Here is a 144,179-nt window from a genome sequence, read left to right on the forward strand (position 1 = left end):
GACTAAGCTATTGGACCCCACACACACACACACACACACACACACACACACACACAGAGAGAGAGAGAGAGAGAGAGAGAGAGAGAGAGAGAGAGAGAGAACACGCATTAAGGTCCAACTGGTGAGCAGTAATCTCAGCTGTTGTGGGTGGTTGGCACACAAAAAACGTGAGGGGCAGGGACGTGGAGGAAAAGCATGATAAGGATGGGAGAAGATACTGTTGAAGTGTGCAAGAGGAACAGGATGGTGGGCTGCAAGGTACAGTATTGGGAAGGTGTGCTACGCAAAAGAAGGGGGGAATTGGGAGAAACAAGCAGAGAGAGCAAAGGACTACACATGTGTGCTGGGTGGGACAGCAGGCATGTGAGAGGCAGAGGTGCGAAGGGGAGTAGAGAAGGGGGCAGATGTAGATGTGAAAATGTACTCCTGAAGGTTGAGGTCAGGGGCTACAGCAATGAAGGATATGTTGCAGGGAGAGTTTCCACCACAACAGTTCAAAGAAGCTGGGGTCAGAAAAATTCCAGATGCCACATATATGAAGCAGCTGTCCACATCAAACACACTATGTCGGACAAGATGCTTGGCAACTTGTTTTGCTGGTTCTCTACCAGTTTGATGGTGCTCATTGTAATGGTACTTGAATTACGTAACCATTGCAGCACCTCACCTGCTCCTCTCGATACCAGTGATATTCTACTGTGTTTCTGTCAACTACTTATCATATTTCTGAGACAACATTCAGATTTGATTTCATTTTTGATACATCGATATGTTTATATTGCAATGATATTATTCTTATGTGTATTCTTTCTTTTGTCACTATGATCTTTGACATACTAGTAACTTGATTTTTGGGCGCGTAAGTAGTTAGTTGTTAACTTGTTAGAGAGTCGGACCTTGAGAAAGTCAAGTCTTGGACGTCATGTTGGAAAGATGCATATTGTAGTTGGCTTATAAAATGTGAGGAAGATGTTTTCAAGTATGTTTTGTATTGTGAAGTGATGTTTTGTGTGTTACATGATATTGCAAAAAAAGCAATTAAAAGGAAGTGTAACTTAAATTCGGAGTGCTGATTATTTTTTTTTACATCACTATTGTGCTAACTTTGAAAGGTTTAATCTCCAAGAATGGTTTGTGAAGCGCATCTACAAAACTTTTGAATATAGCAGAATAAAACCTAGGCCTCTTTGCATCCGAGCTTGGAATCATAACCACCTAGATTTTCAACGATTGAGCCATGATTTTACGACGAGACCAGCGTGGGAAACACAAAAAGATGAGTGCCTAGTTTTTTGATTATTACATGAAATGACTTTATTAACTGTGCTCTAATGACCACCTGCCACATAATATGACTGTTGTTCCCCGAAAATGCAGTATTTAGCAGCGTGAGCAACACCACAATCGTTATTAAATTCTGACCTTTGTTCTGGTAGGGTTGTTAGATCATACATGTAAAGAGGAATGTGGCAAGTGGCCCCACGGTACCTGTTGTATACTAGTGGAGATATTTGCTGTTTACAACTTTTTCTTTCGGCTTATGTATCTGTATTTTATTAAGTGTTATGTCATATTTTTGCTTTTGACAGAATAAATAAAAGATTTAGTTCCACACAGTGTGAGATACAAGATTTTTCCAGATTTTTGCAGCCAAAGTTTGCAGATAAATAATTTTGTTGACAAAGTGAAATCTCTCACTAATTTTGAACTTTATTAGCAGAATTATGAGAGTGAAGGACATACTTGGAAGCCTTGATGCACAAAGTAGTCAAAGATGGCAATATCTTCTGCGCCAGCCATGCTGTCAATGAACACCAATGATCACAAGTTTATGTCAATAATTTATATATGTATGTATGTATTGAAAAAGGACTTGTTATTCATTATCCAGAAGGTCTCCAGTACAGACCGAAGTTGCAGTCCTGGTTTTTAGTAAAAATTAAGTTATTCTACAGATAAGAATATTTAACAAGTCAGGGGTTTGCAGACTATTCCAAGATGATCACAACGAGGTAACGTAAAATATAAACGAACCCTTGCAACAAATAATGTCCCCTGGACGGCACCATTGCACAGTTCCAGTATTTGTGCGAATATAGGCAGTGCTATTAAATTTACATCCTATTGTGAAGTATTACTACTATGTACAAGATGCAGACACTAAATTATGTTGCCAACCTCACATTATGTTGCTATACATTGTGCAAAGCCACACAGGTTGTGGGAAGTTGGACACAGGTTTCATATAGATGAAAAAAACATTTATCAGTGGTGTCCAAGTGGAGGGAAACTTAGACAGTTCGAAAAGACAGTGTTCATTTTGAGAGCAAAAGTGCAAATATCCAGGTGTGAAAACAGGAAATATGGATATGCCACTACATTTGAAATGATTCAAATTCAGAGCTGCAAAATAGCACAAAAGTAACTTTTTGCCAATTAAATTTAAAGTTTCATATGGGCGGGTTCTGTTCATCACAGAACTACAATTGTGCAATACCTGCCCTGAGCTTAATGAAAACAGTTTGATATCTTTCCTGTGTTACATGACCTAGGTTCAGTGCAAAATTTTTATTTACATTTCCTAATAGGGAATGCTGACAAAGCCCATTCTATTTTGATATGGCAAACACCACAATAGTAAATAATATAGGGAAATGTGTGTAAATATGTACATATGATGCTTAAAATTCAGAGATTTCCTTTTTCATGAACAGCTACAGTATTGGCAAACATGGTTTAAGTTTTACTGCTATTTTCTTCTCAAGTCTGATGATTTACAAAAGTAACTAGTAATGGTATTAATTTCAACTCGCAAAATATGTGCGCGTGTCATTTTGAAATCTACCATTTATGATTAGAGGGGTAAACATAATATGCTACACCACGATTTTTCATGTCAAAATGTTGGGAAAAAAGTGTGGCCTATATTCGTGCACATACGGTATGTTTCAAAGTGAAAAGCATTTTCAGAGCTACACAAAGCTGTTCGATTATGTTTATTCCCGCGATAAATTCATGACACCATTTCTGAGTTCTCTGTTGACAGTTCAGTAAATAGACACCTAAATGTCAGTTTGGGCATCATTAAGGTGTGTTTCTTTCCAAAAGCACGGTCATGAAATTTATCTCGCTAACTTGTCTCCAAAAAAATATCACTTCACAGAACCATACAGTTAAACCCATCACTGACAGAGTGGGTAAAAAGCAAAACAAATAAGTTCATATTTAATATATCCAGTTTATTAGAGATCATAGTAGTATGTACATACACACATCCATGCTTGTATGCTCAACTGTTGAACTAAAATATCTTGTACAATTCACTTTCTTTGTGTCATGGCTTTCATTTAAAGATATATCAGTAGACTTCAAAATATAAAACTGAGTGCCCCATCTCACTGCAACACTTCTACTCAAGCAACACACACACACACACACACACACACACACACACACACGAGTGGGATCATAAAATATATGTACGTATATTTATATATATATTTTTAAAGCTCTACTTTCCATGTACACATGTATGTAACATAACTATCACGTGCCCCTGGAAATAAAGACTGGAGAATCAATCCACATACATATTGACCTTAAAACACACAACATCTGAAAACATTTTGCAATACAAGTAAAAAGTGAGAATAAAATCTTTTTTAAATTTTTCAAGGTCACTTCTAGACAAACGTTATAGTAGTCTTATAACTCTACCAATCAAATTTATCCCTTTTGGTCTCTTCAATGTGCATCATTCATATAGTCAAACCACTACTCATATCATGTACTTTATTAACATACAGTATGTTACCACTAATTAAAATAATGTATGTTGCTCTATATTTCAGGCCACTGAAGCAAACATCTGCCAGTGGCACTAACAAAAATATTTTTAAGTAATTCCTTTGTGCTGGTCTCTAAACTGTGGTACCTTTGTAACAAAAAATGGGATGTGCACTTCCCTTCCATCTATCACAGTAATCGAAATGTAAATTCATGACCGAACAACATTCCTCAATATCGACGAGCACCTGCCTGAATTGCGTAGAACAGCGAGAAATTTTACTCTACAGCTTACAAGCTAGGTCAAAAATTACAAAGGTGCCACAGCTTAACGAAGTGACCAGTCTGCAACAGGATGATAGTTGTGGCAAGTACAGTAAGTAGGCTACAATACTTTTTTTTAACATTTGTGGTGCACCTGTTCTGATATTTGTACAAAATAAAGAGTTCGTATTTTCTGCATGTACAGATAGAAGAAATCCTATCATAGAACACACGTTACTGTCAACATAAGAGTTGGAAGTTAGGTTATATTCTGAAGAAAAAAGAAAAATACTGTATTGTGATGGTAAATATAATGTCTAATATTCACATGTTTATACAGAATTTATTGTTAAACACTCACAGTAAACTAACCACACAGCAAACATGTTTTGGAGAAACTGCTGGCAATATAATACTACAGTTACAAAAAGTAGGTACTTATAGTAGTCCACACATTTTCTTATTTATATTACACACACACACACACACACACACACACACACACACACACACACACAGAGGCAGTGCCTAAAAGTCAGTAAACACTTTACCTTCCACAAAATGTCACCAACCTCCAACGAGAGGTCCAATTCAGGCAGCAACGAACCATTTTACACAAAAATAAACATTTCTCACACATCCCTGACTGCCTATGATGCTAAGGGATGCATTTTATCATAAAATAAACACTGCTGAAGCATAACTGTCAAAAAGTTAGAAAGACTTAAGAAGCTTTTTGCATACAGATGACTATTTTCTGTTTAACATCAAGCAAAAAACTGCACGAGCAGGTACTGCAAAGGTTGTATATTGAAACAGAACTCTCACACTCGTCTTGCTATAATCAAGCTACAACGATCAAACTGTCCGCAAGCAACTGTGTAAAAGCTGTTAACATTTAGCAGATGAGATTCTTTGCTGCAAATAAATATTGTAGTGTTGTCGATTGTATTACTGCCTAGTGCATTTTCGTGCACACAAAAGTCTAACAACTGGCTCAGTTCAGTACAACAACTATGACTTTCCTTAAAACATTTCTTCAAGCACTAATATACTACAGAAAAAATGCGTAGCCCAATGATTCCTTAACCAAATAAATAGTTTTGTAACATGGCAGAACTCTTATAAAACCTTACAGGCATATTCCCTTATCAAGATTCCTAACAAAATATTTCCTAACATAATGATTTCTTAAGGCATAAATTTATTTACAGAGATGTTTTCTTTGCTCACTCCAATCAAAAGCTATGCTTCAATGTAACTCATGTTTTGCAGAATAGTAAAATCACAGTGCAAGGAGTAGTAGAGCATCCACACACCAAAATGACCATTTCTCCTAAAATTTGTCAGACTAACATTTCTAAAAATATCTATATCTTCCTTCATTAAAGGATGCACGTACCACTTGCCCTTTGTTTTTTAATTTTATTATGCACAACGATGTGGAGCATTTGTTTAGCCAAAGTCCTGTTCTAGCAGGTGCAGCAATACAGTGTTTTCGAAGCTGTGCCTCACAGTCTTCTATCTTACCAAGAAGTTATTCTGAATTTTAAGCCACAGTTTTCATCTCTCACTTATACAAATAACAGCACACTGTGTTAACGTTGATCATTTTTAGACAATTTCAAGTTTTTATCTTGTGCATCTCATTAATGAGTGAGCTTTAATTTACAGTGCACCAGTTTGTAGAAGTGAGGGCTAAAAGTTGCTGCCTAAAATCATTGGTAGTAATTTCAGTTAAAACTTTTTTTAATATCTGTTCAACAACCAGATATATCGTGCAGATTAAAACAGGCCAATTGTGAAACCAATGTTAGCTTCCTTTCCAGTTTCCTAAAAAATGGTGCTAATTTCGTTTAGTACGCCGGCAGCAGGGAGCACGAGAGTTTTCGGTCAATGCGTGATAGTTCCAGTTTGGCCAGAAGCAGGTAGTATTGTGCACATGTGTAAACAGACTTTTACATTTATTTGGTTTCACAAGTTTTATCTGCCACTAGCACCGTTCTCTTTCGAAGTGAAGACTTGTCTGCTTATTAGTGAAACTACACAGATTTTGTCACATTCTGACAACAGCTATTAAGCTACAGACCGCAAGTGTAGTGACACAGTATTAATCAACTTGTCACAGGTATTGTGAAGGTTGCAGGTGGGACACTGGGGTTTCCTACAAAGATGGCAAAAATACTATTCCTACTGCTCCACTGAATTTCTCGGAGTTTCGACACGATAATGGGATGGAACGGTTATTTTGCTTAGTACAATGAGCAAACGATTTAAAAGCACATTTGCAGACAAACTGCACTTTCCTGCAGAGGCGCGATTTCAGACTCTAAAATCTCGTGCTCCCGACCCGGCAGAGAACGCCACAAAACCTCACGAGAGAGAGAACGACCCCACCCATTACTGCACCTTCAGGCGCTTCCCTCTGCACTTGGACAGGCGGCGGACCCGTTTCGGTGAGGCCGATCCGTCTGCATCGTCGGTGCTGGGGGATCCGGGCCGCACGGCCACAGGCGTCACGGCTGCCTCTTCCTCCTGGAGCTCGGACGCAGTGTCACCACCCGGTGCCCTCCTCTTTGTTGCGGAGGGACACGCCCGGCACGCGACGGGGGTCGCCAGCTGCACGTGGACCGCCTGGCAGGCCGGCGACGAAGCCCCCGCAACTGCGCCAGACGTGGCCACCTCCGCTTCCTGGGACGCCGAGCTCGCACCCGCCGACATCGGGGGCTGCCGCAGCTGCGTCTGTGGCTCCTGCAGCTGCAATTGCTGGACCTGCACCTGCGGCTGGGGCTGTTGCAGCGGCACTTGCTGGGGTGCAGCATCGGTCGAGTCCGAGGCGGGCGCGGGCGGATTGTTGACGGAGCCCGCGATGGGTACGAAGTCGACGGCGGCGAGGTCCAGTCCCTGGGGCAGTGCGCCCTGGTTGGCCAGCGCCTGCAGGTCCTCTGGCGGTGCGGGCGCCACTGCTACACCGCACGACACGCAGAGTGGCAGGTTCGCGGGAGACTTGGAGCGCCAGTACTGCAGCTCCGTCTTGCACTTGTTCAGCTCCTTAAAATGTACGAGTGTGACAACCTTTTTGTCCACATTCGTAGTAAAACATACAATAATCATCTAGGCAAATGTATAATGAAAACTACCCAGAAAGTACTGTCATTACACTGTACTATTTATTATTTAGTATACAGGGTGGTTCAGCTGTCCCTACTGGTGTTATTTTCTGCAGCCTGTAATGTTATATCCGGCCTTCAAAAACTACGTGTGAGATTTCCATTTTCTCTCGGTTGCTACGCAGAAACTATTATTCCAACAGAAACAATGAACGAGACCTTTTTGTAGGAAATTTAATGTTGTTAAATTTTGTACTGGGATATGTTTTTGCTGGAGGTCACAGTAGTAGAGTTATTCAAGAAAAACACACCAAAGTCATCTTCAAACTATCTACACCCCCACCTCCCCCCACACGTGTCTCTCACCAGTCATGATTTTTAGTATGTTATTTATGGCACTCTCTCTTATCACTGTACAAATTTTCTGACCATATGAACTATTTCCAGTGTACACTGAAGCACCAAAGAAACTGGCATAGGCATGTGTATTCAAATAGAGAGATATGCAAACAGGCAGAATACGGTGCTGTGGTCGGCAACGCCTATACAAGACAACAAACGTCTGGTGCAGTTAGATCGGTTACTGCTGCTACAATGACAGTCTATCAAGATTTAAGTGGGTTTGAACATGGTGTTATAGTCAGTGTACGATCGATGGGACATAGCATCTACAAGGTAGCGATGAAGTGGGGATTTTCCCATATGACCATTTAACGAGTGTACCGTGAATATCAGAAATCTGAAACATAAAATCTCTGACATCACTGTGGCTGGAAAAAAATCCTGCAAGAATGGGGCCAACAATGACTGACGCGCAACCCTTCTGCAAATTGCTGCAGATTTCAATGCTGGGCCATCAACAAGTGTCAGCATGCAAACCATTCAATGAATGGTCATCGATATGGGTTTTAGAAGTCTAAGGCCCACTCGTATACCCTTGATGACTGTACGACGCAAAGCTTTATGCCTCGTCTGGGCCCGTCAACACAGACATTGGATTGTTGACGAGTGAAAACTTGTTGCCTAGTTGGATGAGTCTCATTTTGAATTGTATTTAGTGGGTGGACTTGTACGGGTGTGAAGACAACTTCATGAATCCATGGACCCTGCATGTCAGTAAAGGACTGTTCAAGGTGGTGGAGGGTCTGTAATAGTGTGGGGCGTGTGCAGTTGGAGTGATATGGGTCTCCTGACACATGTAGACACGACTGACAGGGGACACGTACGTAACCATCCTGTCTTATCACCTGTATCCATTCATGTCCATTCTGTATTGCGACAGACTTGAGTAATTCCAGCAAGACAATGCGACACCCCACACATCAAGAATTGCTACACAGTGGCTCCAGGAACACTCTTCTGAGTTTAAACACTTCCGCTGGCCATCAAACTCCCCAGACATGAACATTATTGAGCATATATGGGATACCTTGCAACGTGCTATTGAGAGATCTCCACCGCCTCATACTCTTATGGATATATGGACAGCCCTGCAGTATTAATGTTGTCATTTCCCTCCAGCACTATTTCAAACATTAGTTGAATCCATGTCACGTTGTGTTGCGGCCATTCTGCGTGCTACACGATATTAGGCAGGTGTACCAGTTTTTTTGGCTCTTGAGTGTATGATAACCATGTAGGTGAAAGCAATGAATTAAAATTTGTACCAACATCGCTATATGAACCCAAGTCTCCTGCTTACTACGCAGATGCGCTATCTGTTATGCCGCACTGGCACTGCAGATATCGCAACTGCACGGACTACCCTATAGTGCGTCACCCTCACCCATAGAAATTCCAACTTAGGCCTCAACCCATTGTTATTCCCCTTCTAACTCACATCAGTATTGCCAAGGCTCTCTGATATTGGAATTGTACCAATGAGCAAAATAGAGTTAATCCCCCCTGTACCTCAGACATAGGTGACGGTATCAACCGTATAAAGGTGGTATTCCTGATACGTATTGAGTACCACCTTTATCTATGATAGTTATTTTCGCCAAAGCAATGAATTAAAAGTTGTACCAGCACCGGGATTTGAACCCGGCCACACAAGTTACTTCCTACATCTGACCTTTCTGGTCTCTACTGAGTGGGCTATTATGCCACCAGTGTAGTCTGTTGTTCTGTTAGTATCATTAAACCAAATTTGTCTGAATCTATCTACATTGAAAATTCAATTCAAACTTAATCATTATAACGACAGTTTCATGGGCACAAGGCCCGATGAGTACTATGATGTAATTATTTTGTGGTTAAAATTCACACAATGTTAGTTTGTGATAAACATCAGTTTTACAATTTGTAAGTGTCCGACTAAGTCAATGGCGTACTAAGGCATAAATGAAGCCAAAAAGTGGGAAATTGTTTTTGTGATATTTGTACAGTGATGGGAGGGAATGCCACGAACAATATACTAGAAATCCTGACTGGTGAGGTATGAGCGTGGGAGTGCAGATGTGTGAAGGTCAGTTTTCTACCTTTTTCTTGATTGACCTATGGCTGCCATCAAAAACATACCTTAGTACAAAATGTAACTACATTAAATTTCCTACAGAAAAGGTCCTGTTCACTTTTTCTGTGCATAACAAGCAAAAGGCTATGAAAATCTGTCGTGTGGTTTTTTAATGCCTGATACAAAATTGTAGGTTGCGTAAAATGGCATTGGTGGGAGCAGCTCAATCACCCTGTATGCAGAACACTATAATATTATGTTTGGGATGTAAGGTAGTGTACTAATGAAAAATACACGAAACAGAATGCCATTGTTTTACATATATGGTACAATAATTTGGTAATGAGAAGTTCTGGTAGAATATAAATAATTAATATCAATATACATTACAAAAATAAGTGTACAATATGCCTGCTTCTTAAACTAAGAAACGTGTCCTAGTGTGATCAAGTGAGTTACGGTGTGGTAACCCACTATCCCCCGTCCATGAAGAAGGCTCCTGTTTTTTACCTGAAGGGCATGCTTTTGAAGATATAAAGACTCGGTAGTATTGTCCTCCAGAACATTCAAGAACACACCAGAACATTCCACAATGTTCCGCGATGTTTCAAAATGATCCTAGATATTTGGGAATAGTCTGGATCATCAGGGAAGATTCTCGAATGTTCAAGACCGTCCCATATCATTGTGGAACTTTCCAGAACACACACTAATGTTGTGCAATGTTCTGGAACATTGTGGACAAGTCGAACGCTTTTTGCTATGTTATGGAGTTTGCCACTAGTGGAGCTGCCCATTGGTAGGAGTACACAAAGCAAGACCCATTGTGGGTTTGAATGTCAGTTCCTTATCAGTGACGAATGGAGGAACCGAAAAATTATTTCAATGAGTGAATAAAAACACATATTGAAGTGAGAGTAATCAAAGTGATACAGCAGTGACTGAATAGAAACCTAAAATAAAGTGTGAAGAATGTGTAAAGTGTACCTGGTGTATTTGTGAACAAAAAGTTGATCCGATTTATATTTTAGACAAAGCCCAAACGTAAAAAACCAAGAGATCTCACCCATTCTGGAGCAAAATGGCGGGAGGGGGGGGGGGGACATCAGAGAGAGAGAGAGAGAGAGAGAGAGAGAGAGAGAGAGAGAGAGAGAGAAAAGCAAAACTACAAAGAGCGTGAAGCACGTTTAAGTTCCCAATGAATGAGAATGGGCACCTTGAGAAGCAGAGAAAATGAACAACGAAATGAAGAGATTGAAGAATCAAGAATTGCGACAATCTTATAATAGAAGACCGAGAATTCAATCCAGCCAGGGGAATATCACCCTATGGCAAGCGCAGATGAGGGAAAGTAAACAGTACAACATGACAAATGAAGCATTCCACTACAGCCAATCAAAACACTCTTAACAAACACAAAAACGTCGTAATTGGAAAAAATGGATAACATATGCTAATTCTGCAACACAAAAAAAATTCAGTAGAGAGACACCAAGATTCTGTTGCACAAATGGAAAAATTCGGTTACCACCACTGAAAGCACCTCCATGTAATTTTTACATTATATGACCAGGGAAACTCCAGAATGAAAACAATTTCTTCAAAATATAAAACCGTACAATGCCTGCTTGCAAATGACTTCTTTTGCTGTCATTCCTTTCAATGTTAACAAAGATGTAATCGATTACGTTTTTTCCCTCCGTGGAAAAATCTATCACACCATGGGATCATTACTGCCACTACCAATGAAGACCATAAATTTATGCAGGTATATTTCATCCGAAATGAAGAAACAGGAACTGATCAAGAATGCAAAAATATCAGTGGATGGGGATGGTAAGCAGTCCGAGATGTGCAGAGAATCTTATAGGAATACGATTAACTGAGTTACATACCGTATTTAGTCGAATCTAAGCCACACTCGAATCTAAACCGCACCTGAAAAATGAGACTCGAAAAAAAAAAAAAAAAAAAAAAAAAAAAAAAAAAAAAAAAAAAAAAAAAAATCCCGAATCTAAGCCGCACGTGAAATTTGAGACTTGAAATTCAAGGGGAGAGAAAAGTTTTAGGCCGCACCTCCAAATCGAAACAAAGTTGGTCCATTGTAATATGAGACACGATTTAGGTCGAATGAATGACGATACAGCTACAGTAGTTTGGTTCGAGTTGTAAGCTTAGCAGTTAAGCTTTACCAGGTAGCCATTGCTATGCGTCAGGAGCTCCGTCCGTATTTATACGGGTACCCTTCCTTTTTCACGTGCTTCGTCTGGTTTGAATCGATTGCTTATTTTGCTTTGATCTGATAAGTGCCGTTCTCTTTGTTATAGGTCACTCTAAGCTGAAAATGCATTACTGTACTGTGTCATGCTTTGTTTGTCGCATTCTGATAGTGCGTGTTTACCGCCCGTCGCTGCTCACGGCACGGCTCGCTTTTGTGCGCGCTACCGCCGCTTACAATAAAAAAAGAGAGGAATCGTCTTATTAGCGAAGCAATGGCAAGAGATTGCTATTTGCTGTTACCTACACTGCTGCTTTCTTTGATAATGATCAACAAGAACCAAATAATAGACTGCGTATGATAGAACGTGTTCGGAACAAGAGTTAAGCTAAAATTTTTCTCCGTTTCAAAATCTTTGCGGCCGCTTCTTTAGTACATCAAATTCTGCACAGAAATTAGAGTCATCTTAGATTTAAAAATCTAGTCAGTTGCCGTGCTTCATTTCTGACTGTATCACTATTAGGCATAAGAATAATACGAATATAAACATGACACGATACGTACATTCTTCCGCGTTTGCTGTTGTCTCACTCTAGTTTCGTAGTTTATTAGGCAGACAGGATTTAAACGAGATAGCAGCAAACACGAAAGAATACATGGCAAAATGTTTATATTCATATTATTCTGATGGTGAAAAGAATAATGCATGTGATTCACATTTCATCAGGTTCCTATTAGCAACCATCTCTTCTCACAGGTAGGAAAAAATTCAGAACGTAGAGTTGACCATATTGACAAACATCTCAAGCAGTCTTGCCAGTCGGATTTTCGTAGTACACTGAAATTCTGCTACATTCGAAGATGAGCAATACGGAATTTGTATTTACTTCGTTGGATAATGTATGAAAATGCAGTGGTCGAAACTCGGGACGGAGAAAAAAAGCTCTTCTTCCACCTTTTTTTTTTTAATTTACTTACTGACGCAGAGGTTTCGGCGCCAGTATTTATCTTTGTGCCTACAAAGCATGTCTGTGTAGCGCTACATGTTGTGGCGGCACCTATCGACATTTTTCAGAACTTCCGCTTGCTTTGTACTCGATTCCAAGCCGCAGGCGGTTTTTTGGATTACAAAAACCGGAAAAAAAGTGCGGTTTAGATTCGAGTACATACGGTATTCAAACAGCACTAGACTAAATGATTTCTGATGACTATGAAGTTATAATTTGAGCCGACAAAAGACCACATGGAGAATACCAATGTTGATTTAACACAGCTCAAATAGACTAAGTCGCCATCATAATGGTGAACAATGGAAAAACAAGCTGTGAGAATTGTAAAATGACGGAGAGAAGGATTGCAACACATTGCAGAGACACACCGTTCGTATGATGCCCTCCAATATCCATTGATATTTCTGTACAGAGAGGACGGATAGCATTTTAATGTGAAAAAAATCCAACCCGAAACAAGCAAACAGGCAGAGAAACAAACAAAAACATGACTTCCAAGGAGTTCTATGTTTACCGCTTAATGATCAGAGACAATGAAACATACAATCATATTCTCAATACTCGCCATTTATTCCAACAGTTTCTGGTAGATATGTATGCAAAAAGGGAAGAGGAAGGGATGCTTTACATTAGACTGAATCAGAAAAAACTATGCATGAAAGAATACATCCACCTTTTACCCTCATCTCATATACGAAGTCCGAGACACATGCACAAATACACTCAAGGTGCCACGACCTATATAGGAAAACATGGATGACATGACCTCTTTACAACATTCACATGCAACTCATCGTGGCCAGAAAACGAGGAACAACTAAGAAACTGAGACGCCTCCCTGTATCGACACGACATAATAGCCTGAGTTGTCACAAAAACAAATTACATTTCTTGAAGTCATCACAAAATACCACATCTTTGGAACCGTTAGATGTTAGATGTGCACAACTGACAGGCAAAAACACGATCTCATATGGCCTCATGACAGAATTCATCCCGTGGCAATATTGTGCTGTTAACAAAGGCACTGATGTTTGTCTTGTTCTGCCATAGCCCATTAACGCCAAATTTCGCCACACTGTCCTAACATAAATGTTCATCGTACGTACCATATTTATTCCTGTGGTTATTTCATGCAGTAGTGTTCTTCTGTTAGTGCTGACATCTCCGCGAAAATGCCGTGATGAGAGCTAATGCCTGAAATTTTGTATTCTCAGCACACTCTTGACACTGCGGATCTCTGAATATTGAATCCTCTAACGACTTCTGAAATGGAATGTCCCCCGCATCTATCTCCAACTGTCATTTCACATTCAAAGGCTGTTAATTCTCATTGTGCGGTCTTAGTCATGTCATAAAAATTTTCAAATGAATCACCTGAGTACGACTGACAAGCTCTGCCGATGAATTGCTCTTTTATACCTTTGTACGTGATACTACCTCCATCTGTTTATGTGCATACCGCCATCCCATAACTTTTGTCGCCTCAGTGTAACTCTGAGCTGTAGAGATGATCAAAAATGCCCCATTGGCACAGACGCAGCAATTCTTGTGGGTGTGCCCAATGGTAGTGAAGAGGATCACATTGCTCGTTTTGAATAGCTCTTGTTAGTAGTCTCCAGAATTTACTGTCCTTACACATAATCAAGAAACGAGGCATCTTCAGCAGACCAAAACACATTTCCGGCCGTCAGCTAAGGGGGCTGTTTTGTTTACAGGGTGAGACATTATAACCCCAGACCACTGACTACTGTTTTGCGTGAGTGTTATATGGCTACAAAGCTGGAGATAATGACTGTCTAACTGGGAAACTAGAAGCACTGCAAGGCATGTATACAGCAAATTCTCAAGCATTACAAACCGATGAGAATGCACAACACTGACCTTACTTGGGAAACGGTGCATGTGTCAACTTGCCTACAGCCCATTCCCCAAGCATCTACATCAAGTAGGAAGTAGTGACACCAGTCCGCGACTGTGGAGAACAATGACCTGCCAATCATGATGTGATGTGTTCAGTTATCTCCATTTCCACGTGTTGCCCCATAAGTGGAAGTTTCACTACCTCTCTGTCATGAGGCTAAGCATGCTTGTTTTTCAGATTTCTGCCATGATCTTGTTTGCGAGGTATAACGGTCTTGTCAAGCAAGAAATGTTTCACGAAGTGGATGTTACCAATAAAATGGAAAATAGTTCAAGTGAAGCCTAGTCTGCCATGCTCAAAGAGTAGATGCTATTTCAATACATGAAGCGTCAATGACACTTCCCTTTTATTCTTTGTATGACATATGTACTAGCAGCTGTGTACGAGTAATTGCAAAATGTGACTTCAGTCATCAGTATATCAGCAACACAACTTCTGTCGCATTAATGTAACACATCACAGATGTATTGGTTAACAGGTATGTTGAACCAAATTTGTAGATATTTATTTCTATGATTTTAAATCTGAAATGATGGATACTGCCTCTGCTTTAGGTCTTTCTTTCACATGTTTCTCTGCGACAGTATTTTACAGATTATGTAAGATAGAAAGTGGTATCTGTTCGTCACTTTTACGGAACTTAGAATTTTATTTTGAAATATAATAAACTGTGAATAACAGTAAACATTAACTGCAATGTGTTTACTTCTTCCCTCTACAAACAGTATTTGCCCACTACAACTACTATATCTAAGAGGTAAGCTAAGAGGTGTATGATCTTTGCCCTTCTAAAAACTGCTGCATTTTTCTGAACTTGTCTTTCCTTCTCAAACAAAATAAGAAAGACTAAGGCCCTAGGATATTAAAATGGGAATTAGAGCTAACAATTCAGGACTTCTGGGAAAAGAAGATTGGGCTGTGACAGTTTGCCAGAGACTGAAATACTTTAGTGCAGTTTCAATAATCAGATTGACTGAGATAGTAAACAGAATTTATGGTAAAGGAATTTGACCCCAAGGTCTACTTTAGACTATTCTACCATTTTTACCTATAAAGTGCATCACAAAAGAATGCAAGGATTTTTGCTTTATCGATCACATCATGATGGCTGTTAAAAAAAGTCATACTAAACATCAGTTTAGGTTTAGAAAGGGCGAACAAGACATGCAGTATGTTGTCTGAGGATGGTTGGAGAAAACTGTAGAAATAAAGTGGTGTGTATTTGACTTTTTGAGTGGGAAAATTCATTCAATGGAGTCAATCGATGAGCAGTCAGAAAAAAAGGAGCAATGGAAGAGGGTAAGGTAAGGATAATCATTGTTACTGAAGTTGTTCAACATGTACATATATATACCTCCCAGGAATTTCTGACTTCCAGCCTTGCCTCTCAATCCTTCTTAAAAAACCTTAATCCTACTCCCAACATCACCACTACTGAAGCCCAGGCTATCCGTGATCTGAAGGCTGACCGATCCATCGTCATTCTTCCGGCGGACAAGGGTTCCACAACCGTGGTACTTGATCGTCTGGAGTATGTGGCTGAGGGACTGCGTCAGCTTTAAGACAACACCACATACAAAGTTTGCCAAGGTAATCCCATTCCTGATATCCAGGCGGAGCTTCAAGGAATCCTCAGAACCTTAGGCCCCCTACAAAACCTTTCACCTGACTCCATCAACCTCCTGACCCCACAGACACCCCGCACCCCTCCCTACCTTCTACCTTCTTCCGAAAATTCACAAACCCAATCATCCCGGCCGCCCCATTGTAGCTGGTTACGAAGCCCCCACAGAAAGTATCTCTGCCTACATAGATCAACACCTTCAACCCATTACATGCAGTCTCCAATCCTTCATCAAAGACACCAACCACTTTCTCGAACGCCTGGAATCCTTACCCAATCTGTTACCCCCGGAAACCATCCTTGTAACCATTGATGCCACTTCCTTATACACAAATATTCTGCACGTCCAGGGCCTCGCTGCGATGGAGCACTTCCTTTCACGCCGATCACCTGCCACCCTATCTAAAACCTCTTTCCTCATTACCTTAGCCAGCTTCATCCTGACCCACAACTTCTTCACTTTTGAAGGCCAGACATACCAACAATTAAAGGGAACAGCCATGAGTACCAGGATGGCCCCCTCGTACGCCAACCTATTCATGGGTCGCCTAGAGGAAGCCTTCTTGGTTACCCAGGCCTGCCAACCCAAAGTTTGGTACAGATTTATTGATGACATCTTCATGATCTGGACTCACAGTGAAGAAGAACTCCAGAATTTCCTCTCCAACCTCAACTCCTTTGGTTCCATCAGATTCACCTGGTCCTACTCCAAATCCCAAGCCACTTTCCTTGACGTTGACCTCCATCTGTCCAATGGCCAGCTTCACACGTCCGTCCACATCAAACCCACCAACAAGCAACAGTACCTGCATTATGACAGCTGCCACCCATTCCACATCAAACGGTCCCTTCCCTACAGCCTAGGTCTCTGTGGCAAACGACTCTGCTCCAGTCCTGAATCCCTGAACCATTACACCAACAACCTGAAAACAGCTTTCGCATCCCGCAACTACCCTCCCGACCTGGTACAGAAGCAAATAACCAGAGCCACTTCCTCATCCCCTCAAACCCAGAACCTCCCACAGAAGAACAACAAAGGTGCCCCACTTGTGACAGGATACTTTCCGGGACTGGATCAGACTCTGAATGTGGCTGTCCAGCAGGGATACGACTTCCTCAAATCCTGCCCTGAAATGAGATCCATCCTTCATGAAATCCTCCCCACTCCACCAAGAGTGTCTTTCCGCCGTCCACTTAACCTTCGTAACCTCTTAGTTCTTCCCTATGAAATCCCCAAACCACCTTCCCTACCCTCTGGCTCCTACCCTTGTAACTGCCCCCGGTGTAAAACCTGTCCCATGCACCCTCCCACCACCACCTACTCCAGTCCTGTAACCCAGAAGGTGTACACGATCAAAGGCAGAGCCACGTGTGAAAGCACCCACATGATTTACCAACTGACCTGCCTACACTGTGACGCATTCTATGTGGGAATGACCAGCAACAAACTGTCCATTCGCATGAATGGATACAGGCAGACAGTGTTTGTTGGTAATGAGGATCACCCTGTGGCTAAACACGCCTTGGTGCACGGCCAGCACATCTTGGCACAGTGTTACACCGTCCGGGTTATCTGGATACTTCCCACCAACACCATCCTATCCGAACTCCGGAGATGGGAACTTGCTCTTCAATATATCCTCTCTTTCCGTTACCCACCAGGCCTCAATCTCCGCTAATTTCAATTTGCCGCCACTCATACCTCACCTGTCATTCAACAACATCTTTGCCTCTGCACTTCCGCCTCGACTGACATCTCTGCCCAAACTCTTTGTCTTTAAATATGTCTGCTTGTGTCTGTATATGTGTGGATGGATATGTGTGTGTGCGCGCGCGCGCGCGCGCGAGTGTATACCCGTCCTTTTTCCCCCCTAAGATAAGTCTTTCTGCTCCCGGGATTGGAATGACTCCTTACCATCTCCCTTAAAACCCACATCCTTTCGTCTTTCCCTCTCCTTCCCTCTTTCCTGACGAAGGAACCGTTGGTTGCGAAAGCTAGAATTTTGTGTGTATGTTTGTGTGTGTATCGACCTGCCAGCGCTTTCAGTGTCAAGCATTCCATAAAGTGAAAGAAGTACAGAATGAAGATACTAGTGGAAATCAGTGTGGCAGGGTTCCAACAAAAGTAATAGTACAATGTCTGTAGCATACTGTCTCTGCTTATGAAAATAGTCAATACACATAAGAACAATCACCGTAATGTACTCACTAAGTGGCAGGGGCACATAATACACAGTTGTAATCAGCAAGCTTTCGGAGCCAGTGGCTGCTTCTTCAGGCAGAAAGGTTGAAGGGAAATTACCCATTACAACAGTTTATTACATGTGTGTTCTGCCACCAGTTGGTGAGTAGATTTTTTATCTATCCAGTTACATAATTTTGTCAATAATTGACTGTTTTCGTTGCACAATCACAATTTAATTATATAGTTTCTTTCATAACATGAGTAACAAAATAAGGTTTTCACCTTTCTGCGATGGAAATTGGTATAAAGGCACACAGTATTCTGTTGTGTTACTGCATTAATAGTATGTTGTCCAACCTCCGTTCTTCCTAATTACCTCAAAAATTCTCTTCAGCATTGATTTTGCTGTGGTTTTTAGTTCTTGTAGTGAAATTGTCGCCTATTCTTTCCTTATTGCACTTTTCAACTCACACATGCATTATCTTGTTGAAGAAGACTTTCATTCCCTACATCTCCTGGTACTGTTCTCAGATCATCCTAATAATAGTGAATTCCATCTGACCATCTAAATTTTAAACTTCTCACCACTGAAGACAATGTCATACCATTCACAAATCCACGCTATACTTTTCAGCAAACTTCCATCTATCATGTTTACGTATGGGTGTTAGGGTAGGTTTCTGCAGCTGTTTCTCGAACGCAAAATCTTTATCATTTTACAAAATTTGTTTTAGACATCTAGCAGTAACCGAAAACTATGAATCTACTTGTAGTGCCCTTTTGAAAAATAATGTGTATAGACATGTGTCTGATCCATATGTTGTTATGAAAGAATGTACATATTTTTCTGTATATGTGTAATGTAATCTAAATTTTCCTGACAATGTCCAAAAACTTTTTGTTATATGGACAGAAAATAAATAAATAAATAAAAATAAATAATTTTTTTCCTAATATGCTAACTGAGTGTCATAAGAAACAAATTGAATAGTTACAGCCAGTTTATTAATGAATAATTTCACTTAAGAATTTAAGCCTCAGTCTACTTTCAATTAACTGTTGTACAACAGAGGCTTCAGTATAGGACTAAAGTAAAGCAATTTCATTTTTCAAGTTTGAGAATCAATCACTGGAAAAAATTCAAATCTAAAGAAATGCACAAGTTAAGAGTGCAGAAGTTTTATTTATTTTACATATAGCTTGGAGAACATGGCTGTTTGGTTTGGCACGTATTCTAGTATTTGATTCTGTTCAAGTCAGTAAAAAAGGATCAGTTGTTCAGACATTATGAAATCCAATTTGCAAAATAAGTAATGGCAAAGTAAAAAGTGCTTGCTGTTTTTTTTTTTTTTAAATTTCTTTGATGATGATATGTTGAGGTCACTGAAAGTCATTGTTTACATAACATAGTTCAGCACTAACAGTTTAAGTGCATATTTTCAAATCATTACTCGATTGTTTTTTTTTTTTTTTCTTCAAAATTTAATGCCAAACATAACGTAAGAGTGACCTCAGTTTTCTTTATCATTACACACTCACTTAAAATTAGTGTAAAAATCTTGTACAGGATTTTGGATGTAAACTGCCCTAGTGGGCTGGCGACCGTTAATTACTTCCTTTTCATTCATTAGTGTAACTTTTGGTTTCATGATCAGTGGTATCCCTTTCTGTCCAGTGTTGTTTGTGAGTGAATGCACAAAATAACTTTCATTTTCCAAATTATAGCCCTGTTCGGTTTAATTACTTTTATTTTTAGTAGACTTTCCATCAGAAGGGTCGGTTGTACACTTTCCTCCTACTTATCGGTGTCACTTCTTTGGGAAAGACAGCCTTATACAATTAGAAAAAAATCCATTAGGCATACACGCGATCCATGGTCATATTTTATATCGCAAGCAGGATAGGCCGATTAGTAAGAGGGAGGTCACAAGCTGGTCACACAAGTGATTTGTAAGCAATCTCTTCTGTATACTGATTGCACTTCCCCAGTATTCTATCAATAAACTAAAGTCTACCACCTGCTTTACACAAGACTGAACCTATGTGATCATTCCATTTCATATCCTTACAATGTGTTACAACCAGGTATTTGTACAAGTTGCCCGATTCCAACAATGACTTACTGATACTATAGTCATAGAATATTACATTTTTTGTTTTGTGAAGCGCAAAATTTTACATTTCTGGACATTTAGAGCGATTTTTGAATCTCTGCACAATGTAAAAATCTTATCAAGATCTGATTGAATATTTATGCAGCTTCTCTCACACAGTACTTTATTGATAATGGTGTCTGTTTCCTATCTGCAGTAAAATTGAGCGCACGCGCACGTGCACACAGGTTGATGTCTTGTTATATATTGTACTATTGACAGCAAATGTGATACCATTTGACTGCATTTGTCTGCATGCTGGATCTCTCATTATTGCATATACACTGTGTACAACTATTCCAGCCAACAATGTTACTTTTCCTACAAACATCCATGCCTTTATACTGTTTTCCACTACTGTGTAGGAATGACAAAAATTATGACAGTAAACCTGAAGGTAGTAATAATTAACAAATCTTACAAAGAAAAAGGAATAGGTAAAATCCTTTCTGTATCTGAAGTTTAATGACATTAACCAAAGCTGTACAGCAGAAATAAGATACCTATGGGAAAGAGATAATTTGCAAAGGTGAAGTCATTACTAAAAATTAAGAATTTCAATGGAATTGAGGAAAAATTTTGCTACATAAGAGGTGTGGAGTGTAGCCTTATACAGCAGTGAATCATGAACCGTTAGAAGGAATGACAACGATTAGAAAGTTTTGAAATGTGGTTGTGGAGAAAAATGCTCGAAGTGAAGTGGACTTAAAGACTTAAGAATGAAGAAGTCATGAAAACAGGAGACAGGTTTCTGGAAGAGAATAAAATCCTGTCCAGGGCATATGCTGAACAGGAACTGTCTGCAACAAAGAATTATAGGGGGAAAAGTGGCATGAATGAAAGGAAGAGGCTAGGAAGAGGCTAGGAAGAGAATTGGACTGATGAAAGACTTCCAGAAATAGACGAAAACACAAACAGATGAAGCAACATGCAAGACATTGAGAGCTTCCAGTTTGAATCTGTCATAATGATGATGGATGATGATGATGATAATAATAATAATAATAATAATAATAATGGCCACTTCGGAGACTTGTGCATCGATGGGGATGAAATAATGATGATTAGGACAAGACAAGACAACACAACACCCAGTCCCTGAGCGGAGAAAAATCTCCGACCCAGCCGGGAATCAATAACGATATATACACTAAAATAGAACTCTCTATCTCCATGTATCCCACGGGACCTGAGAAGGTTTCTGTGTCATCTCCCCCCTCCCCTCAATTTTTTTCTCCTTCCAACACTTTACTCCCCTGAAGGAGCAACTTAGGTTTCCAAATGCATTGGTGCCTGCCTACCTGCATGTGTGTAAGAAATCATCTTTTATTCATTCAATCCATCGTACATCCTATGCCATGAATGAAAGAACTTTCATGGATGACAAAAGTCACTGCTCTTCCTTATACACTACTAAGATTGTTTTATCTGCTACTTCATATTAAGCACTTCTTGTAACATTGAGAGTAATATCATTTACTTTTATTGCTTCCATTAATTTTAGCTGGAGCTGTTGCTCCTGAAGGTTAAGTACTTACAAATATTCCTAGCAATACAAATGTAGAAGTACAACAATTAACATAAGCTAGATATAAAGTTTTAATTTAGTGAATCTACAACTTGGGTGAGACACTAAGTTTATCTTGGCAAATTTCTTTCTGTCATATAGGGGTAATTTGAAATAAAAACAGCTAGCTCATTAAAAATTTAACAATGCAGTGTGCGAACCTGCAGCAATGTACTGAATTTCCGTGAAGTTTCTTCGTTCTTCTTGTCATTCTCATCAAGTCTTGCCGCATAGTCTAAAATCTGCTTCTGCTGGTCAGCTATCTTATTCTTGCAGTTCCGCAAGTCACGACGCATCAGCGACAACTGGCTATTGTATCTGGACAGACATAACAAGCTCTATTGTAATATCACATGGCTTTGAATACATGTTCACAAACTTAAGAGGCAGGAATAATAAATGTAAAATAATAATAAGGTAAAAGACAATTCTTAGTATGAGTGACGACTACTGCTACACCAAGATCCCTGCTAGAGAATACAAAACACTATGTTGTTTACAACTGGTGAATATGCAATAAATTAAAACTGAATAAACAGAAAACAGGCAACATGAATTTTTAGCTTAGACAGGAGGCAATAAGATTATTACATAGGTTGCATAAATACAAAATGTATTGGTAACGAGGGTTTTGATGGCATGTCAATGCAACAGAATTTCGTCTGGGTTATTGCACATTAATAATGGGGCACGCCCGAAGTTTAGGAAGGCATATACTCTCCTCCCATCTTCCAATGAATTGATGTTTGAACATAATGTTTAATAATTTAAATGTTCAGTATGTACCAATTGCATAAAGCAACTCCTTGACACTTATAAGTGATGGGATGGTACAGAAATGGATGAGAGCTTTAAAGGTGGCTGTATGAATGAGCATGATAAGGAATGAAGCAGGCGACCTTCAGTTACTGATGACAATTAGGTGGAGAAAGTTGATGAAATGGTAAGAGAAGCTTCATGATTTTGACATTGTGTGGTGAGTTTCTGTTTCATCATCATGAAGTTTGCTTTATGTGATTGTGACAGAATGTTTAAACTATTGAAAGTTATGGTCAGGTGCTGATATCTACGAAGACGGTACTCAATGCTGGTTGTATGATGTAAGTGCCCCAATACTGGTGGGAATTATGTAGAAAGTTAAAGTAAATGCTTTCATGTGAAAATAAAATTGCTATGCTAAGTCTACTTGTTTAATTTTTTATTTCAAACTGTACGTAACTCATGGCCTAGTTAACCGAACCATTCATTGAAATATTTATGAAGAACAATTGAACAAAATGCACATACATGGAGATAAATTAACAACTTTCCTTCCTAAACAACTTAGTAAGCACTGAAAGTACCTTAGCAATATCTGAATACTTATGGAAAAGAGGTTTCAGCTGTGCCCCATGAGCAAAATTTAATCAGGATCCACTTGAACCTCATTTATATATTGTAAGGCTCCTGAACTGCAATGATCAACCATCAGTAATAGACTTCTACAGCTTGCACATGTTACAGTGTATTTATATTCCTGTAAAGATTTCAATATTTTATGGTGGAAATTGAAACTAAATGTAAATTTTTGTTAATATCACACATAATCCAAATGAGGATGTTAGCCAAACATTTACAGCAAACTGACAGTTTTAGAAATTGTTATCATAACAACTTCATAGAGTTTCAATTCAATCCAAGAAATATGCCAGAGAATCTTTCAAGTCAGCAAAGGGATACTTAATTTATCACCTGCCTCAAGCACAAGGTGTCATAAAATGCCTTGAACATTTGTACCCTTTAACTGACAATTTGTGTGACATGCCACTCTGCTTACATCTATTGAAGATTATGACTCCTCAACAAGAAAGATAGTGTACATGTACCCACTGAAAGGTGTATTCAATTTTGTATGCAGTTTGAAAATATCATCACGGTGAATGTACACATGGACAGTTTATGGGACAATATTTTTTTATGGATACCTTTACAGACTATGGATACATTAGTGTAATGCTGGATACAGCAAAAATCATATGATGAGCATACTTCCTAAGCTTTCATGGGCATAATACAAATTCTGGAGGAGTTAAAAGTCTTCAAAAAACTTTGAAGACTGCCCAGAAACAAAACTAGCTGACAACTGATGTCCATTCAGGCAAGTCAGTTAAATGCATGTACTTTTCAATTCATTACATAAATTTCATGTTCATGTTCATGTGCTGCATATGACAAAGTAACGTGTACTAAGGTCCAAAGCGAGGGGAAAGATCCACCGTGGTATAACAATCATGTACGAAAGGTACTACGGAAACAAAGAAAGCTTCACCATAGGTTTAAGAGTAGTCGAATCATAGCTGATAAGGAAAAGCTGAACGAAGCGAAAAAGAGCGTAAAGAGAGCAATGAGAGAAGCATTCAACGAATTCGAACATAAAACATTGGCAAACAATCTAAACAAGAACCCTAAAAAGTTTTGGTCATATGTAAAATCGGTAAGCGGATCTAAATCCCCTATTCAGTCACTCGTTGACCACGATGGCACCGAAACAAAGGACGACCGAAGAAAGGCGGAAATACTGAATTCAGTGTTCCGAAACTGTTTCACTGCGGAAAATCGTAACACGGTCCCTGACTTCAGCCGCCGCACGGACGCCAAAATGGAAAATATTGAAATAAACGATATCGGAATTGAAAAACAACTGCTATCACTTAGTAGCGGAAAAGCATCCGGACCAGACGAGATACCCTTAAGATTCTACAGTGATTATGCTAAAGAACTTGCCCCCTTTCTATCAGCAATTTATCGTAGATCTCTGGAAGAACGTAAAGTACCTAGCGACTGGAAGAAAGCACAGGTCGTTCCCATTTTCAAGAAGGGTCATAAATCAGATGCGAATAATTATAGGCCTATTTCACTTACGTCAATCTGTTGTAGAATAATGGAACATGTTTTGTGTTCTCGTATTATGACGTTCTTAGATAATACAAATCTCCTTCATCATAACCAACATGGATTCCGCAAACAGAGATCATGTGAAACCCAGCTCGCCCTATTTGCCCAAGAAATTCACAGTGCCGTAGACACTGGCGAGCAGATTGATGCCGTATTCCTGGACTTCAGGAAGGCATTTGATACGGTTCCGCACTTACGTTTAGTGAAAAAAATACGTGCTTACGGAATATCGGACCAGGTTTGTGATTGGATTCAGGATTTCCTAGAAGAAAGAACACAACATGTCATTCTTAACGGTTCAAAATCTGCAGATGTAGAGGTAATTTCGGGAGTACCGCAAGGAAGCGTGATAGGACCCTTATTGTTTACAATATACATAAATGACTTAGTTGACAACATCGGTAGCTCCGTGAGGCTATTTGCAGATGACACGGTTGTCTACAAGAAAGTAGCAACATCAGAAGACTCGTACGTACTCCAGGAAGACCTGCAGAGGATTAATGAATGGTGCGACAGCTGGCAGCTTTCCCTAAACGTAGATAAATGTAATATAATGCGCATACATAGGGGCAGAAATCCATTCCAGTACGATTATGCCATAGGTGGTAAATCATTGGAAGCGGTAACGACCGTAAAATACTTAGGAGTTACTATCCGGAGCGATCTGAAGTGGAATGATCACATAAAACAAATAGTGGGAAAAGCAGGCGCCAGGTTGAGATTCATAGGAAGAATTCTAAGAAAATGTGACTCATCGACGAAAGAAGTAGCTTACAAAACGCTTGTTCGTCCGATTCTTGAGTATTGCTCATCAGTATGGGACCCTTACCAGGTTGGATTAATAGAAGAGATAGACATGATCCAGCGAAAAGCAGCGCGATTCGTCATGGGGACATTTGGTCAGCGCGAGAGCGTTACGGAGATGCTGAACAAGCTCCAGTGGCGGACACTTCAAGAAAGGCGTTACGCAATACGGAGAGGTTTATTATCGAAATTACGAGAGAGCACATTCCGGGAAGAGATGGGCAACATATTACTACCGCCCACATATATCTCGCGTAATGATCACAACGAAAAGATCCGAGAAATTAGAGCAAATACGGAGACTTACAAGCAGTCGTTCTTCCCACGCACAATTCGTGAATGGAACAGGGAAGGGGGGATCAGATAGTGGTACAATAAGTACCCTCCGCCACACACCGTAAGGTGGCTCGCGGAGTATAGATGTAGATGTAGATGTAGATGTACTTCAGTGGGTCATGAGCAGAGAAACTGACATTTCGTGGCAGAATCGGTGAACTAGGGGAGCAACTCTCCTACTCACTATGATTAAATGTTAATTGTATTTGTACAAAAATCAACTAATGTGGTATCTACATGCAACTACCACTTAGTATTGGCTTGCTTGCTTAAACAAGGCTCATAAAATTTCAGAGTATCATTTATTAGTACATATACTGTTAAGTTACTTTGAGAACTGACTTGGGCTACAGTTTAAATAATGAAATTTCAGTTGCATTGTATAACAATAAATAAGCAAGATTATGTACCATACTGTGATACCAACAAAACTGTTCTAAGACAAATTCATGCTTCAAATTTTTGATCAGTGACACACAGGTGTAGCTAATCAGTTACGTGAAAAAGAATTTAGAGGAAACAATTTAATACAGAATTTTAGTGTCCTTTATACTCTCCATTTGGGATTTTTTTTTTTTAACTCTCAAGCCCTTACAATGCAGGATAGTAACCAACCCTCCTTTCTTTCTTTCTTTGATGCAGGTTTTTGGAAAATATGTATAGTCAAGCTGAGAAACCTCAAATTGACCTAGAAAAGCTAACTATGCTATAACGCACGATTTTTGGAATATTCTCTCACCCTCATGTCACCAACTTGTGTACTTAAAAAACTGTCAAACTGTCATTTTTGTAAGTTTTATCTCGCAATTTTGTGAATATTAACAACGTAAATTTAACAAATTCTGTTTCTCTGACCTATTTACTACAAGACTGCTGTGGTAAGATAAATCTAAACAGTTTTTTCTTAACATGTTCAAAACTATTTGCTCTTTCAATATCTTCACACGAAAGGTTCACTTGCTAATGATAACATAAGCTGGTGGCCTGAGAACACAAGACGATATTTAAAATCTTGCATTGCATGCATATGCTGTAGCTTACAGGCTTTTGTAGGCCAAGTTTACCGTATTTACTCGAATCTAAGCCGCACTCCAATCTAAGCCGCACCTGAAAAATGAGACTCGAAATAAAGGAAAAAAAAAAATTTCCTGAATTTAAGCCGCACGTGAAATTTGAGACTCGAAATTCAAGGGGAGAGAAAAGTTTTAGGCCGCACCTCCAAATCGAAACAAAGTTGGTCCATTGTAATACGAGACACAATTTAGGTCGAATGAATGACAATACAGCTACAGTAGTTTGGTTCGAGTCGTAAGCTTAGCAGTTGAGCTTTACCAGATAGCCATTGCTATGCGCCAGGTGCTCCGTCCGTATTCATACGGTTACCCTTCCTTTTTCACGTGCTTCGTCTGGTTTGAATCTATTGCTTATTTTGCTTTGGTCTGATAAGTGCTGTTTTCTTTGTTATAGGAGTTTACGTCACTCTAAGCTGAAAATGCATTACTGTACTGTGTCATGCTTTGTTTGTCGCATTCTGATAGTGCGTGTTTACCGCCCGTCGCTGCTCACGGCACGGCTCGCTTTTGTGCGCGCTACCGCCGCTTACAATAAAAAAAAGAGAGGAATCGTCTTATTAGCGAAGCAATGGCAAGAGATTGCTATTTGCTGTTACCTACACTGCTGCTTTCTTTGATAATGATCAAAAAGAACCAAATAATAGACTGCGTATGATAGAACATGTTCTGAATGAGAGTTAGGCGAAAATTTTTCTCCGTTTGAAAATCTTTGCGGCCGCTTCTTTGGTACATCAAATTCTGCACAGAAATTAAGTCTTAGATTTAAAAATCTAGTCAGTTGCCGTGCTTCATTTCTGACTATCACTAATAGGCATAAGAATAATATGAATATAAACATGACACGATACGTATATTCTTCCGTGTTTGCTATTGTCTCTCTATAGTTTCGTAGTTTATTAGGCAGACAGGATTTAAATGAGATAGCAGCAAACACGAAAGAATACATGGCAAAATGTTTATATTCGTATTCTTTCTTATGGTGCAGAGAATACTGCATGTGATTCACATTTCTTCAGGTTCCTATTAGCAACCATCTCTTCTCACAGGTAGGAAAAATTCAGAACATAGAGTTGGGCACATTGACAAACATCCCAAACAGTTTTGCCAGTCGGATTTTTGTAGTTCATTGAAATTCTGCTACATTCGAAGATGAACAATACGGAATTTGTATTTACTTCGTTGGATAATGTATGAAAATGCAGTGGTCAAAACTCTAGGCGGAGAAAAAAAAAGCTCATCTTCCATCTTTTTTTTTTAAATTTATTTACTGACGCAGAGGTTTTGGCGCCAATATTTATCTTTGTGCCTACAAAGCATGCCTGTGTAGCGCCACATATTTTCGACAGCAGAAGTTAGTTGTGGTGGCACCTACCAACATTTTTCAGAACTTCCGCTTGCTTTGCACTCGATTCTAAGCCGCAGGCTGTTTTTTGGATTACAAAAACCGGAAAAAAAGTGCGGCTTAGATTCGAGTAAATACGGTAAGCTGTTCCCAGGCTTGATAGACTGCAGTGTCTTAAATTTATCGTTTCTACTCCCTGTACACCAATGTGGTACATTGTAAGCAGTAATACTTTACATCCTGTATATGAGGTGTGATCAAAAAGTAGCAGGAATTTAATTTTGCAAGCTTTCTATATCCGATTTTCAAAAAATCATTTTTATGTTGTTGATACACGTGTTCCTCATGTATATTTGCATTTTCAGCTCTCCTGCACATTTAGTTTACTTTGACATTCAGAAACGTTGTACATGTTTTCAAGTGCTCAGTAAATTTTTACTTTCAAAAAAGATGGATCCAAGAATTTGAATTAAGTTTTGCTTGAAAAACGCAGTAAAGTGCAGCCCTGCATTCGAAATGCTGACTGTGGCTTTTGGCGAATTTACTATGAGTAAGACAAGTGTTTATGGTTGCTATAAGCATTTTGAAGAGGGTTGAGAAGATGTTGAAGACAACAACTGCCCTAGCACATTTATTACTGCAAAAGAAAATGGTTCTGGGTCAGGAGGGGGGGGGGGGGGGGCACAGAAGTGTGTGTGTGTGTGTGTGTGTGTGTGTGTGTGTGTGTGTGTGTGTGTGTGTGTGAGGGGGTGGGGGGACCACCATCATACAGATTGCTGATGACGTCAACAAGTTAAGTCCTTTGGCTCATGTCACGTGCATTTTTTGTATGTTTTGGGCATGAAATAAGTAGCAGCAAAATTAGTTCCAAAATTGTTGAACTTCAACCGAAAGTGTTTTGTAGACATCGTTCAAGAATTGCTGAATGAAGCCAACAATAATTCAGAACCTCGAAAGAATGTTAAAGCAGGAGACAAAACTTGGGTATTCTGGTACAATGTCAAAATCAAGGCCGAATCGTCCCAATGGAAACTGCCTGAAGAGCTACGAGCAAAAAAAAATTGACAAGTTCGATCACATGTGAAAGTTGGTCTCACTGTTTTCTTCGATCACAGTGGGATAGTGCATTATGAGTTCCTGCCTTGTGGTCGTATGGTCAATAAGAAATACTACCACGAAGTTATGCTCTATCTGCATGAAGCAATCTGAAGAATGTGACTAGAATTGTAGCAAAATCACTTTCAGAAACTGCGGCACGATAATGCTCCCACTCCTATCTCAATGCTTGGTTATGTTATTTATTGACAAAAAAGAAAACTGTTACATTGCCTCAGCTACCATATTTGCCAGACATGGCCCCCTGCAACTTCTTTCTATTCCCAAGGCTGAAGAGAAGCATGAAAGGATGTCATTTTGGCACCGCTGAAGGGAGAACAACACAATCACTGACGGAGCTAAACATTTAAGAAAAGCGACTTCCAGAAGTGCTCCCGAGACTGGAAAAAGCAATGGCAGGAAAGTTTTATATCTAAGGGGAATTTCTTTGAAGGAGACAAAGTTGACAACTAATAAATACAGTATCTTTAAGGGAAAAGTTCCCATTTCTTTCTGATCACAACTTGTATAGCTAGGTCGAAGGTAACTGATGCAGGGACAGTTTGGGTCAGACTACAGTTGTTAAAGAGTTTGAAAAATTGACAGACAAAAACCCTCCAGAACTCCGAGATCAAGAAGTCACAATCTTGACAGTGAGTTACTCAGCGTGGCTTATTTGACTGACACATATGCCTAGAGGGTAAACTCAATGTGAGTGCAGTTGACCGTTACCTCTTCATGCCCTGCTTGATCTTGCGGATGCGCTTGCGCAGCACCATGTTTGACTGTGGGGGCGGGTCACTCAGCTGGTCGTCCTGGAAGCACATGGCGGCAGCTGCTGCGGCGACTACAGATGCGGGGTCATCACCGTACATGTGGCCATCGTCACCGCCCGTGCGGCTGCTGCCGGATGTGGAGGCACTGTCCAACACCAGGTACGGCTGATCTGCGCAAAAACACACACACACGCAGCATGCATCAGTACAACGAACGTGGTAGCCGACAGTCTCGCACAGTAGGAAAATGAATATCACAGCTCAAAAACTTCTGGGACTAGAACCCAGAACCTTGTCTTTCTTGGTCATCAGACTGACTGCACAATCCATGCAAGTCTCGCTCTTACAGCTAAAAAAAGTGAAAATCATTTTGGCAGACATAAATACAGTAATATTCAGTCGATTTTACAAGTAGGAAAATAGGAACAGATGTGGATATTAAGTCGTATATCAAAACTAAAAGTTTAACTTGGTGCCAGATGTAAATTGCTGGTTCATGTGGTTGCCAGTTGGAGTCTCCTGCTGTTAACTAACTTACTCACTCATTACCCAGTGTGCATTGGGTCGAGATGGCAATAAAGCGACTAAAGGCATTCACCTTTTCAACACGTGAGATTTTGTTACAATAAGGTCATGTCTTTTTAATTTTTGTCACGAGTACAGCACTGCATGTTTTACTGCTCTGCCTGAGGCACTAGTTTTTTATGTAAGCAGAAATCTGCAGGTTGCTGTGTTATCAACATAACTATGCATGTCAGGTAACGAATAAGTAGGTGAGTGAGGTAACTGCACTGCAGAGACCTGTAATGATAACCATATGAACTAGCAACTTGCAAGTGGCACAGAGGTGAAGATTTAATTTTGAGGCAAATTTAAGGATTACCCCAGGTTTCTACCTTCATTCACAATATTCATTCATAGTTTTTTGAAACTGGTTGAATCTTGTTCCATAAAAACACGGGAGAACTGCCGGATATCCAGCAGTTCTCCCGTGGTTGAATCTTGTTTAAACACCCTATATTATAACAATGCATAGAAAGTTTTGATAGCACCTTAGACAGGAAAACGGTTGCCTTGTAACATTTGCTGGAGCATATGCAGGGCAAGCATATTTCACTGTGGGAAAGATAGGTACTGCCTACAGGGAAATTAAAGAGGCATTTGGAGAACAGTGAAGCAACTGTGTGGAAGTCAAGAGCTCAGGTGGGAAACCTGTCCTACACAAAGATGACAAAGCTCAAAGGTGGAAGAGAGGGTCTACACAAAGAACATGAACTTTAAAGCAATACTGAGGAGGCGAAGAGAGATACGATACTGCGAGAAGAATTTGACAGGGGAATGAGAGACCTAAGTCAGACAAGGCTCCTTGAGTAGACAACATTGCATCAGACCTATTGATAGCCTTGAGAGAACCAGCCATTTAGTGTGCATGATGTAGAGACAGGTGAAATACCCTCAGACTTCAAGGAGAATGTAATAATTCCGACTCTGAAGAAAGCAGATACTTACACGTGTGAATATTACCCAACTATCAGTTTAAAAATTTATGGTTGTAAATTGACAATATGAAATCGTTACAGAAGAACGGAAAAACTTGCAGAACCCAAATTCGCGGAAGATCAATTTGGATTCCGGAGATATGTAGGAACATGAGAAACAATACTGACTTTATGACTTATCTTAGAAAATAGGTTAAGGAAAGGAAAATCTATGTTTATAGCATTTGTAGATTCAATGGAAAATTTTGACAAAGTTGACAAACACTTTTAGAAACTTTGAAGGGAGCGGGGGTAAAATACAGGGAGCAAAAAACTATTTACAACTTGTTCAGAAACCAGACAGCAGTTATACATGTCCAGTGGGCATGAAAGGGACACAGTGGTTGAGAAGGGAGTGAGGCACAGTTGTAGCCTATTCCATGATGTTATTCAACTTTTACACCAAGCAAGCAGTAAAAGAAATCAAAGTAGAATTTGGAGTAGGAATTAAAGCCCAGAAGAAATAAAAACTTTGAGGGCTGCAGATGACACTAATTCTGTCAGAGACAGTAAAGGACTTTGAGGAGTAGTTGAATGGAATGGACAGCATCTTGATAGGATGATATAAGATGAACAACAAAAGCAAAACAAGGATAATGGAGTGTCGTCCATTAAATCAAGTGATGCTCAGGGAATTAGACAAGGAAATGAGACATTTAAAGTAGAAAATGAGGTTGTTTGTTTGGACAGAAAAACTGATGACGGCTGAAGTGGAGAGGATATGAAACAGACTGGAAATGGTAAGAACAGTGTTTCAGAAGAAGAGAAACTATTTTACCTGTACTTAAGTGTTAGGAAGTCTTTTCTGAAGGTATTTGTCTGGAATGTAGCCATGTTCAGAAGTGAAGCATGCATGATAAACAGTCTCGACAATAAAAGAATAAAAGCTTTTGAAATGAGGTGCTACAGAAGAATGCTGAAGATTAAATGGATAGATCACTTAACTAATGTGGAGGTACAGAATAGAACTGGGGAGACAAATTTGCAGAACATATTGATTAAAAGAAGGCATCAGTTTATAAGATAGATTGAGACATCAAGAGACCATCAGTTTACTACCGGAAGTACGTGTCGGGGTAACCATCATAGAGGAAGACAAAGAAATGAATACAGTAAGCAGATTCAGAAGAATGTAGATTGCAGTAGTTATTCGAAGATAGAAGAACATGGAGAGCTGCATCAAACCAGTCTTCAGACTACAACAGGGACAATCATTTGGCTATTGCTCAACATCTAAGAACAAGGTTAAAAGGTGTATCTTGTAGGAAGCGGAGAGCACTTAAATTATGTTTTCGTTATGCTGGTAGTCGTTAATGATTCATAACTATTGTCAACATTTTAGATGAATGGTTTTGTGTGTGTGTGGCTTTTTAAAGTGATTACTTTAACACTGGATGAACTGGAAATAACTTAGCACTGACGTCTCTCTTGGATTGCTAATCGCAAACTACAACTCGTCCAATGTTGATGAACGGTAAGGAAGGCTATGTTAAGTCTCCATCGATTAAAAAATGAGCAACCAAATTGTCAGGTCTGACCGCCTAGCATTAAAGTGTGTGATTGGAAAAGTGAGGTGGCAGGATCAAATCCTGGTTTTGCCATGGAAATTTTCAGTCTGCCTTTAATCTTTTCTTCCCCTCTACATGACATGAGGAGTCAACAGGAATGACTTGGGGTTCAGATTCCTCGTTAAACAGTATGTCCTGTTTCCCTGGTTGCATAAATGCTGTAGGTTAGGGACACTTAAGTTGCTGGACGGTTGTTCAATCTAAATACTTGCACTCCATTGACCCACACGAATTGTTACAGTAAGCGAACTGAAATGATGTACTTTTAAGATATTCCAAATGAAACTTGTCCTGAAATTGCTACGACAGGTTGAAAACTAGAAAGTGCAAAACATTAGCCTGTTCCTGAAAAATTATTACTGCAAGCTCTGTGGGATGCAAATACTACTTTTCAAAGTGTTTCCCATATTGTCTCACAGAGCATACATCAATAACTAGGAAAAAATCAGTTGTCTACCTTAAAAAAAGAAAAATGTGAGAAGAGTATAAAAAACAAACAGAATCGATCTTAAAGCAGGAAAACACACCTGCGCGCGCGTGTGTGTCTGCTCACGCGCGCGCGCTTTCAATGCTTCTGCTATTCAGTGAGCAGTCATGCGCCTCAATGCTTCTGGACTTTCACTTCCGAGACGAAGCCTAACATGTTTTGTTTGTTTGGTGTTTAGGCTGGATACCACTGGACTAAATGCATTGCAAGGAGAGTATATAAAAAAATTAGTACGGCTCCACTGCCAAGCAGAAAACTTTTAACCTTGATTTTTTAGTGTTCCACTTCATAAACTGAAGACATATGTATGTAACAAGATGTAGAAATGTGTCACTATTTTTGCTGAGAAGGCTGGCAACAATGCTGTGCGGCCTGGTGACATGAGCTCTTTGTTCAAAGTTTGAAAATAAGGCATCTCTGTGACTGAACATACAAAGAAAGTTCTTACTGACCATGAATTTCAGTGGTATTTCATTAGATTTATTATGTAATTAAATAGCTTATTGTTTCATGATAAAGGAACGATCTCATCCTGTTTGTGTGTTTGGGCCTTTTTGTGACAACTTTACTACTGAAGGAGTTATTAACATTATTTCTCAATTTACAAAGAATTGAGAACTGTATTTAAAACGTAAAGAATAACAATAACCAGCATGATCCATGCAAGTGAGACACAGAATTTGGAGGAATTACTGTACCACTACACATTTTAAATGCATCAGTTTTTATGTTTCTTAGATTTTAAATCTGATTTTATACTCTGTTAATCTGCCTCTTCTTGTATTTTTATTACGACTATCTTAACTACACTTCAAGAATATTTCCCTTGGTTCATTTTATGAACTACTGCATTTTTCTACTTTACTGCAAAGAAATCACAGCAGCACATAATGAAACAATTGTGATCTTTGTAAACAGAATAATTACACAGCTTGTGGGTAAAACAGTGTACAAGATTATCAAGAAGTTATGTTCTTTTACATTTCTTCCATTAACTACGGAACATGCTTTTACCAAACCTCCATATCTTCTTGGAAAGATGTTTTATGAGCTTTAGTGGGGGTTTGCAGTGTCTTATGCTGAGAGAAGGGACAGTGGTTATGTGAAAGAGATGGAAAAGTAGTAAATACTGGAAGCTAGTAGACAGCAATTGCATTACAGAAAGAGCGAAGGAGACAATGGCTGTTTGAGAGAAAGATAGGGATACAGTGGTAGTGGAATACAGCTGACAGGACAGAGCTACGAAAAGAATGAAGAAGACCACACCAACGGGGCAGTATAAAGAGAAGGAAAATGTGGAAGTGTGTGAGAGCCAGTCATAATGACAGAGACAGCCTATGACAATGACAACGAAGAAGAGAGGGAGAGGGAACGGAGAGAAGAGAGGGAGGAAGGACAAAGAGAGAGGAGAAAGAGAGAGACAGAGAGAGTTGGTGGGCTGCATGAGAGAGAGACCAGGCAAGTGGGAGTGGATGGGTATGAGCGACTGATTGACTACTGGGGTTGCGAGAGTTACAGTTCAGGGGAGTTTGTGAGAGAAGCAAAATCCATGTTAAAAAGATTGTGAATGTGTTCAACATGCCATTTTCGTAGGTGCTGAAGAATGCAGAATGAGGCAGTCGGTTTTTTATGCAGGAGCATACTCACTTTTTTGTACTCTGACAGGAGCATTTTTCTGCTGGTTTAATAAGATGACTAGGGGAATAGCTCACACATAAGTAGCAAAATTATCACTAAATTGCCATGTAGAGGTCTCTATATGTTAGTGATGAGGAAACAGTTGTTGCTGGAATGGAAATTCAAGGAAAATGTATTGGTACCACTGTCCATCCCAAACATCAGAATATTGTGAAGCATATGAGGGAGGAGACTACATTTGACTGAGCAGGTAAACTGGATGCAAGAGGACAGCCTAACTCATCTTTTTACAAAACAACAAATAAAATCAAAAGAGGAAAAACAAGACAACTGTGAAAGTGCAGCATTCAAGACGATGTGGCTACGCTACATATGACTATGAAAGGACACCTAATCCTAAGAGATCTTAGTCCAACCTGTCTTCTGAAAGATTTCCTCAAACTTCAGTATTCCCTGTTCAGAGCTTGAAGTGCTTCTGCCTGCACACTGTATCCTACTTATTTCTTCTCCCTCTCACTCTTGTTACAACGCTAAACTCTGAAATGAAAGTTAGTGAAGTAAAGAAAGATTGTTTCCACATTTGTCTCTCAGCTCAGCTAGAACTGTCCCAAAGCTTGACAGCCATCAGAAAAAAGTGGATCAAAAAATATTGACACTTTCAGAGTCAATATTTGAGGAAAATGGAATAGTAATTTTTATGTCAGAGAACAAAAAAATGTTTTTTCAACCAATGGCAAAAACAAATTGTGTCTTGAAAGAACAATGTGCAAGAATGGCTAAAATGAAATTTCCTTGAAGTAAGCCAACTCTGCAATGGATGAAAAAATAAGATACAACAATGGCAGAGTGTACTTAGAATTTTTGACCAACACATTGAACATCTGAACACATTGGGGGCAAATTTAAAGCCAGCCGGCTTCAACTGTTCGATTTAACTTTATTTACAAAATACTGCACCAATTCTGCCTTATGGCAATCGTGGGCTGTCTTCTCATCAAAATGTAAATGTTGCTGCACTCGCCCATTGTGTGTGTTGTAAAACAAGCACACCACCAGCCTAGTATTTCTGAATGCAAACATCACATCTATGAGTGCAGCATTCCATTGAGCACAACAGGTATAGTTAAGTGTCACTAGGTTAAAATCACAGAAATGCGAAGGCAGAGAAAGAAAGGAGGGAGTAATGGGGAGGGAGGGCGGGCGAGAGAGAGAGAGAGAGAGAGAGAGAGAGAGAGAGAGAGAGAGAAGTGTCAGTGTGTCTTCAATATGTCGCAAGTACCTTTTCCTTTAGGCATATATTTGGCTGAAATGCTTTATCAAACTATCAAGTGTCACATTATGATTTTTACATGTATATTTTTTGTCATGTTACAAGTAATTAAGGAAAAAATATTTTATTGATGTGCAATACATTATTTATTTTACATATTACATTTGAGTTATATCACATATACAAAAAAGATACAGTGCTTTTGCTCAGTTTACTGCATGTTTTAGGATAAGATAATCCATGAAAATGAAATGATAATACCAATTTTAAACACCAGAGTTACTGATAATATTTTAAACACTGAAATTCCCCCTTTGTATCTATGGTACCTCTGATTTGCAATGTGGAAAGTTTTTGAGAACTTACTGAAAATAGTTTTTTCATTCAAATACTAACATAATGAATGTAAAGTATTCCAAATATCACACAGGGTTGTGGGTTCACTACTTCTTTATACGTTAACTCCTTAAGACATTGACTGGTTAAACAAATTACGTTCCAAAAAGTAATATTTTTTATTAGGGAACAATGTTCTTTAACAAACGACTTTACATGTAGACATAAAGGTAGCTCTTGACGCTCAACATAAGGAGTTACAAATTTTTGAAGAGCACAACAAATAAAATCCCAAGTATGCTAATGCATTGGCTTTGATTAAAATATCAATAACAATGTCTTTTAAAATTTCTGTGTAGGTACGAAGTCTAACTATGAATTTCACAATGGCTTTAAATATTAATAGCTGTCCAGTAAGGGCATAAATAGTAAACAATGTACAGGACTACATTACAGTTTTCACAACAATATCTCTACTGCCTTCTCACCTTTCTCCTATCTGCTTTCCAAACATCGCTACGATTTGTCTCAAAGTCATTGTCAGATGGCGTTTCTTTGCAGTAGGTGGAATTATCGACAGAAAATGTTGGCCAATCAGTCATCTGGGGTTGGTGCTTGAAGACGTAGGACATGGTACTCGTGATGCAAACCCATCTTTCAGGTGTTTTGAAATAATTTTCTCAATAACAACAATATAGAATGCAAGGCAATTTTTACTAGCCCCTTTTTTGACTAGGACGTATCTTCCACAAAGTAAGTGCAATGAGACAGAAAAAGATTTTCTTTTAATACCTCTTTCCTTTTTTACAAGTTGCCAGATATTATTGTCCAAGTATTGATCTATCTTATTTACTCCACTCATCATATAATTATATGCCAAAACAGCTATTGTCTTCAAAACTTTTGTCTTTTCTTAACACAATTCATATCAACATCATGAATTGTCATCATAAAGGCATTTCTTTATTCCTCCATCAAACAGCTGCCACTTGTCCCTTCTGAAAAGCAATAATTCCTGTTTTTTAGTTCCTTATGATGAAATGATAGAGCCGTGGATGGCTGCAATGTTCCATATGTATCAGTTCTGCAAGCACGAGACTTATTATTTAAATCAATCAGTTCACTGTGGCACATCATAACGTATTTCATCAAATTTCCTCCTTTCTTCTGTGAATGTAATAAACGACCATGCACACTAACTTTGGTAGTCACATAGCATGAATGTCTTTTCCAAACCTTCCTCTCCTCTTAGATAGATACTGTAACTATCCAAGTTTCCCTCTATACAACACAAACTCTCACCAATAGTTCTATTTGCATCTGGTGACCAAAAACTTTTGAATCTGCTGTTGAGGTGTTGAAGTGCAGGACATATTTTATTTAGCTTCAGCTGTGGATGGTTCACTTAACTGTACACTGAATTTTCAGGAAAACACAGGCACTTTTTCAACGTATTAAATCAACACCAACTCAAATCTTTGAGGACCTGGCTGGAGCACAGTAGACATATTTATACCTCACCATCGGCGAGCTCCTGTCAAGTAGAAATCTGATGAACTGCCACCACTTTCAGTCTCCAATGAAGTGACATCACTTTGTTCACTTTCTGAACACTAATTGTCAAACTCAGTATCATTATAGAAATCCATTTTCATCCAAAGCTGCACAAATTAAAGCTGATATCTTGTGCCAACCACTTCAACCAAAACATGACATCCACACTACAAATACAGGACTGCATGCTCTCTAGGGACCAAACACTTAGCTATCAGCACTGAAATTTATTTTATTTTCTTTCAAAGTTTGTTCTTAAGGTGCCTGAGTGTACTCTGGATATAAAGTTTCAGAGGGGTGGGTGGGGGTGGGGAGGAGAAGGAAGGGGGGAGGAGGAGAGATTTCAGAATGTTATGTTGTTTACACTTGTGAGCATCTTCTATTTTATGGAAATGTTATATACTAAAGCAAAGTACATTACACCACAAAACTGGTAGGAAAGTGTGTTTTTAAATCTGATCTTTTAACTGTATAAAACATTCTCAGTTTAAATATCACTAGAAATCAGGGTAAAATCTTGAATTTTCAACAAAATCTACCATAATCTTTTTAAGGAACAACTGACCATTGTGGTAACCATTACCAGGCAACAGAAAGCTCGTCATTTATCCTGTTTGTCATATGGGTTTCTGTCTGCCTTTTTCAAAATAAGGTTACAGGCCAATGAGATGAAATTCCTCATGTACAAAGTGGAATACAAAAAATTAGATTATGAAAGAAACAAACATAACAAAGTAATAGAAAATATCTGATATAAACGAAAAGCTTGAAGAAAATAGGTTAATATGGATATCCCATTTGTTGTGAATGGAGGAGACAAGATTACCACTACAATTTTGGCAATATATTCCACAAGGTAACATGTGGAAGTCCAGCAAAACGATGGAAGCACCAACTGAAGCTACACAAGACTAAAGCAGGCCTAATGCATGAATGAAAAAAGCTTGTGATTGGTTGGCATGCATATTTTACTACATCATTCTGCCAGATGTTGTACTCATGTCTCCAATGGTGGCGCCAGTGCTCTCTTAAGAATATCAACAATTAAGCATGTTTCTCTCTGTCTTCTCAGTGACAATGGCTCCCTTCTACGCACAACTAAGACTACATCTGCCATTGTGCCAGTTTAACAACAGAATCCCAGCATGTAGAAGTGTGGGATAACTTTAGTTTCATAAAACATTATTGTGTGTTTGTGAGACTGTGCCTGGCAACTGCTGATAATTCGGATAGACTGACACTAAAATTTTTCCCATACATCTACATTCTGTGAGTCTTATTAGGCAGTGGAAATTGGAAAGAGTGAGAAATGTAACTGGAATGGGGGCTATAATTTAAAGTCAAACCACTGCTTAACGTGTCACTGGGGTTCTTTCAATGGGGGGGGGGGGGGGGTCTTACCCAAGTACATGGAAGGAGTGACAAAGAATCAATTCAAGCACATTGCGATGTAAGAGGTATTCAATTATGAACTCACCAATAATTTGCTCCAAATTTAAATACATCATGTCAAAAACTGAAATTTTCATGTGCTACTGCCGTGAGCATCTACAAAAAGAGGTAGAAGGGCAGTGAAACGAACACTAGATGCTAAATGGTTCGATCTCCACGACTCTTTACTGAATGTGGGGTTCAGAAGCTCGTCTGCTCAGTAAAGTAAGGCAGATGGTGATCTGTGGCATCTCTGCCAAAAGTGCACAATGCTGGTGCATGCAGAAGTGTTTCGTAGTGCACCATCCATCGTATGTTCCTGAACATGGACCTCCGCAGCAGATCACCCTTACATGTTCACACACTGACCCAACAACATTGACAACTACGACAGACATGGGCACGAGACCATCAGGACTTGGCCGTCGATCAATGGAAACCTGTCGGCTCTTTGAATGAATCACATTTTTGCTACACTAGGTCGATAGTCATCTCTGCAAACGCTGTCATCGAGGCGAATGGCGGCTCAAAACATGGAGCACGCCACTGACGCAGGTTTGTGGGAGCATTATCATCATCTCCTGTGCTTGCACGGGATCTGTGGTAGTAATCTGAGACACTGACAGCTTGCGAACCACCTGCATCCCTTCAGGCTCGGTGTCTAAACTATCGGATCCTCAACACGTAAAATCAGTGATGCATTTCATTCCGAAGTAACTGACAAGCTATTAAGCAGGTCGTCATAATGTTTTGGCTCATCAGTGTAAATCAGAAACTTGACAATATGATAGGAATTGAATAAGAACTGAATTTTAATTTGTAGAATGTTTCACATTTAGTTCTTAAAAGTAGTCTTTTACTTAAAGCAGGAATGATTAAAAACTGGGAAAGAATAGCACTGTTTTTATGGGAGTTTTGCACAGACCGAAAAATATTCGTTAAAAGTGGGATTTCCTTAAAAGCGGGTCCATTAAATCAGCATTCTCACTGCAAAAGTAGTGTGGGAACAACCTCTCAACAGTGAGAAACAGAACTGTGCCAAATTATTTACACTCTTATGAGAGTGCTGGCACCACCAGTGCACACATGGACACTGTCTCTGGCAATATGACTCAATATGCTGATTTATCGCAACCTGTTGGTCGCTCCTGAAGAATATGGAGGATTGGGCCGAATATTCATGATATTACCCAGATCTGATGCATAAAGTAACCCGAGACTGTTTTATACGAGGATGTCTTTGTGAGAAACTTCTGTCTTGTGATCTCTTATTTGTTGACAAAAGCATGAATACGTAGTTTAAAAACTTTGTATCTCATTAAACCATGTCAATGCATTGAACTAAAATGCATTTCACTAATTTCAGATGTATCCCTTGCAGCAATATAATCCACACTCCTCCACAGACCCCATTTCACTTGTAAGTTCTATTGGAGAATCTCTGGTAGTAGTGTTTGGAACTTGTATGAAGAAACATCAGTGACAACAATAATTTGAGTCGGGGCCCAGATGTGTATCCAGACAGCATAACAATTGAAGTGACTGCTTGCAGTAACGAGGAAATATGGGCTCAAGTCTGTGTCTGGCACGAATTAATGTTTGCCACTACATACTTACTACGTCTGTTCAAAATTGCTTTAGGATTGACGGTTCGGCAGGAGTACCAGGTGCAGAACACAGCTTCAAAGATCCTGCACAGACTTAATCGAACACCTGTACGATTTAGTTGCGAGAAACTTACTGCTACATTTGCAATGAACATTTTAGTAATTTTTCTGATCCTCCTACTTTCTCCAACACAATGAAAATAAGATTTGTGTGTGTGTGTGTGTGTGTGTGTGTGTGTGTGTGTGTGTGTGTGTGTCATGGTGGTAAAACATATCATATGATAGCTGCCACAAATTAAAGACCTTTTTCATAAAAAAAAGCACAAAAATTTTATTTGTACAAAATTTGTACACGGCATTGTATGTAATCTGCACAAGTTCAACACATATCTCGAGTTGGGGTAAGAGGTCCTTGATCCCTTTTCAAAAACCTCTTCACGCAGTCCTCAACAAACGTGACGTCACTTCCTGGACTACATCAGTTGAGAAGCATTTTCCAGACAGCTTTCTTTAGGTGAAGAAAGAAATGAGAATCACTGGGTGCCCGGTCAGGATTATAAGCCGGACAGCTGACATACCACTTCAAAGAATGCAGAAGCGCGGTGCTTAGAACTGCTGTATGGAGTCAGGCATTGTCACAACAAACTTGTTTTGTGGCACTCTTGGAAGTTTAAATATTTCACAATAACAATCAGTGATGATTGTGTTCCCTTTGGCAAAAATTTGGCAAGAAGAACTTTTCAATCACAAAACATGATGAACATGATTTTTTTTGTCAGAGGTTGCCTAACAGAATTTTTGTACACCTGTTTAACTGAGATGGCACCATGTCATTCATTGTCTTTTGCACTCTGGCATTTCGCCAGCTGTAATGATCAGGTTCAAAAATTCTGTCTACCTTTTAAAATGGCCCAAAAATTTCTGAGTACCCTCCACATGATTCTCCTCTGTCAATGTTTTCAGCATCCATCAAGTGCACACCTTCATGTACAACAATTTTCTCATAAAAATGGTTTGGAGCACTGATTTTCTGCCGAGTTCTACAATCAAAACTGCAAGATCCTGAACTGTCAGGCTGCAATCTTCATGAAGTTTAGACTCAAGTTTCTCCAACAATGCATCATCAAATTAAGACCACCTTCCCCTTCCGTCCTTAATTTGCACACTGGTTCTGCCACTGAAGAACTCAGCACACCACTTCCAATCATTACGCTAGTTGATCACTCCACTATAGATGGCCATCAGCCTATGACGGATTTCAATTGGGTGGATCTTCTCCACATTAATAAAGTGGATAACCACTCGCACCTCACACTTGGCCTGAGAGGGCAGTGGAGTGTCCATCTCCAACAGCAACCACTAATGAGCCGCACAACCACCTGTTGTGGAGGCTGAAGCCCGCACGAAATAGTGTTGCCAACAAGCAAAAGTTTTGCGCATACTGCCACAAATAACAAATGGTTTTTAATTCTTGGAAAAGCCTCAAACAGGTCAACCTCTATCATGAAAAAGAATAAATATGATACAAAAAAACAGGGGTCTGAATTCTGTGATACAGACTGAATTCCTGAGATGTATCTCATTTGGAAATAGTTCCTGATACGGCCTTCACATAACACAGCAGGCTGACAATCACAGTGCAAGCAGGAAGTGCTGCTGTGGTGAAGATTTCGCAATATCAGGGGTTCGTTGGAGCGCCAGGTCTCATGGGATTGGCAGAATGCAACCTGTGCCTCCCACACAGAAGACGTGGCATGCTAATGAGCCAATGGAGACCGTAGGTTCCTTGTAAGAAAATACCCAGAAAATATCTCTGAACCATCTCCAAAATTTTGTTGGCGTTCAAGTCCCTGATGCAGATGGTGTGCAAGTTGTTGACTGCGGAAAGATGGTGAAGGAAAGTAATGCAGCATTTGCCGTAAGTGGAAAATCACAAAAAACCTAAATTGAGACAATCAGTGAGAATTTTAACCACTATCATCTCAAAAGCAAGTCTAGTGTCTTACTATTGTGTTACTTTCTTTGGGAACCTGAATAAGAATTACATGTTACCACGAACATCATTTCTTGTTAATATAGCCCCATCCATTTTGATATACAGGGTGACACATGAAATGAGCAAACATTTGCTTCTGTAAAAAAAATGTCAGTCTATATACATAAATGTAAGATACAATGTATTAAGAATAAATACTTGGGCCACTGAAACATGTTATTTGACAGCTCGTGTGTAGTTGGCTATACTGAGATTGCAAGGTTGCAAAAACTGCCACCACATTTGCCTATAGCCGATAGCTCTCAAGTATGCTTCTTGAATGGAGGCTACAACCAATGTTTATACATAAGTACAACAAAGAACATTTTTCTAACAACAGAGAGAACTATGGACAAAAATCATTACATAGTATATGAAACTGGGAAATAAACAGCATCTGAAGTAAATGAAAATGTCTATGGGATGTTGCTCTGAATTGTTGCCATAATAGGTGCATACAAAATGCTGTCTAAGAATGTAAACCTATACATACCAAAGAACACGCTACCCACAATCTTAGAACAAAATAAAGAAATAGGTGCTTATCCTACTCAGTTGCAGTGAGAAAAAATTAATTCTGTATACATTTACACTCACCAATTTATGATGTCAGTGGTGCAGCTCAATTTGATTCTCCTACACTATAATTGGAATTGATATCAAAACCACCACCACCACCACATTAACTGCTCACACGAATTTATAATTCCGCCTACAGTCTGTGCTCCTCTAATAAGCTTGCCAACAGTCTACTTGTTTCTCCATGAGGTAGTTTCTACATTAACAAGACCTCCAAATAGCAGCCTTTTTGTTACTGTAAAGGACGTATTTCGAATGCAGGCTCTGACATCTCTCCAAACCAATTCAGCTGGGTTAAAATGGCAGTGATAAGGCAGTAACTTAATTTTTCATGCTAATGTCCACAGCAACGTGTCACCTGTAACAACTGCACTCTAATTTCTTTGTGGTCACTAGCTGTTGGAGCTTTGTCTAATATCAGAGAATGGTAACATGCATTATTTATTAAGAACACTAACATTAAACTCCAGCAACAAATTTTGAAATTACTGCAGAAATCACAGGTGATCCATATTCTCATTGCAGTTACAGGTTTTTCTTAATCGAAAAACTAGGTGTCCTTTCTGCACAAAACTGTTTGAACAATCTGCATGGCTACAATTAATCGGGATCCTCTTCCCACTGGCTGACGACTGCTGCTATTTTAAGTGCCACCTGTGTGGCATTTATCAACTGTTTCACCAGTGTTTGCCTAGGTTTCATTTAACCACATAGTTAAATGTATATCCTTTCCTACAATTATATATAAGAAAATACTATGAGCTGTAATAACACGAGATGCTTCAAGTAACAGTTTGTCTGTCTACCTTTTTAAAGCAGAAGCCTATACTTTTTAATCCCCTGAGAAAACTTCACATTCTTTTAAAGAAATTAGCAACTTCCCTTTTGTTGGACATACTTTCTTGCTATATCATCTGAGAATGTGCCGACTAACTGCACAGGTTTCATACGTCCTTTGTTCCACATGGTTTACTTTAATATCTTGCAAGTCTTGAAGTAGCACCTCTTCCCTGGTATGAGGATGTTTACCAAAAATCTTTCTTTCAAACCCCCACTTAAAAAAAAGGGGGGTGGGGGGGGGGGGTGGGGGAGAGTTTTGTCCACACACAAAATGATTAGGAAATCTGTATGAAATGGCATTTGCTTTAAATGTTTCATGCACGAAGTCTGTGGCAACTTTAGCTGTGTGTGGTTTGGCTCCATCCTGCATGAACCACTGATTTTGTAATGTAAACCCTTTTGAAAAAAGGCTGAGGAACAAAATTACTACACAGCATTATTTTTACTGTGTGTTCAAGGAAGAATGGCCACATTGCCCCATGACTTGAGATAGCGGTCCATATAATAAGGCTGAGTGTGATGCAGCTTCGCATGAAGCACGTCTGGATACCCGGAAGCCTGAAACGGCACAATTTCTTTATTGAGAACGCCATCAAAGTGAAGATGTCTCATCTGAAAACCAATTCATCGAGGTTTTTTTGTCTTTCACTAATTTAGGTAACATTTATTTTGTAAGGATACAAATGCAAATGAATTTTTAAAATTCGCTGTACACATTGTCAAGAAAATCCAAAGTGTGCTGCAGTTTTCCTAGTTGATTTACTTGGGCTTCTCGGTAACACTGTTCTCACAGCTTTGACATTCTGTGGAAAACCAACATTGGCAGGACATCCATGCTTCCTCTCAAAAACTGAACCATAAAAATTAAAGGTTTTGTAAAGTCGAAGTACGAGGGCAGATGAAATATAAACGTGATTTTATTTTTTATGTAAATTCATTCATTGAAAAACTCAAGGCTATTATTATTATTTATTTTTCTACATAGTCTCCTGCTTTGGGAATGCATTTGTCACAGTGTATGGGCAGCTTTCTGATGCCCTCACCACAAAAAGAACTGTGTCGTGTCACCAGCCAGTTGCCCATGAAGAATTCCACTCTCGTCATCTTCGAATTGTCGCCCTCCTAGAGCTTCTTTAAGCAGTTAAAAAAAAGGGGGGGGGGGGATTGCAGGGCAATAAGTCTGGGCTGTAAGGAGGAGGATCAAGTGTAGTCCAGTGCATTTCCTGTAGCTTTGAGACAGAGCTGCAGTACGGGGTCGCAACTTCGGCATGGAGGAGGATGACCTGTCAAATCGATTGGTCTCGTCTTTTGCGGTGATATGCAACTCTCGCCTTGTTCAACAGTTCACAGTAGTAAGCAGCATTGATTGTGCGTTGTTCATGCAAAAAATAAATCAGCAAAATGCCTCACTGATCGAAAAAAATGGTTGAAAGAATCTTGACAGCTGGCAGTAGAGTCTTTGCTTTCACTGGTACTGCCTCCCCTTTCCTCCGCCACTCCCTACTGGCTTGTTTGGATTCCAGAGTGTATTGGTGAACCCATGTTTCGTCGCAGGTGACGCTCCAACTCAAAAATGCATTATTTTCTTCCGCAAACCTTGCTGTAAGCCACAGACCTTCAAACGTCTTAACTTCACATTTTCAGTCAAAAGTTTAGGGACCCATCTGGAACACACTTTATGGAACTGTATGTCATTTATGATTGCTTGACAGCTCCCATAACTGATTCTGACTTTTTGCGTCATTTCTGATACTCTTGCCCGTTGATCGTCATCAATAATGTCTAACTACATGAATGTTTTTGTCTGTAATGCTGGTCTAAGGATGGCGATCGTGTTTTCCACACTTTCTTGTCCTTCCTTGGACTTTTTATGCCAGGCAAAAACACGCGTCCTTGATAATGTTTTGTAACAGAACTGTGCAGTCAATCTTTGGCAAATTTCTGCCGCTGTAGCTCCTTCACGAGCAAGAAAGTTGATAATTATGCGTTGAGCAATGGAGGGGTACACTTGCTGCTCAGACATCGTGAGCGTTACTGATAAAACGGCGGGAAATATCTAACAGCATGCTCTCCTCACTTCTAATGGTCCCACCTAAGCATAGCAGAGGCGCAGGGTCATTCCTACCAACTGTTGATGTTCAGGAACAAAAATCCCATTTATATATGATCCCCCCTCGTATTATAGTAAATGAGGGTGACCATCTGGTTTATAATGTGCATGTAACTGTCTCAGTGAAAGCACCCCACTTTCAGTTTCAAAACACCACACTTTCAGTTTCATGAAAAAATAACGATTTCAAAACACTGGTCAACTATCAGTCTTACTTTATCAGACAGCTTGGAATGAGAAACAATGCAGTCAGAAATTAAAAAGTAATCTTGAGCTACTCTCTCTTCTGCCAACAGCACACACAACACCAACCAATAACCTACAAAATTAGAGCAAAAACAAATGTTTGATCATTTTGTGTGCCACCCTGTATGAAGGGATTTTGGGTTTTGAAATTTAGTACATGTCACTCTTTATCTGTACATGTCCTACTCAATGCTCACAACTCTGAACACACACACACACACACACACACACACACACACACACAATTTGTGTCTGTCCAGAGTGCCAACAGCAAAAAACCTTGCTGCAGCTGTTTACACTCTAAGTAACCAGCCAACAGGGATTATTTACTCTTGTCCTGGCAGAATGCCTTGTAGCAGAAAGAGTACACACTCTTTGCACCCTCCCACTCACTGTTGTAGGCCGAGGCAAAGTCGAGGAAGTTCGCATTGAAGTAGTTGATTTCTGGCAGTTTCGGCTCTATGAACTCCTTGAAATACTCCATGGCCATAGTCGACAGGTCGAAGAGCTCGTCGGTCACCTTGTACGGCCGTGCCATGACGGGAGTCACACTTATGTAGTGCAGGATCCGATACACCTCGTCCAGAATCTGTAACAGCAATGTCCAACTCTACTACGCACAATTGCTGCAGCAAAAAGTACAAGATTCCAAAGTTATCTGCAACAAACAATAAATACTCTGGCATGAAAATTTATTGCTAAGACTACACATAATGCCTTGAGGTGTCAAAATTAAGACAAGAAACAACAGCTGCAACACTGTAAAAAGAAGCAACATAAGAAAATAAATGTGTGTATTAACACAAGAAAGACTGGAAGAGGAGGAGCCAGTTTGGTGACTAAGTAGTTGATCCTGAAGTACCCAATCGAACAGTATATATTTATGTATTATATATGGCACCACAGTGGGTATGTAACAACATGCACATTTGAATGCAATGTGAAAAAATTTCAAAGCAATCAGTGAAGAACTCTCTGAGATTTGATTTTATAGTAACATTTATATTTTTATTTATACAGAATTACTGGTTTAAATGATGCAATATTTCTATTTCTCTGTCACATTTTAATCATTGTGTTAACTTTTTGAACTGCTCTAATTTTTTCTTCCTACCAATCTTCATGCATGTGAACTTAATTTTATTTATTTATTTATTTATTACAATATTTTAACATTTGAAAATGCTGATCTATTGGTTAAGAAACAAAAGACAAAATAATCTATTTGTATTGCCCATGCAATAGTTTCAAAAATATATTTTTCATTAGAAGATTATATTTTTTGGATGGTAACTGCCGGACTAACATAAAACAAATTATTATTGCACTATGTACAAAACAACGAAGGTAAAAATATAAATGAAAGAAGGTGTGTAAGTAGAATGAAATTAAAGTAAAATGAAGAATAGAAATAAAAAATGCAATAACAGGAACAAGAAATTCAACTGAAGTTCATACATAACAATAATTTAATTCACATGAACAAAGACTCCAAGAGGAAAAAGAACGATAGGAAGAAAGATGAGAGCAAATGAAAAGTTAAGACGATAAAAATAACATGAGAAAGGAATAGAAATGAAAAAATACATTTAAACCAACAAACTGCATAAAAATAATTATCAGACATTTCGATAAAGATTAAAAAAAATTCAAAGCACCTGATAAGATCTGAACCAACGATCCTTGGCCTGTGAGGACTGTACCTCAACCATTACAATACATAACCAGCCTGTATAACATTCACTGTTAAAGCTGTAGAGCACCATATGAAATTCTGTAGTTTTTTCCGCCAGGACATCATACATGGGTCCTCCACCTACATCACTGAACAGATGGCTTCAGAAAGTCTTTTAGGAACCTCTCCTTATAAGTAAATTTTGGACCAAATTAATAACACCATTGAACAACTAGACGGAACGAGGCAGGATTTTAAAACATTGAAAGTTACAGAATAAAGTTACAAACTGAGAACACTTCTAGCATCTAATCAACTCTACAAAATTTCCAATCCAATGACTATGATCTCACTCCAAAGCAGCTTACAAATGGCCAAATTCTCAACATTTTAGAAGTTCTATATTGTGCATAAGTGAGAGAATTATAAGCTGTTGTATCCTGTTTTCCATAAAGCCTATACAGGATTTCTCTTCCCATACAGGATCTTTCCACTCTTTACTTTTTAAGCAATTCTCAATTGCGTTTGAATAAGTTTTGTTATGATTAGCAAAGTACAAGGGGCTATTCCACAACAGAGTGTGCAATCAATCTTTTCACATAGTAGCTGTACCATAAGACTAGTCTTAATACAATAACTTACGAGAGAAATTTTACACGATGTTACACACAATTCTGACGAACATTGTCCACAATCCTAGAATTTTTTTTTTTTTATGGTTATACAGTGAAACTATTTTTATCATATTTTTGAACAAGTCTTATTCTCTGATGAAATTCTATTCAGAATGAAATTCTCAAAGCAGCTCTATTCGCCCAAGACTTCAGTCTTTGCACAGCAATTTGGTCACATTGTTGTAACTTAATGAGTACTCCAACTGACAAACTGGCTAAGTGGGACCTGTACACAAAGGTGCATATTGCTTCAATTATGTATCCATACTTCTAGGGCAAGATGTTCTGGTTAAACATATGAAATTCCGCAGAGCCACAGTATAATCTGAGAATCTCTCTGATGGCATTTGCAGATAACTGCAATGAGAAATTTATTTGACATGATGGGTTAGTTTGTAGAGTCTCTTTAGTCTTGAGATGTGCCATCAGACTTCCAGAAACATATTATCCACATATTCATCAGATAGCAAAGGCAGATAAGAGCAAGAATTACTGCACATTTTAACAGATCATGCAGTTGCTGACAAGAATGATATAAAAAAGAATGGAAAAGAAGTTTGAAGACCTGTTAGATAATCGCTTTGGCTTCAGGAAAGGGAAGGCTACTAGAGAGGCAGTTCTGATCTATCTGCATCTATACTCTGTAAGCCACCGTACGGTGCATGGCAGAGGGTATGTCCCATTGTAACAGTTGTTAGGGTTTCTTCCTGTTCCATTCACATATGGAACATGGGAAGAATGAGTGTTTGAATGCCTATGTGACTGGTACATAGGGTGTGGTTGTACATTCCTAGAGTAATCATTTAAAGGCAGTTCTTGGACTTTATTAACAGACTTTCTCAGAATAGTTTATGTCTATCTTCAAGAGAGTGCCAGTTAAGTTCATTCAGTATCTTTGACCATTTGTGCTACCCTTCTCTATATTTGTTCAGTATCCCTGTTAGTCCTATCTGGTACGAGTCCCACACACTTGAGCAATATTCTAGAACTGGCCGCACGAGTGATTTGTAAGCAATTTCCTTTGCTGACCAATTGCACTTCCCAGTATTCTACAAATAAACCGAAGTGTAACACATGCTTTACCCATGTCTGAACCTATGAGATCATTTCATTTCATATCTCTACAAAGTGTTACACCCAGGTATTTGTACAAGTTGGCTGATTCCAACAATGGCTCATTGACATTACAGCCATAGGATATGTTCTTTTATTTTGTGAAGCGCAAAATTTTATGTTTCTGAACATTTAAAGTAAGTTGTCAACTGCTGCATCACTTTGAAATCTTATGAAGATCTGACTAAATATTTATGCAGCTTCTTTCAGGCAGTACTTCATTATAGGTAATTGCTTCATCTACAAAACTGCAAGGTCATTAATACACTATGTGAAGAGCAAGGGTCCCAACACACTTCCTCGGGCACATCTGAAGTTACTTCTACATCTAATGATGTGCTTGATAACAGCAGCAGCACTTGAGGAAAATCAAGACCCTCCAAAGGCATTATTGAACTAAAAATGTAAAATGGTGCAAGCAAAATAGAGTAAGCCATAGGTAAAGTGAGAGGAAACAAGAACAATTTAAGACTAAGAACGAAGTGCTCGGGCTGAAGGTGTAAGACAGAGATGCAGACTGTCTCCCCTTCCGTTCAACCTCTACAGCAAAGAAGCAATGATGGAAATAAAAAAGGCCCAATAGTAAGTTTAAAACCCAGAGTCAAATGATAGCAATGATAAGATTCATTGACAACTCTGCTATTCTCAGTAAAAGTGAACAATAATTACAGGACCTATTGAATGGAATAAACAGTTGACTAAGACAGAGTAAATTCAAGAAATATACATGTAATGAATAGCAGAAATGAGATTAGTGGTAAACTTATAAAAATTAGGGACCACAAAGAAACAGTAGTTAAGGTGTTCTGGCGTGGAAGTGAAGTAACATAACAGACAATAGAAGACATAAAAAGCAGAATAACAAAGGCAAAAAGGGCATTCCAGGTCATAAATCATTTAGTGTGAAACATAAGCCTTAATTTCAGGAAGCAATTTCTGAGAATGTACATTTGGAGCAGAGCCTTTTGTGATAGTGAATCACAGACTGGTCAAGGAAGAGAATGGAAGCATTTGAGATGTGATGTTATAAAAGAATGTTGAAAATCAGGTAAACTCTAAATGGAGGAGGATCCTTGCAAAGTCGGTATGGGAAACAATGAAAACAAAAAGGGACAAACAGATAAGAAATTTCTTAAGACATCAGGGAATAACTTCCCTGATGCTAGAGGGAGCTGAAGAGGGTGGAAACTGTTAAGAGGACAGAGTGGACAATATTCAACAAATTATTCAAGATGTAAGGTGCAAGTGCTGCTTTGAGATGGAGAGGTAGGAGGGGGGAAAAAAGCAGTGTTATTCTCTTACTTTTGTACTTCATTTATAACAGGTCTGTTTAGTATACATATGCAAATGTGTGGTGTAACAAGTTGTGGTCACATCAGTCTGGTACAGTGCTCACACACTGGTACAGTGATTTCACAGCAACATCAACAAAATACCTCACATAGCTGTGTTCTAAGAGAACTTGACCCTTTTTCCAATTCATCCCATTTAAGTGTTCAGAACATTTCTCTTCTACATGTACATAAACACTCCACAAGCCACCATGCTGAAAAGGCAGTGAGTATATTGTACCTATCCAGTTCGACTTGCAAATAGAGCGAGGGGAAAAATAACTGTAGGTATGTCTCCATATGAGCCCTAATTCTCATATCTTACCTTCATGGTCTTTATGTACAAAGTATGTTAGTGGCAGTAGAATGGTTCGGCAGTCAGCTATAAATGCTGGCCCTTAATTTTCTCAATAGTGTTTCTTGAAAAGAATGTCACCTTCCCTCCATGGATTCCCAATTGAGTTCCGGAAGCATGTCCGCAACACTTAAGTGTTGTTCGAACCTACCAGTAATAAATCTAGCTGTCCGCCTCTGACTTGCTTCGATGTCTTTCTTGAATCCAACATGGTACAGATCCCAAACACTCTAGAAGTCCTGAAAACGGGTCACACTAGTATTCTATATGCGGTCTCCTTTACAAGTTAACCACTCCTTCCTAAGATTCTCCTAATAAACCGAAATCAACCATTAGCCTTCCCTACAGCAGTTCTCACATGCTCGTTCCACTTCGTATCACTCTACAACGCTGTGCCCAGATATTTAAATGACTTGAGTGTACTTACAACTCTGAATTCCTGTAATGCCTTCCACCTACAGACTTTGTCTGGGTTCTCTAATGCTGGAGCAATATTTATCAATAGGTCACACTAGATGTTACAAGTGGTTTTCTTCCAACAAATTGAAGTCTTACAATACAGTTCCTCACTACTGGCTGAATATGTGTATACCACTATGTTAGGCACACACATTTATAACACGACACCCTCAAGATGTTTAATTCTGTAATTTGGCAACATATGTAGCATCTGTTTATTAATCCTAGCAATACCAATGTAATTTCCATTACTGAAGGAGTGATGTACTTTATGCCCACCCTAAAAAGATTTCATTAATTGTTACTGACACATTAACAAACTTTTTAAAGAAGCAATGATCTGCATGTAAGGTCCAGAACCTTAAAAATATATTTACTACACTCTTAGTAATATCAATGCATTTTTCATAATACGTAATTCAAGCTTCATGAACACCACGAAAGATTTTTAGAAAGGCAAATTCTGTTCATTTTGTTTATTTTTTCTTACAACATACTTTTAACGAGATTTTGATGTGTAATTAGGGTCCTGAACATCAAAATACTGAATAACATTCATTATGGAAAGTTACAGACAATTTAAATTACTGAGCTCAGTTTAATTAAAAACTTAAAACATTTATGAACTTTGTAAAAGAATTGATAAACAACTTTTTTCTAAATTAACTAACTAGACAGCAATATTTTCAGAAGGAGAGCACAAAGTACCACACCCTGCCTCGGTACTGCGAGGGTGAAAGCACATTTTACAGCATTTGAAGAATCGAGCAACAATATTTTCCAGCAAACAACAGCATCTGAACAGGAAAGACAAAGGGACTATTCTGAAAAGTGTTTCATATGCAGACCTTAAACTGGCCTTGGGTAGAGTAATCTATTTTTAATATCATTACAGGCAAAGCCATTCAGCTTTCAAGATACTGGCAATTTTTACCTATTTTCATAACCTGAGAGACTGACCTCGCCAGCAAAGAAGCAGCAGTGCTTGCGCTCGATGTGTTTGCCGAACGTCATCTGCAGCAGAGTCAGCCGCATGTGCAGTGTCTCCACAATGTCAGATTCGCACGCCAGTGGGTGGTTGCGGCGCGCCGACTCGCGGCGCGGCATCCTTGACTTTATGCTCTGGAAGCGCACTAGCATCTGGCCCTGCAGTCGCTGGAAGGTCGTGTTGAGGATGTGGCAGCAGATGCTGTTTATCTTGTGGCACACCTGTCGACAAAGCCGACGCAGTCTTCTACAATCTTAAAATCCTACAGAAACTGTACTCTGTACATGCGGATCAATTAACAATAACCTAAAGCTGAAAACATTTGACTGGTACAGCAAAGAGTCAGTCACTTACACGTAAGTGAAACTATAGGGTGAGTCAGAAAGAACTCTACAACTTTGGAATGATATAGAAACTTACTAAAATAACTGATAGAATCTGTAGATGTCTTATTTTTAAGAAAACAACCTGAAGTTTAACATCGAAGTATCAAGTGTCATTCTGGTTCGATGTGAGTACCATTTGTAATGTGACAAACGTCCCACCGGTAATCAATTAATTCCCACACTTGTTGCAGCAAAGCAAGCTTAACATCTGCAACAGCAACACCCAACTCCCTTTTTCAAGTCAGCAAAATTGTTTGACAGGGTCAGAACACACAGTCTTTAATGAAATAGCATTGAAACAAATCCAGTAGTGTCAAGTCTGGGAAGCGAGATGGCCATGCGACTGGACCTTCACAGCCAATCTGCTTACCTAGCAAACGATTATCGAGCAAACTTAGAACTTATGAGAGGAAATGATGTTGTGCACTGTCTTGCTGGGTAAACTATCCCAGCTGAGTCATTTTCATTGATGATGTAGCAGACTTTGTTTCATGACACCAAAACACACAGCAAGCACACTCTGCACAAGTGAAAGTATCTATTTTAACTGCAATACACTGGTGCTCCTAGTGGTAGAATGGGGTAATGATGCACTACATGAATCAAACTTGAAGTCATTTGCTACAAAATTACCTCTACCAATTCCATAAGTTATTTCAATAAATTTCTGTATCATTCCAAACCTGTAAAGTCCTTTCTGACTACCTGTAACTAGCTGAATCATTTGACAACAATGAAAGAAGGAGAATGTGGTTTTAAAAGTAACGGAACTGATGTTACAGAAAAGACATCGAAACTTCCCAGCAGAGAAACTGCGTGCCTGACTGGGACTTTAGACCAAAATCTTCGATTTTCTTGGGCAATGCTCAACAGTAATTTATATAGGTATGAATCAGGATCCATCCCCACAACTTTACTTTCCCCAGCACCTCTTCAACAAGCAGCTCTCTGGCACACAGTTTTAATCTGCTAGGACATCTCAAATTAGCACACCTTCTGTTACAGAGTGGTAATCATTTTGGAAATGAGAACACTGTGTCAACACTCTACAGAAATCCATCCCCCTTGTCTCTATTGAAACTCATGTTAACATTTACTATTACTGTCATTATCCCTTTTGTTTCTAATGGTATTAACCACAGCTTCGGATATGCTGAACTAATTAATATTATGTTATTCTTAATGTCTGCTATCATCAGTATTTTGTTGGGGACAATAATTATCCTAATACCACCTCAGATGTACATAATGGAACCACAAGCATGCACACAAAATTGTTTATGTTTGGTATTATTTTTGATCAAATGTTTGAGTGGAGTGAAAACAAGACACTCTAGAAATTCTACAATGGATTGTCGAAAATTTACTAGCCAGACAGAGGGACGAGGACAAAATGAGCTTCAAACTGATCTCCACGAGTGTCTACTTTTGCAAAAATGGTTTATTGCTCAGATGTAATCAGGGCACTTAAGCAAACTTAATTACTGATTTGATGGAAAATTGAAATATTTTATGAACAGCTGCTGCTATGAAACTGGAGTGTTAAAAAATTCATTTCTTACAGGGGCTAGATTTTTGCACACAAAAAGTTACATTGGTGCAATATCATCATCACATCATCATCATCATCATTTAAGACTGATTGTGCCTTTCAGCGTTCAGTCTGGAGCATAGCCCCCCTTATAAAATTCCTCCATGATCCCCTATTCAGTGCTAACATTGGTGCCTCTTCTGATGTTAAACCTATTACTTCAAAATCATTCTTAACCGAATCCAGGTACCTTCTCCTTGGTCTACCCCGACTCCTCCTAACCGCTACTGCTGAACCCACGAGTCTCTTGGGTAACCTTGCTTCTCCCATGCGTGTAACATGACCCCACCATGTAAGCCTGTTCGCCCTGACTGCTACATCTATAGAGTTCATTCCCAGTTTTTCTTTGATATCCTCATTGTGGACACCCTCCTGCCATTGTTCCCATCTACTAGTACCTGCAATCATCCTAGCTAGTTTCATATCCGTAACCTCAACCTTGTTGATAAGGTAAACTGAATCCACCCAGCTTTCGCTCCGATACAACAAAGTTGGTCGAAAGATTGAACGGTGCACAGATAACTTAGTCTTGGTACTGACTTCCTTCTTGCAGAAGAGAGTAGATCGTAGCTGAGCGCTCACTGCATTAGCTTTGCTACAGCTCGCTTCCAGTTCTTTCACTATGTTGCCATCCTGTGAGAATATGCATCCTAAGTACTTGAAACCGTCCACCTGTTCTAACTTTGTTTCTCCTATTTGGCACTCAATCCGTTTATATTTCTTTCCCACTGACATTACTTAATTTCATCCACCCCAGCCGCTTTATTGCACTGCAATCTATTGACCATTTTTTCCACTTCCTCAAATGTGATCCTATTTCCATCATCATTCCTATCCCATTCTACCTCGAAATCTGAAACATTACTGATCGCATTTTCCCCTACATTGAGCAACTCTTCAAAATATTCCCTCCATCTGCCCAAGGCATCCACAGGATTCATCAGCAGTTTTCCTGACATGTCCAAAATACTTGTCATTTCCTTCTTACCTCCCTTTCGAAGACTGCTAATTCCACTCCAGAATGGTTTTCCAGCAGCTTGACCCATAGTCTCCAACCTGTTTCCAAAGTCTTCCCACGATTTCTTCTTGGACGCTGCAATTATCTGTTTGGCTTTGTTTCTTTCTTCAACATAACTTTCTCTGTCTACCTGGGTTCTGGTATGTAGCCATTTTTGATACGCCTTCTTTTTCCTTTTACAGGCTGCCTTGGCTGTATCATTCCACCAAGCTGTTTGCTTCATCCTACTTTTATACACTACTGTTCCAAGACATTCTTTAGCCACTTCTAGTACTGTGTCCCTGTACATTGTCCATTCCTTTTCCAATGACTGTAATTGGCTACATTCAACTAACTGGTACCTTTCTGAGATCGCTGTTATGTACTTGTGCCTGATTTCCTTCTCCTGAAGTTTCTCCACTCTTATCCTCCTACATATGGACCTGACCTCCTGCACTTTCGGCCTCACAATACCACTTTCACTGCAGATTAAATAGTTATCAGTGTCATCAAAGAATCCCCTGAATACATGTGTGTCCCTCACAGCCTTCCTGAATTCCTGATCTGTTATTATATAGTCAATGACAGATCTGGTTCCCCTGCTTTCCCAAGTATACCAGTGAATGTTCTTATGTTTAAAAAAGGAGTTTGTGATTACTAAGTCCATACTGGCACAGAAATCCAAGAGTTGCTTCCCGTTCCTGTTGGCCTCCATATCCTCTCCAAATTTACCCATAACCTTTTCATACTCTTCTGTTCGATTTCCAATCCTGGCGTTAAAATCACCCATGAGCAGAACACTGTCCTTGTCCTTTACTCTAACAACTACATCACTGAGTGCCTCATAAAAACTATCCATCTTATCTTGATCTGTCCCTTCACAATGCGAATATGCTGACACAATCCTAATTTTCTTGCTAGACACTGTCAAATCTATCCACATCAGTCGTTCATTTAGATACCTTATTGCAACTACGCTGGGTTCCATTTCTTTCCTGATGTAAAGCCCTACACCCCATTGTGCTATTTCTGTTTTGACTCCCGACAGGTAGACCTTGTATTCTCCCACTTCCTCTTCTCTCTCACCCCTTACCCGAATGTCACTAACCGCTAAAACGTCCAGCCCCGTCTTACTTGCAGCCTCTGCCAGCTCTACCTTCTTCCCAGAGTAGCCCCCATTGATATTAATAGCTCCCCATCTCATTACCATTTGTTTGCCAAGTCGTATCTTAGGAGTCCCTGGTTTGTAAGTTAGAGGTGGGACTCCGTCACCTCCAAAGGTCCGAGGCATTTTGCTCTAATTGTTGCCAGCATCATATTTAAAGTACCAGGGAAGCAGGTTGCTAGCCTTACTTTCCCCGAGTCCCATTGGGTTTTACCCCTTACGGCTGAGGGACTAACCGGTGGATTTGGTAGTCTTTGCCGTATGAGCACAAAGGTGACCACAACTCAGAATATGTCCGAGATGCCCAGCCTTATTCCAAAGTAACTGGTATCCCGACTGTCGGGACCACTTACTTGGCCACTCATATGTTGCCCGTGGTTCATGAACTAGGAAATGACTACAGGAACCCACACCATGTAACACAAAATTCTGTTTTGAAAAACAAAAATTTGAACAATTTATATGTTTTGTGAAATTATTTGTCAATAGGTAAGAAGTAAAACAGATTTGAAAGAAATTTGAAATGCCTTTGAATGATTCTCTAAATCATGTTTAACTTACAATGCTAGAATTTTAACAGTACCAAAGGATACATTTGGCTCTTTGATTATATACATTGTGCAGCCATAATTACTGTACACGATTTTCAGCATCATTCAAAGATGCATCAAATGCTGATTTGATTTGCACAGGGAAATGAAACAACAGTTGTCTTAACTTGCTACTGCCAACAACAAAACTGTTTATTGTGCAGTTTTTCTGCCTGTGATTCTGGTGAAGCCTGCAGTACCCTTAGAAAGTACTATTATTATCAGAAAATTTCTTTAAGAATTAACAACGTGAATATTCTTTAGCTTTTAATCTTCCAATATGAAGCATTGGAAGCCAAATGTGGAGCGGTTTTATCACCATCGCCTCACATCTACAGTTAGAGGCTTCTTTCCCTATACACATTGTGTGCAGGTGTTTCTCAACTTTCCCATGGCCAGTCACTGTACTGTTCTGCCTAATGATCCAGCTACACAGTTTTGATTTTACAATCACTTTAATGATGCTTAGGAGAGATTCCAGTTCAACAAATGGAGTCATCAATCAAAATGGTTCAAATGGCTCTAAGCACTATGGGACTTAAGAGTTGAACCTGCCACCGTATCAGCAGTGCGGTTCCCGACTGAAGCGCCTAGAACCGCTCGGCCACAGCGGCTGGCGGAGACATCAATCCTGTCCCGGCATGCTTCCCAATTTGTTCATTGCCACTACTTTCTGCGTGACCATGGACCCATAGCAATGCTTCCCCTTGTATCCCAACAGCTCGATGACATTTTGCAACAATCTTTGCTATCACTGCAAGGTCTAAGAGATTTCAGAGTTGCTCAATTTGCAGCACCTATGCAAATTCTACACTGCATGCACCCTGGTAGCAGATTTCTCTACCTGGAATACTGTGGTCAGCTTTCCTAGAGAGAGGGACCGCTCTTTCTAGTCTGTATCCCGCCTATCCCAGTCCCAGTGCCTTTGTCTTTTTTGACCTGTCAGCAACACTATCTCCTGCACAGTAATGTGTTTCGTTCTTCCACTACTTCCCATTTCGAATTGTTACATTGGAAGGTTTATTGAAGCAGTTAGAAGTTATTGTATAGTTGGCCAGTACTTCCGAGATCACTCATATTTACCACATTCATTAAATTATTGTGGGATTCTTGATAGCTTAAAGATTTCCAGCTTTTAACCTATATGTCACTTCGTCCCTTTTAACCCAAAGGTGTAATGGGGGCATGTCAAGCATGGTCTTCATCCCAGCTGTGGGTATGCTGCTAATTCCTCCCGTTATTGCTAAACAGAGCAGTCACCGCAACTTGCTATGCTCCTTAGCAGCCACCCTTCTGTTCTTCATTCCTCTATACAGTAGTCCCATAATTTATCACGGGTCTTATTACAGTGGTGTGTATCAAGTAATAGATATTAACAACATGATAATGCTCCATTAACAACTTATGATGCCACACTATTGTCTTTAAACAAGTCTCAAGTCTAATCACTGGGTACTGCATCCATGTATCAAGTAGTTCATGATATCCAAGGGGGTGACAGCAGAGTTAGTGCCAACAAGCAGTATTACAACCAGAGATGAAAACCATTAAGAAGTTGCAAATAATTGGACACCTACAGCAGTGTACCTGCCACGCACAAGAAATTTAACTACCGTACATACTTTGCACTTTGTGGATCTTCTGAATAGTATGCAGTCTAGAGCACGAGTGAAATGTACCTGTAATCTGAAAGTTAAATTACGTGCCAAGTAATGAGCAAAATTCTCTATCTTTACGTGCCCGTGAGTTTTACTGAGTGACAGATATAGTAGACTAGTGTTGCAAAAATCTAACACACAAGAAGGATAATTAAGAAAGGGCACAAAATGTTTGTTAGATAGAAAATCATGGACCAGTACTTCGAAGTTCTTGTTATCTAGAGCTATGTCTTAGGCTATTATTCATTAAATTTTATAAAACAAAGCTTCACAGTAGCTGTGCTGAACAATGCTGAGAAACTTATCCAAAGTTATACAGTGATTCTCAGACTAGTTAAAAATGCTTGAATTGTGAACATGTTGCTTTCAATGCAGCCCACAAAACAAAAAACAATGAAAACTATTGCACTGACTACTTAATCTGTTTTAATTATAGAGAACAGCATATATAATTCAGAATAAATGCACTATACTGTGCATAACATACCTAAAACTATACATTTGTTTACTGTGACCAGTATTGCAATCTATATTTACTGTAGGTACATAAATCTTGTGTTAAAACAGGCCACTCCTTAGATTTTCATTTCTTTAACACTTAAAAAAAGAGAGAGAGAGAGAGAGAGAGAGAGAGAGAGAGAGAGCGAGCTCTGAGCACTATGGGACTCAACATCTGTGGTCATAAGTCCCCTAGAACTTAGAACTACTTAAACCTAACTAACCTAAGGACATCACACACATCCATGCCCGAGGCAGGATTCGAACCTGCGACTGTAGCAGTCGTGCGGTTCCTGACTGAGCGCCTAGAACTGAAATTCAAAAGAAGGGATCATATCAGTGGTAGAACTAGCCTGCAACAACAGGGATCCTGATGCCCATTACTCTTTATCTACAACTAGGATGTTGCAGTTTTATGGCAATGTGCACAACCTGTGCTTACAATATTAACTTTAAATAACATGATTGAGACTTTTTTTATAACCATATGAACAGATTTGATTTAAAATTTGAATGAGCCAGCCACCATGGTAATATATATATATATATATATAAACTTTTCCCTAAAATTTTAAGAAAGAAGTCAGACATGTCACAGCACCTTAAAAGTTTTACTGCAATGATTATCAGTTAAAATAGAGTGGAAGTCTATAGTTACATTAGCTGTTGCTCTTTTGTCTGAATATATGAGTAAAAAACAGCCGTACTTTGATCTATACGCAACAGCTGAGCTGTCTATTTCACTAGGTGCAGCTTATTGTCTGTCACTTTCAGATGCTTTTCTTCCTATCTATGCATTATTCTGCACTTCAACAGCAGATGTAATAGCATGTCGAAGGACAGCACATGAAAAATAAGGACGAAATGAAAACCTTGATGTGCTATAAAATGTTTAGTTGCAACAATGAACCCTTACATGCCATTTTTCAATATAGTCTCCCTGACACTGAATGCGTGTATATTCCATCGCTATGGAAGTGCATAGATATCATGATGAAAGAATTCTTTTGGTCGTGTGTGAAGCCAGTTGTGCACGCGGTTTTCACCTCTTCGTCATTTCTGAAATGCCTGCCTTCCATTGCTTCTTTGAGTGCACCGAACAGATGAACGTCACTAGGAGTGACGTCTGGTGAATAAGGAGGATGCACCAGACATTCAAATTTAAATTTCCTGAACAGTCTCAACTGTCCCACGGGCTATATGCTGTTGTTTTTTTTTTTTTTTTTTTTTTTTTGTGGTTTTAGGGCGCACAACTTCAACGGTCATTAGCGCCCAGACTACGTGAGGAATGCACCGCGAGTCACAAGTTTAAAACAGCAACGAAACGGAAAACACGATAAAAGACAGACTGACAGGCATAGGATTAAAAAAAGAAAACAGCAGAATCAAATGTCCTTGGAGAGGGTTGTCAAATTGATAAAATGAAGAACGCGAGCAGCTGCTCGTGGGTCATCCGCTAAAATGGCTTCTACAGTAGATGGCAGGCCAAGATCAAGACGCAGGGTGTTAAAATCCGGACAGACCGTTAAAATGTGGCGGACCGTCAGCAATTGCCCACATGGGCAGAATGGCGCCGGCGCAGCCGTCAGCAGATGGCGATGGCTGAACCGGCAGTGGCCAATTCGTAACCGGGCCAAAACGACCTCCTCCTGCCGAGAAGGACGTGAGGAGGACGTCCAAGCCACGGGAAGAGGTTTCAGGGCCCTAAGTTTGTTGTCGGCATGCCACTGCGATAAAATGCGCCGACAAATTACCCTGCTACAATCTGACGAAGGGACACAACAAGAAGCTGTCCGAGGCTGGAGGACCGCAGCCTTGGCTGCGGCATCTGCAGCTTCGTTCCCAGGGATACCGACATGGCCAGGAACCCACATAAAGCTAATCGGAGAACCGACGTCCACCAGCTGCTGAAGAGAGCGTTGGATCCGGTGCACGAAAGGGTGAACCGGGTACGGATCACTGAGGCTCTGGATAGCGCTCAGGAAATCGGAGCAGATGACATATGCAGAATGTCGGTGGCGGCAGATGTAAAGGACAGCCTGGTAGAGGGCAAAGAGCTCAGCTGTGAAGACCGAACAAAGGCCATGGAGCCAGTATTTGAAACTTTGTGCCCCGACAATAAAAGAACACCCGACCCCGTCAGTGGTCTTAGAGCCATCTGTATAAATGAAGGTCATATTAATGAACTTCGAACGAAGTTCGATAAAACGGGAGTGGTAGACTGAACCGGGGGTAACCTCCTTCGGGAGCGAGCAGAGGTCAAGGTGGACGCGAACCTGAGCCTGGAGCCAAGGTGGCGTGTGGCTCTCGCCCACTCGAAAGGTTGCAGGGAGTGAAAAATTAAGGTGTTGAAGGAGGCGACAAAAGCGAACTCCAGGGGGTAGCAGGGCAGAGACATACAACCCGTATTGACTGTCGAGAGAGTCATCAAAAAAGGAACGATAAGACGGGTGGTCGGGCATTGCCAGTAGCCGACAGGCATACCGACAGAGCAGTATATCGCGCTGGTAGGTGAGTGGCAACTCACCAGCGTCAGCATGAAGACTCTCGACGGGACTAGTATAAAACGCTCCGATCGCAAGTCGTAAACCCCGATGTTGTATGGAGTTGAGGCGGCGTAAGATGGATGGCCGTGCAGAGGAGTATACGAAGCTCCCATAATCCAGCTTGGAGCGGACGATCGACTGATATAGGCGAAGTAGGACGGTTCGATCCGCTCCCCACGACATACCACTGAGAACACGGAGGACATTTAGAGAACGGGTACAACGGGCAGCCAAATATGACACATGTGGAGACCAACTAAGTTTCCTGTCAAATGTAAGACCTAAAAATTTTGTTGTCTCCACGAATGGGAGAGCAACGGGACCGAGTCGTAAGGACGGTGGGAGAAACTCTTTGTAGCGCCAGAAGTTAATACAGACCGTCTTCTCGGCAGAAAAACGGGAGCCATTGGCGACACTCCACGAGTAAAGACGGTCAAGAGAACGCTGAAGACAGCGCTCCAGGAAACACGTACGCTGCGCGCTGCAATAGATGGTAAAATCGTCCACGAAAAGGGAGCCTGATACATCAGCTGGGAGGCAATCCATTATTGGATTGATCGCTATGGCGAAGAGAGCTACGCTCAAAACTGAGCCCTGTGGCACCCCATTCTCCTGGCGAAAGGTGTCTGACAGGACAGAACCCACACGTACCCTGAACTGTCGATCCATTAAAAAGGAACGAATAAAAAGAGGCAGGCGACCGCGAAGGCCCCATGTATGCATGGTGCGGAGAATGCCCGCCCTCCAACAGGTGTCGTAAGCCTTCTCCAAATCGAAGAACACAGCCGCGGTCGGGCGCTTCCGCAATAAGTTATTCATAATGAAGGTCGACAAGGTAACCAGATGGTCAACAGCAGAGCGGCGCCTACGAAATCCACATTGTAAATTGGTAAGTAGGCGTCGAGACTCTAGCAGCCAAACCAATCGAGAGTTAACCATTCGCTCCATCACTTTACAGACACAGCTGGTAAGCGAGATGGGTCGATAACTGGAGGGCAAGTGCTTGTCCTTCCCCGGCTTAGGAATCGGGACAACAATAGACTCGCGCCAGCATGCGGGAACATGTCCCTCAATCCAGATGCGATTGTAAGTACGAAGAAGAAAACCTTTCCCCGCAGGAGAAAGGTTCTTCAGCATCTGAATATGAATAGAATCAGGCCCTGGAGCGGAGGACCGTGATCGGCCAAGTGCGTTTTCGAGTTCCCGCATGGTGAATGGGGCATTATAACTTTCACGATTCGAGGAGCGGAAGTTAGGTGGCCTAGCCTCCTCTGCCTGTTTGCGGGGGAGGAAGGCAGGGTGGTAATGAGCGGAGCTCGAAACCTCTGCGAAAAAGTGGCCGAAGGCATTGGAGACAGCCTCAGGGGCCACAAGGAAGTCATTCGCGACCGTCAAGCCAGAAACTGGTGAGTGGACCGTAGTGCCAGATAGCCGGCGCAGGCTACCCCAGACAACAGAAGAAGGAGTAAAATTGTTGAAGGTGCTTGTGAAATCAGCCCAGCTGGCTTTCTTGCTTTCTTTAATAATACGACGACACTGTGCACGTAGTCGTTTATAATTGATACAATTCGCCACTGTAGGGTGGCAGTGAAAGGTGCGTAAAGCACGTCGACGAGCACGTAAAGCGTCTCCACATGCTGCGGTCCACCAGGGGACCGGTACGCGACGTGGAGAAGAAGTAGGGTGAGGGATGGAATATTCAGCAGCAGTGAGAATGACTTCCGTGAGGTGTGCGACCTGACTATCGCAGCTTGTGAATGTTTGAGCCTGAAAGGTCGCCCTGGAAGAGAAGAGCCCCCAGTCTGCTTTGGAGATGTTCCAACGAGATGAGCACGGAGAAGGGGTATGCTGCAGGAGATGGATAACACACGGGAAGTGGTCGCTCGAATATGTATCAGAAAGTGCATACCACTCGAACCGGCGTGCAAGTTGGGGAGTACATATAGAGAGATCTAAATGGGAATAGGTGTGAGATGTGTCCGAAAGAAAAGTAGGGGCGCCAGTATTGAGGCAGACAAGATTGAGCTGTTTGGTGTTGTCATGCTGTAGAAATACTCCTGAAGTCCTAAGTCCTCGTTTACTCCTGATAGCAGGGCAAGTTGATTTTTCAGCGTCTGTTACATCATCCACACGAGGCTTCAAAATTACTACATCTGTATTCCAAGAAAATTAGCACGATCCTTTCAGTAGGCAGTTCTGTGCAGAATTTTTCTCGTTTTGGTGACAAACTGTGGCACCATTCCTTTCTTGACCTCTTTCATTTGTGATTGGTGATAGTGGATCGAAGTGTCATTGCTGGTAACAATTTTTCCCAGAAGCGCATCACCTTCGACATGGAAATGATGCAAAAGTTCTTCACAGGCACCAATGCAATGGTCTTTCAATTTGGCAACTGGCTGACGTGGCACCCATCTCACAGACATCTTCCTGAAGTGCAGTACCTTGTTAATATTATGCACTGAATCAACACTAGTCTTTAAACTTGCAGGTATTTTGTTTGCAGTTACGCATCTGTCCTTTACGAGTACCTCCACTAACGCAATGTTCTCATCCGTCACTACACGGTGAGCCTGCCATGGTCTTTGTGGCATCCGCCACAGAAGTTACATCACTTTTAAACTACCTACACACTCGCACTTGTTGCAGTGACAAACAAGTATCACCATATTGCATTGTCATTCTGCAATGAATTTTGACTGGTTTGACACCTTCACTACACATAAAACACCACATATTGCTTCTCAATCACTGTGCATGCTGACAGTGGGGCAGCCATCTTGTTGTGGATGCTGCTGCCTTCTCCTGCATTGTGGAATCACTGCCTCCCGGCAGTCACTTTCTGAACCTCAAGGAACACTACTACTGCCACCTACCAACTCCATTACACACCTTTTCAAAATTTTATGGAAAGTCTAAGGTTTTCTTTTGAATCATCCTTGTACCTAGTTATCTTGACACACCTCCTTGGCTGCTACATCCACTAATTCAATTTTCCTGAATTCCCATGTGCTCTTGTATTCTGCAGAATGGCACTTTCTCCAGACTTCATATGTGAAGAAGAGTTTCCTGGATATTCTGGACTACTTTATCTGCTGGGTGCAAGTGCTGTAGAGAGTGAAGGTCACTCATGGAATCTTCTCAGATCAAGAATTAAGCAGTCACAGCACATCCCACATTCTCCAGTGGCCTAAAGATTGCTTATAATTCTGTATTTTAACACACTGAATTCTTGTGATAACAATCTTGAGGGCATGATTGGGGGAGGGGTAGGAGATCACCCAAGGGAGACTCCACATTTAGAACAACCTGTGAATATAATAATATTGTACTAAACCAACGGATAATCCAGAATGGAATAATGTCAATATTACGAAAGGAACAGAAAGCTACTCAACATATAGCAGAGATGCTGAGTTGCAGATATGCACTATAAAAAGACTGTAAGAAATAAGCTTTCAGCCAAAAGGCTTTCTCCCTTCTTCTGGCAGTATGGCCTTGGCAGCCAGACAGAGTGTGTGTGTGTGTGTGTGTGTGGAGGGGGGGGGGGGGCTTTTTGTTATGCTTATCTGAAACCCATTATCTCCACAATATGGTGAGTAGCGATCCATCTTTTTTCATCAATAGTAACCAAGGTCAAATTGGTGTTGGCTCCAACCCTGGATTTGGGGTTTGCACTTTGGTCACACCAAGTGACTTCAGCTCGTGCTTCACATCGATCCCAAGTGGTCGCATTCTTTGACAGTTTGAGAAAAGGCATTCGTTTGTTGGTCATGCAATTTTAGGACATGACGCTGAATTTGGAACAGCGGGGATCTTACATGCTCGGATACACCATGAGGAGTTGCTGCCAGATGGTGAGTGGCAGCTCCTCCACACACAACACGGAATGGACATGAGACTGATCCTGTGAACACCCACGGCCAACCTGATCCCCTCATGGTGCATAGCATCAATGATCTTCACGTAAGAAATCCTCACTGATACATCTACAGTCTAACTGCCATCTCACAAAAGCCTAGTAAAACTGGAGCAGACATATCCTGCCCCCCCCCCCCCCCCCCAAGGACTTGTGGCTAAGGTGCTTCAATATTATTTTCTTTACTTATTTGCAGCCTACTCTTTCAACTTCTTACCTGTAAGCTGTAACTGAGAATTTGCTGTTGCAGGGTTTGAGGAACAAAAGACACTAAAATCATCCACAAATAAGGAGCACTGAATAGGAATCCTCACGACACACATACTGTTTCATGGCTGTGACAAAGAACAACAGTTTAAACACTCCCCTGGTGAACACCATTCTCATCTTCAAAAGAATTGGAGAACATGTTACCAAATAGGTACCTACAAGAGCATTTTTATATGAAGGGTGGAATGAATATGGGTAGATAGCCATTCGAGCCCCATGGGGGGAGCTGCCCTAGAATATTTCATCTCCTCGTAGCGCTGTATGTCTTACTGATGTCAAAATACATCCTTATAGAATGTTGTTTATGTAGGAAACCATGCTGGATAGCCACTTCTAGCAGAGTCAGAACGTCACAAGTGGAGCAACACCTGTGAATCCACAGACAGGGATCGAGGAGCTCCATGTTCTCTAACATCGAGACCATACTATGACCGATCATTTGCTTAAAGACCTTTCCTACACAGCTTGTCAAGGTGACACTTTTGTAACTACTGGGGCATTTTGGTCTTTTTTGCTCTGAGGAGTCATCAAAACTGCTTTGCTCCAGCAGTTTGGAGACCATGCCATGTCTGACATACCAAATTAAAATATTCCATAAGGATTTACTTTAACTCCATTTGCATATTTCGCAGCTTGATGAATTGGAGTTGGTCATGACCAGGCACAATTATGAGCCTAAGTCAACAGCAAATCCAGCTCTAACATGTGGGAGGTCTTATAGGTTACTTTATTACAACTTTTAAGTGTCCTCCACTCATACATATAGTGTCCCAGGAGGAATGCTCAATATTCAGGGGTATGATAAGAATGATCATTTGAAGCAAAAAAATCTAATCAACACAGGCTCTAAAATGCACACCTTATAGAGCTACGAACACTTGTTCAATAGAAGAGATGTGTTTCACAAGAGAAGATGAACAAGTGCTCATAGCTCTTTAAAGCGTGCATTTTAGAGCCTATGTTTACTAGATTTTTTGCTTCAATGATCATTCCTGTCATACCCCTGAATATTGATCATTCTTTCTGGGACATCCTGTATGTGGCAGTCCGTCCCATGCGAAATCTTGCTAATAGTATAAGGGTTGTCTGGCAAGTTCTCTACCTCTCCCTGAGTCCACAGTGCTACACACATGATTTTGGTTTTTTGATTGGTTGGTTGGTTTAAAAGGGGGGGGGGGGACCAAACTGCTAGGTCATCGGCCCCTTGTTCCAAATAAAACAATGCCACAAGGGTGAGAATAAAAAAGACGAGACATTTAAACACAAAATGGAAAGAAAGGAAAGACCACAAGAACGAAGGAAAGGCAACAAACACTAAAAGGAACAAAAGAGGGCAAGAGGACAACAGAGATATGCAAGAAACAGAAGAGAGTAAAACGAGGAAGCAGATTACAGTGGCTGGCCGATCACGAAAATAAAAAGGAAAAGCCAGCCACCTTGCAACACATTAAAACCTTCACCCTAAAAGCACTAGGGTGGAGGACACACAATGACAAAGGACAGATGCTAAAACTCAGATCAAATGATAAAACCCACTCTCCCAGATGAAACATAAAACCAAATCAGCTGATGAGGCATTGTCTGCTAAAATCAATGATAACGAGTCCAGCAACTGAAGATGAAGTCGCACGGCAGCCAAAGAAGGACATAGCAGAAGAATATGGACCACTGTCAACTGGGCGCCACATTGACACTGAGGCGGGTCTTCAAGGCGCACAAGGTAGCTGTGGGTCGCCCTAGCTTTGCCAATGCGGAGCCAGCAGAGTACCTACCACATAGTCCCTGCGAGGGGCCCGCATGGAGGACTGCCACACGTCTGTAGTCTCCTTAATGACATGTAGTCTGTTGTGTGTACTGAGACTACGCCATTCCATCTCCAAAATCTGAAAATCCTGGTGGCGTAAAAACGAACGCAGGTCAGTTATTGGAATGCCGATCTCCATAAGTGGTTTCCGTGTAGCCTGTTTGGTCAGCCTTTCAGCAAGTTCGTTGCCTGGAATTCTGACATGTCCTGGGGTCCACTTAAACACCACGGAACGACCAGACTGTTCCAAGGCATAGATGGACTCCTCGATGGTCGCTACCAAAGGACGATGAGGGTAGCACTGGTCGATAGCTTGTAGGCTGCTCAAGGAGTCAATACACAGAAGAAATGACTCCCTAGGGCATGAACGGATGTGCTCAAGAGCACGAGATATAGTCACCACCAGCTCTGCAGTGAAAACACTGCAACCATCAGGCAAGGAATGCTGTTCGATATGTCCTCCATGGACATACAAGAAGCCGACGTGACCATCAGCTATCGAGTCGTCTGTATAAACCACTTCATGGCCTCGGTACATGTCAAGAATTGAGAGGAAGTAGCAGCGGAGAGCCCCAGGGTCAACTGAGTCCATAGGGCCATGTGAAATGTCCACACAAAGCTGCAGCCAAGGTGTACACCATGGAGGTGTACGCGATTGGACCTCAAGTATAGGTGGTAAAGGCATGGACTCCAGTTCAGAGAGAAGTGATCGGACGTGAACTGCAATTGTAAGCCCTGACCTGGGCCACTGATGAGGGAGATGAAGCACGATGGGTGAGAAAAGGAGATGGTAATTCGAATGCGCAGGAGAACTAGGAACATGTGCAATGGAAGGACACCAGCCTCCACCAGTACGCTTGTCACTGGACTCGTCCTAAAAGCTCCTGTAGCTAATCGAACCCCGCAGTGGTGCACAGGGTCGAGTAAACGCAATTCTGAGGGCACTGCCAAACTATAAACCAGACTCCCACAGCCAAGGCGGGATTTAACAAGGGCTCTGGGCTCTTTAGAGCTGCAGCAGCATAGAGTGATCTGCACCCCAGTTGGTGTTGCTCAGGCAGTGGAGGGCACTGAGGTGCTGCCAGCACTTCTGCTTAAGGTGACAAAGGTGAGGAAGCCAAGTCAATCGGGTAGCGAAAACCAGTCCTAAAAATTGATATGCCTCCACTACAGTGAGGGGATTGTCAGTAAGGTAAAGTTCTGGTTCCGGATGAATGATGAGACACGGCAGAAGTGTATAACACACGACTTCGCAGCCGAAAACTGGAAGCCCATGACTGCACCTTGTGGATGGCTCCCTGTAAGGCGCCGCTCAGCAACACCTATGAAATGCAGAAGTCTTCTGTATACAGTGAGGGTGAGATGGATGGCCTTAAAGCTGCTGCTACACCGTTAATAGCCACTAAAAATAGGGAGAAGCGACAGGAGATTCTGGATAAAAATCAGGAGTGGGCCTCGGAAATCCCACTCGTATAATGTGGCAAGGACATGATGTCGTCAGGTGGTGTCCTACACTTTTTGTAAATAAAAAAATGGCAACAAGGTGTTCAAGTCTGGAAAAGGCTGTTTGGATTGCAAACTGCCGACACACCCCATGTTCCAACAGCTTACAAAGAATGTTGGTGAGGCTGATGGGCTGATAGCTGTCCACATCAAGTGGACTTCTGCCCGGTTTGAGCACTGGTATGGTGGTGCTCTTCCGCCAGTGTGATGGAAAGACGCCATCACACCAGATCCGGCAGAAGATCACGAGGAGATGTTGCTTGTAGTCAGACGAAAGATGTTTAATCGTCTGACTGTGGATCCGATCTGGCCCAGGAGCTGTGCCCCAAGGGACCCCTTCCACACAAGAGGAGCCAGAGGAGGCCGTAGTTCGGTGACATAGCTGCAGCATATGTCAGTGTCCACCAAATGGGGTGTAATCTTTCAAATTTACATTTAGCCTCTGTGTTAGTCAATCAGTCCAGGGTCTTGTACTCCATAATGATCTGCTCCTTTTGGAGTACGGGCAGTCTGGCGAGCAGGGGGAGTGGTGCTCTCTACAGCTGATGCAAGTGGGAGGAAACGCACATGGAGTATCTGGATGCAGTGCACATCCGCAGTCTCAACATGTGGCACTGGAAGTGCAGCAGGAAGACGTGCCCAAATTTCCAGCACTTGAAGCACCGCATAGGGAAAGGTACGTACGGTTTAACGTCACAGTGGTAAACCATCACCTTGACCCTTTCAGGCAATGGATCGCCCTCAAAGGCCAAGATGAAGGCACAGATAGCAACCCTGTTGTCCCCTGTAAACACGCCGGATGAAATGAACACCCCACCGTTCTAAATTGGTCCAGAGCTCATCGTCAGATTGCAAGAGGAGATCGCGATGGAAAATAGGCCCCTGGACCATGTTGAGGCTTTTATGGGAAATGACAAACAAACACCCAGCTTGTCACAGGTGAGTAACGCTCGGGATTGGGCTGGGGATGCTGTCCGAATCAAGACTCACCGTTTTCCATCTTTGACAACGCTGTCACTTCTCCAAACTTATCCTCGAGGTGTTCAATAAAAAATTGTGGCTTCGTAGGTAGAAAGGAGTCCACATCAGTTCTGCAACAGACTAAAAACTGAAGCGAATATGGCTCTCTCTGTTTTGTAACCGTATGTTCCTCCCAAGGTGTAGCGAGGGAGGGAAACGATTTAGGGTCATACCTGTCAGCATAGTATTCGATCTTGCCCTTGTTAGAGACTGCTGGTGACGTACGGTCACGAGCAAGAGACGACTTAGTCCGCTTCATTGCCACCCACTCTGATCAGGGGCTGTCCACACAGGTGCCATCCAGACATAGCAAAGGCCAACTGGCATGATTGCCACTGCTAGGAGTCCCGAGGCCCCAGGAAGACGTGCACCTTGGCATACATGGGGAGTTTACAGTTCAGGCATCAGCAGTGTGATCCCTGTGTTGTCGGGGGGCTACTACCAAATGGATTCATGAAGGCCCCACCACAAGGGACTGGCTACCGTACTGGATACTGGGCACAGAGAAATCCAATATTGTCATGGAGGCGAAAGAGGACAGGAGACAATGGAAGAAGATGACATACCCCGGAGAGTGTCCTCGCCCGAACAGTTGAATTGCAGGTGGAGATACAAAGCCATGATGAGAGATTCAGGAGATCGAACCGAAGGGAACTATGGATAACTCGTGCACCACACAAGGCATCCTTCCCCATATGGCCCACACTTCTGTAGAATATTGAAAGTGGCAGGTCAAATCATAGAATGGGACCTGAACTCATAGGGCCGTAAAGTGCGAGACTCCTTTTAGTCGCATCTTACGACATGCGGGAATAACTCGGGCCTATTCTAACTGCCGGAGCCATAGGGGCACACGTGATTTTCCTCCTTATATTGGTACACATGTTAGTTGATACTACATAAAATTGCGAGCCATTTCAGGCAGCAGCTGCCTATAGGCTGTCATTTGAAGCAGTTGTGTGTGTGGTGGTGGAAAAAGAAATAAAAAAGTCACTTATCGTGCAAGTGATAAAATCTTCATAAAAGAATGCTTAACACTGACCGAAACACGCTTACAGCGTGCATGTGTACGGTGGCTGTTCACCTTCAATTTTCACCACGGGCAGCCACGAAAGCGTCCAAGGTGATCCATACAAAGGACATTCAAGAAGTGCAATGCAAACCACAAATCAACAAATTGCATGATATTATTTTGGAAGATCCGACACATGAAGGTGTGTGAAACTGCTATTCCTCAGGGGATATCAAAGGAATGTGTTCATCACATGTTGCACCTGGAATTTAACGTGAGAAAGCTTTGGGTAGGAAGTGTGCCACATGTGCTCACTGCGGATCACAAATGCATTCGCACAGCACTTTCTAAGTATTGCTTGGTGTGTTTTAAGAAGAACGGGAGTGACTATTTGTATTGATATGTGACAGTATTGGAATATGGGATCATCACTACATGTCTGAATGCAAGCAGCAGTCCGTATAGGGGACAGGAGCCAGTTAGGGGACAGGAGCCAGTTCTTCAGTTCCATTCAAGACAAGGATAGTGCCATCGGCAGAAAAGATTAAGGCGTCTGGTTCTGAATGTTAAAGGAATTTTGTTGACCGACTATCTTCAAACGATAAAAATCATAACTGGTGGCTACTACTATCAAGCATTCATGAAAACACACCTAGGTTAAAGAAGGAAAAACAAAATCATCTTTCATCAGGACAATGCACCTGCCCATAAAGTTGACTTGGAAATGGGGAAACAGAGATATGCACTATGAAGTGCTGGAACATTCACCCTGTTTGCCAGATTTGGTTTCTTAGACTTCCATCTATTCTCAAAACAAGAAATTCCATGATGGTCAGTGCTTTTTGTTGAATTGTGAAGCCATTGAGGCTGTGGATGAGTAATATGCAGCACTTCTGGAGGAATAGTACACAGAGGGGATAATGGCACTGGAATACCATGGATGAAATGTATTGAAATTAGAGGAGATTATGTTGAAAAAATACAACTACTCTGAAAGCATATATTGTCGTTTTTACTATCAGGCCAAGAACTTTTCAGACCACCCTCATATTTTCATAGACTAACATCCACCAAAGGGATTAGTTTTCAAAATCCATGCTCGATATTTATTTTGTATTACCTATATTCACTTCTACATAGAAATCCCAACGTATCATACAGATGTGTACGTACATTTTTGGATGACACAGACCTATGCCCAGGGGAATGCACTGAAAATATATCGTACAATTCAGAAACTGTGAAATATTAAACACAGTATTTTGATATTTACCAAAACCATGAACTCCAATAACTACAGGACAAATTAGACACTGATGCATAAATAAAGATTCTGTGAGTAAAACAAAAAATCCCATTACTTTCTGACCATACCTCATAATCCAATGAACAAATATAGAAATGGTGCTTACAGCGCTGTGCATCATTAAGCACTGATTTAAATAGTGTACAGCATACCTTACCATGTCCAAAGTAGTTTATAACTGTACCTAAAAAAGGACAGGTTTTCAAAAGACTACAAATGGAAAACCATAAACTATTCTAAATGAGAGTATTCTACATTTACATAATTGTGGTACATGAATGTAACTGAAAGTACCATATATTTTTCATACAAAATTTAGAACACTTGGTTAAGGTAATTTTAATTAACTAAAATGAATTCTTAAGTAAAAAAAAACTGTTTACATACAGAGGAAACAACCGTGTAATTGATACCATCCTCTTTCTTTTATGATGATCTGTAATATGAAAAATTCTTACACCAGCACCATCAAATTATTAATCAGATTTTCTTTTTTAAAAAGTTATGCATATTTTAGAAAGTTTTCTTTGATTGATCTAAAGTTAAATGGAATAAAATAAATTGGATTATCTGCTTCAGCGTCTAAGTTCACATAGTGATTAAATGGATATACATGAACAATTACCTATAAGCAGTACGGAACTAACAAATAACCTAATAAGCAACAAGTTAACCTATCTTTTCTTCCTCTCACTCAGCAAGCCGTCCCATAATTATGAAGAGAAAACTTACCACCGCAAAATCTGGATCCACTTCATCCTAAATACAGGTCATAGCAAAAACCTGTTACAGTGACAAGCTTACTGTTAAGAGGTAACAAACGTATCCAAAAGCTTCATGCTATGCAAAATGTGCTAGTGCAGAAATCATTAGTTGATCAGCTGCCATAGGAAATGGTAAGGAACCAACAAAACACAGGGTGCGGCAGAGATGACTAAGAAGTTTCAAGGTATATCTGCTCAGACAGGAAGGTGGGGGCATTGCTCATGGTCCTCCTTTCTTATGTCACTGACCCATGTCAGTAGCCCACTTGGTTTGGACCAGAGCACCCTGGGACATTGCCATGCATGCGCGTTTTGGAAACAGTTTAACATTCTGAGCAACACTACCGTTCATGATAATAATTAAATTAAAAGACCACACCACGAAGGAATCAGTAGATGTGAAGTATATGTACAGTCCAAAAAATGATTAGAGTTACAGAAAAATTTAATGATTTATTCAAGAGAAATGGCTTCACAAATTGAGCAAGTCAACAATGTAATGGTCCACATCCAGGCCCTTACACGAGCAGTTATTCAGCTTAGCATTGATTGACAGTTGGTGGATGTACTCCAGAGAGATTATACCAGATTCTGTCCAATAGGTGTGTTGGGTCATCAAAATCTTGAGATGGTTGGAGAGCCCTGCCACAATGCTCTTAAAATGCACAGTTGGAAAGAGATCCGGCGATCTTGCTTGCCAAGGTAGGGTTTGGCAAGCAAGAAGACAAACAGTAGAAACTCTCGTGTGAGGGTTTTGGTCATATTGGCGAAATTTAAGCCCAGGATGACTTGCCATGGAGGGCAACAAAGCAGGGTGTACAATATCATTGACACACCACTGTGATGCAAGGGTGCCAAGATGACAACCAACGCGGTCCTGCTATGAAAAGAAATGGTACCCCAGACCACCACCCCTGTTTTTCAGGCCATATAGTGGAAGAGAAGTTGTTACCCCACCACTGTTTGGGGCATCTCCAGACATGTCTTCACTGATCATAGAGGTCAGTTTGAAGGACTCATTACTGACAAAAAGTCTACTTCAGTCAATGAGATTCCAGACTGGAGACATGTCTGGAGCTGCCCTGGACAGTGGTGGGGTACCAACTTGACTGTCTTCCACCATATATGGCCTGAAAAACAGGAGTGATGGTCTGGGGTGCAATTTCATTTCATAGCAGGAACCCTATGAATGTTTTTGCTATCATCCTTACAACACAGCAGTACGCTGATGATATTTTATGCCCCCGTTTTGTTGCATTTCATGGCTGGCCATCCTGGACTTACTCTTCAGCAAGACAATGCACACCCATACATGGTGAGAGTTTCTACTGCGTGTCTTAGCACGTGTCAAACCTTACCTTAACCAGCAATGTTGCTGTCAACTGGGAACATCTGGATCATTATGGAAGGGTCCTCCAACCAGCTCGGAATTTAAACAATGTAACGCACCCTTTGGACAGAAACTGGCAAAATATCCCTGAGGGTGACGTTAATAACTCTTATCAATTTATGCAAAGCCAAATAACTGCTTGGCTACGGGCCAGAGGAGGCCCAATGCATTACTGACTTGCCCAATTTGTGAAGATCTTTGTCTTTAATATACAGTATCACATGTATGTCACATCTAATGATTTCCATCCTATTCTGATAATTCCTTCATAGTGTGTGTTTTCTTTGTCACAATTGGCCCTGGGTTCAGCAGTTGGAGGAAACTGATAGCTCTCTAAGAAAATGTACATGTGGCTGACACAGATCCTATCGTAACATCAGAAAATGCGCAGCTAGTGGGAGCAGCAGTTGAGCAATAGCAGAGATGTTCTACTCACATGCTATTGTGTTGGGTATTTCAGACAGCAGTTTGAGGAGGGTCCTGCATTTCGATTTGAATTTCCTTCCCCCCCAAAATAATAAAGGTTCAAGAATGAAGCCCTACAGATTAAGCCAACCTCTGAAATCTTTGTGAGCAAATGCTTGCACAGGTCCCTTTGGAGGCAGCTTTCTTCAGTAGCAACAACACTCATTTTCCTCTAAATAATCCCCAAATTGCCACTAAAGACTGTTACACTCCTTTAAACTAATGTCGTGGTGCACCTGATCACAATCTGATGTGATAGGCCCATACTTCTTTGAGGAAGAAGGCATGACTGAATTCCAGAAGTTCCGTTTGTCGTTAAGGAACTTGTGGTTCTAAGAGGATTGTGCTACACCTCACACAGCCTGATTCATTCAATATTTTGAGAAAAATGTTACTGGGATGTCTAGTCTCTTTGAGGGGTGATGTTTAATGGCCTGCACGGTCACCAGATTTGAGCATTTGGATTTCTTTCTTTGGGGATATCTGAAAGAAAAGTGTGTTTAAATGTTACGCTACCAGAGCTAAGGGGCCAGATTATCTAAGAACTGAATGCCATACTGCCACAGTAAGTGTAAATGAGCTGTTCAAAGCTTCAGAGATGGTCTCCAAAAGCATGCTGCTGCTAGTGGCTGCCATCTTGAGGATATTAATTCAACACTGAATTAATATAAAAATGCATGAACTAGAGACTTCAAAAATAAAAATTTTCTCTCTATATATCCTGATTTCTTTTTCATAACTCCTCACAACTGCTCCATTTGTTCTGCTGCATTCTGTACAACAGGGTTCATTTCTGAGCACGTAAGGAATTTTTTCTTTGTATGACTGGGAGCAAGAATAGAAAATTAAAGGAGTTAGAAGTGAGAGTTCATTCAGTACCTGCAATGGAGAGTAAATGAAAATATTCCATAATAAAAACAACAACAACAACAACAACAACAACAACAACAACAACAGTATACTGTAGAGTCCCATTAATCCAAACTAATTGGGACCAGACCCTGTTCGGATTACCGATTTGTTTGGATTAGCCGGAATTAGGCTGACGAGTTTCTAGAATAAAGTTTACCAAGCAGATAAGTAGGTACACCATGGCAACAAATGGGAACAATGACTCACTTTCACTCCTTGCCCTTGTTGTTGTTCATTGTTGAGACCTTTGTAGTGTCTGAGGTCTGTGCACTGCCAGTTGTCTCGCAAAATATCGATCACTGGCACACATAACAGTTGTATTGCACTCGTCCAGGTGTAGTGGTATACGTATTTTCATCATGAATAAACGGAAACATACAATGTTGATTCTCAAAGAGAAACTGAATGCTTTGAAGCAGATGGGCAATGGTGAAAATGTATCTAAACTGGCAACAGAACTGGGTTTTGGTAAAGCAACCATTTGTGATTAGAAGAAGAACCGAGTGAAGCTTGAACAGTCCTCTGCAATGTTTTTGGGAGAAACACTCGAAATCCAGCAGACTTTGAAACAGTCCCAGTACAATAAAGTGGATGAAGCTCTTTTCCTTTGGTTTATGCAGGAAAGAGAAAGGGGAACTCCTTTGAGTGGAGCATTGGTTCAGGAGAAGGCTGTCTACATGAACAAGTTAATGAATGGTGATGAGTCCTGTAGTGCGAGTACGGGTTAGTTGGACAGATTCAAGAAACTGTCACAGAATCCATCAGCTAACAATTACTGGAGAGAAGCTTTCTTCTGACCGTGATTCAGCGAAGGAATACTTGGGCAAGTTTGAAATAATGATAAGAGAGGGAAAGTATTCTCCCCAAAAAACTTATAATGCTGACGAGATTGGCCTTAATTTTAGGGCATTGCCAACAAAAAGCCTGGCATCAAAAGCAGAAGACCATGCTCCTGGTTTTAAAATGTGCAAAGATCATGTGACTTTATTAGCGTGCAGCAATGCTGCTGGTAATCACAAGCTGCCTTTAATGCTGATTGGCAAATCTGCTAGGCCCAGAGCTTTTAAAAACTGCAGCATGAAGTCCCTTCCCGTATATTATCACAACCAGAAAAAAGCATGGACGGATGATAAGCTGTTCACAGAATAGTTTCATGGGCAGTTTGTTCCTTTTGTTCGACAGTTTTCTAACGAAAATCATTTGTCTCCCCGTGCAATCCTTTTGACAGATAACGTGTCATCTCGCCCCGGCACTGAGGAATTATGTGATGGAGAAATTGTGGCGAAGTTTTTGCAGCTGAGTGTTACACCACTTCTACAGCCGATGGACCAGGGCGTACTGCAAAACTGATTTACAGAAAACAATTTTTAAAAATGCTGATCCAAGATGATAGCATTTCTTTAGTGAACAAAATAAAGACCAATGTGAAGGATGATGATTATTGGGCTACTGAGGCATGGCAGAATATTTCAGAGAACACTCAGAAAATCGTGGAGAAAACTGAGGACATCTGTTGAATTTCAGGACAACCTAGCTGAAAATGAAGAGGAAAATCTACTACAAATGATACAGACTATTCCTGGATGTGAAGAAGCTAGTGAGGGAGGCATAGATGAATGGATGGCAGCAGAGGGGGCATGTGTGGAGAACCTTATATGCCATCTATTTTCATATATTTGAAGATGGCTATGTAGCTGTGCTCTATCTTCAAAGTATCCATAATGTCATTTTCCAACCTGACCTGCTTCGATACAGAGGGTGTTGACTGCTGTCCTAGTCAGCTAGTTCTCCGATATCTCACCCACTGAACACACCTGTTCACAAGTTGCCAACACACTGGCATACCACCCTTTGCCAGCGATTACAACTGATGTACTCTGGCATGGAGTTAATCCTCCGGTGGGTGTGCTGCAGCACATGCACTGCAAATTTTTTCTGAGTGTCCCTTGGTTGGTGCTAGTAGTCGGATTCCTCAGAAACTAGTACTTGATCTTCATCATAGGTGGAATTTGTGTGATGTTTGAAACCAGACCTGGCCACTGTTCATTTGCAACACTAACATTAACTTCAGTTCAGCCTCTGTGGCGTGATTGCCACTACACGCCTGATCGTGTAAGTATTTGTTAAGTTTTGTTTGTTTACGATTTGTTACACATATTTTCAATGATTATATTATTTGCAAAATGGCTGTTGTATCAGTATATTTGGAAAGTGATACTGTACGGGATCGTGAAGAGATCCTACGAATACTTTTAGACATTTCAGAAAAGAGTTGACATGTTATGACGATTTTGGTATGGAAGAGGACATTACTGAAGCTGACAGCCACAACAGTGAATCTGAACAGTTGCAGGAGGGAGATGATCGTCAGGAGAAGGCTGCATGTGATGTTACAGCACGTAATTACACATTTTATATTGAAAAAGACAATGAATCTTGATTACTCAGCTGCTAAATGCCGGAAAAATAAGTGGTAAAACATCACCGGAATTTTACTCTGGCCAAAAGGGACTGCCAAGAATGCACTTCCACATATAGATGCATTTATCACTGAAAACATAAAAAGGAGACATCAGAATCACAGATCACACCAACAGATGGTTTGGAAGCAAAAGTAGTGACAGCAACTATTCAAGACTGTAAAGACATCACAGTACAAGAACTTCATGCTCTTTAATTGGCGTAAAGAAAGGTAATCATGCAAACTGCAGTGAACTGAGGGCATATAATGGCACTGGTATTACTATCTTAAAATCTCTCTTCAGTTACAAATGTTTATTTTCTTTTTACAGCACCTAGGTTTGACAATTATAGAAATAAGACTTGAATGAAAATCTACAGATAAACTGGCACCTCTTTGTGAATGTCATCAAAAAACTTGTAAATAACGGTATCGCTCACTGTAATGTCAGTGAATTTGTTACAATTTATGAAATGCCGCAAACAAAGTTTTGTTCAGTACATTCAAATAAGCCTGCTAATTACGGTCTCAAAATATACGCCCTTACTTAAGCAGACATTTTATACCCTAAATTTCGTACTGTACTGTGGCAAACAGTTGCTGGGCCTTACCTAAAACCAAATAATCCTGAAGACTTAGAACAAATAACTACCACTAAAGGGACAAATAGGAATGTTACGATCAAACTACTACAACAGCTCTGAGTCTGCTGGATAAACAGTTCGCCGCCATTGGCACTTTGAAACGAAACTAAAGCCAGAGCTGTGATTCTCGTCTCTACAATGCACAATACAAATGAAATAGATGTCAACAGTGGAAAAGTATCAAAAAGTTCACCCTCTAACAGAACCAATGGGTGGTTGGATGCTGTGGATCAGACGTGCAATATATGTGACAACTGGAATAACCAAGAGATGGCTGCTTGCATTATTCTACTGACATTTTTATACAGCAGGATTTAAGTCAAACCATCTTAAGCCATAACAACCCAGATAATAAAATTAGGCAATAACTATTTCTAGAAAACCTATTGTATAGTCCTAACAATGAGTGAACTAACAAACCTGAAAAATATGCAAATATTCCTCAACATGGAATTTGTCACATACCGGTATGTGTACAACACAGAAATGTCGGGATGAAGACACTGTGCAACAGTTAAACAAACAGCGTCTGCAAGAAACACTCATCAGAACATTCCGTGTTTCTCCTGTGATGCTAATGAATAGCAGACACAAATTTGGTCTGACTAAAGATTTATACCGAAATTATTTTAATAATATGACTGCTTCTTTACTTATTTTCATATCAAATAAATAATAAATGCAATGACAAGCTGCTTTATTTAAGTATTCACTTTCTGGTTTACCTAACAATAATGATGATGTGCAGACGAAATTGTGGCATGAATGCTGCAGTGCGCCTGATCTCATCAACTCTGAAGGTGTACCAACCGGAGGGTTAAAGCAGCACAGAATCCAACATCAGTTTCACTCATACCCAGCCAAGTTACAGCAGTCCTTGCTGCTGCCATAGAGGGCAGCGCTCTACTAAATTTTGAACCCTTTATTCCCCGTATCACCTACAAATTTAATCATCAACACTACTTAATATACTGTTGTTGCATTCAGCTCAACGACTAGTTTGATGCAGCTCTCCATGTTACCCTACCCAGTTCAAGCCTCCATCTCCAAATAACTACTGCAGCCTACATCCTTCTGAATCTGCTTACTGTATCTCTTTGTCTCCCTCTGTATTTGCCTCCTCACCCATCCAAATTTCCTTTCATTATTAAACTGGTGGTCCCTTGTCTCAGAATGTGGCCTATCCACTGAGCCTTTGTCCTAGTCAGGATGCATGACAAATTTTCTTTTCTCCCCAATCCTATTCAGTACCACTTCATAAGTTACTTCTCTTCCTGTCTAATCTTTAGCATTCTTCCGCAGTACCACATTTCAAAAGCTGTTTCTTCTTGTCTGGACTGTTAATCATCCACATTTCAGTTCCACGCGAGGCTACACTAAAAAAAAAAATATCTTTAGAAAAGACTGGCCGATTTAAATCTGTATTCAATAAATTCCTCTTCTTCAGAAATCCTTTCCTTGCCATTGTCACTTTGCATTTTATAATATACTCTGTACTTTGGGCATAATCCGTATCACTTCAGACAGGTGTGGTTACCTTCATAGCCTCTGATGTGATTGAATTTAGCATTTGTTAACATTCAGGAGTAAGTAAGAAATACATTTTTTTTTTTTTTGTTTTCTTCAAAGAAACTCCTGCCCCAAGATACAGGCCTCCAAAGACAACACTGCAAACAATTCTGAAGATGCAAATTTCGGAAATTTTTTTAAAATACTGTTCTCTCTTAACAGTTCTAGATATTTTGTTAGTTTTTTTTTTATTTGAAAGGTAATTGCTTTATGATTATAATGGTATCCTCCGTTTGAACATAACTGTCAAAGTTCTTTTACTGTCGGCTCTTTAATTTTTTTATAATTTACATAATTTTTTTTTCAAAAATGCCAATCCAGAAAAATTATTTATTTATTTTTTTTTTTTTCATGTTGATTAGTACCATGTAGTACTATACTCTCTGTAAAGCAGAGCTTCCACTTTCAAGTTGGACAGGTTTTATTTTACAAAATCTTTTTAACTTTCAAGGGTAATGTATGTCTTCAGTTGTTTCTTACTAATTTCTTTGTTATAATGTTTATTTATATTGTCTTTGTTGCAGTTATTTCTTTTCACTTGTCAGATTCTTTGTCCTGGTTGTTCATGGCAGGTTTCTGTATTTTAATTTTTCGGTGCTAATTTGTTTACTGAAGAGGCTTCTACGAAACCTGAGACCATCCAGTGAGTTCTGTGTTTTGGTGAGGAATTTGCCAGTTGACACAGTTGCAGTGTGTTTTGTGAAAAGGACTGTTTGAAATGTCTTCTGACTGAAGCCACAGGGGAGTGAAGTATGCTGACTATTTGCATATCCATAAAAGAGTGATAAGGGACTTCGTTCAGGTTGGGAATTAGTATTCTCATTTGAAGACTGTTTCAAAGTGAAGATGTTTCCCGTAACAGCTTTGTATTCTAAATGTTGACAGAACAACAATGATAGTATCTGAACAAGGTGAAGCTTCCCATGTTGCAGATGATACAGATTTTGCGTCAACAGAGGAAGAATTAAATGCGCCGAATCAGTCAACTACAGACATAGGTTTTAGTCCTGTTAAGAAACCCTGGTCAGTGAAGTCGAGTCATAACTCTATGCATCAAGAAAGTGCAGAGAAATTACTAAAGCTATAGATTAATACACAACAGCAAAACTGACCACACTCTTCAAAGTAGAAATTCCATCTCCAGAAGAAAATGAACCAAAGCACTCTTGCACCTCTTGCCAGGAATTTTTCATGAACAGCAATTCAGCTGTTGAATATTGTGCATCCTATAGTGAAAAGCTGCAAGTTTTAACTATCATTCCAGAGACGTTTTTGAGGAAAACAGTTTTGAACCACGTTCCATCAGTATCAAAGCAAATGGTAGACAAATCAAGAAAGGTGAGGTCTGTAAAACGAGTCTTTGGAAGACCAGATCCCTATTATGGTCATCCTGTAGAAGCAGCTCAAGTTCAAATAGTGCAGTAGTTTCATCTGGAAGATAAATGGAACTGTTCTCGCCAGAGTGCCAACAAAAAGAGGCACTATAACTAACAGTTTAAGGTCAAAAAGTTGTGAAAGTGAAGAGGTACACGATTCGCAGTATTAAATAAACTTTTGCAATTTATAAGAGCAACTATACAACTTCACAAATTTCATGCACTATGACCTAAGTGGGTAGTTCCACACCCACTTAGGAATGTCTGTGTGTTTACTGCACGAATTTTAACTTTGTGGGGTAACTTTGAAGAACTTAGTGCACCATGTGACATATGACACCTTGGTTGGGCATGTGAAATCCTTAGTAGTCTGCAACATAAAGCGAGATACTTATTTGTTTCAAGAATGTGGTGACTGCCCAGGAAATGGAGAACTGCCTTTACAGACACTTGGTCTGGAAGACATTGCGGATAACTCTTCAGGAATTACATGTGTGACATGGGAGAAAAATAAACTAATTAAGAAAACTGCTGCCTTTGAAAGTTTCATTGATGAACTTGGTAAACGGTCAGTGAAAGCAGTAACACCAGCATCTAAAGAAATTGTGACAACACATTGCAGAAGTGAAAGGGTGTGTACAGGCTGAAGAACTATGTTTAGTGCATCACTGTGATTTTGCTGAGAACTGGTCTGTAATTCTCCCACAAGATGTACAAGGGTATCACTGATTAATGATCAGGTTTCAATTTTTACAGAAGTGACGTATTTTCAAAACAAGACCACAAGTGTTGCAGTTATAAGTGATCACACAGGACATGACTCAACACATGCTTTACTAGCAATGTGCAAAATTCTTCAACTGCAAACAGGGGCACAGAAGATTATCATTATTGCTCCTAGTCATTTTTAAAATCATTAGCAGCTGTTTGAATTGAGTACGTCGCTTGTGCCAACTGACTGTGTATACAGTGCTACTGGTCATGGGAAGGGGTCTTGTGATGGTGTAGGAGGCCTGCTGAAGCACCATGCTACAAAACAATCTTTCTAGACCAAATACAGCTGCAATTCAGAATGCTCAGGATTTTACGAGAGTCGTGAAAACTTACACATCCATAGCCCTCATTCTTTTGTCTGAAGAGGAAATCAAAGAATTCCGTGAGCAGAAAAAATAAGAATGGTCCACACAAACTACTCCTGTGAAAGGAATTCTGAAGAGACATTTTTGGACTCAAAATAATGGGATAACTCATACTGCACACACTTTAAAGAGCAACAAAGAAATTTCGTTCGTTCGGCCAATACCTCAGAAACAGTAGGATAATATTCAGACTCTCAAACTGAGAAGGCGATGTTTGTGGCGTGAATGTATGACTGACTGGTGGATTGCAGAGATTATAGATAGCAGTTATGAGTTAAACAAAACTGTAGTAAACTTTATGGTACCACATGGACCAGCTGCTGGATCTAGGTTTAGGTTTCCTGCTGGATATAGGTTTCCAGTTGAAGGACAGTGCTCATTTTCTGTTCACAATGTAAGATTGTAAGTGCTCCAGTTCCTACTGACTCAACAGGAAGGCATCAATCTATATCAAAGGAAGATACTGAATCAGTGGAGCATGTTTTTAGTTCATTTACTGGCTAATTTCCATACAAAACAGAGTGCACAGAAGTTGTATAAATTGAAACATTGAAGTCTTTGGACCTTTCACATACATTTTGGAACCATTTAAAATGCTTGGAGGGGGAGAGAGAGAGAAAAAAAAAAGTCTCTTACTCATCTTTCAAAACTAAGATTATGTTAAATAAGAATAGGTTTTGATTTTTATGAGCTTGTTATGTGATAATGTGGTAATAAAACATGTTTTATGTATGGAAAAAATTTCAGTTGTTTATAAAACCTGTTCAACCTAAAAGTGGAAGCTCCCCTTTTCAGGGAATGTAGAACTACATGGTACTAATCAAAAAGAAAAAAAATTATGGATTGGCATTTTTGAAAAAGTATTTTTTCCATAAATTATAAAGAAAGTTCAGAACTCGATAGTAAAAGAACTTTAACTGATAAGTCCAAAGGAGGATTTCTTTGTAATCATAAAGCAATTATGTTTAAAATAAATAAACAAACAAAATATCTAGAACTGTTCCAGAGATACAGCATTTTAAAATTTTTTCCAAAATTTGCATCTTCAAAATGGTAAGCATGGTGTTATCTATGGAGGTCTGTATCCCTGAGCAGAATTTTTTTTGGATAAAACAAAAAACTAAATGTTCCTTACTTAATCCTTCATTTTAACATATGCTAAATTAAATATAACATCTGAGACTATGAAGATAAGATTTTTTCCTAGCCTGCCTGAATTGATATGGGCTATGCCTTTGGCCATCATCAGTTTTTTGCTGCCCAAATAGCAAAATTCAGCTACTACTTTTAACATCTCACTTCCTAATCCACTGTCCTTAGCATCATCTGATTTAATCTGACTACATTCCATTACCCTTGTATTACTTTTAGTGATGAACATCTTATATCCTCCTTTCAAGACACAGTCTACCCTTCTCAACTGCTCTTTCAAGTCCTTTCCTGTCACTGACAGAATTACGGTGTCATCAGCAAAACTCTAACATTTTATTTCTTCTCCCTGAACTAATTTCTTATCCAAATTTATCATGAAGAGTTAACTGTGTTTGTTTCTAAGAACACATGGAAAATGCCTCTGAAGAAATTCATCGCATTTATTTCACAGTATTTCACTGTGTTAAGTAACATCATTACCAGCAAAATTCTAGACTGCAGACTATGGGAAAGAAGGCCAACAAGCCCACGGAGTCACAGTCATGAACTACAGTTAGCTAAATAATAGCCAACAAGAAAATTAATCAACTTTGGGAACATTACTATTATTATCCCTTGCAGCCCAGGAAACAGGAAAGTCGACAATTTTTGCCCGTTATCAACACTAGCACATCAAAATATGTGATGTGAATAGTTATATGGATGCACTGTGTCTTATTTATGATATATTGGAAAGTACAGACACCACACATGCACATACCTGATTCCCATCAATGGGAACTGAATCCAACTTCTTCAGGCCAGATGCACAATTATGTCTGGTCTCCTGCAGGAGGGAGAAGACACGGATAGGGACTTTGGATAGGTGGTAGTAGGTGAGAATGTGGCTTGGTCAAGAGGCATGCTAACATAGTCCACAGAGTTGCGATGAACACTGTGCCCGAGTGGCTAAGTGCTTAACGCAACTGCCTAGTAAGCAGGAAATCCAGAGTCTGAATCACAGTCCGGTACATATTTTCATTTGTCCCCAATGATTCCACGAATGTTCCAATGCAGCCGACATCAATAGTGCCCTCCCTCTGCTTTCTTTTCTCCCCTCTACAGTTTTTGTATATTTTGTTTGCATTATCTTACAAGCTTACACCTTAGTATGCGACAATTTTCAGCTTCGTATGTCTACATTTTGCTGAGAGGACGAGGAGGATGAGATAAGCGTTTAATGTCCCATCGACAATGAGGTCATCAGAGAAGGAGCACAAGCTCTGATTAGGGAAGGATGAGGAAGGAAATTGGCCATACTCTTTCGAAGGGACCATACCGACATTTGCCTGTAACAGTTTACGGAAATCACAGAAAACCCAAATCAGGATGGTTCAATATGGGTTTGAGCCATTGCCCTCCAGAATGCAAGTCCAGTGTGCTAACCACTGTGCCAACCCACTCGGTATTTGCTGAGAAGTAGGGGTCTTGTCAGACAGACAAAGTCAGAACAAATGACAATTTGTTTTGGCATGACAACTATGATCCAACAATTTAAAAAATTTCCTGATTATATGTAAACACGAAGCACCCTACAGGCATTGAGTGAGCTTGCAGGTATCAAAATATGTGATAAATGACTGTATATTTTTGATTTCATTGGCATAGAAGCTTAATTTTTTTACACTGAAAGGGACCACAGACCATTGTATGTGACAAATTTCAGTTTTATACTTCTACCCAATCCGGAGGAAAGAAACGGGGGAACCTCTTAAAAGTTGGACAGGGAGAAGACAGACAGACAATGAAGTGAGCCTGTAAGAGTTCAGTTTTTACTGACTCAGGCAGGGACCCCTCAAACTCATCAGAATTTGTTACCTACATAGGCACACCCATCCTGAATGCAAGTGATGCCATAGTACCTCACTTTGATCAAAATAATTTTCTGATGGACAGATGGCAGCGGGGCGGAGCAGAATTGTCACCTTTCACACAACATGCTCATGAAAACCTGTCACTCCTTGGAATCTAATGCTCAGCAAGCACATACTGTGTCTGCAGAACAGCCAAGAGCAAGCACACGGAACCCAAGAAACAGCTGTGATTGACACATGGCCCTATCACTCTACTCTCAGAAACATCACAAATTTATTTTAAGCAAAGTATTTCCATTAGTTTACAAAGCCTTGGTCACAAAATACTAACATAAGTTATCTTAAGAAGCTCAGTTTAGGTTATGGAGAAATGTAGCCACACTGACTTTACAACTTCTTAGAAAATAAGCTAAAGATGATATCTATGATCACAGCTTCTACCCCTCATCTTATTAAATATGTACTTACACAGCAAGCAGTAAAGGAAACCAAAGGGATATTTAGAAAATTTATGAAAGTGCACAAAGAATAAAATTGCAACTAATGTTTGATAACGACAGCGTAATTCTGGCAGATAAGGCAAAGGAATTTGCAGATCAGATGAAGTGAATAGACAGTGTCTTGAAAAAGAGATTATAATCTGAACATCAACAGAAATTAAATGAAGGTAAGGCATTGAAGTGTGAAATAGGCAATGCTGGAGGAATCTCAATATGAAATTAGAGAATGAAGGAAATGATAAAATAATGCTGGCAACGGCAAGAAAAGCTATTGTCAAAAGGATAAATATACTAACATGAGACACAAATTTACAAGTTGATGAAAATCTAATGTAACTGTATAGACAAAACCACCGAGCAAGACATGGAAGAAGAACAAACATATAAAGATATAGAAATTTGCTAGCTTTCTAAGCCAGTGACTCCTCTTCCTGTCAGAAGGTCATAGGGAAATAAAGAGGGGCTTCCAGATAAAGGACTGGTGAAGTTAAGATAATGGGAAAAGTCCAGGAAAATTATGCGTAACACCAGATTTGGGAGACTTATCAAGACATTATGAGAAGGAAAGACTGATTGTTGGAGACTGCACTGGACAAGATTTGAAAACCTGAGAGCTTAAAGGTCGAAGGAAGGTTAATAAGCAAGACAGAATACTAACAAAACATAGTGCACAAGTTAATAAGAGTGGAAAGCAATGTGCACTGTATGTGGTAGAGGTGGGGGAGGGAGGGAATAGGCAGATCAGAAAACAAATGATACAGAAAACTAACCAGGAGTGAAGAAAGGAATATTTACAGGGCAGAAATGCTGAGATCAAATAAATTTATGTAAATTAACGCCAGGGAGTGACAAAAACCAAGGCCATGTAATGCCAGCCTCCACTGTGGAGTTCTGAGAATCTCTTGCCTGGGGGAAAAATCCAGTAGACAAGTGTGGTGAAACAGGTACCAAGGTCACGTTGCCAGGTTTCTCTGCAATAGGATATTGTGTGTTTTCAGTGTAAATCCTTTGTCTCTGATCATTGATGCTAACTGACAACTTGGTGGGCGTGAAAGGGCACAGGTAGAGGGTGTACGGTGGCAGCACACAATATCCTGTTGCAGGGTATGCTCACAACATGACAGTCGCGAACTATGTGCCTGTTTCATCAGATGTGCCTTCGAATACTTTTCATCCCTTGACCCGGGATTCCGGGTGACTTTCCTGAACTCTCCCGATTTCCCAGCCCTCACTGGTCCTTTTGCTTCTGTTCAAACCTTTTTGCAGGGCAGAAATGCTGAGATCACAGGCTCCAAAAGCTTGCAGATTTCAATACCTTAATACATGTGTACTCCTGCTGCCCCTTGGCGAGCAGATTTTTTTATCTATTCAATTACATTAAATTTAAGTGTCAGAAGGTTTCAAAGTAGTCTTCAATGTAGCCTCACAGGGAATTTAAACTAAGATGATAAATGATACAGACAAGAAAACAAACTTTTAAAGCGTGGAAGAATGGAGATGCAGAGATCTGGGGTGTCAAGTGACTTGTTAAGAGGTTGACAGGAACATCCTGGGGCATTCAGGAATAACTAATTTTTTAAAGGAGCCATGTGTGGGTAAAACAGAACTGTTAAGTGAGGTTTGATTTTGGTTAGCAGGTTCAAGTTGATGCATGGTTCACTAAACATTCATAGGTGAAGAGGCTTGTGCAGGACAGATTAGCATTGAGAGCTGCATCAAACTACAAACATCATGAAGTTTCTGAGCTGTTGTTCCTTGATGTCACATGGGATCATATTTGGAGGAAACTAAGTTCAGGACTAGAGCATAATACTGGACTGTCACCTGAAAGTTAGCAAACTGAAAAGTGTAACTACAACAAACAAAGAAGAGGTGTGTAATCTTGCTGCATTAATAAGGAAGAGTAAGTCTCTAATTTCCGTTATGTTGGGAATTTCACAGAAACAGTGCGAACAGTACACAGAACCCAGAAGGATCAAACTATTGCACAGTTAAATGTGGAAACTACAAAACATCACAAAACGCAAAAATAATGATGCCAGGGTTGCCGCAAGTTTCCCCATGTGAAATTCATCGACATTCCCGTGATTTCCAGACAAGTTTTAGCATTTTTCCTGACAAATTTTGAGATGTCAAAGGTAAGTAAAAAAGTAAGTTGACAAAAAAGTAAGGGCTTCTTTATTTCTCCCCTGTGTGAGCAAAAATCTGAAGTACTAACATCAACATCTTTTGTAATGAACTATTTGTAGATGGTGAAAGCAAGCAATATGGTGCATGTGTTTCATTAAAACCACTGTTTTATTTCAATAAAACTAAACACACGTGGTGACAAAAATACAAATTTCCTGGGAGTCTAATGACAGATTTAAAATACCTTCACTGATTTCAGAAATAACCTTAGAAAAATACAGGCCTCTAAAGAAGTGTATAAGGTGGGGAAGATTTGCGTAAACCAACACTATAGGTGACCACAAATAAAATGTTGGTTCTACTATTTCGTTATTGTCGGTTTTACCACTGAGTTATGTCTATTATTTTAGATGTCTTCTGTGATTTTTCTTTTGAGAAATATATGAGTACATAGTATACAAACTGCCACAGCTTTCTTCTTCTGATCATCCATACTTTCTAATATATAAACTATTTCAAAGTGCCAAAATGTACTAGAATAAGTAAAATGTCTACAAAACACCACACTGTACAATGTACTTGTGGTGAAACAGTCACAATTCCTGAAATTCATTGCCAGTGGCCTCTGGCCTGCCAAGGAGCACCACAGTCCGAGGTAAATGGATAAACCGCAAAAATCCTTCACATTGTGCCACACAAAAACAGACCCGACCTACAGACAGATTGGTGAGACTAGATCAGAAGGGCAGGGCTTGCACATTAATGGGAAACGATGGGCTTCAGATTCGCAGGCCCAGTCCATTAGAGATACCTGCAGAAATCTCCTGCAGTTTTGGCCTGTTGTGCAAGTTCACTCTTGTGGCCAGCTATTCACTGATCACAGACACCACATTGATGAAATGAGACAGCAGTGATCCATGTAACAGGTAACTTGTACAAATACTCTGAGAAACAGTACTAGTAAGGATAGGTAGGAACTCACCGTAAAGATAACTGCCGAGCCACAGACACGCAAGTAGAAAAAACTATCACACTCTCACAACTAAATTTTCGGTCATAGCCTTTGTCAGAAAATGAGAGCACAAACAAACTCATACAATCACTCAGACAACTCGTGTGCACATGGCCGCCATCTCCAGCCACTGCGTCAACAATATCTGAGAATCAGATTGAAACAAACAATTTCTCAAGCCTCCCTGCCTCTCAATAGCAACTGCTAGCCTAGTGGCACAAAGTGATGGCCGTGTACTGACTGCAGTGGCAGGAAGGGGAGAAACAGTACGAATGAGGGAGTAGGGAAGCAGCGCCCATCCAGCGATGATGCACGCTATCACAGTAAACAAACCATTTCATCTACTGAGACAAAAATGAGAGTTTTCCAATGTCTTTTCCAAATTGACATATCCTTGACCTGTTTCAAATTCCCTATTATCACTCGATTTCCAGAACTTGTGGCAACCCTAAGATGCTGACTGAACTTTTGCTTCCTTTTGAGTAATGTATGTATGAGGGCATCCTGAAAAGTAATGGCTCCAAACTTATGTGAAAACTCAAATCTTTTTAATGTAGTTAATAAGATAAGGAAGGGAAGTTTGGAGCGCTGGGAAGAGAGGTAGGTCGGTTCATTCGGGCGAGAGGACCAAACAGCGAGGACTTTGGCCCCATCAAATTAGGGAAGGAAGTCAGCTGTGTCCTTTCACAGGAAACATCCTGACATTTATCTGAATCAATTTAGGGAAATCACAGAAAACCTAAATAACTTATGGAAATCACAGAAAACCTAAATAACTTATGGAAATCACAGAAAACCTAAATAATTTAGGGAAACCCTGGAAACCCTAAATCAGGATGATTGGACCTGGGCTTGAACCGCCACCCTCCGAATGAGAGTCCAATATGCTAGCCACTGCGTCACCTCGGTTGGTCAAAGCTTTTCAAATAAAACATTAACATTCTACACATTTACTTTGCATGTCTACTTATTTATTTTTCAACATAATCACCCTGGTGATGAGCACATTTCTCCCAATGAGGGACCAGTTGTTTATACAGTCACTGTACAAAACTTGACTGTTAACAGAGCCACAATCTCATCTCTGCTTGCACCACTTCATCGCTATCAAAATAAAATTCTCAAAGGTTTTCACAACAAGGATTGTGTGCTCCATGTGTGGACAACATCATCTGCAGTGAGAAACTATAACACGCCATTTCTCACATACCGAGACAGCACCATGTTACATGCTGCACTTTGAAGCTCTCTAGCGTTGAAGGGTTGCAACTTGTGTCAGCAATGTGCTAAGTTGACTGAGCAATATCTCAACAACGTAACGGGTTTGATCTGCAGCACAACATGGCACCCTCACATGGCCACTATAGCATCTATGCTATCATGGATCAGTGGAGAAATAGAAGTTCCACTGAGAATTTCAATTAAGACATTTCTTGTATTCTACTCTCAACCAACCTGGCCTTTGTCCTGAACCTAGACCTTGGGGTACATTGTCTTCCTTCACAAATGGAAAGTATTTGACATTCTATCAAAGTGAGAATGAACAACAAAGACAAAGTAGCCTCCCAAATTTGTGATTGTCTTGAAGAAATAGACTTAAGCATCATACTGATCATGGAGTCATTAGAAACAGAGCACCAGATTGGACTGAACTATGACAGAAGGAAAACGTTGAAAATCTGAATCGCAAAGACTTGAGAGGGATTTGAAAGATTCTGCTTGTAAACGCAAGCCTATTTGAATAAAAATGGTCCATTTCAGTCGTAACACAGTCAGCATCACTAACATTGTTGACTAATTATGGCATTGCACACGGAAAAGTATGACTGCAAGGAAATTAAGTAGATGTATATTTGGCAGCATTTACACTGTGTAGTGAATGACATTCCCTTCAACTGTGGATAAGTCGAAGATAATGTCCCCTAGCAGAAAGATGTACAACAGTACCAGATCCAAAAATTTGTGTTAAACTTCAGAGCATCTAATAGTTTTAAATATTTAGAGGTAGTACTACAAAGTGATACTAGAAGAAAAAAAAAATTGAGGTCTACAAAAAGTTTGCCTGACAAATTGAAAAAGGAGCTCATTGCCACAATGCTGCCGGCTGGTATAGTCATCATGAAAGAGGAACTGTTATACTGAGGGAACATAAATGGGGATTTTTAGAAGGTAGATAATAGTCTCCCAAAACACTGTTGGTAATTTAGTAACCCACGGTACTAGGTAGTTTTCAAATCTGCAGCACCCATCGTACATTTCACACAGAGATTATAAGAGAAATTAGCGTGTGTACATAGGCATACAACAGCAGCTTTTCCTCCATTACATATACAAATGGAACAGGACAGGGGCCATCCAACATACGTAATAAGATCCCTCCACTAGACACTACATTCGTGTAGGGAATATTTATTCAGATACTCATTTGACACTTTACAGTATGTCTTTGATTGAAGTTAACTGTAATCCTAAGTTACACTACCTAAAAACTCTCCAGATTAAATAACAAACTGATTGTTGACGCATTTAGCGAAGTTGTTACTGAAGGATACTAGCTTTGCACTGAGTCATTAAAGGATCCTCTGAAACATTGTTTTAACAAATTGCATCATATCAAGCCTCTCAGTAACGTGCAAAAATAAAACTACTAAGAAATATTAAAAATAGTACCACAAACAGGGAAAGTAAATTTCAGTGTGATTTTTTTAAACATAACAGTTCACTTAGGTAATGTAGTAATGGTAAGTCCAAGTGCAAGGAAAATAATTTAGGAGGTACATGCACTGAGTCAGTGAGAGCAAAATAAACAAGATTGAGAAACTTGCTATGTTTCAGATGAATGCTTTTTCAGTAAACGTTACACAGTGGGGGCCTCTTTAATTTTTTGCAATTTATTTATGATATTTATGATGTATGTACATAATAGACCTTGGATTACACTACAGATCAGTCTGTCACTCCATTGACAATCCCCGCACGCACTTGTCTGTGTGTGTGTGTGTGTGTGTGTGTGTGTGTGTGTGTGTGTGTGTGTGTGTGTGTGTGTGTGTGTCAGCCATACTCTGCAAACCACCATGAAGTGCATGGCAGATGGTGAGCCCTATTGTACTAATCATCAGGGTTTCTTCCCATTCCACTCACATATGGAGTGCTAGAAGAATGACTGAATTATTTTAATCTTCTCCTCACAACCTATGAGTTAAATGTAGATGGTTGCATATATTCACAGAATAATCATTTAAAGCTGGTTCCTGAAACTTTGTTAGCAGATGTACACTGAATAGTTTCTGTCTATCTACAAGAAGCTTTCAGTTTAGTTCCTTCAGTATCTCTAACACACTTCCAGCTGTGACCATCCATGCTACCCTTCTCTATATTTGCTCAATATCTGCTGATTAGTCCTACTTGGTATGGGTCCCACGCATTTGAGCAATATCCTAAAATGTGTCACACAAGTGATTTGTGAGCAATATCCTTTGCAGATGAATTAAACATCCCTAGCATTCTATCAACAAAATGGCATCTACCACCTGCTTTAACCATGACCAAGCCTATGAGATTGTTCAATTTCACATCTCTATAAGATGTTACACACATATTCATATGAGTTGACCACTTCCAATTGTGACTCATGGATATTACAGTACGATTACTACTTTCTTTTACATTTCATCAAGCACAGAGTTTTACATTTCTGAACTTTTAAAGCAAGTTTGCAATCTCCACACCACTTTGAAATCTTATCGAGACCTGACTGAATATTTATGCAACTTCTTTCAGATAGTGCTTCACTATAGGTAACTGCATTATCTGCAAAAAGCCTGAGGTAATTATTAATTTTGTCTGCAAGGTCATTCATATATAACATGAACAGCAAGGGTCCCAACACACTTCCCTGGGGCACACCTGACAATACATCTACATCTGATGACTCTCCAAGCTAACATGCTGCATCCTACCAACCAAAAAGTCCTCAATCCAGTCACAAATTTCACTTGATACCCCACATGATCGTACTTTTGACAATAAAGGTATGTGTGGTACTGAGTCAAATGCTTTACGTAAATCAAGGAATACTGCATCTACCTGACTGCCTTGATCCAAAGCTTTCAGTATGCCATGTGAGAAAAGTGCAAGTTGGATTTCGAATGAACGATGTTTTTGGAACCTATACTGGTTAGCACGGAGGAGGTCATTCTGTTCTAAGTACATAATCATGTCTGATCTAATAAAATGTTCCAAGATTCTACAACTAATCAAGGTCAAGGATATCCGACGGTAATTTTGTGGATCACTTCTACTACTGTTCTTGTGGATGGGTGTTATCTGTAAGTTTTTGCAACTACTAGGCAGGGTTTACTGTTCAAGGGATCTATGCCAGATTATAGTTACAATTTTAACGATCTTAGCTGTTTCTCAACACCACTGACACTAATACTTATTTCATTCATCTTGTCAGTGGTATGAGGATTAAATTGGGGCTATTCACCTGGATTTTACTTCTTGAAGGTACATTTGAAAATTGTATTATGCATTTCAGCTTTTGCTTTGCTAACCTTTATTTCAGTTCTCGTCTCATTTGATAGGGACTGGACATCAATTTTAGTGCCACTAACAGCCTTTACATATGTCCACAATTTCTTTGTTTTTGTGAAAGATTATTTGACAATATTCTACTACAGTAGTCACTGAAGGCTACTCATATTATTCTCTTGACGGCCAAATGCGCTTCATTCAGCATCTCCCTACATATATAGACCTACACTTTGTTTTGTATCTATTATGCAGTAATCTGTTTCTTTAGAAGGTTCTTCAAAGTGATTGAACACCACTGGGGGTCCCTCCCATTATGAACTGTTGTACTGGGAACATATCTAGCCAGTGTACAGATTACTCTTTTAAACCTGAGCCATAGTTCCTCTGCACGTTCCTGTCCTGTGGTAAGAGCGTCAAGCTCCTCATTGAGATATCACCACTGATTTTTTAATCAGGTTTACTGAACATATGTATCTTTCTGCTCATTTTAGTTGTGCTTTGTATTCTGGTAATCATTGTTGCAACAACCACATCATGGTCAATGATACCAGTTTTGGTGTGGACAGCCTTAAAGAGGTCACCTCTATTTGTGTAGGGTTCTAAACTGTGTGTTCTACATAGTTTTCTGAGAATATATTTATTAATGTTTCACAGTACATGCCATCTTATGTCTATAATGTACATCTTTGATCTTTAAAAAACACACCTCCTTTGCACGATATCACATCTAGTATTCAGTGGTTTGTTGCCTTTACTATTTAAATTAATAAGTTCATTTAGGGCTTAACAAAGCAACTCAGTTTAAGACTTAAGTGTGCAGCATAGATTTGCACTAAATATGGCAGCCATCTTGGTATTTAAACAACATACTTATCAAACCACTTCTGTTGCTATTCAGCAGCAGCTTGGGGGAGCTAAAAAATTGAGAGCAAATTTGAAGAACACGAGTGGATAAATAGCTGCTTCATCTAGAGCACAACCTCATGTGGTTAAAACAAAGTAATTTACTGTACAAATAAATACCAGAAAGGTGAACAACTAATTGTTAAGCAAGAAAATGCTGGAGGCAGTGGCAAATATTAGGAATTTTTCTCCATAGAATAGAGGCAAACACACAATTGCAGATTCATGGAAAAAAATAAACCCCAATGACAAGATGGGCTTAGATTAAAATTTATTTTCGGCCGCCCACTGAATCTGAATTTTAAAAACCTGTCTGTGCCATACCACATTACCTTCTCTACACTAAGGTCATATATGACGCACAAAATGGAGGATGCTAGATAAAAATTCGAAATTCAGGCCTACTTCCTGCGCGAGAAGAGAAAATCGCAAAAGACGAACACACAACATATTTGACTTTTTACCATTTAGTAATATCTGGAAACATTACACACGATCCAAAAATTAACACTACAGTCAAACAATGCATGTAGAAAAAAAAACCCTACAGCAAACTTTTTACGATAGGCACGAAATTTATTGATTACAGGCACGTAGAATGCACAAAACAATCTGAACTTACCGGACGAAGATGTGCTACATTTTTAAAACTCAGGTACGAAAATATTTTCTCCAGAATCTCGGCAGGAAAGTCTAACAAAGTAGGTGGTGGTTTTGGTTCGGCTGGCTTCACAATTACCACGCTTGTACTGGGTTCACAAATTGACGTTTGTACCAAGCTAGTGCGAGCTGATTTGGACGGTCCTGGTTCGGGCCCCGCTGTAGGGCTTTCACCTCCACCGCCAAAATTTCCGGAGAGTCTAGTTGATACCATGATTCTTCTTGTTCCGCCGCTCTCCTTAAAAATGCGATTCAATGCTCAATATTATAGTATTACTTAAAGAAAAACATTCGCTACACACAAAGCACCACACAGATTACAGCGGAAAAACTTCAATCGTACCTTAATAATATCTCCTTTACTCGTTTTAACGAGTAATTTCAGCTTCCGTTTACGCGCATGTTCGATATGAACTACCTCGCAGCAGTCAGAACGTAGAAATTTTAAATCATAGCATAAGCTACGCCACGGAAGTGAAGTCTTGATAGATCAAAAAATGGTTGATCATACCCTCAAACAGCCAACAACTCACTACATCTGCAATCTTAATTCATGGAAATTCTCGGCCTGTTCCGCGACTTTTATACGTTTTACGTTAATTTGATCGTTTCTGAATATACAGAAGCAGCTCTCGCACGACTCAACAAAGACACAAAGCTACAATTAATTATAAAAATTGGCCCTGTCTGAAACTACTCCGTTGGACCCAGTGCCAAAGATCTTACGTGAAGCTGTATAGCTATCTAGCTGAGCGCAACACCACCTAATAATAATAACTGTGATCCGAATGTAGCCGCGCACAGTGGCAAGTTCGCCAACCTTTAATGTATTAGCAAATTAATGTTCTGCTGGTTATTCGAAAATGGCATATTGTCTTGCGTACCACAAAACAGAGTCATTCATTAATAGTATGACTACACATACAATTCTAACTATGCGAAATGTCTTAAAGTTCCAGTCTAGAGCCAGAGATAATGCAACATCTGTTATGGACTTGTCTATTTTGACAATTACGACGCAAATAATACCATTACGTTATTTAGAGGTGGTAAGACAGAAATACTGAATTAAGATAGCGGAAATGTGCTCTGCTAAGAGCTGCGAGAAGCATTAAACCTACACCTGGATTGATTCGAGTTAAGTTTAGAAGTAGGAGGTTGCGAAATTTCGTACTGTGTGACTATCTTAAATTTACTTGTTTCCTTTACACATTATGATACAACTGTATCTGCACGTCACACACCATTGTTGTCTGTTACTGTCAATCAAGGCAGTTACATCGAAATCTGAGACTGCAGCAATACATTATTTCATCCAGTCAATCTTTTTCGATATTTAGTTCTCTCACCCCTATAAAATGAGAGGACTTGTGATGTAAATTTCCCATTTCATTTCTAATTATTCAGGCCTATTTACTTTGACCTATTACTTCAGTTGTGTTTTTTCTTTAGTTCAATTTAATTTCTTCGGCTACTAACCAAGGATCTCCAAACTGTGTTCCATTTGGTTAATAACGAGGACATATTCGAAATGAAATGCAGTATTCACTCGGTTAACGCACTACGTGTAAGTAATGTAGACCTCTAAAAACAGTTTCTAGTGACTGCACAGAAATTTGTGTAGCCTACTATTCCATCGGGTGATGCTGAGGGAATTAGATTAGGAAATGAGACACTTAAAGTAGTAAAGGAGTTTTGTTATTTGGGGAGCAAAATAACTGACGATGGTCGAAGTAGAGAGGATATAAAATGTAGACTGGCAATGGCAAGGAAAGCGTTTCTGAAGAAGAGAAATTTGTTAACATCGAGTATAGATTTAAGTGTCAGGAAGTCGTTTCTGAAAGTATTTGTATGGAGTGTAGCCATGTATGGAAGTGAAACATGGACGATAAATAGTTTGGACAAGAAGAGAATAGAAGTGTTCAAAATGTTGTGCTGCAGAAGAATGCCCAAGATTAGATGGGTAGATCACATAACTAATGAGGAGGTATTGAATAGAATTGGGGAGAAGAGGAGTTTGTGACACAACTTGACTAGAAGAAGGGATCGGTTGGTAGAACATGTTCTGAGGCATCAAGGGATCACCAATTTAGTATTGGAGGGCAGCGTGGAGGGTAAATATCGTAGAGGGAGACCAAGAGATGAATACACTAAGCAGATTCAGAAGGATCTAGGTTGCAGTAAGTACTGGGAGATGAAGAAGCTTGCACAGGATAGAGTAACATGGAGAGCTGCATCAAACCAGTCTCAGGACTGAAGACCACAACAACAACAACAACAACAACAACAACACTATTCCATAGGTTCCATTTTCTGTAAGCTACCAGAATAACTGAAAAATAGTGATTTCGAGTCAAAAGGCATGAGGCTGCTATTTGGTGTGCTGATTCTTCCATTCTCTACATGAATGTTACCGGCAGTCAAGAACTTTTCACTGTATTGGGTTAGGTAGTTGTCTGTATGTACTATCCCAAATATCTTTTTTTTCTATCTATAACCTTTATACTGCTACTCTGTGAATTATATGTTCAGCAGCTTGTTCCATAGCTGAATAGCTTCGACTCAAATGAAGTAATGAAACCCAAGAGAAAATTAAAGAAAAGAGATATACACACACATCAAAAAAAGTTTTGAATCAACCCAGTTTCCAGAACTGCTGAAGATAGACGTTGACTGGGGATATTGTATCACAGACACAGTCCTTTTGACTGTTCAGAGATGTCACTAAACCCACCCAAAGATGTAAACAATCATGCATGAGCAGCGCCTGTTAGATGGAGGGGGTCCGACAGCCAATCAGTTCCAGTCATTCCACCTGGAAGGAGGTACACGGTCAATACCACGGTTAGACTGCGTCCGCATTGTTACTTTGGGCCAGGAAGTGCTCTCAACAAGGGAAGTGTCAAGTGTCCAGGCGTCTCGGAGTGTACCAAAGCAATGTTGTTCGGACATGGAGGAGATACAGAGAGACAGGAGCTGTCAATGACTTGCCTCGCTCAGGCCGCCCAAGGGCTACTACTGAAGTGGATGTCCGCTACCTACGGATTATGGCTCGGAGGAACCCTGACAGCACGCCACCATGTTGAATAATGCTTTTCGTACAGCCACAGGACGTCGTGTTACGACTCAAACTGTGCACAATAGGCTGCATGATGCGCAACTTCACTCGTGACGTCTGTGGCGAGGTCCATCATTGCAACCACGGCAACATGTAGTGCAATACAGATGGGCCCAACAACTTGCCGAATGGACCGCTCAGGACTGGCATCACGTTTTCTTCACAGATGAGTGTCGCACATGCCTTCAACTAGACAATCGTTGGAGACGTGTTTGGAGGCAATTCCATCAGGCTGAACGCCTTAGACACACTGTCCAGTGAGTGCTGCAAGGTGGAGGTTCCCAGCTGTTTTGGGGTGGCACTATGTAGAGCCGACGTACGCCGCCGATGGTTATGGAAGGCGCCGTAACAGCTGTACAATACGTGAATGCCATCCTCCGACTGATAGTGCAACCATATCGGCAGCATGTGGGCGAGGCATTGACCTTCATGGACGACAATTCGCGCCACCATCATGTTCATCTTGTGAATGACTTCCTTCAGGATAACGGCATCGCTCGACTAGAGTGGCCAGTAGCATGTTCTCCAGACGTGAACGCTATCGAACATGCCTGGGATAGAGTGAAAATGGCTGTTTATGGACGTTGTGACCCGCCAACCACTCTGAGGGATCTACGCCGATTCGCCGTTGAGGAGTGGGACAATCTGGACCAACAGTGCCTTGATGAACTTGTGGACAGGCATGTAGCATTGCAAGAGGAAGTTCTACTGGGTATTAGAGGTACCGGTGTGTACAGCAGTCTGGACCACCACCTCTGAAGGTCTCGCTGTATGGTGGTACAACATGCAATCTGTGGCTTTCATGAGCAATAAAAAGGGTGGAAATGATGTTTATGTTGATCTCTATTAAAATTTTCTGTACGGGTTCCGGAACTTTCGGAGCCAAGGTATGCAAAACTTTTTTTGGTATGTGTACTTTATTGTAACTCTATTGGATACACTCAGTTTAGAGAAATCTGGAACGTCACATCATAACAAAAAAGGTTGTTTTTGTAGCCTCCAATTAAAAGACTGGTTTGATGCGGGTCTCGACACTGGTCTATCCTATCACCTACATCTGCATCTACATCTATACTCCACAACGCATTGAGAAGCACATGGGACAGGGTACATCACAAGTACCAGTTATTGGATTTTCTTCCCGTTCTGTTGAGCTATGGATTGCTTCTGTGCATGCTGTAATTATTTTAATCTTGTTCTCATGATCCCTATGTTAGTGATATGTAGAGGCTTGCAGTATACTCATAGAATCATCACTTTGAACCCATTCTTGTAACTTTTTTGGTAGACTTTCTCAGGATAGTTTACGTCTATCTACAAGAGTCTGGCAGTTCAGTTTCTTCAACATAGTACTAACACTCTTCAGCATGTCAGACACACCTTTAACTGTTTGTACTGCCTTTATTTGTACATTACATGTTCAATATCCCCTCTTAATCCTATCTGGTATGGGTCGCACACACTTGGGCAATATTTTAGAATGGGACGCACAAGTGATCTCTAAGCAATCTCCTTTATAGACTGATTACACTTCCCAGTATTCTACCAATAAAGCAGAGTCTGCCACCTGTTTCACCCACAACTGAGGTGATGTGATCATTCCATTTCATATCCTTAACAAGTGTTACAACCAGATATTTGTATGAGCTGGCCGATTCCAACTGTGACTCACTGATAATATAGTCGTAGGATACTATATTTTCTCGTTTTGTGAAGTGATAAATTTTACATTTCTGAACATTTAAAGCAAGTAGCCAATCTTGGCACTAATTTGAAATCTTACCAAGATGTGGCTGAATATATATGCAGCTTCTTCCAGGCAGTACTTCATTACAGATAACTGCATCATCTGCAAAAAATCTGAGGTTGCTATCAACATTGTCTGTAAGGTCATTAATACACAAGATGAACAGCAAGGGTCCCAACACACTTCCCTGGGGCACACCTGAAGTTACCTCTACATCTGCTGATGACTCTTTATCCAAGATAACGTGCTGCATCCTCCCTACCAAAAAGTCCTCAATCCAGTCACAAATTTCATTTGATACCCCATATGATTGTACTTTTGACAATATGAATAGGTGTGGTACAGTGTCAAATACATTTCGAAAATCAAAAAATACTGCATCTACCTGATTGCATTGACACATAGCTTTCAGCATATTACGTGGGAAAAGTGTGAGTTGGTTTTCGCATGACTGGTGTTTTCGGAATCCATGCTGGTTGCCATATAGGAGGTCATTCCGTTCGAGTTAACTCATTATGTTTGAGTTCAGAGTATGTTCAAGGATTCTACAACAAGTTGATGACAAGAATACTATTGGACGGCAGATTTGTGGATCAGTTCTACCGCCCTTCTTCTAAACAGTTGTGACCTGTACTTTCTTCCAACGACTGGACACGGATTTTCGTTCGAGGGATCTACGACAGATTAGAGTTAGAAGAGGAGCTAACTCAGCTGCAAATTCGGTGTAGAATCTGACAGGGATTCCATTGGGCCCTGGAGCTGTGTTCAGTTTTAACGGTTTCAGCTGTTTCTCAACACCAGTGACACTAAAGCTTATTTCACTCATGTTTTCAGTGGTATGAGGGTTAAATTGGGGCATATCTCCTCCATTTTCCTTTGTAAACGAATATTTGAAAAATGAGTTAAGTATTTCAGTTTTTGATTTACTGTCCTCAGTTTTTGCCACTAACTTCGGTGCCACTAATCGCCTTTACATACGACAAGAATTTCTTTGGATTTTGTAGACTATCATGTGGCAATATGCTGCTACAGTAGTCATTGAGGGTTTCGCCCATTGCTCTCTTGACAGTCAGCCATTTGGCATCTCTCTAACTCTAGTGCTACGCTTTGTTTTACACCTTTTATGCAGTAATCTCTGTTTCTTTAGAAGTTTCTTTACAGTGACTGTGTACCACAGAGGGTTCCTCCTATTACAAACTGTTGTACTGGGTACATACACTGAATAGCCAAAACATTATGACCACCCGCTTAATAGCTTGTTTGTCTGTCTTTGAAACGAAATACATCACTGATATTGATATTGATAATCTTTTCATAAATTGTTCATGAAAACTATTAAGATGGGATTGGTCACAAGTAAAAGAGCGGGGATTGTACGGTTTAATACTAATATTGGATTGGTTACGATGTACACTAGTGAGCCAAAACATGATGACCCCTGCCCACCATGACGTTAGATGCCACCTGGTGGCGTTGCAGGCATGTGATGCAGTAACAAAAGTATGTAAGCAGAGTAGACACGGGCAGGGGTCACCCTAGTGAAGATATGGGCTGCAAATGGGAAAATTTATTGAGATAAGCGACTTTGACAAAGGGCAGTATATTGTTACACAGAGCCTGCGAACGAGTATCTCGAAAATGGCAAAGCTGATCGAATGTTCACGTGCTACTGTTGTGAGTATCTACAGAACGAGGTAGGAGGACACTGAAACTACCACTAGGGGCTAAATGGTTGGACGTCCACGAGTCTTCACTGAAGGTAGAGTTTGGAGGCTCATCCGCTCTGTAACCTAAGACAGATGGTTATCTGTTGCATCTCTGCCGAAAGAGCACAAGGCTGGTGCACGCACAAGTGTCTTGGAGCATACCATTCATTATACATCGCTGAACATGGAGCTCTGCAGCATACCACCCTTATACGTTCACTTGTTGACCCAACGACACTGTCAGTTACGATTGCAATCTGCACGGGACCATTGAGATTAGGCCATCGGTCAATGGAAACGTGTCGGTTCCTTGGGTGAGTCACTGGTTTGCTACACCAGGTAGATGGTCGTCTCCACAAATGCTGTCATAGAGGTGAAAGAGGCTCGAAACGTGCAACACGCCGTGGACACAAGCTTGTGGGAGATATTCTCCTGTGCTTGCCTAGGATCTGTGGTAGTAATCAAAGACACGCTGACAGCTGCAAACCACCTGCATCCCTTCATGCCTGATGTCTTCTCCGATGGCAACGCCATCTTTAGCAGTATAATAGTCCGTGTCTCGGAGCCAGAGCCGTCATACAATGGTTTTTGGAGCATTATAGTGGACTCACATTGATGTGTCAGCGACCAAATTGACGTGATGTAAATCCTTTGGAATCCATCTGGCTCGTTATCGGGCGCCAGAACCACGTGCGCAGATCAGTGGCTCGTTATTTACGCGAATTACGTAAGCTGTGCGCAGACATCTAATGCCACGTACCTCCACAAACCTATCAACAAACTGTCGTATCTCTGATACGCACAATCAGTGAGGTATTTCGTTCCAACGATGAACAAACAAACTATTAAGCAGGTGGTCATAATGTTTTCGATCAGTGTATATCAGCCACTCAGTGGACAGACGGTCGCGCGGATTTTGTGGGCTAAGAGAATAGCTTTGTGAGGCCTAAGTTTATTTCGGATCTCAGCCATAATCACATTCACACTTGGAGATAAGGAGCTCTGTATACTGTAGATGTGCGAACTTTACGAAACAGTTGTTAAAACTTGTCTGTGAAGTGTCCCAAAGTGGACGTAACGTGTGAGAAAGACAGAAATGTGTAATTCCGGTTTTAATATGTAAACTGTGTCTTTTGGATAACCAATATGAGCGTGGCGTGCCGCGTGGAGTGGCAGCGATGTTTGAGGCGCCATGTCACGGATTGCACAGACCCTCCCGCCAGAGGTTCGAGTCCTCCCTCGGGCATGGGTGTGTGTGTTGTTCTTAGCATAAGATAGTTTAAGTTAATTTAAGTAGTGTCTACGTCTAGGGACCGATGGCCTCAGCAGTTTGGTCTCTTAGGAATTTACACACATTTGAACATTTTTAGCGTGGCGCGACTGCAAACTGAACTTTTGTATTGGTCAAATTGCATAATATTTGAACGAACATTCTGTCACAGACAATACGTTTGTTAATCCTTTGGTAATGGATTTTGTTAATTACTATTTGCTGACTGTTATGAATGAGTGTGACTGCGTATGAATGACGAAAGAGTAAATTAAGATCAGCACAGGCTTGGCGATGTTTTGTATCAAACAAGTCACAATATATTGAAGTTCCTACTCGCAACTACCTTTCAATTAATCGCTCAGTCAACCTGATACTGTAAAACATTTTGATACGGCCTGTGAAGATGTGTAGTGTGGCTAGTTTGTGCTACAGTTTTTTCTAGCCAGCGTACATTACGCATTTTTCTGACAGGCAAGGGGTATGGATATGACGGAGAAGAAGAGGTCACTAATAGGTGAGTGGAACTGCTTGCTGTGGGAAGAATCACACAGTAACCGCGCTGTTGCACTCCCATTACTTTCTTTGTTCATTGCAAATCTCCATGAAGGGCATAGCAGACTGTACTTTCTAATGTACCACATCATAGGGTTTTATCCCGTTCCGTTCACGTACGTGAAGGGGGAAGAACGACTGTTTAAATTCCAGCATCTGTACTATAATTTGACTAATCTTGTCTTCAGATTCCCTACAGGTATGATACTTTCGGAGATTTTCACTTAATACTGATTATTGACATTTATGTGCACATCTCAGTAAAATCCTTTGAGTGTGCGACTTCATCACATGCAACAAAACCATCAATGTTTCCACTGGTATTGCAGACAGCCTTCGTCAGGGTAGTCAACTTGATGAAGGCTGTCAACAATAGCAGTTGAAACGATAGTATTTTTGATTACTTTCTTGTAATATGGGTCCACAGCTTCTATAAAGTTATTAAATGGGGTCATCTTACTTTCAGCTGTAAGTGTTTTATTTTAGTATTACTCGTAGTTTTGTTACATATGATGCAGTCACCTATATAGAATGGTTTTGTTGGAATGAACTCCAACTACGAAGGCCTATTACCTCACAGTTCTAAGGCGTCTGCCAGTTCAAGTTTTTCAGCGTCTCCATAAAGTTCTTCCACGAGTCAGACAATGTGGTGACCATTTGTGTTACTGCTTTTTTGGGGTGGGCTGGGTTGTTCAAGGGAGGAGACCAGACAGCAAGGTCGTCAATCTCATTGGATTAGGGAAGGATGGCGAAAGAAGTCGGCCATGCCCTTTCAAAGGAACCATCCCAGCATTTGCCTGGAGCAAGTCTCGAATGCAAGTCCAGTGTGCTAGCCACTGTGCCACCTCGCTCGGTTACCGTTTTTTTTTTTTTGTGCAAGTTCAATATCCCCCCTTAGTCCTATTTAGAATGTGTTTCCTATACTTGAACATTATTTTAGGTTTGGGTTGCACCAGTGTTTTACCCATATTAGCAATTTCCTTCGTAGAATGCTGCATTTTCCCAGTATCAACAACACACAAAACTTGTCACTTACTATCAGCATATTTGTGTTGCTTTGCAAATATTTATTGTGCATTCTTGTTTCTCTGACACATTCTTCATCATGAAGGATGGATCTATTGGAATGAAAAGTATATATAATCTAATCTGATCTTCACCTGTTATTAAGCCCAAGTGATCATTCTGTCCCATAACCCCACAAATTACTTTCAGGTACTTGCATGAACTAATTGATTACGTTGATATTGTACACATTAAATGTATTTGTAGTTGCGAATATGCACAAACATCAACTGTATAATGAAAATTTGTGCCAGACCAGGACTCAAAACTTATCGCAGGCAGCTGCGTTACCATTAGGCTATTCGAGCATGACTCATGGCCAACCTCAAATTACATATGTCGTCAACCATGTGTCTTCAGGTTGCAATTGTATATTTATTATGCATATTCACATACAGGGGAGTCATTGTAATTGAAAGCCGCTTGACCAGTATCAGGGGATAACAATGATATTTTACTGCCTTTGTTGTTCAGAAGTATGATGCAATGTTATTTGGACATGCATGCATGTCCAAAGGAATGGGCGCTGCTGCGATTACAGGCAAATATGGACAACCATCAGCTGTATAATGGACTGACGATAGTGAAAAGTTGTGCCGGACAAGGACTAAAATCCAGATTTCCCGCTTATCACGAGCTTTCGCTATCCAAGCACCACTTGTGGCCAGCCCCAAACTTCCATATGTTGTCAACCATGTGTCTACAACCTCATACATTCGTTGTATATTTCTGTACAAAGAACGCACTTTAACTGAAAGTTGCTTGCCCGGTGTTGGCAAATGACTATGATATTGCTGTGCCTATGTTGTTCAGAAGTAGAAGGAAATGTTCTTTTGAACATTCATGAATGCAATATCACATTGTTATTGTCGCCACAAGACAGTGTGTATCTCTTCCTACCACCAACCACATCCCTAATTGTTAAATGTCATCAGGACTCTCACCTATCAACCTAGTGATTCCTAAATCTATGAAGCAACTAAAGACCTCTGCTGTCTGTATTGGTCTGTCTGCAATGGGTGACACTGTGTGGAGGCAGGGTGTTGTCTGCTAGCTGCTCTGTGTAATACCCTGTAGAAGAATAGTACAATTTCATAACAATATGTTTACTGACAAACTATTTCAGATGATCATATGCAATTCCACTAGTGACAGAAGACCCTTAACAATGACCTAACTCAGGGATTAGTACTAGCTCCATTACCATTTAGTTTGCGTATTGTAGATATGCCAGACACTCAATCCCGCGAGTTTGGTTGTACTGATGATTGGGTTGTAGCAAGACAGCGGAAACAAAGCAAGGTCACTGAAGGTATATTAACAGAGACCTAAGACGGATGAAACAGTATTTTCATTAATGGTGAACTCAACTGAACCCTAACAAAACTGAATTTGCCTTCTTTAATCTGAGCTACATTGCTGAGAGTTGTGCTTCATGTAGTGTGGTGTAGTGATAAGCATCGCTAGCTTGCATGTTGTGGATCACCAGCTCAGACCTGACCATGAGTAATTATTTGCTATTTAGTATTTATCAATTCTGGAAGGTTCTTGAAATATCTTATGTTTGTAACATCTGTATATTCTGGAATTTTCGATGTATGTATAAATACCAGTATTCTGAAAAATTCGAAGTTTGTGTGAATAGTTGCACACTCCATCCAGGAGGTTAGATCTGTTCTGGCAGTATGTTGGCGTTCATAACAAATGTGCTTTCAGAAATAAGTACTGTATTTTATTGACGACCCTTCTTTTGGATTTGGACTTGATTATGATTACAATGTAACACTGTACCTCGAAACATCTATCTCGGTGACGCTTCAATTAGCCAATACAGAAACCACTGCTACATGGACTAGAACTAAAGTACACGCAGTACATCGTTCAGAAGGTGCGCATATTCTGGGTACCAAATGATTCCAAGGTAGCAGTAAGTCAGCTTCACATGAGGCATCCATCAGTGTTTTCGGGACTATGGTCAGAACCTGATGAAATGGTTCAAAGAATTCGACCATGTAGCCAAATACGACAGGTGGGATGACATACTGTGCATGAAAAAGGTATACTTTTAGTTGGATGGCACAGCCCAGCAACAGTTCCAGAACAATGAAGATAAATTTCAGTAGGTGGGACAAATTACAGGCTACATTGAAGAAAACATTTGGTGACAATCAACAGCAAGTCCACTTAGTGGAAGAACAGTACGCAATGTCATAGCGAAAAGACACACTTTCACATACAGAAAGCTTTGCCCCTTCGCAACATTGTGAATCCAAATATGGCACAAAACAACAAAATGTAACATTTGATGAAAGGAGTCACAAAAGGCATGTACCAAGCTCTTCTGATACAGGATATCACAAGAACACTAGAATTCATCAAGTAGAGCCATTATACTGTGGAAATGCAACAGAAAATAAAGAGTCTGATGAAACAGGTATGATAGACTCTCGAATATGGTCCCTACAACAACTGTGGAAGGCCACCATGAGCTATGCCATGTCGTAAGAGAAGAGTTACTGCATATTATGGCAGCCATAACTGTTGGACCTGGCATATATGAAATAACTGCCATGAACGTCGATCCTATATGTCATGAGGTAATAAAGGACATTGTATCTTTCTTTGGCACCAGTCTCGACCACCATCCGAACATCCATGATGGATGGACTTGACCAACTTGGACCTACGTCACTATTGGCAAAAGATAAATCAACATCCGGCCAACGAAGCTACAACCAACTCCTCCACCATGTATGATGCCCCATAATAGAACAGACATTTGGAGGATGGAGAACAACATGCTGGGCTGGTTTCACTGTTAATGCCCTGCACACATTGTACACTACAGCAGAGAAAGAACACGAGTGTTGGACGACTGTTATGCTGCAAGATATCAACCATCAGAACAATCCGATATGTGCCAGTCAACTACAAATGATTATAGTCGATTCGTGGGATGAAGCTCATCATTGTTCCCTCGACGAGGTCACTCTCCAACACACTGTCACGCCACAGCCATTTCCCATCACTGTGTAGAGATACGAGCCACTTGCCTAATTATCAAATTCAGAAATACTGAGCGAGGCAGCTAGCTATGGAGGTGACAGATGAAAATCCTTTATGGATGACAGTTACCAAGATCAAGATACAAAGTAATTAATGAAATTAGCTGCCGGTGACCATTGATTGAAATCAATGGGGAAAGTTGAAAATTGGTGCTAGACCAGGGTTCGAACATGGGTCTCCCGCTTGCTAGACAAATACAGTGACCACTGCGCCATCCAGATACAGTGGTCATTGGAACCGCAGAGGCTACCCTAGAACACCTTCCATCAGACTCAAATTCTCAAGTTATCCACACACTACTGATGTAGTGACCCTTGCCCATTATCCTGTATAATGAAGGTGAAGATGACCAATTGATCACTTCAGTGCAGATGCACACTAAGCTCGAACTCTTGTGGGAATTGATGAAATGCTGCGCCTAATGAAGGTAATGGCCAAGGGGCACTACATCAGTAGTTTGCCCATAAGTTGAGGATTTGGGTCTGATGGGAAGCGTGACAGGGCAGTCTGTGGAGTTGAAATAACCACTGTGTCAGGGTATCTGCCTCGTAAGCAGGAGACCCAAGCTCGAATCCTGGTCTGGCATCAATTTCCAACTCTCCCCATTGATTTAAATCAGTACCCACTGGCAGCTAATGTTATTACCGGTAATTCCTTTGTGTCTTGATTCATAGTGACTGCAGGATCAAAACGGCGTCTTTTTCTTTGGACATGTCCAAAAGAGAAGACACCACATATATGTAGCTACCAAGATGACAGGAAATCTCATCATCATTATCGAGGGCCAACCCTTCCAGGCACGAGTCGACTCAGAGATTTCTTTTTCAAAAATTTCTAATGCTTACCGTTTCCAGCTACAGAAGACTAACCATGATACGAGATTGTGCTGAAGGATCCAAGTGGAAAACACGTCCAACCGACAGCAACATCCACTGTAGGAATAGTTATCAATGATGGAACACAGCCTTTCGAATATGTCGTTTTAATAGCAAAGCACTCCGTCTTCAGGCCACAAGTGGCTCATTGGGACCATCTGACCACCGTGTCTTTGACCGGAGCCGCTACTATTCGGTCGAGTAGCTCCTCAATTGGTATCATGAGGTTGAGTGCACCCTGAAAAATGTCAAGAGCGCGTGGCGGTCTGGATGGTTACCCATCCAAGTACTGGCCTCACCTGACAGTGCTTAACTTCGGTGACCTGATTCGAACTGGTGGATACACTGCGGCAAGGCCGCGGCCTCCGTTTTAATAGAACCTAGTCGTAGTGTTATTCTTGGATGGTATTTCTTGCACGCATCACAAGAAGTAATAGACTGGAGAAGATGGCAGCTGCAGACTGATGACGCTATTTTAACAAACATACATAACAAAGACCGGTCTGGGCAGTTGTTTGCCGTTGAAGACGTTGTTATCCTGCCCTCTTGAACGAGATGAGTTCCAGTCGTCAGTCGATAGGCTCATTTCAACAGAGAAGCTTTCATAAACTGCAGAAAGCTATTAGAATCACAAACGAAATCTAAGCACCAGTGGCGATCATAAGCATTGTGGGTTGTCAAGGAGAACTTTGGATGATTAACTGTCATGAGGAGCCAAAACTCATCTGTAGAGGTACGTGCGAAGGGACAGCAGAACCAGTCCTGCTGTCACTACAGACATCGCAGGGAAAAAGCTACTATCAAACTCCTAACAGGATCTGTCCTGACTGAGGAACAATTTCGATGAGTGATATCCATTTTGCATCAGTTTTCGGATGCCTTCAAATCCAGAGTCGAGAAAACACTAAGTGGTCCATTCTAAAACAACGTATCAACATTGGGGATCCCCCACCAATTAGCCAGCGCTCAACCATACTGACTGAATGACAGATAATCTGAGAGGAGGTAGAGAAGATGCTACAAGATGCCACCTCTGAATCTCCCAAGAGTCATTGCTCCAATCCTGTGGTCCCTGTGAAGAGGAAGGATGGCATATGGCGTCTCTCCATCACCTACCGAGAACTAGACAAAATCTTTAATGATTGAATGGGATGAAAATTGTTGTTCATCATCCTCAGTCATCTATGGACAGCTATCCTGAAGTATTTGCACACACCCCAACATCTGGTCACCTGGTATTCGAGAAGACTTTGGACAGAATCAAATGCAGGTATAATGGGGCACACCTCTACCTTTTACTTAGGAACTGTGTCAGCCACTGTAAGGACTGGCAGCAAAGAAAGCATTCACCACAATATTGCCTCTGGGGTATCTGATAACAAAACTGCCTGCTGCAGCACCATTCCACCGGATTGGAATTGACTTCTTAGCGAGGTTCCCGAAGTCAACAAACAGGAATCGATAGATAACAGTTCGCGCTGACTATCTCTTCCACCAACATGCTGTCACCTGAGCTGTGTCGATTGCCAGAGCTCTGAAAATTGCAAGTATGTGAGAAAAGCAATGAGACTGGCAACACTGCCAGTGATCTGGCAGCGCTGTGTTGGTCTACTTGTGTAGACCGGTGTGCTCATCCCTTCCAGATGGTCGGCGCGAGTTTCAGCTCCGTACAGCCATCACATGATTTCTGAGTGTGTCATTAGTGAAGTTGTGTTACGAAAATGGAACAGGGAATTTAGGGCAATTTTATGCCATCAAGTTTTGTGTTAATCTTGGGTAATCAGCGAGTGTGATCTTTGAAAAGTTTAAACAGACCTATGGGAAACGTTTCTTGTCAAGAGCACAAGGTTTTCGACGGCACGAATCATTTTTTGGAATGCCGAGAACAGGTTGAAGATGAACCTTGCTCAGGGAGACCTCCAACTTCTGCTCTTGTGTGATCAGACCGACATTTAAGAATAATGATGTGTTTAACCATAAACACTTTCACCATACATAAAGTTTTGATTGAAGTTTTGGACATGCAAAAGAATCGTGCAGAAATGATGGCGAAAAACCTCACAACTGAGCAGAAGGTCGATGGAAGAAACGTGTGCGTAAATCTTCTTGAATGGACTGTCAGCGACTGCAAATGGTTCATTCTTCGTACATCCATATTTAAACTGGATGGAGGTGGGACAAATCTGGTACAATTTTTATTAAAATGATATTCCTCCAGCTGTACTTAAGATTTTTTATTTACTTCGCTACTAGTTTCCGCGTTGCGTCAACGCCATCTGCAGGCCTGTACACTTTGATGAAATCAGTTGTGCAAATGGTTCAGTCGTTTTGTAGGGAAGCAGCCTACTCACGCCGTAGTAAATTCACAGCAGTCTTTCCATTGTGTGCCAGCCAATCCGTTGTAACTAGCTCTGACATCATAAATGTTGCGCAATACTTTAAAAATCAAATAAATAACCTGAAATGTTTCTAGCATGTCAGGAGTAATACTAAATTAATATGTGTTGAATATCAGTTCGATAACTTTAGCCATTTTCGAAATTTGGACGTTTTTCTGTGAAAATCATTGGCGCAACAGAAAAGAGCTAGAAAGTTAAAATTTTATATTTAGATTCATCTCTCATAATAATTTAATAAAAACAGTACTTCGGATTTCACAAATTAAAATTTTAGTGGAAATTCATGATTTTCTGGTTTTCGTCTTAAAACTTAAGGAAGCAAGATAGATTAAGTAGGCTAATAAATAAGGCTAGGATGTTTATATTTAAGTAGAATGGAGATCCGCTATCACCATAAGGATGTGAGAAGTTTCACTTGAATACCTATAAAACTATAGCGATAGTGTATCTCCAAAGGGCCAGTTCACAGATCGGCTACTGCGTGCAGTGTAATTAAATTAATTCTCTCGCCCAAAATATTCAACTTCGCCACTTCAAAATTTTATTATCAATACTTACCTGTGTGTTGAATACACATTTAAATTAAGAGCTTCATCGGCCATCAGCAAGAGAAGCTATGATTTATTAGGTAACTTAAAGTGGTGCATTACTAGCCCAGGGGCTAGTCGGGAGAGCCGATTTGATCAGGCGTTCCCTTAGCCGTCCGCACCGAGGCTTTATATGTAAGAACTCTGCGCGAGGAAGCAAGGCCCCAGTTCTCTCCAGACGCTGAATAACACGCCATCTGTGTCGGGAGTCGCGTCGCGTCGGTATCATTGCTACAAACAGCCTCGGATGCCGTATTAAGTTACTCGAGATACGCGTAACCATGAAATCATTTTCGAGTGAAGTGTTAATTCTGGGTTGACTTTAATTATCGATCTTCAGTTTGCGTATTGTCGTATTTTCACGTGCCGCCGCGGGACAAACATTCTACCATTAGTTAGCGTGGCGTTTGATGAACCTTATCATCAAATTATGGCGAGCATTCATTTAAATATTTATTTTGGACAGTTATAGTAGCATCAGCGCATTAGACTCTGAACTGCTCTGTTAGTTAGATTGTGTGGATTCTTTTGTTTCATCTGTGACTTTCAGAATACAGAACGTTTTTTTTCACGACCGTTTTTAATTAGAAATCCCAGATAATCTCCTAATTCCTCAGAGCTATAAGCTGTAACTATAAGTGTATTCTCAGATGAAGTGGCCACTAGGAATTCTAATTACAGGCTTCACGTTTTGCTAATCACTTTCTGGTTGCCAATATTGTAGTTAGAGAGCCAGTGTTGAGAACAGCGAAAGACAGCATAAATAACATTCTAAATAATAGGAAATGCAGTGTTTCTACATTCTACAGAATTTTTAAACAGCGACATATTTACTAACCGCCGCCCCACAGTTTGATCACTGGTGATGAATCCTAGATTTTTTTAGTACCATCCTGAGACAAAGTGACAAAGTGAGAAGTGGGACATTGAGTCATCTCTTTGACCGAAAAAAGCACGAATGAGCAAATCAAAGAATGAAATAATACTGATTTGCTTTTTTGACTGTAGGGGTATCGTTCATAAGAATAGGACAAACTGTCAACCAAGTGTTCTACATAGTTGTCCTAGAAAGGCTCATGAAAAGGGTGAATCAAGTGAGACTGGACATTGCAGAGAAATGGATGCTTCATCATAACAACGCCCCATGTCACATGGCCACTTCCATCACAGAATGTTTGAGTTCAAAAGGCAATCCTGTTGTTCCACAGGCTCCATATTCACCGATCTGAGTCCTTGTGACATTTTTCTTTTCTCGAAACGACTCAGAAAGTCGTCATTTTTCGACTCTGGAGAATATTCAAAAGATTGGGTTTAGCGTCCCGTCGACATCGAGGTCATGAGGGATGGAGCACAAGCTCAGATTGTGTTAAGATGGGGAAGGAAATCGGCTGTGCCCTTTCAAAGGAACCATCCCAGATTTTGCCTAGAGCTATTTAGGGGAATCATGGAAAGCCTAACTCTGGATGGCTGGAACAGTCATCGTCCTGAATGCGAGTCCAGTGAGCCAACCACTGTGCTGCCTCGCTTGAAATGGAAAGTACGTGTTAAAGGCCCTACAAGTTGAAGCCTTTCAGCACTTCTACCGAGACTACGAACAACGACGCCGCTCGTGTATAGCTGTCGAAGGGAACTTCTTTGATGGGAATAATATTGTTGCTTCAAGAAAATGAAAAATTTGGTAGATAAAAAATCAGTCTTATTACTTTTCTCACACACCTCGCACAAGACATCATTTTGAAGCATGGAGCACCCTGTGTGATGACCTTTGACTGCAGAAGAAGTTTCCAGTTGAGACTATAAAGGCAGTTCAATAAGTAACGCCCCACATTTTTTTAAAAAGCTATTAATATACATAGACGAAAGTCCTTGTTGGTGCTTCACATTTGATGTTCCTTCCGTGCGCCGGTGAAGTTTAGAACCGTTCTGGCAGAGGGCAGAGCCGAAGTACAGCATCAAAATGGCGTCTACACACGACTCGCTTTACAAGCAGCGTGCTGTTATTGAATTCTTGTGTGCAGATAAAGAAACCATGGTGAACATCCATAAACGTTTGTTCGCAGTGTATGGCGATGCTGCAGTTGATAGGAGTACACTTGGGCGATAGGTAATGAAAGTTACAGCCTCAGGAAATGCAGAAACAGAACTCGGTGATCAGCCACGCCATGACGTCCTATCACCGCCACTGCTCCAGACATGCTGAATCGTGCGGATACCATTATCCGTGCTGACCAGCGCATCACAACTCGACAGTTGGCTCTAGAGTTATCGGTCAGCATTGGAAGTGCGTCTGCAATGATCGGGGCTCTCGGATATTCAAAGAGGTGCTCACGATGGGTTCCACGAATGCTCACAGTGGACCACAAAATTCAAAGGAAAGCCATTTCATCTGAATTGCTGGAGCGTTTTGGGACTGATGAAGAGGCCTCCCTGTCATGGATCGTTATAGGGGGCAAAAGCTGGGTGCACCACTTTGCGCCAGAAACAAAAAGGCAGTCCATGGAGTGGCATCATCCTCATTCACCACAAAACAAGAAATTCAAGACAACTCCCTCAGCTGGAAAAGTCATGGTGACAGTCTTCTGGGATTATGATGGCGTCATTCTCGTGGGTGTGATGGCAAGAAGGTCAACCATCAATTCAGAGGCATATGTGATGACTCTGAAGAAACTGAAGAATCATTTCCGAAGTGTTCGATCGGACAAGAATCCAACAGAAATCTTCCTGGTACACGATAACGCACGCCCACACAAAAGTCTGAGAACCCAGGAACACATCGCCAAATTGAGTTGGACATCATTGCCTCATTACCCACAGCGGAGACCTGGTAACCTCGGACTTCCATCTCTTTAGGCTGCTTAAAGATTCTCTATGGGGAACACACTTTGAAGATGATGAGAGTGTCAGTCATGCAGTGAAAACATGGCTACACCTAGAGGGCAAGAGCTTTTATCAGCAGGGAATACATTCTCTTCCACAACGTTGGCGTACGGCCTTAGAAAGTGATGGAGACTATGTAGAAAAATAGGACATGGACAAGACTTGTTGATGTATATTGTCACCAAATACTGACTCTTAACAACAAATATTTTTTGAGAAACGAAATGTGAGGCATTACTTATTGATCGACCATTGTAGTTCCTCATTCTAGACGGGCCAACCAGGCCCGACCAACCGCCGTGTCATCCTTGGCAAATGGCGTCAGCGCATGCGATATGGAGGGGCACGTGGTGAGCATACCGCTCTTCCAGTCGTTGTCGTGTTCCTGACACTGGAACCGCAGGTACTAGGTCTACAGGTTGCTGAGTTCATGGTCTAGTGGCTAGCATTGCTGCCTTTGGACCACAGAGTACCAGGTTCGATTCCCGGCCGGGTTGGGGACTTTCTCTGCCCGGGGACTGGGTGTTTGTGTTGTCCTCATCATTTCATTATCATCATCATTTGTGACAGTGACCAGATTCGATTGGGAGAAAAAAATAGACTGTGTTAAAATTGGGACTTCGTACAGGCGCTGATAACCTCGCAGTTGAGCACCCCACAAACCACACAAACCAAACATCATCATCCCGTGAAGGAAAAATCGCTGACAGTACTGGGTGTCGAACCCAGGACCAACGAATGGCAGTCAGCTGCGCTGAGCACTCAGCTGCGGAAGTGGCCTGTCGAGACTCCTATCTGAGGTAATTTTATGTTGCGGCATCATGCACATGATGACAACTGCCTACCATTCACAGACGAATGGCCTCACAGAACACTTTAATAAAACTCTGGTGAATCATTGAGGATAGTGGGGCAGCAGCCAAGCAGGAACCAATGGTCCCACCAATGGTCTGAGCATTGGTGGGCTTGTTACTGCTACAGAGATACGGAATCCAATTGATTTTGGTTCTGCTGCAATCAACTGCACATGCCAGTATAACATTCTTAATAAATTGTATTGTTTCCATTTGAAGACTCCATTGGTCTTTGTTGGTTGGTTGATTTGGAGGTGGGTCCCAAACAGCGAGGTCATCGGTCCCATCGGATTAGGGAAGGATGGGGAAGTAAATCGACCATGCCCTTTCAAAGGAACCATTCCAGCATTTGCCTAAAGCGATTTAGGGAAATCACAGAAAACCTAAATCAGGATGGCCGGATGCGGGTTTGAACTATCGTCCTCCTGAATGCGAGTATAGTGTACTAACCACTGCACCACTTCACTCGGTCGTTGGTGTTTGTGATTGCCGGCTGGAGTGGCCGAGCGGTTCTAGGCGCGTCAGTCTGGGACCGCGCGACCGCTACGGTCGCAGGTTCGAATCCTGCCTCGGGCATGGATGTGTGTGATGTCCTTAGGTTAGTTAGGTTTAAATAGTTCTAAGTTCTAGGAGACTGATGACCTCAGCTGTTAAGTCTGACAGTGCTCAGAGCCGTTTCAACCATTTGTTTGGGATTATGGTTTGAATGCTGATAGCAGATTACGGTTGGGGGCTGAAGGTGCTTTTTGGCGTCGAAACTCTTAGCATCTTTTGAATAAACGACGTTGGGTTGCAATAGAGTTATTGGTTTCAATTATCATTATTCAAATGCTTTAATAAGACATTGATAGATATGCTCTCGATGTACACTGACATCGAACAGAGAACACGGGGTACAATACTGTCCATCATGAGATTTGCACGTAAGACAGTGAAGCAAGACACTACAGGCCTCACACTGTTCTTTCTGTTTCATGGTTGTGGGGCAAAATGGCAACGGATACACTGCTCCCATTTCAGCTGGGCGATACTCAGGATGACTATGTGAAACATTCATCATCAGGGTCAAAGAAGCAAGAAGGCTATCCTGCATATGATTACTGAACGCTCAGGGGAAGGTTCAAGACTGTTACAATGCAAAGTACCAGCCTGTTGGATACAGCCTACTAGATTCGGTAAAACAAATCGAATTTTACAGATGTATGGAAAGTGGTAAAATCGGGAAAGTTCCTAAAGCGTTACTTTAGGCTGTATCCTATCCTTTGTCGCTTGTCAGACGTCACATATGAAGCCGAAGATTATGACTCTTCATCATTAAAACGATGTCGACGTCTCCTGTATGGTGCCCTCCTGCAATCCAGAGGGCAGATTGACAGTGGGAGGTTCTTGCATGACAAAGGAAGCTGGGACCCAATCCCATTTTGTTTTGTTATTTGTTACCTTAAATAATGTTTTTTGCTTTCTTAATTATCATTAGCACTAGTGAGAGATGGAAAGAAACACCCTGGTGGAATGATAAAACAAGAGATATAGTACAGTAGAAAAACAGATCCCTCAGGGTATGGTTCCAGAAGAGAACAGTAGAGACAAGAGAATAGTATCAGGCTTCTTGCCTGAAAAAGAAGCAAAAATAGTGGTGGCGGAGGAGAGAAGAAAGTGGATGGAAAAGTGGACCAGAATGATGGAGGAAGATAGTGAAGGTTCAAAAAAGATATAATATGAGATGATTAAAAGTAAGAGGGAGAATGGTATGACAGATTATGCTCGAATGGTGAACAAAAGTGGACAAGATGTAGAGAATAAGAAGTAACTCAAGAATATGTGGAAGGAGTATTTTGAAGAACTCCTGAACCAGAATGGAGACCTGGATGAGGAGGAACAAGTCGAGGAGAAAAAAGAGGAGGAACAGCACATAGAAAAAGACCTTACATGGGGGAAGTGGAAGAGGCATTGGGAAAGATGAAGGGAGGGAAGTCACCAGGTCTGGATGACCTAAGTGTAGAGATGGAGAGAGCAGCAGGAGAGGTGGGGATACAATGGCTGTATTGAGTAATGGAAATTGTGTGGAGACAGAAGATGATCCCAGAAGACTGGAAGAAGGGAATAATTGTCCTGATCTCTAAGAAGGGAAAAGAGTGTAAGAACTATCAGGGGATAAAACTGATGAGTCACTGTGTAAAGATTTTTGAGAAAATTTTAGAAGCACGAATTCCGGCAAAATTAGTTTGAAGAATGAGAGAAGAGCAATATGGCTTCAGAACTGGAAGGTCCACAGTGGATCTAATTTTTGCTGTAAGACAACTGCACGAACAGCACTACCAATATGGAATAGATCTACTAATGACCTTCCTGGACATTGAAAAAGCGTATGGTAGTGTATGTAGAAGCAAAGTGTGGAAAGCCCTGGAGAACAGAAGAGTAGCAAAACAGATTATGTGGAGGATAATGGAAATGTACCATGGAAGTGTGTGTGAACTGTGTGAAAGTGGGAGGAGAGAGATCAGTTTGGATTTAACAGAAGAATGGCTTGAGGCAGGGAAGTGCACTTTCACCATTACTCTTCATTGTAGTGATGAATGATATAATGAGAGTAACTGGGGAAAGGAAGATGAAAGCTATGGTATTTTAAGATGATCTGATGATTTGGGGGAATAAGGAGGAGGAAGTACAAGAGCAGTTGGACGTATGGTAACGAACAGTACAAGAATATGGGATGAAATTTAGTATAAGTATGAGTGAGATGATTATCACAAGAAGAAAGAAGGACAGAGGAACAATTGGAATATCAATTGGTGGGGAACGATTGAGGAGAGTGGAGAGTTTCAAGTACCTAGGTAGCCTAATACAGGAAGATGGAAAAAAGACAGAAAAATAAACGAGCGGGGGAGAAAAGCACAAGCATTTAGGAGTGTAAGAAGCCTGATATGGAGCAAGGATGTGCCCCAAATCAGTAAAAAGGTTATATAGTGGTCACACTATGTCCCAATCCTGACATATGCATCAGAAACCTGGGTTCTACATCTACATCTACATTCATACTCCGCAAGCCACCCAACGGTGTGTGGCGGAGGGCACTTTACGTGCCACTGTCATTACCTCCCTTTCCTGTTCCAGTCGCGTATGGTTCGCGGGAAGAACGACTGTCTGAAAGCCTCCATGCGCGCTCTAATCTCTCTAATTTTACATTCGTGATCTCCTCGGGAGGTATAAGTAGGGGGAAGCAATATACTCGATACCTCATCCAGAAACGCACCCTCTCGAAATCTGGCGAGCAAGCTACACCGCGATGCAGAGCGCCTCTCTTCCAGAGTCTGCCACTTGAGTTTGCTAAACATCTCCGTAACGCTATCACGGTTACCAAATAACCCTGTGACGAAACGCGCCGCTCTTCTTTGGATCTTCTCTATCTCCTCCGTCAACCCGATCTGGTACGGATCCCACACTGATGAGCAATACTCAAGTATAGGTCGAACGAGTGTTTTGTGAGCCACCTCCTTTGTTGATGGACTACATTTTCTAAGCACTCTCCCAATGAATCTCAACCTGGCACCCGCCTTACCAACAACTAATTTTATATGATCATTCCACTTCAAATCTTCCGCACGCATACTCCCAGATATTTTACAGAAGTAACTGCTTCCAGTGTTTGTTCCGCTATCATATAATCATACAATAAAGGATCCTTCTTTCTATGTATTCGCAATACATTACATTTGTCTATGTTAAGGGGCAGTTGCCACTCCCTGCACCAAGTGCCTATCCGCTGCAGATCTTCCTGCATTTCGCTACAATTTTCTAATGCTGCAACTTCTCTGTATACTACAGCATCATCCGCGAAAAGCCTCATGGAACTTCCGACACTATCTACTAGGTCATTTATATATATTGTGAAAAGCAATGGCCCCATAACACTCCCCTGTGGCACGCCAGAGGTTATTTTAACGTCTGTAGATGTCTCTCCATTGATAACAACATGCTGTGTTCTGTTTGCTAAAAACTCTTCAATCCAGCCACACAGCTGGTCTGATATTCCGTAGGCTCTTACTTTGTTTATCAGGCGACAGTGCGGAACTGTATCGAACGCCTTCCGGAAGTCAAGAAAAATAGCATCTACCTGGGAGCCTGTATCTAATATTTTCTGGGTCTCATGAACAAATAACGCGAGTTGGGTCTCACACGATCGCTGTTTCCGGAATCCATATTGATTCCTACATAGTAGATTCTGGGTTTCCAAAAACACCATGATACTCGAGCAAAAAACATGTTCTAAAATTCTACAACGGATCGACATCAGAGTTATAGGTCTATAGTTTTGCGCATCTGCTCGACGACCCTTCTTGAAGACTGGGACTACCTGTGCTCTTTTCCAATCATTTGGAACCCTCCGTTCCTCTAGAGACTTGCGGTACACGGCTGTTAGAAGGGAAGAGAGAAAAGCAAAGTACAAGCTAGTGAGATGAAATTCTTGAGGAACAGTATTGGAGGACAAAGACAGACAGGTTACGAAATGAGAGGATCAGAGTGTTAAAGAGTTAATGAACGTGGAACCATTACAGGAGGAGACAGACAAATCAAGGCTGAGATGGTATGGACACGTTAAGAGAATGGAGGAGAAGAGGATACTCAGGAGGATATGCGATATGAAACTGGAAGGAAAGAGACCAAGAGGAAGACCAAGAGACAGATGGCTGAAATGAGTAGAGGAATGGGTCCAGAAGAAAGGAGAAGACAGGGACAAGGTGAAGACAGAGAGATGGTGGCAAGACAGAAGACGATGGAGAACATATGAAAGTATGTGGCCCATACAGCTCTTCTCATTACTGGCCAGTCCATAATAACTCTAAAGAAGGTCTATTTCAGTTTCTGTCAGTCTGCATCGGCCAGACAGTGATTTTCCATCAGATAGCAACTTTTCTTTCATTTCTCTTCGTAGCTTCCTCAGTCTAGCACCCATCCTCTTTTGCACATGTCTACAACACTCCAGTTTTGTTGCCAAGGTATCACCAGAAACATTGAATTCATTAATTTTATAGAAAACTTTAGAGTCCCCATCGGCTAGGTACTTCGTATATATAACGTTACAAGTGGGCACTGACCTCTGAAATATTTTTAGATTACTATTTCACTCCATACCTCCACTGTAACTATCATAATTCTTAGAACACTGATGTTCAGTATGTCCTTCAGTGTTACCATGGCAGGTGTGGCAGTACTTAGATAAGCATTCAACATCAACAACTTTTCCATTCTCCAGATGTAGCATTACAACACCATTCAAGGAATGATGTCTTTGACGTTGCCATGTCCCATCAAGTGCAACAGCAATGTCCCTTGTACCACTAATATTTACAGTTTCTTCTACTGCACGTTTCATAGATGTTTTAGACAGTTTGCAGGCCAACTTTATAAACAAAACGTTGTTTTTAACCTAAAATAACCAAAAATATACAAATTACGTGTCCAATTTGTAGAATAACCATTGAAGATGCTCTTTATAAGTAAAAGCGACAAACGTCTGGTGTAATTCTTTTTAATGAAATTGCAGTCAGCTCAATACAGATAGCCTATAGTAACAAATAAAACTGAATTTTTTCACAGTCGCAAAATCTCTCTTCCATTTCCATCAAAATATGATCTAAAATTTCGTAATACAAGGCTCGATATAAGGCGAAAATGGCTTTACAGTCTGTAGGGAATAAAATTTCCACCTGCCTCACTGCATGCTCTCTTCACAGACAAACTCAACCAAATGATGTCATGCTTGCTATAATAACCACACAGTTATATTTGGCCTGTGGCTCCACCCATCAGGTTGAGCTATGAGAAAGCTACTTCACTTCGCCTGGTCAGAACCTCGACTTGCTGCTACAAGAGAGTTCTGCGCAGTAGAAAACAGGCAAACACGTATGGAGTAAAAACCAGCATACTTGGTAAAATATGTATACTTTTTCAAGAGTTAGTGAAGTGTCACTTCACCTACTACCTCAGAATAGCCGCTCTTGCCATGGTGAAGCTTCGATAAGAGAGACATTCTTCGATGCTCGATGCACTGAAGAAGACCTCTCTTGATCCATCGTGGATACGAGACAGCGTCCCGACAAATGCAGGGTGCAACAAAAATGTATGGCTGAAATTGCAGGACGCATTCCTCACATGTAGACGAAGAAATTATATGTACATGGATGTGGAATGGCTTTGTTTGCATGTTACAACTCATTTACTTCAACTCATCATGCCAAACGCACAGGAAAAGAACGCACCAGTATACCCCACGCAACTTTTTCTCACAGTAGATGTTCAATATACTCTCCGTGAGAGTTGATACGTGCATCAAACCACCGTCGTAGTGAATGTCGGATGCGCTGATGTATCCATGGAGTACTGCATGTGGTTCTGCAGCCTTCCATAATTCTGGCATGAAGACTGAACGTCTTGTACTGGGGTTCCGTACACAAGAGCTTTTAAATGCCCCCACAAATAATGGTCCATTGGGTGTAGGTCCGGAGAGCGTGGAGACTAGCCTTTTGGTTGATCTCTACCTACCCATCCGTCACTGAATAAGTTATATAGAATCCGACGAACGTTAATATTAAAATGAGGTGGTGCTCCATCGTGCATGAGATACATGTTTCGTCACACAGCTAAAGTCACATTTGCTACCAGATTAGGTAGAACATGCTCTACAATATTATGGTAACTTCGTCCGTTGAGTCTGGTTGAAAATGAGGCCCTACCAAAAGGTCACCAACAATGCTGGACCAAACACTGACAGACTGTCTTTGTTAATGACTTTTCGACAGTTGTGTGGGGACTGACATCTGCCCATATATGCCGAGTGTGAAAATTTACAATCTGATCACGGTGAAACGTCACCTCACCTGTAAACAGCACCGTTGTACTAAAATTTGAGTTGACACTTTGTTGAATAAACCTTTCGCAGAAGAGTACTCGTGCAGGAAAATCAGCTGCTGATATTGCCTGCACACACTGTAACACTCGCCAGACAGCCATGTGGTCAACATTCAATGTTGCAGCTGCATGTTTTGGACTGACATGAAGAATTGTCGCCTCGCATTGCAGTGTCCTCGTCCTTCTAGGCTTTTCCCGGTCGCAAGTATCAGGCTTAAATGCCCCATGTTCCCTAAGACGACGATCAGTCGTTTCAAACTGTAAGTAGGCTGTTTATGTTTTCTTATTGGCAACGTTACGTAGCGCTCTGTACGAAAATCACTGGCTGTGTTGTTTAAAATACGTTTGAGGTAGATGACACTACTGAAATGAGCAGAGAATATTTTTTTAGGTTCTGAAATTATTGGAGGAAGCTACGACGATTTTGAGAGTTGACTGAGGTGTTATGATGTTATTATTACGATGATGATGTGTATTATGCTGTAGCGGTATGTTTATGATTAATAAGCTGATGCTATATGAGTTATTTGAGTATGCTACGTATTTCTTATGATGAAATATTGAAGAAGTGTCGACGAATATGTATATGTGTAATAAGGTAAGGAATAATGAGTAGTGGTTAGGGACTCTGACTTGTGAAAAAGGATGTTGGAAACCAAGAATCGTACTTTAAGAGTTATGAAATGTGTGTAAATGCGTGAATGTATCACAATGCCCGCGAAAATTTTTTGGCCACTGTTATATTTACAGGATTTTGTTTCTACATTTGTAACGCAAATTCTCGACCTATGAAATTTTTATATGAGACTGTCACTGTAGCGGAAACTGCTGTTGTAAATATTTCGTTAAGAAAGGTAAGTGACCTTGACATAATGCGTTTTTGGCGCCCAGCTGAGAGGTAGTCGTCTGACAAAAGAAAGCCATTAAGTGGAGAAAAAAAGAGGCCATTATCCTCGCCATTGACATTCCTTTAGAGAAAGCATCGCAAAAACGACACACTCATTACTTGGAAAGATACATCTGCACACCTGATTATGACAAGCGTCTTTCTAAGAGAGTTGAGAGAATTTCTACTAACTTATGAAATGTCACATGACTATTGAATGATATTTTTATGCTTTGCTTTTCATAGTTGCTTATTTCATTTGATATCTAGTTTCCAGCTGTGTTGCAGCATTGGTTTTATAAAAAAAATGCATTTGCTAATGTGAACACTTTCTGTCAACAGATCTATTAAATAATAATTTTGTAATCCACATTCTTAAAAAAAAGGAGCACTTGGAAAGGAAAGAACAATAAGAAGGGACTAGTAACAGTAACTGCACACATAATTTTCTTTTCAAGTACATGGTAATATTTTTTTACAATAAGTTGTTGTGGTGCACCACTTTAATTACTTAGACATTAAGATGTGATTATACATTTCCCTTATCTGCATTGTTATCTTTTCTGCTTGAGCTATGTCATGTTTAGATATATGTTTTTTTTATTTGCTGCTGCTGTTTGCCATGCATAGTGCTACTAAATTTCACTTTGTATTACTCTGTTAAGCTAGTTTTACTACTGATTTATTTTTCTTGTTTGCTGCACAGTGCCTTATATTAGTTGTAATATTGCAATTGCTTTGCCTATTTAAATTTTTTGTCATTGATGTTTGTGTTAACTGTTTTGTGCTGCTGCATTGCCTCGTCCCTTAGTTTAGCATCTGAGCTCAGTAGATTTAAGTTAGCTTAAGAGGGGTAGACTATATAAGAAACTGACTATGGAGAATAGGTGAAGAATGCATTGCGAAGTTATATGAAAAAAGATTTGGCCCAAAATGAGTATTGTACAATCAGAAATAATTATTTTGAAAGAAATATGAATAGAATACAGGAAGGAGGTATAGATAAGACTTTTTGGGAATAATGATGAACCAAGGGAGATCTCCGAGAAGTAAAGAAAGTTTTGTTTGCAAAATACTGCAGTAAAACAAACCCTGTCCTTTTGTGTTATCCCCCTATGTGTTTGTGTACCCTTGTGTATTTGTTTTCTTCCTGTCTCTGTGTACTGTTTCATAGAATTTTTTTCTCTTCTAATACTAAGCTACATTCACTATGATGAGGAATACTGTTATCCTCAAATACAATTGGCATTAATAATATGTTATTTACTTTGTAAATATGCTTAGACATTATTTATTCTGTTCTGTTTTAATGCACATGTGTGAAGTTGATGTTTCAAAAGTTATTCTGATCTTTATGTATGTACTTATGTCATAATTCTTGTAACACTGATATGCATGTCTATTTCTATTCTTTTGTGAAGCCTGTACTACAAATGTTATCTGTATTGTTATGTTTTTAATGATATATTTTGTACCTTTGTTATTGTGTTCTTATGTTATAAAATTGTACTTGACACCAATTCATCAAATTAAGTAACTTGTAAGTTCCATTTCACTGCACACATTTCTGTTGGTCATAGTATATGGGCAATATGTGAGAAGTAGGGACTGTTAGTGTTTGCACGTGTGTTAATAATTCAGCAAGGGACTGGATAACAGCATTGCTGGTTCTAAAGACAATTCCAAAAGCTTTGTGAGTGCACAAGTGGTGGTTATGGACTTGCTATATTATCCGCAAGACTCTTCGATGGTGATTGTGCACCTGCACAGTCGCAACAGATCGCAACAGATGGCTGCTGGCCATCTCTACAAGGACTACAGTGGGTCTGCATCTTTGATGACCCACCAATACCTTTATCTCTACAAGGACTACAGTGGGTCTGCATCTTTGATGACCCACCAATACCATTATTTCTACAAGGACTGCAGTGGGTCTGCACCTCTGGTGGCCCACCAATACCAATATTTCTACAAGGACTACAGTGAGTCTGCATCTTTGATGGCCCACAAATACCATTATTTCTACAAGGACTGCAGTGGGTCTGCACCTCTGGTGACCCACCAATACCATACTCTCTACCAGGACTACAGTGGGCCTACTCTGTGATGACCTACCTACCAATATTCTTCAAAACATCAAATGACTCTGCTGTGGGTTTGCTCTGTTGTGGCCCATTACTTGTCTGCATGTCAAGAGTCAGCACTGTCTTTCCGTTGGAAGGACAACACTACTTCTTCAAGACTGCATGGAAATCCACTACTTCCATGTGCATTGTCTTTTACTGCTCAGACTTTGAGAAAAGAAACGGCAGTTTTACTGTGATGAATGATCAGGACTGTCTTCATGGACTGTGAGAAAATTTTAGCTTTTGACCAACATTGTATCAAGAAGTGTGTGCATTTGATATCTTTCTACTGTAATTATGAAAAATTTTTCAATTCTGTATTGGCCAGTGCCCAAAACAATTTGTAAAATTTTTTGTGGGGAGCATAGGGGCTATGTAAGTAGGCTGTTTATGTTTTCTTATTGGCAACGTTACGTGGCGCTCTGTACGAAAATCACTGGCTGTGCTGTGTGCAGTCTGTGGCTAGTTTGCATTGTTGTCTGCCATTGCAGTGTTGGGCAGCGGCAGCTGGATGTTAACAGCGCGTAGCGTTGCGCAGTTGGAGGTGAGCCGCCAGCAGTGGTGGATGTGGGGAGAGAGATGGCGGAGTTTTGTAATTTGTCATGAACTGCTATATATATTATGACTATTAAGGTAAATACATTGTTTGTTCTCTATTAATATCTTTCATTTGCTAACTATCCCTATCAGTAGTTAGTGCCTTCCGTAGTTTGAATCTTTTATTTAGCTGGCAGTAGTGGCGCTCGCTGTATTGCAGTAGTTCGAGTAATGAAGATTTTTGTGAGGTAAGTGATTTGTGAAAGGTATAGTTTAATGTTACTCAGGGCCATTTTTTTGCAGGGATCTTTGATAGTCAGATTGCGTTGCGCTAAAAATATTGTGTGTCAGTTTAAGGACAGTCGTGTATAAATGATCAAAGGGGACGTTTCAAAACATTCTCCTGTCGGAGCACCGTCGTCTTGCGAATCTCTCCCTGAACAAACGTTGAGCGCCAGCGCCATTGCCATCAGGTAATCCATACATCAGATAGGTATCTGCCATTTCTGCAATTGTGTACACTGCCATTGCATGAACCAAGTCTGTGATTAGCTCTATGCTGCCGGTGTGCTAGAACAATTGATGTTACCTGTAAATAAACAATGACGTACGTTGCATGGCAACAGGGACGTGTAAAACAAAACACTGGCGTTGCACGTCATCAGACTTCACCAAGAGTACATGTTCCACATGATTCTAGCCTTCCGTTTTTGTGTGTTTCATAGGATTAATGAGTTGGAGAAAATGATGATACAAGTATAGCTATCACACCCAATACACAAGAAACAACTGGTGAAATTGGAAACGATGTTTTTCGGAAAATCATTAAGCGGTTCTCTGCAAATGGGCTCTCATTAAACTTTGACAAAACACAGTACATACAGTTCCACACAGTAAATGGAATGATGCCATTAATAAATATAGACTCCCATTAGAAATCGGTAGCTAAGGTAGAATATTCAAAATTTCTAGGTGTATGCATTGATGAGGGTTTTCAACTGGAAAAAAACACACTGAAGATCTGCTGAAACGTTTGAGTTCAGCTACTTATGCTATTAGGGTCATTGCAAATTTTGGCGATATACATCTCAGTAAATTTGCTTACCACGCCTATTTTCATTCTCTGCTTTCGTATTGCATCATATTCTGGGGTAACTCATCATTGAGTAAAAGAGTGTTAATTGCACAAAAGCCTGTAATCAGAATAATTGCTGGAGCTCATCCAAGATCATCCTGCAGACATTTATTTAAAGAGCTAGAGATCTTCACTGTAGCCTCACAATATATATATTCACTTATGAAATTTGTTATTAACAATCCGAATAAATTGAAAAGTAATAGCAGTGTACATGGCTACAACACAAGGAGAAAGGATGATCTTCACTACTCAAGGTTAAATCTAACTTTGGCTCAGAAGGTAAATTATGCTGCCACAAAAGTCTTTGGTCACTTACCTAATAGCGTCAAAAGTCTGACAGATAACCATATAGCATTTAAAAGGAAATTAAAAGAATTTCTGAATGTCAACTCCTTCTACTCATTAGATGGATTTTTGGATATACTAAGTGGGTAATTTCCCCAACCCCCACAAAAAATTAAGTGTCGTAATATTTTGTGTAATGTAGTATCTTGTATAGACACCTTTTATTAACCTGACACGTTCCACATCATTATGAAGTGTCGTATTCATGATCTATGAAAAAAGTACTAATCTAATTAATCTAATCTAATGAGCTATAACATGGAAACAAAGTGTTCCACACCCATGTCCATTTAACATAATTTCCTCATCTACATGTGAGGAATGTTCCTGCAATTTGTTCCATACATTTTTGTTACACCCTGTATTTGCCACAGAAAAACTGCAAAACAGCTGCATGTTTTCAGCAGTTATTTAATTAGACGACCAGTTTCTGTATCTCATTAATGCCATCTTCAGGCCCCTATGCACTCCCTGTACAGACAAACAGATATATTGATACATGCGTAACTGGAGCTGTGGATTTGTTTTAGCAGTGTTTACTTCGAAGACCTGACAACAACTGAACAAGGTTGCTACATAGAAGGTTGGGCCAATGTGTTCGGCAGCGATCGGGCGCTTCCGTGTGACGTCACTGTCGAGAAGCGTCAGCAGCGCGAGACGTTCGCATACTGCACTATTGCGCTTAAACTAGCATTAATTTACGAAAAGTGGAGGGCAATATAATGAATTATGGATTCGATCGAAGCTTACCAATACAGGGACTGAATGTTAATACCTGCTACGACTGTGAAACTCTTATATTGTCTCTCTGGTAATGACAAAAGTAAAACTACAGATTTGTGGCTCCCCCTCAATTTATATTCTATTACTCAATATTTTTTGTTAGATAACAACAATCTGGTATGCTTCAGTCCCTTTTTATATATTTTACAATTTTTAATAGTACTGGAAACGCAACAATTACAAGAGCTTTCAGTTTACTAAACACATTATGAGCATCACAGTCGGCAATAGTGTGTACCATCTTTTTCATGCAGGTTTTAAGCAGCAACCGTACGTCTAGTTAGTTAAGACATTACTACACATAATGATACAGAAGCCCCGTTTAATGAACTCACATTCAAAAATTTTAAGAAGAATTTAAATACCTTAATCAGATCTGGAGGGGACTCCAGAAGCTCTCCACCTGTGTGCTGCTTTCTGCTGCTGTTGTTTGGCCCTCTGTGCCTTTGCAGATGTGTTGAAGTGCCTTATCCGGATGAAGGTTCTGGTTTTAGCGTACACTTTGATGACCTCTTGACGAATAGTTGGAAAATTCCCAATTAAAAGTCTCGTCAGGTTTCTGATCACATTGCCGTTTTTACACAGACTGCTGCAATAAAAATTAAAAAAAAATCTCTAACTGCTTAACAACATCAAACCACTCATCTGATGGGATGATTAAGCCACCACGAGACAGTTTCTCAATCCACCCAGAACTTGCATGGTCTTTCGACACTTCGAGTGTCTTACCACTAGGATGACCAAGTGATTTGTCAATGGAGACGCACCTGGGGGCAACATATCCAGCGATGTAGCAGATGCCTTCTAGAGAACACTCTTAATCTTCTATCAAAGGTGGGACAATTAAGTCATGTAGTGTAATGTCCCTCATTTGTTGATCACCTTCTATCATTGACAACGCTTCCTCAATGCCCGGCACAAGTCCAGCAAACAGGTTGGAAGTCAAATAATTTGTATCAGCTTCCGCTGAGACTGGACAAGAACTGCGTAACTGAATGTCAGCAATACTTTTGTTCATAACTAAAATACTCAAACGGCTTTGAAATTCCACTGGTAAGGGATGATCATAGGATCTGCCGATTGCTCTTATCTGGGAAAATAAGTTTTCAAGGCAGTCTTGGTTGAACCTTGAGGTCAATACATACTTCAAACCGTAGCCATGTTTTAAATCCGAAAAACAAACCAGCAGTGACCGAATCGAGGTGAGTAATCCCTTTTGGAAAGGAAGTAAAGTTTTATGATTTCCCACTCTCATTTTTTCACAGACGGAGTAGAATCTGCGAAGAACTTCCTCCTGCGTCTCCTTACACAATCCAAAAGCACTTGAAATTGGTAGTTTGCCGACAGGTACCCTCGAATTCATAACATCAAAAGTGTCGTTCACCAATTTGAAGAATTCTGCCACGTCTTTTTCTTCAGGCATTATAAAAGAAATTGCTTCTGATACAGTGTTGGAAAAGAGTTGGCAAGCAAGATGAACGCGCTGTCGATCTCTTCCACAAACTGTCAGATGATGAGCAGTAAGCTTAGGGCACAGTTTCAGTTCTCCATTATCTTTCGACAAAAGCTGCTCGATTACGCTATTTGTTATCGTTCTTCCGTCACTTAATGGGAAACCATCATCTAAAAGGTGGTTTCTGAGAAGTTTCACCATATGTGGTTTATTATTCTGGATTTACAATGTGAGTACATTTTTCCAGCACCTATTCTAGATTACAGTAAGTCACTAATTATTGTTCTCCACTCTTCTCTATTTGTCCATAAATCTTCAGGAATGTTGTTCTTCCTCATTGCTGACTGAACTCCCTGTATCCATGTATCAGGTGGTCGTCCCCTTTTTCTTCTTCCAATTGGTACCCAGTCGATTATGCATTTTGGTAGCCTTTCCTGTTCCATTCGTCTGATGTGTCCATACCATTTAAGTTGTTTGTGCTCGATGAAATCAATAATTGAATTTTTACATTTCATCTTGTCTCTGATTACTTCATTTCTTATTCTTTCTCGTCTTGATATTCTTGCTGAACGTCTCCAGAAATCCATTTCTGTGGCTAATAATTTTGATTTCAGTTGCCATTTTGCTGTCCACACTTCTGAACCATATGTAATAATGCTCCTAACTATTGTTTTAAAAATCCTTATTTTGTTATCAGTTGTTATGTGTTTGTCCCAGAGAATTCCATTCAATAAAGAGATTGTCATCTTTCCAGAATTTATTCTTGATCTAATTTCTTTGTCCTGTTTCCCATCATTTGTAATTTTCACACCTAAATATTTATATTCCTCCGTAGCTGTTATTGTTCCCATCCCTTCTTCTAATATTAAGTCTCCATTCACTCCACCAATTACCATGTACTTTGTTTTATTCATGTTTACATTTAGACCTGATTTTTTATATTCTTGAATCAATTTTCTGGTCATATACTCTATGTCCTCATAGTCTTGGGCTATAATCAGTTGGTCATCTGCAAATTGTAACGAGTATATTGTTCTATCATTTATTGGTATTCCCATAGCGTGACATTTTTTCTTCCAATTCTGTAAAGTTACTTCTACATCTACATCTACATCTATACTCCGCGAGCCACCTTACGGTGTGTGGCGGAGGGTACTTATTGTACCACTATCTGATCCCCCCTTCCCTGTTCCATTCACGAATTGTGCGTGGGAGGAACGACTGCTTGTAAGTCTCCGTATTTGCTCTAATTTCTCGGATCTTTTCGTTGTGATCATTACGCGAGATATATGTGGGCGGTAGTAATATGTTGCCCATCTCTTCCCGGAATGTGCTCTCTCGTAATTTCGATAATAAACCTCTCCGTATTGCGTAACGCCTTTCTTGAAGTGTCTGCCACTGGAGCTTGTTCAGCATCTCCGTAACGCTCTCGCGCTGACTAAATGTCCCCATGACGAATCGCGCTGCTTTTCGCTGGATCATGTCTATCTCTTCTATTAATCCAACCTGGTAAGGGTCCCATACTGATGAGCAATACTCAAGAATCGGACGAACAAGCGTTTTGTAAGCTACTTCTTTCGTCGATGAGTCACATTTTCTTAGAATTCTTCCTATGAATCTCAACCTGGCGCCTGCTTTTCCCACTATTTGTTTTATGTGATCATTCCACTTCAGATCGCTCCGGATAGTAACTCCTAAGTATTTTACGGTCGTTACCGCTTCCAATGATTTACCACCTATGGCATAATCGTACTGGAATGGATTTCTGCCCCTATGTATGCGCATTATATTACATTTATCTACATTTAGGGAAAGCTGCCAGCTGTCGCACCATTCATTAATCCTCTGCAGGTCTTCCTGGAGTACGTACGAGTCTTCTGATGTTGCTACTTTCTTGTAGACAACCGTGTCATCTGCAAATAGCCTCACGGAGCTACCGATGTTGTCAACTAAGTCATTTATGTATATTGTAAACAATAAAGGTCCTATCACGCTTCCTTGCGGTACTCCCGAAATTACCTCTACATCTGCAGATTTTGAACCGTTAAGAATGACATGTTGTGTTCTTTCTTCTAGGAAATCCTGAATCCAATCACAAACCTGGTCCGATATTCCGTAAGCACGTATTTTTTTCACTAAACGTAAGTGCGGAACCGTATCAAATGCCTTCCTGAAGTCCAGGAATACGGCATCAATCTGCTCGCCAGTGTCTACGGCACTGTGAATTTCTTGGGCAAATAGGGCGAGCTGGGTTTCACATGATCTCTGTTTGCGGAATCCATGTTGGTTATGATGAAGGAGATTTGTATTATCTAAGAACGTCATAATACGAGAACACAAAACATGTTCCATTATTCTACAACAGATTGACGTAAGTGAAATAGGCCTATAATTATTCGCATCTGATTTATGACCCTTCTTGAAAATGGGAACGACCTGTGCTTTCTTCCAGTCGCTAGGTACTTTACGTTCTTCCAGAGATCTACGATAAATTGCTGATAGAAAGGGGGCAAGTTCTTTAGCATAATCACTGTAGAATCTTAAGGGTATCTCGTCTGGTCCGGATGCTTTTCCGCTACTAAGTGATAGCAGTTGTTTTTCAATTCCGATATCGTTTATTTCAATATTTTCCATTTTGGCGTCCGTGCGACGGCTGAAGTCAGGGACCGTGTTACGATTTTCCGCAGTGAAACAGTTTCGGAACACTGAATTCAGTATTTCTGCCTTTCTTCGGTCGTCCTCTGTTTCGGTGCCATCGTGGTCAACGAGTGACTGAATAGGGGATTTAGATCCGCTTACCGATTTTACATATGACCAAAACTTTTTAGGGTTATTGTTTAGATTGTTTGCCAATGTTTTATGTTCGAATTCGTTGAATGCTTCTCTCATTGCTCTCTTTACGCTCTTTTTCGCTTCGTTCAGCTTTTCCTTATCAGCTATGATTCGACTACTCTTAAACCTATGGTGAAGCTTTCTTTGTTTCCGTAGTACCTTTCGTACATGATTGTTATACCACGGTGGATCTTTCCCCTCGCTTTGGACCTTAGTCGGTACGAACTTATCTAAGGCGTACTGGACGATGTTTCTGAATTTTTTCCATTTTTGTTCCACATCCTCTTCCTCAGAAATGAACGTTTGATGGTGGTCACTCAGATATTCTGCGATTTGTGCCCTATCACTCTTGTTAAGCAAATAGATTTTCCTTCCTTTCTTGGCATTTCTTATTACACTTGTAGTCATTGATGCAACCACTGACTTATGATCACTGATACCCTCTTCTACATTCACGGAGTCGAAAAGTTCCGGTCTATTTGTTGCTATGAGGTCTAAAACGTTAGCTTCACGAGTTGGTTCTCTAACTATCTGCTCGAAGTAATTCTCGGACAAGGCAGTCAGGATAATGTCACAAGAGTCTCTGTCCCTGGCTCCAGTTCTGATTGTGTGACTATCCCATTCTATACCTGGTAGATTGAAGTCTCCCCCTATTACAATAGTATGATCACGAAACTTCTTCACGACGTTCTGCAGGTTCTCTCTGAGGCGCTCAACTACTACGGTTGCTGATGCAGGTGGCCTATAGAAGCATCTGTATATATTTTATACAATGTAGGTGAGATGCTACATCCTTGACGTAATCCTTTTGTGACTTGGAATCCATGTGTTAGATATTTACCAATTTTTATTTTTGAAATAGAATTTTTATATAAATTTTGAATTGCTTTAATTATTCTTGGATTTATTCCTATTGATATTAAAGCTTTCCATAAACTGGATAAAGGCACACTATCATAGGCTTTTTCTATATCTATGAATACTAAATGTATAGGTTGTGCCCGAACCATTTTTTTTTTTCAATAATTTGTTGTAGGCAAAAGATATGATCAATTGTTGATCTTCCAGCTCTAAAACCTGCTTGTTCTTCAGCCTCCTTTTCTTTCTATTCTTGTTCTAACAAATATTTAATAATTCTTCCATATAATCTACTGAAGGTATTGGTCACTGTTATTCCCCTATAATTTTTACACTCATCTTTCGCTCCTTTTTTATGTATCACTGAAATATATCCTACTTTCAAATCATTTGGGACATCTTCCCCATTTAAACATCTTTCGAAAAGGTTTCTTAACAATTCCATTAATTTCTTTGTTCCTAATTTTAATAATTCTGCAGGAATACCTCCAATGCCTGTAGCCCTTCCATTCTTTAAAGATTTTATTGCAGTTTTTACTGTCTGTTTCCAAACAGATGTAATTCTCTGCTTGTAGATCTATCATTTCATTATATTCAGGGTTTCCCAAGTATTCTTCCCTGTTTTCTGTTAATAAACTTTTAAAATATTTTTCCCAAGAGTCATGAGTAATATATTTAATATGTGTTGTTTCTTTGGAATTCCTTCTTAAATTTTTTATAGTTTTCCATGCTTCTGTGTTTCTTTTACCACCAATATAGGATTCAATTTTTTGACATGACTGTTCCCAAACTATGTTTTTTGCTTCTGCAACCTTTTTCCGGATTTTCGCTTGTTGTGCATTAAGCTCTATTTTATCTTGAAGATTTCTGGTATTTAACCATTTTAAATATTTTTCTTTCTTTAATTTCACTTCCTTTTTAATTTCTTCATTCCAGTAGTATAATGGATGGTTTGTACGTGTTTCTTCTGTTTCTCCTAAAGCTTCCTTGGCGGCTTCATGTAGTTTATTTACAATATAATGATATTGATCTTCTGTATTATCAAACTCTGTTTCTACCAGTTTTTCATCTAATCTCTTTTGATATAAAAATATTGTGCTTTCATTCTCAAAACTATTCAAATTATATTTAGGAATTTTGATTTCTGTTTGTATATTTTCTATAGGACAATTTCGATTTTCTTTAGTGCTTTTTCCTCTGAAGGGGAATAAAAATTTGGAATTTACCAAATAATGATCGCTAAAAGTTACCCCTCTATATACTCTTATGTCATGACATGACACCATATGTGGTACATCAGCAAATACCCAAACACGTTTCGTTTCATCATCTGGGTTGGTGAAGCACGTGTTTGTGTAGTCGATATGGAATTCCTTCCACACTTTCCCATTTTTACCCCCCCACCCCAAATCAGACAGTATACCAACTACGACAAACCCCACTTTCTGCGTCTCTCTGACGATACTGATCAGTGAATCCTGATTCATCGTAGTATCAAAGTTATAATATACGGGCTGCTTCCAGGTTCCACACAAACCACGTGCCATAACAACCTGTACCTGGCTATGTGGTCCGTATATGGTGTCAGTTTCTTGGTCGTAGCATATGCGATTGTCCACATTCATTTCGTCGAAGCTTAACACACACAGCTTCTCTACCTGACTTAAGTTTGTTGCTTGCTTATTCATTAAATACAATACATCAGTCAAAATTCCAGGAACACAACGAAAAGAACTGGATATCCATCGTTTTAACGTAGAAAATCCAGGTAATTGTATTCCCATTATATTTCCTAAATAAATATAAGTTTTTCTGGACAGAGAGCGCAGAAGCAAGGCTTTGCTTATATCTTCCTGGGTCCAATGGGTGCTCTTCTTTGATTTCAGAAGACATTCAATTTGTGCGTTCGTAAATACTTTTTTTTAAAACTTGGTGTACTTTAGTTGTCACTTTAGTACTTCGTTGGCATAGCTTTCTCTGTCTGCTTAATGCATGAGCCAGTAATTTGTTTCTCGTTCTCGGCGTGTTGTTTTCAGCTATCAAACGCTTATTTTTTGTCTGTAGCGATAATTCCTTATGAAGCTTCTTCATTTCATCCTCGATGCGGCCTTTTTCGGTTTCTGTGCTTTGATCCACTTTTTTTTCTTCGGTGACAGTGAAGCTAGTCTGTTAAGTGCACGTTTACGTGTTTCACGATCTTTCCTTTTGTCATTTCTTTCTTGGACAGAAGACGAAGCAGCAGCAGCAGCTGCAGATGTGGCTTTAATGAGGTGCAATGAAGGAAGTTTCATTAATTCATCTTGGAGATCCCATAAATAGTCGTCTTCTTTAAAATGCACGCTACAGATAGTAGCATTTTTAATGTTAATACTATCACTTCTTCTGCAGAGCTGAACCCACCGAGCACATGTTTCAGGATCTCTTGGATACTTATGATAGGAAATACTACTCCCTTTAGTCTTCTGATTATAGTTTTCACGCACAGCCACGGCACAATTCGGCATTGTTAAAGTGTCGCAGAAACAATAAACTCGATTCAACACGATAACAAACAGCAACAACACAAAACTTACTTGCTTCAACACATAAGAAAGCGCGCGCGAACTGAGCGGAGTTTCTCGACGCTGACGTCATGCGCAGTACGGCGAAAAATCTCTGTTCTGCGCACGCATTATGGGCCCCCCCTGACAACTGAACACACCTGAAGTCTGAGGAAGTGGTCAAAGATGGTAACTTCTGAAAACATACCCCTGTTTCGCGATTTTTCTGTGGTGAAGAAGATTATAAGATACAGGTATCGCCTGTTACGCAAAACACTGTTTTTACTTGTTTCCCAAGCATGTTTCAGACCTCTGTGCCATCATCAGTGAGTTTTGTTTACTGGACAACTGTAAAAGTGAACATATTTTAGATTGTAACTGAGCTAAGAAAATGAAGTACAAAGACAGTTTTTGTTCGTTTTTGTTCTTACCTTGATTTTATATTATGTGCTTTGGCAGGACCATCTACATGGCGTCCTGCACTGATAGCTTGTCATTTGCAAACCAAACGATGTAAATGTGAATTTCATAACCGAGTTAACCTATTCCTTGATTTTTTAAAAACTTAATTTTGGTATGGCTACACGTTTTGTGTACATGTTTGTTATTACTCACCTTTTGTTGCAACTGATGCTTCTTCTTTCTCGTTCCGAGGACACTGCACACACATATGATATGTACTTTGCTTATTTTCGGTTTTGCAATCGTCTTTTCACTTCGCAAAACGGGATCTTGCTTTTCATGACCCCGTCGGCATTCATCTGTTTCCAAGTCAGTTTGGCGCGGAGTTTGAACCTTGTTTATTTATATCTCTCTTTTTCTGTCTGTGTGACTCTGTATGTGTGAGAGTGTGTGTTGATAACAGCGTCTTTGTCAGCTCAGAGGCATTCTCGCCTAACATCAGCTCACCATGTCCAGGCTCAACGGTAACTAACGCTCATGACAGTGTGTTTAAAGAAAAACCTGATTTACAGCCTCATAGTGGCGCTGGGGTGCAATTTTAGCAACCATCTTTCAGCTGTAGAAACGAGCCAGCCAACATTCGTTTACGTCACACTACTCCTTCATGATGCTGCGATTTTATTTCCGTCAGTGTATTTGGAATTTTATCTACGAATCACAAACGGATTACACATTTGAAGATGTTTTAATTTCGTACATCATAATCGATGTTTTAAGAAAGCCTGCAATTGTCTCATTCGTGATTTAAATAAGGAAAAACTGCCCCATAGTTAACTGGTGCAGTTTTTCATTATTTAAATTCTGAAGAAAGTTTGCTGTAACGATTGATTTACGAGGTGCACTCAAGTTCTAAGGCCTCCGATTTTTTTTCTCCGGACTGGAAAGAGATAGAAACATGCGCATTGTTTTAAAATGAGGCCGCGTTCATTCTCAATATGTCCCAGAGATGGCAGCACCGTACAGCAGATGGAATTTTACCGCCAGCGGCGAGAATGAGAACTGTTTTAAATACTTAAAATGGCGACGTTTTCCTTACTTGAACAGCGTGCAATCATTCATTTTCTGAATTCGCGTGGTGTGAAACCAATTGAAATTCATCGACAGTTGAAGGAGACATGTGGTGACGGAGTTATGGATGTGTCGAAAGTGCGTTCGTGGGTGCGACAGTTTAATGAAGGCAGCACATTGTGTGACAACAAACCGAAACAACCTCAGGCTCACACAAGCCGGTCTGATGACATGATCGAGAAAGTGGAGAGAATTGTTTTGGGGGATCGCCGAATGACTGTTGAACAGATTGCCTCCAGAGTTGGCATTTCTGTGGGTTCTGTGCACACAATCCTGCACGACGACCTGAAAATGCGAAAAGTGTCATCTAGGTGGGTGCCACGAATGCTGACGGATGACCACATGGCTGCCCGTGTGGCATGTTGCCAAGCAATGTTGATGCGCAATGACAGCACGATTGGGACTTTCTTTTCGTCGGTTGTGACAATGGATGAGACGTGGATGCCATTTTTCAATCCAGAAACAAAGCGCCAGTCAGCTCAATGGAAGCACACAGATTCACCGCCACCAAAAAAATTTCGGGTAACCGCCAGTGCTGAAAAAATGATGGTGTCCATGTTCTGGGACAGCGAGGGCGTAATCCTTACCCATTGCGTTCCAAAGGGCACTACGGTAACAGGTGCATCCTACGAAAATGTTTTGAAGAAAATATTCCTTCCTGCACTGCAACAAAAACGTCCGGGAAGGGCTGCGCGTGGGCTGTTTCACCAAGACAACGCACCCGCACATCGAGCTAACGTTACGCAACAGTTTCTTCGTGATAACAACTTTGAAGTGGTTCCTCATGCTCCCTACTCACCTGACCTGGCTCCTAGTGACTTTTAGCTTTTTCCAAATGAAAGACACTCTCCGTGGCCGCACATTCACCAGCCGTGCTGCTATTGCCTCAGCGATTTTCCAGTGGTCAAAACAGACTCCTAAAGAAGCCTTCGCCGCTGCCATGGAATCATGGCGTCAGCGTTGTGAAAAATGTGTACGTCTGCAGGGCGATTACGTCGAGAAGTAACGCCAGTTTCATCGATTTCGGGTGAGTAGTTAATTAGAAAAAAAATCGGAGGAAAATAATAATTTTACATGACATATCCTATTTAATGATATTCTGCACAATAAAATTAAAAATATAAAGTTACGCGAGATGTGTCTGAACTCATACTGATAGCATGGTAGCTCTGAACCCTAGCACCTGCGCTGTGCTCACTTGCTCGAAACAACGCTAACATAACAGATTCGCACAAAACTTCAATTTGGGTTGTATCGGAAATTATGGTCCACTGCATGAAAAGCCGCTAGCTAGACACTCAGAACAGGTCCTTCGACAATACACCTGAGACTCATCAAAATCCGTGATTAACAGACGTCATGATCCCCTTATCAGACGTAGGTAAAACAGGTGGCAGAATGCGGCTTATTGATAGAATACTGGGGAAATGCGATCAGTCTACAACACAGACTGCTTACAAATCACTTGTACGACTCATCCTAAAGTATTGCTCAAGTGTATGGGACCTGTAAATGTACAGCGAAGAGCAACATGAATGGTCACAGGTTTGTCTGACATGAGGGAGAGTATCACAGAGATATTGAAAAACGGAAGAGGCAGACTTGGCAAACACATTTCTCCCAACGAGAGACCAGTCTGTTGGTACCGACACTGTAGAATGTTTGAGAACCTCACCTCTGCTTTCATCAGTTCATCGATTTCATAGTGAATCCCTCGAAGATGATCTTAAAGTTCTGGAAACAGACGAAAATCAGATGGAGCCAAGTCGGGACGGTATGGAGGATGATCGATGACAGTCTACAACACAGGCATCGGATTGTTGAAGATGTCGCAGAGCTCGTGTCTGGCCTGACATTGTCAAGGGGTGTTCGATGTGTAGACGAACTTTTCAAATTAGAAACTCGATTACAGCATACCTGTTTCTCAGGCATTGACACTGTTATGTGACACATACCATGTTGCACGCTGCAATTTGAAGCCCTCTAGCAGCAGAAGGTTCCAACAGAAAAAATCGACTGAGCAATGTGTTTGGCATGTAATACCTCATGCCCGCCCAGTTAGCCGTGCGGTGTAACGCACGTCTTTCCGGACTGGGAAGGAGCGCCTGGTCCCCGGCACGAATCCGGCCGACGGACTTGGGTCGAGGTCCGGTGAGCTGGCCAGTCTGTGGATGGTTTTTAGGCTGTTTTCCATCTGCCTCGACGAATGCGGGCTGGTTCTCCTTATTCCACCTCAGCTACACTATGTCAGCGATTTCTGCACAAACAAGTTCTCCACATATGCTTACACCACCATTACTCTACCACGCAAACATAGGGGTTACACTCGTCTGGTGTGAGACGTTCCCCGTGGGAGGGAGGGGGGGGGGGTCCACCGGGAGCCGAACCGCACAATAACCCTGAAAGAGTGGTTCAGTGTGAGGCGGCGGAGGGGTGAAGTGGACTGCGGTAGTCGTCGTGGGGTTGTGGACCACTGCGGCTGCGGCGGGGACAGAGCCTCTCCATCGTTTCTAGGTCTCCGGTTAACATACAATACAATACAAAACAATACCTCAACCGATATTGAGAACAGAACAAAAGATTCCAAGCCATTACTTTCCAGCATGCCCTCATTAACCCTCTCCATATCGCTCCCACAGGAATCAGAAAGAGAAGCTTAAACTATTTACAACACACACATAGGCACTTAAGGAATCATTCTTCCTGCGATTGTGAAACGAGAGAAGGCCCTAATGACTAGTTCAATGGAACATACCCTCTGCCACGCACTTCACAGTGGTTTGCAGAGTATGGGTGTAGAGGTGGCAGCAGTCGACGACGAGGAGTTCAGTTCAATTCTGTCTTCACATTGGTGACAGTGATGAATGTATTTTCTGTGCTAAGCGTTGTACATCATTGACGACCCTGTTTTCGAATTTGGACTTGATTCTGGTTACGACCTGAAACTATGACGCGGTCGAACACCCAGGAGAATCTTATCAGAGTGGACTCCGACTACAAAAGCCTTGTGTCTGAGCAGGCTCTTGTAGGCTAGTTGACAACTGTCTGTTCGGATTTTTCATCATTTCTATGCGGCTACTCTGTAGGTGAAACAATCCTGTGACCACATGTGCAACTCTCCTTTTTTATAAATTCAGTACCCCTGTTAGTCTTATTTAGAAAGGGCTCCTTAGCAGTATCCTAGGATGGGTTGCGGGAGTGTTTTGTAAGAAATCTCCCCTGTAGAGCCTACATCTATAGATACACTAAGTAAACCATTGTGAAGTCCATATCACAGAGTACGACCCATTATGCCAGTTATTAGGGTCTCTTCAGTTCCAGAGCGAGGTGGCGCAGTGGTTAGCACACTGTACCCACATTCGGTAGGAAGCGGGTCAAATCCGCATCCAGCATACTGATTCAGATTTTCCGTGATTTCCCTAAAATCCCTTCAGACAAATGCCAGGATGGTTCCTTCGAAAGGGCACGACCGATTTCCTTCTCCATCCTTCCCCAACCAGAGCTTGTGCTCCGTCTCTGATGACATCACTGTCGACGGGACGTTAAACACTAACCTCCTCCTCCTCCTCTTTCTCTTCGGTTCCAGTCAATTTTGGAGCTCGTGGTCTAGTGGCTAGCGTTGCTGCCCCTGGAACACAGGGTCCTGGGTCCGATTCCTGGCTGGGTTGGGGATTTTGTCTGCCCAGGGACTGAGTGTTTGTGTTGTCCTCATCATTTCATCATCATCATCATCAACATAGATTGGACTGTGTACAAATTGGGCTGTGCAAAAATTTGGACTTTGTACGGGCGCTGATGATTGCACCGTTGAGCGCTCCACAAAGCAAACATCATCATCATCATCATCATCATCATCATCGGAGAGTGGGAAGGATGATTGTTTGAGTGCCTCTATGTGCGCAGTA

At 40.6% G+C, this 144,179-nt stretch overlaps 1 protein-coding gene across 3 annotated transcripts; it reads right to left on the reverse strand.

Moving 5' to 3' along the window:
* Positions 1–3,218: 3,218 nt before the first annotated feature.
* LOC126215337 (F-box only protein 28) lies at positions 3,219–98,931 on the reverse strand. 3 transcript variants are annotated; one of them, XM_049942021.1, is made up of 7 exons: positions 98,562–98,931; positions 98,181–98,456; positions 54,463–54,711; positions 48,289–48,484; positions 30,613–30,826; positions 22,458–22,614; positions 3,219–7,125 (listed from the first exon to the last, which is right to left on the reverse strand). In XM_049942021.1, the coding sequence occupies exons 2-7, from the start codon at positions 98,430–98,432 to the stop codon at positions 6,451–6,453; spliced, it is 1,743 nt and encodes a 580-aa protein (XP_049797978.1). In that variant the 5' UTR covers positions 98,433–98,456; positions 98,562–98,931; the 3' UTR covers positions 3,219–6,450. The 3 variants fall into 3 exon arrangements, with proteins under 3 accessions (XP_049797978.1, XP_049797977.1, XP_049797976.1); XM_049942020.1 differs by having other exon boundaries at positions 3,219–7,101; positions 48,226–48,484; XM_049942019.1 differs by having other exon boundaries at positions 48,226–48,484.
* Between the last annotated feature and the right edge of the window lie 45,248 nt (positions 98,932–144,179).

This window comes from Schistocerca nitens, chromosome 12 (genome assembly GCF_023898315.1).
Source record: "Schistocerca nitens isolate TAMUIC-IGC-003100 chromosome 12, iqSchNite1.1, whole genome shotgun sequence".
Classification (NCBI taxonomy): Eukaryota; Metazoa; Arthropoda; class Insecta; order Orthoptera; family Acrididae; genus Schistocerca; species Schistocerca nitens.

Coding starts and splice junctions, on each gene's coding strand:
- LOC126215337 (XM_049942019.1), bottom strand. CDS start 98,432: ATGGTATCAACTAGACTCTCCGGAAATTTTGGCGGTGGAGGTGAAAGC. Junction 48,485..54,462: donor GCTGCTTCTTTGCTGGCGAG/GTCAGTCTCTCA, acceptor TTGCTGTTACAG/ATTCTGGACGAGGTGTATCG. Junction 22,615..30,612: donor ATCAAGCAGGGCATGAAGAG/GTAACGGTCAAC, acceptor ATGTCTGTCCAG/ATACAATAGCCAGTTGTCGC.